Source organism: Nelumbo nucifera, chromosome 3, assembly GCF_055504915.1.
Source record: "Nelumbo nucifera cultivar China Antique chromosome 3, China Antique-T2T, whole genome shotgun sequence".
Classification (NCBI taxonomy): domain Eukaryota; kingdom Viridiplantae; phylum Streptophyta; class Magnoliopsida; order Proteales; family Nelumbonaceae; genus Nelumbo; species Nelumbo nucifera.
In genome coordinates, this window is record NC_142651.1 from 77,429,773 (window position 1) to 77,573,951 (window position 144,179).

The following is a 144,179-nucleotide window of genomic DNA, read 5'->3' on the forward strand; positions in this document are numbered from 1 at the left end:
ATTCTTGAACCATAAACTAAACCAGATCTGAACAAAAAGGAGTAGGAGAGGATTATACCTGATACGGAGAAACAGTATCCCCCAACGAAGGTGTTCACGCCCAAGGAAGAATCCAAAGACTGCTCCCACTGAAAATGGCGCAGTGCAGGATGGAGCATAATCAGCAGTGTTCTTCTCCAAGAACTCTGTCCTTCGCAAGAATCAGTAGGATGGCACATGAGCACATCTTCCTATCAATTCTTTCTCAAAGAACTGATGTCTAGATTGAATCTTGACTTCTCCCACAACTGGAGATCGAATTAGTAAATAGGGCAGCAAGAGCAGGGAGGCGGCAAGAAAGAATTCTGCAGGGTTGCTTAATTCTTTCTTCTCTGTGATTTCAACGCTGAAGAGGATCTGATTGTGTGTTTCCTAAAGGCTGCCACCCCCTCCTTCTTTTATTAACCTAAAAGATCAGCTCCTAATCCAATTAGGAGCTTCTTATCCAAATCATATTTGGATCAGCCTTCTCTTTAGCTGATAAGGATAAACCATTATCTTATCTGATGATTAGATCAGCTTTCTCCTAATCTCATTAGGAGGTTTCTAGATCTAAATCACATTCAGATCTGGACTCTCTGAGTGGATAGGGTCAAGACCCTATCCTATCTCCTAATCCATCTCAGAATTCGCCCCATTATTAACTAATCAAATAGCCCAATTCGAAATAGGCTTTAGGTCCATTAAGCTTATGTGCTCACTTAACCTTCTTAACTGTTATGCAGTTGGGCTTCCTTGTATGGCGTGGGACCCAAGCATTGATCTATACATCAGCCACATGGGTTCGGCCCGGCCTTTATTACAAGGCCTGGCCGAATACACTGTTATGGACAGTGCACCCCTTGAAACCCATCAAATGGGCACTATGGGCCCAATACTTACCCTAAGTGGTCCTTGGGCCAAGCCACCTTGTATCACCCAGGGACTGTGGGCAGATGCAAGATTAGCCCATCAGTTATTATCCTCAATTGTCTTACACTTAACCTCTCAGCCCATAATGATCATACACTGCCCGACAAGAGAGGACCTCTCCCTCAGCTGCAAGGAACAGTGTTGCACTCTCTACTTATATGGATCCCGGGAATTAAAACCTTCTTGCAAACATTTTATAAACCATTATATATATACTTTTATATCTCATATAAAATATATTTTGCAAAACAAATCTCAACGATTGAAATCGGCTACCTGCAATCTTGGTTTCCATCAGTAAAAGTGCATCCCTGATCATTACCTTTCTCCGACAAAGGGGCTGATCCTATCACTATGATCACCCACTCAGATGAATTCTCAGACTGTCCCAACATACCCAGGTTTTGACCCCCGCTAAGGATCTCACTGATTGGTATATCAAAGACAGCTTAATCTGACACCTAGTGCAGTATCATAATCGAGTCTAGGGGTCGGTGTAACTTTCCAATTTTGCCCATCAATCTCCAATGTCCGGGGCAATACTGGAAATCTGGTCCAGTTCATAGATTCAATTAATCCTACACTGTATGTGCCTAGGGTCTCACCCTAGCAGCTGAGATAGGCCACCCCAACCAACTTGGTGGCACCACAGTGTTAGCCTTGTCAGGATAGGTCTCCCTAGACCGACCCACTGGCTGTGAACATTCCAAACTAACACGAGTCTCATTAAGTGTTTAGTTTAAGGGTATTACACAGAAACATACCAAGGGAACATGAATCAAATATGCACTTTTATTCATTTACAATAAACTCATAAAGTACATCATTCTGATTGAAGCTAAGGGCGTACAAAACTGTCTAACAATAAAATCATATTTTAATGATCAATCTTGAACCATAAACTAAACCAGATCTGAACAAAAGTAGTAGGAGAGGATTATACCTGATACGGAGAAATAATATCTCCCAACGAAGGTTTTCACGCCCAAGGAAGGATCCAAAGACTACTCCCTCTGAAGATGGCACAGTGCAGGATGGAGCAGAATCAGCAGTGTTCTTCTTCAAGAACCTAGTCCTTCGCAAGAAATATCAAGATCATACGTGAGCGCAGCTTCCTATCAGTCCCTTCAGAAGGAATTGATGTCAAGATCAAATCTTGATTTCTCCCACTAAATTGGAGGTCGAACTGGCAAGGTAGGCGGCAACAGCAAGGAGGCAGCAAGAATGAATTTCACAGGGTTGCTTAATTCTTCCTTCTGTTATTTCAGCTCTCAAGAGGATGTGATTATGTGTCTTCTAAAGGCTGCTGCCCCCTCCTTGTTTTGTAACCTTAAAGCATCAGCTTCTAATCCCATTAGGAGTTGCTGATCCAAATCATATTTGGATCAGACATCCCTTTAGGTGATAAGGATAAACCCTTATCTTATTTGCAGATTAGATCAGACTTCTCCTAATCTCATTAGGAGGTTTCCAGATCTGAATCACATTCAGATCTGGACTCTCTGAGTGGATAGGGTTACGACCCTATCCTATCTGCTAATCCATCTCAGATTTTGCCCCATATTTAACTCATTAAAATAGCCCAGTTCGAAGTGGGCTTTAGGCCCATTAAGGTTATGTGCTCACATAGCCTTCCTAACTGCTGCCCAGTTGGGCTATCTTGTATGGCATGGGACCTAAACAATGATCTACACACCAGCCACATGGGTTCAGCCCAGCATTTGTTACAAGGTCTGGCCGAATACACTGTTATGGACAGTGCACCCCCTGAAACCCATCACATGGGCTCTATGGGCCCAACACTTACCCTAAGTGGTCCATGGGCCAAGCCACCTTGTAACACCCAGGGACTGTGGGCAGATGCAAGATTAGCCCATCAGGTATTATTTTCAATGGTCTTACACTCAACCTCTTAGCCCTTAATGAAATCAAACACTGCCTGACAAGAGAGGACCTCTCCCTCAGCTACAAGGAACAGTGTTGCACTCTCTGCTTATATGGATCCTGGGAATTAAAACATTTTGCAAATATTTCAAAGCATAACATATATATACTTTTATATCTCATATAAAATATATTTTGCAAAAACAAATCTCAACGATTGAAATCGGCTGCCGGCAGTCTAGGTTTTCATCAGTGGGAGTGCATCCCTTATCATTACCTTTGTCCGACAAAGGGGCTGATCCTGTCACTATGATCACCCACTCAGATGAATTCTCAGACTGCCGCAACATACCCAGGTTTTGACCCCCGCTAAGGATCTCACTGATTGGTACATCAAAGACAGCCCAATCTGACACATAGTGTAGTATCATAATCGAGCGTAGGGGTCGGGTGTAACTTTTCAGTTTTGCCCATTAATCTCCAAGGTCCAGGGCAATATTGGAAATTTGGTCCGGTTCAAAGATTCAATTAATCCTACACTGCATGTGCCTTGGGTCTCACCCTGGCGGCTGAGACAGGCCACCCCAACCGACTTGGTGGCACATCAATGTCAACCTTATCAGGATAGGTCTCCCCAGACCGACCCACTGGCTGTGGACTTTCTAAACTAACACGAGTCTCAATAAGTGTCCAGTTTAAGGGTATTACATAGAAGCACACCACAGGAACATGAATCAAATATGTACTTTATTCATTTACAATAAATTCATAATGTACATCATTCTGATTGGAGCTAAGGTCATACAACTGTCTAACAGGAGAAGGGGCCAAATTTATCCGTCTGCTCTAGGATTGTCATTTAGGCTGAATTTGGGAAGAGGATGTAGCAAATACAAATGCTTAGACATACTATATACAAGGTTTTGCACTGTAAGTTCAGTTTGGAAGGAGTACAAATACAAATATGTAGAGTGTAAAACCCTGAATTTTGTATGTATGTATTCATTTTGTACATATTTGTATTTATACTCTTTTAAAATTGAGCTGTAGGTATTTGTATTTGTATTTGTATTCTTCCCAAACTCAGCCTAAATTGTACATTGAAAACGATGCTCCTAATTGGGGTTACTAAGATATCATGCAAATGTCTATCTAAAAAAGAGATATGTTTCTAAATCGTTTATATATGCATGTCCAAGAAAGTTTTATCAGTCAAAAAGAAATGCTAGAGATGATCTGTTCAATCCTCTATATCCTTAGTATAGAAAATTTTCTGTACTAGATCAATAGCAATCTGCCACACCAGCCTGTTCTTTCCATTTCAAAATTGAAGTGATTTTTTTAATGGTGTAGTAGATTCTTAAAGGTCTGGTACAGAAAATTTTCTTTGTGGAAAGAAGTAATTAATATAGAAGATCAGATATCTTAACCACTTAGGTTGTGTTTTATTTGAAGGAAAAAGTAGGGAAAATAAGGGAAAGGTAGGGAAACCTTTACAAATCTTGTATGGGTTTTCCTACATTTTCCTTCCTTTCCTTACATTTTCCTTCAAACCAAATATGGTATTAGAGACCATTGCATAGTGACACGGATAACACCACAGGCTGATGAGTGTGAGAATTGACAACAACATCTCAACTTTGGAAATAGTCATTCTGTATATATAGTTCAGTTTGGAAGGAGTACAAATACAAATATGCAGAGCGCAAAACTTTGTATTTTATATCTACTGTATATATTTGTATTTATACTCTTTCCAAATTGAGCCTATATAAAAAAAATTTCACAGGTTAGGTCCTTATCCCGTCCATCCCTCTTAACACTCCCGATAGCTAGAAGCCCAAAACCAATATTGGGTACTGACCCTCGGTATCTTAAACCATTTAATTAATATTGGATTAGTGATCAAAATCAAATAAGAATTTTCATTTGATATGCGTTGTTTAAAAGAAGGAAATTCAAACATGATGTGGGCTGGCCAGGCCCAGCCCAGTAACGCCTGACAGCACCAGCAACAATAGGGGGGAAGCCTTGCTGCCTTCGTGAGCCAACCACGGAGTAGTTGGTGTATTTGCAAGGACCTGTCACCTGATTTCGTACAACCCTCGTCTGGTGCGTTCATCTCCACCTGCCTCCAGCTCACTAATATGAGGTAACTCTTCCCAAATCCCGAAATCCAAATCCCAGAACCCTGATACAGCTCTCATTTACTTCCAATGCCTTGAGTTTACATCAGTGCACCTACTTTGCTTCATTAGCATTTACTCATGTGAACCCAGTGCTTCCGAGGACTACCTTCGAGGCCTCATCTACACCTCCCCCCACCTTACACCTCATACTAACTTGAGCGTCGGAGCCTCCGCTTCCGGTCTCCACCCGAGGCCTCTGACACCTCTTGTTTTGTAGTGCCTTGGATCTCTAGGAACCTCGTTATCGAGCCGACAACCCGCAACCCTCAGCTTCTACCATACTAAGAAGGGAGCACCTCGCCTTGGCCTATAGTCCTCGGCCTTTGCTTACCCTCTTCAAAGTCCTCAAAGCCTTCAACCTACCTTCAGAACTTGGGAGCGAATTTATTTATTATTTAAAAATTGTAGTTATTATTTAAATAAATAAATTTTTAAAAAATAATAAAAAACCAAAATTAAATTTATGAAAAAAATAAAGTGATATAAAATTATATACCCATAATTATAACAATGGAAAATTAAATTTATCAAAAAATTATTATTATAATTATAATAAAAATTAAAATTAAAATCATAAAAACTAAAATAGAGTGGTAATAATTTAGAAACATATTTATTATTTAAAAATTATATTTATTATTGAAATAAATAAATATTTTTTTAAAAAATCTATAAAAAATCAAAATTAAAATTATGAAAAAAGCTAAAATAGAGTGATACAAACCAACAATTATAATGATGAAAAAGTATATATTTAATAAAATAATTCAATGAAAACATACTTATCATTTATATAAATATACAAAAAGCACAAAGAAGTGGGAGTTGTGGTATTATTGATGAGGATGATGATTTTGATGAAGATGATGAAGAAAAAAGAAATTTTCATATAGCAAAGCATATGTCCCGAGCTGAGAAATGGGATCAAGAGCAAAGACGCAAATTAGAAAGAGAAAGACATGAATTTCAAGAATCACAACATCAAAAAGGAGGCCCATCCCAACCATCATTAAATAGAAGCCAATGTACAACAACACGACGATCATCTGTAAAAGAGCTGTTAGGTAAATTTAGCTTCTCCAAAAAGCAATCAAGATCAAAAGGACAATCTCCAAGTGTGAGACAAAAGAAAATAAAGGAATGCTATGAAGGGCCTTCTTCAAGTAAAGGTTATGGATTTAATGCCAAGAGGTCAATTGCAAAATTTATGTTTTATAATCACATACCAGTTCATGTTGCCACCTCCCCATATTATCAAGTAATGACTGAGGAGATAGCAACAACAGGAAAAGGAGTTAAAGGCCCTATACCATATGAGATTATGGGAACTTTTCTTGATGAAGAAGTTAAAGAGCTTAAATAGTATTTTAACTCTTATTTTCAAAAAAAAAACTAATACATATGGACTTACCATCATGTGTGATGATTGGACAGGGCCTACAAGATTGTCCATCATCAATTTCATGGTTTATTGTGATGGATAAACAGTTTTTCATAAATCAACTGATGCATCAGGAAAGACACATGACACAAATTATTTGAATAAATCGATTGGTACAGTTGTTGATGAAGTTGGAGCAGAAAAAGTCATTCAAATAATCACTGACAATGGGAGTGCATACAAAAAGGCTAGAAAGTTATCGAAGCATAAGAGAAAGCACTTATATTGGACTCTATGTACAGCTCACTGTATTGATCTAATGTTGGAGGATATTTCAAAACTTCCACATGTACCTACACTCATTGAGGAAGGTCGGAAAGTTACAAATTTTATTTATAATCACCATTCAATCCTTCATTTAATGAGACTATACAAATCGTGAGCTAATACGTCTAGGGCCTATTAGATTTGCAACAAATTTTATTGCACTCCAAAGCATTCTTAGTCAGAAAGCAGGTTTGAGGATTATGATAGATTCTAATGAATGGAGACAGTTGAAAGCAACATGCACATCAATTGGAAGAGATGTGGAAACCATAATCAGTGACATTAACTTTTGGATGCAATGTAAACTATATTGTCAAATGATTGAACTGATTGTGAAATTGCTAAGGATTGTAGATGGTGAAAAACATGCAACGATAGGTGTTGTCTATGAAGCCATGCATAGAACATGTGCTGCTATTGAAGAAGCCAGTCCAAGATCTTGCAAACAGATATTAACTATTATAGAAAAAAGATGGAATAAGCAACTTCTTCATGATTTGCATGTAGTAGGTATGTTTGGTTATTCATTTTTAATTATATTTACACAATTTGAATATTTAAATTGATATTAATAATATTTTATTATTTTTAAATTTTAGCATATTATTTACACCCAAAATATCAATATTCTTTGGATCTCAGTGTTAATCTAGATTTATTAAGATCCTTAAGGCTTGTTATCATAAAGTTGGAAAGAGATGAAAATAAGGCAGCTAGGGCATTACAAGAGGTAATAAAAAGTAAAATTTGAATAATTTTATAATAAGATATTAAAGCTCTTGTATTAACAATCATTGTTGCAAAATAGATAAAAACATTTCGTGAGGCACAAGGGTCTTTTGGAAATTCTTCAAACAAAAGATTAAGAGACAATTATGATCCAAGTAATTTAATTTTTGTAACATTTATAATATTAAATATTTGATAATAAATTATGTATTATACTAATATATGATTTTCTTTTTTTTTGTAGCTGAATGGTGGTTTTTATTTGGAGAACGCGCTCCAAATCTACAATCCATTGCAATTAAAGTATTGTGACAAACTGCATCATCTAGTGGGTGTGGACGTAATTAAAGCACTTTTGGCTTTATACACTCAAAGCAGCGAAATTGTCTATCATATAAGAACTTGAAAATATTAGTTTACGTCCAATACAACATGAGGTTAAATATTAGAAATCTTATAAATGATAGAAAACGTTCAGAGGGATATTTTGGTCCTATAAATTTGGATGACGTATATGATGACAATGATCTTCTAATAGAATGGCTATAAGTTCAAAGTGCTAAAAAAGATGCAATGTTGCTAGATGAACCTGGTGATCCACATAGACCCAGCACATTCATTGTTGAAAAATTACATGTAAATGTTGATAGCTGGGTTGAAGAACAATGCACCCAAAGGGATATTGATGAAACACAACCTGTTGATGATAATGATAAAAATGATAGTCATGGTAGTGATGGTGGTGATGGTGGTGATGATGGAGGTGGCAATGATGAGGAAGGTGGTGGTGGTGGTGGTTATAGTGAAAATCAATATACACCACCAATATTTTGATCATGCCACACAAGACCAAGGTCATTGTATCCGTAAAAGTAGACAACCAAATCGTAATCATGAAAGGCAATCTCATTATTATGATGAAATGATGCAAGACTTTAATAATATGAGTTTGTCTTCATCAACTTCAGGATATGATTCATATGGTTATGGTTATGGTTATGATTCATATGGACATTAAAGTTCTTACTAGTTTGCAATTAGTTCTTGGCTCTTTGGTTTTGGTCCTTCTGAGGGATATGGTGATAGTGATGGTATATCTTTACGTGGATTTGGAACACAATACGTCCCTCAAAAAAGATATCAACAAATTTTGAATGAGTTCAGAGATTATCATCGCAATTTCATGAGTTGGGACCAATATTGCAATTACATTAGAAACAGGCATAACATTGAGATTAGCCACCTCGACCCTGATTATCAACCTCCATGTAGCTCCATGTGGTATTAATGCTAGGTATGTTGTTAAATGACTAAGCCTTTTTATTATCTTCTTAATAATTTTATTTATATGCAATATTTTCCCATTCTTAATTATATATTTTTAGGTCACGAAAAGTTTCAAATTGTTTGATTGAATTCACTTGGATTGTAGATATTGAACTTCAAAGGTACAAAATTATTCTATATCATCTTCATTTCTTTGTAATTGAAGTATTTAATAATAAGTTTTTAATAAAATGAAACTATAAACATTGTTTGGTAAAATTTGCAATCTTATTATGACATGTACATGATTTAGAGTTACTGTTTATTGTTGGTTATAAGGTTTTTTCTTCTTTTTCATTTCTTTGTAATTGAAGTATTTAATAATAAATTTTTAATAAAATGAAACTATAAACATTGTTTGGTAAAATTTGCAATCTTATTATGACATGTACATGATTTAGAGTTACTGTTTATTGTTGGTTATAAGGTTTTTTCTTCTTTTAACTTATTAAAATATGCATTTTCCATATGTTTATACCTTATTTATATATAATTTATCTTTAAACTTGATGTTATTAATGTATTTATATGTTTTTTATGCATTTTTAAAGCATATCCAAGCGTTTCCGTTTCAGTCGTGTGTATCCATGAGTATCCATAGCGTATCCATATCCGTATCCGTATCGGATTTGTCCGATATGATACGCAATACCGATACTTTAATCCTTGGTTCCATTCCACTAGTGGGGCCCATGAATTTATTACTGATGTGGAATACAATCATTAGTTCCACCACCTGCTGAATAGCTATTGCCTTCAGCTAATCCTAATTCTCAAACAATATGCTAATTGTATTTAAGTAAATTTGATAAGTGCATAAGAGTAGCTCTAATTAGTGACAAGAAGGTTGTTGGGATTAAAGCTATGTTTGGCTTGAAGGAAAATGTAGGGAAAGGTAGGGAAACCTTTACAAACCTTGTAAAGGTTTCCCTACCTTTCCCTTCCTTTCCCTACATTTTCCTTCAAACCAAACATAGCCTAAATTCCATTGGCACTAGAGTTGGGGGTTATGGGTATGGGGATAGACTACTCCCCATTGTGCAACCCCATGAAGTAAAAATAAAATAATAATAATAATAATAATAATAATAAGGGAGAATGACGGTTTAGCACAGGGTCAGAATTTTTAGGCCCAAAGTACAGTTGGGGTAGGTGCCAGTTCGGAATTGATGCTAATTCACTAGTGGGCATTGGTATACAAAGTGGGGGTATTTGACATTTTGGATTTTTATAGATCTGTAGTGGAATTCAGAAATCAACATTAGGCCTATCCGTACTTTTCCGTAATAATATTAATGACAAAAGTAAAGTAATTAAGATGATTTTGTCCTATGCATAGATAATCATGGATTGCACTAATGAGAAGTGAACTGGTGGTGAAAGTAGAAACATGTAAAGAGCAAGTGAAAACCAAAAAATAAAAAATAAAAAAATTGTATTATGAATAGACAAAAAATTATTTAAAGACTTATAATTTGAGAAAAAGATAGTACTTATGTTTTAAGGGTGGGATATAAAGGATTCATGTAGCCAACACCAAATAGTTGGATCCCTCCTCCAATGTTGTCCTCAAAATAGATATTGATGGAGGCTCCTCTCAATCCAAAGTGGGGGCTGGTATGGTGATAAGAAATAATTACAGATCGAAGTTAGCTTGTAATAATGTGTTACCTTCATGTTCAGATGAGGAATCTATTCGAGGCTCTAGCTATTCTTCAAGCTCTGCAATTTGCTCAGGATTTGGGCTCTAATCAGTGTGGAAAGTGACTACCTCTTCTTCTCGTTTATCTCCTGTTGGTGGATCATACAACACCATCTTGCCTCAATTACTGGCAAGTACTGCATCAAGAAATTGTCTTCTTTGCTTTCTTTTTGCAATTTCTTACACACAAGTAGAAATCACAATCTCAAGTTGTAAAGAGTATAGCGAAGTTCGCTTGTAATATTCAAAGATTCTACACGTGGTTTGTTGAACTGCATTTCACTCATGAGCTTATTGTAAACAACTCTCGTTCTACTGTTAATTAGCTATTAATCAACCGTTAAGTGGCATTTGGAAAAGACACAAATGCCCTTCGAGTGTCATCTAATTTTCTTTATCAACCATTCAAATATTGACAAAAAATTAACAGTCTCAAATCCTTGCCTCTTCTATTCAAGAAAGTTGGGGTCACCAGAATGCCCACTCAAACGTGACCCCAACTTTCTTGAATGGAAAAGGCAAGGATTTTGGACTGTTAATTTTTTGTCAACGTTTAAATGACTGATAAAGAAAATAAAATAACACTTGAAGGGCATCTGTGTCTTTTTCAAACGCCACTTAACAGCTAGTTAACGACAGGTACTGGACTATCACGTTTTATAAGTTTGGGTACTGAATTATCACATGTTAAAGTTTGGGAACTAAAGTGACTTTTGGTCCAAAGTACAAGCTTAAAACTAATTTATCACCAAACTATCTTTTATAAGTTCTCCTTCATTCAACTCGACTAAATCATTCTAGTGTGCTTAGCTATGTCTAACAGGTTCAACCTTTTCCAGCAAAAGCGTGCATGGAATCATATATATACAGGATGCCTCTTAAATTGTGTTTTAGGTCTCGTTCGCTTTTCGGTAAGTTATTTATCTGGGTAAATGCAGTTACCTAGGTAAGTTTTTCCTGGGAAACACTTACCTTGGTATATGCATTTACCCATGTTCTTTTATTTCTCATGAAAACAAGGCAATAACCATTTTAGCCATAAAAATCCATAATTAAAAAGGATATTTTTGTCCCATTCAAGTGTTGACAACTTTCCCCCTAGGTGGGAAAGTTATTTATCCACCTTGGAGATGGGTATCACTTACCCGGGTAAGTGATACCCAAGAAAATAAACTTTCCCTAACATTAGGGGTGGCAATTGGGCGAGTTGGGTTGGGTTTGGTTTGGGTTGAGTTTCAACCCAATCCATCTAACTCGCCAACCCCTTAATAACCCAACTAGATAAAATTAAATGGGTTGGGTTCAACCCAAGCCCGCTTTAACCCAATCCAACCCGCCCAAACCCATTAATCTTACATTTATGGACTTAAAAAACAAACTCTCTCTCTTAACAAATAAGTTGGTTGTAGCTTGGGGGTTATTGTACTTACTATTTACTTAAGTGGTGAAAGTTCAAATCACATTACATGCATGTTATTTTTACACAAGCGACGAAGCCATTTGACTATGTTCAAATTCTGGGTTTGACTGAACCACTTAGGTTCAAAGTGGTCAGACCAACTTAAACCACTTAGGTTCAAGGGTGGTTGAACCGTTTAGACCTGGATCAATCCGATCAGATCGGACCGAACTGGTTCAGTCAATGGTGGATTGACTTGGACCAGACCATATCAGATTTGTGCACGGGCTCAGAACTGGATCGGCTGACACGAACTAAGTCAATGTAACTAATTCGGATCGGTCTGGATTTGGGTCGGGTCAGGCGGGTATTGGTCAGGTAGATGGTCCAGATTGGGCAAAGCACACAAAGGCCGAATCATCCAGCCCAAACCATTCGGATTCGGGTCAACCCGGATCGACTTGTATCGAGTCAGGTCGAACTATGTGAATATTGGTTGGACTGGATGGCCCAAATCGGCTAGTGAAAGAATGGTAGGATCCATCGTATGGACGCCAAAAAGGTTGCGGAATGGGTGGGCGAATTTCAAAAATTTCCTACCTTCTTCCAACCGGGAATCATATTCCCTAAATTTAGAATACAATATTCAATGATCCTACTTGAACCATAATCGAACCAGATTTGAACCAAAAGACAAGGGACGAATTATACCTGATCCAGAGAAGTAGTATCTTCCAAAGTTGGTGTTCACGCCCAAAGAGGACACCAAGATCCGCTCCTGCTAAAGATGACACAGCAATCTGTGGAACGGAACCAGCAGAGTGCGTCCAACACACTGAATCCTTCACAAGAATCCTTTGGAAACGCTGAGCACCGAATCCTTTTAGTTCCTTCTGCAAGACGGATATCAAGAACTGTTTTCTGGACTTCTTTTCCTCAAAGATCAAATATTTTCAGAGAATGGCGGCGGCTGGAGGAGAACTCCTGAGATGAAGATGGTGAATGTTGCTTCTCTTCTCTCTGGAGTGTATGAGATCTTGTCTCAATTCGTAGGAAGATTTCTTGCTCAAAACCCTAGGTTCGAATTCTGTTGTATCTCTCTTAGGGTTTCTCCTCTTTTTTCTTCTTGATTAAGAAATCTCCTAATTAGGAGTTATCCCAATCCAAATCAGCATCTGTAGAGGGGATGATCTTAATCCTATCTTCATATTAGGTTAGCTTACTCCTGATCTTATTAGGAGATTACCAGATTCAAATCTGATTCGAATTTGGTCTCCTAGAGTGGATTAGGTTAAAGGCTCAATCCTTTTGTTAACATTAATCTCAGGTCCGCCCCATAAGTGGGTGATCATATCAGCCCAGTTCGAAATGGGCTTTTGGCTCATTAAGCAATCAATGCTCAAATGGTTTCCAATCTGATGCCCAGTTGGGCTTCTTTGTATGGCATGGGACCCAAGCATTGATCTACACACCAGCCACATGGGCTCGGCCCAGCCTTTATTACAAGGCCTAGCCGAATTCATTAAAAAACCCAGTGAACCCCTAAGCCCATCACATGGACCCTATGGGCCCAACACTTACACTAAGTGGTCCCTAGGCCAAGCCATCTTATAAAAGCCCAGGGACTGTGGGCAGGTGCAAGATTAGTCCATTAGGTATTATCCTAAATGGCCTTACACTTAACCTCTCAGCCCAAAATGATCAAGCACTGCTCGACAAGAGAGGACCTCTCCCTCGGCTGCAAGGAACAATGTTGCACTCTCTTCTCACATGGATCCTTGGAATTAAAACCATTTGCAAACAACTTGAAAGCGAAAATACCTATATACAACATATATATATAAATTTTGCAAAATAAAATTCCAACGATTGAAATCAACTGCCGACAGTTTGGTTTCCATCAGAGAGAGTGCATTCCCGATCATTACCTTTGTCCGACAAAGGGGCTGATCCTGTCACTATGATCACCCACTTAGATGAATTCTCAGACTGCCCCAACATGCTTAGGTTTTGACCCCTGCTAAGGATCTCACTGATTGGCATGTCAAGGACAGCCCGATCTGACACCTAGTGAAGTATCATAATCGAGTCTAGGGATCAGGTGTAACTTTCTAATTTTGCCCATCTGTCTCCAAGGTCCAGGGCAAAACTGGAAATCTGGTCCGGTTCAAGGATTCGAGTAATCCCATAATGCATGTGCCTTGGGTCTTACCCTCGTGGCTGAGACAGGCCATTCCAACACTTGGCGGCACACAAGTATTAGCCTTGGCAGGATAAATCTCCCCAGACTTATCCAATGGCTGTGAACATTTAAAACTAACACAAGTCTCAATAAGTGTCCAGTTTTAGGGTCTTACACAAAATCATACCAAACAACATGAATCAAACATGCACTTTTTTTATTTACACTAAATGTCAAAAGTAGATCAAATCAGATTGAAGCTAAGGGCATACAAAACTGTCTAACAACTCCCACTTGCACTTAGGTCCAATATGGTACAAGCCGGAGTACCATACTTTCCACGTGTTTCTCAAACACCTTCTGTGTTAGTGGCTTAGTTAATGGGTCTGCCACATTATCCGCTGTTGCTACCTTCTGAATCAGGACGTCCCCTCTACCAATGATCTCCCGCAGTACGTGGTACTTCCTCTCGATGTGCTTTGACTTTGAGTGGGCCCAAGGCTCTTTAGCCTGGGCGATTGCTCCATTGTTGTTACACAATAACAAGATGAGTGATGTGCTGGACGGAATCACTCCCAATTCGTGAACGAATTTCTTCATCCACACATCTTCCATGGCAGCTTCACTTGCAGCAGTGTACTCGGCCTCGGTTGTGGAATCTGCAATGGACCCCTATTTGCTACTTTTCCAGCAAACAGCACACGATTCTATCGTGAAAACATACCCAGATGTAGACTTTCTATCATCTGGATCCGACTGGAAATCGGCATCAGTATACCCTAGAACTTGTAGTGAACTACCATCGAATACCAGACAAAACTCTTTTGCCCTTCGAAGGTATTTGAGTATGTTCATCACAGCAGTCCAATGCTCCTACCCTGGGTTGGCCTGGAATCTGCTTACCACACTCACCACCTGAGCAATGTCAGGGCGAGTGCACAGCATGGCATACATGATGCTCCCTACGGCTGAGGCATAGGGAACGACTTTCATGCCCTCAATCTCCTCAGAAGTCTTGGGAGACATCTTCTTAGAGAGAGTGACTCTGTGCCTGAAAGGAACGTTTTCTTTCTTGGAGTTCTCCATGCTGTATCTTTTGACAATTTTGTCAATGTAAGCAGCTTGGGATAATCCAATTATCCATTTCGATCTATCTCTATAGAGTCAAAGACCCAATATATAGGAAGCTTCTCCAAGATCTTTCATGGAGAACTGCTACGAAAGTCATACCTTGACCGAAGTCAACATTCCTACATCATTCCCAATGAGTAGGATATCATCCACGTACAACACCAAAAAGGTGATCTTATCCCCTACTGGACTTCCTGTAAACACAGGGCTCATCCAGATTCTACTCAAAGTCAAACGTATTGACGGTAGAATCAAAGCGGGTGTTCCAACTCCTAGAAGCCTGCTTAAGGCCATATATGGATCTATTAAGTTTACATACCATGTGTTCCTGACCTGCAGCAATGAAGCCTTGCGGTTGCTGCATGTAGATATCTTCACTAAGATCTCCATTCAAGAACACGGTTTTGACATCCATCTGCCAAATGTCGTAGTCATGGTATGCTACTACAGCTAGCAGGATCCTAATGGATTTAATCATGGCCACGGGCAAAAAGGTTTCCTCATAGTCGATGCCTTCTTTCTGAGTATACCCTTTTGCCACTAGACGAGCTTTGTAGGTCTCAATTTTTCCATCGGGGCCCTTCTTCCTCTTTTAAATCCACTTGTAACCAATTGCTTTTACCCCGGAGGGCAGATCTACTAGAGTCCAGACTCCATTGGCCTCCATCGAGTCCATCTCAGCTCTCATGGCCTCCACCCACTTCTGGGAATCTATGCCCAACATAGCTTCCGCATAAGTCACAGGATCCTTCTCACTAGTCAAGGCTTCCACCAGGTAACTATCCTGGTCATAACCATATCGGACTGGTGGCCTAGATACCCAAGTGGATCTTCTAGGTTGGTCACTACCTGGAACTTGTGGGACATCTCTCATTGCTCCTGAGCTCTCCTCATCAAGAACTATTTCCTGATGATAGGTGTCCAAGATGCATTCGGTTTCTAAGAATTGGGCGTTTCGACTACAGACCACTTTCTGCTCACTTGGGTCATAGAATAAATAACCCACCGAATCTTTTAGGTTGCCTATAAATAGGCAACGGCTGGTCTTGGATTCCAACTTGTCCGCACTCGTTCTTTTAACATGTGCAGGACAACCCCAAATCTTCAAGTGTCTCACACTTGGCTTCCTTCCGGTCCAGAGTTCATATGGAGTTTTTGGAACCGATTTGGTTGGAACCCGATTCAGCACGTAGATAGCAGTCTCTAATGCATATCCCCAAAAGGATGTGGGTAATTCTGAGCATACGAGAAGTGACCGGACCATGTCTAACAAGGTCCTATTCCTCCTCTCTGAAACACCGTTAAGTTGAGGTGTAGGAGGAGGAGATAATTGTGACACTATCCTGTTAACCTTCAAGTAATCCCTGAATTCGTCAGAGAGATACTCACCACCTCGATCCGATCGAAGGGCCTTAATTTCTCTCCCTAACTGTTTCTCGACTTCCTGTCTGAACTCTTTGAACCTTTCAAAGGATTCAGACTTATGTCTCATTAGGTACACGTAACCATACCGAGAATAATCATCGGTAAATGTAATGAAATACACATGTTGGTTACGAGTCCTAACACTCAGGGGGCCACATACATCAGTATGTATTAGGTCAAGTGTGCCTGCACATCTTTCAGGCTTACCGTTAAATGGTCGCTTAGTCATCTTAGCTTGGAGGCAAGGCTCACAAGTGGGAAGATTTTCTACGGTTAGAAACTCCAAAGGACCATCCTTTACCAGCCTTGTGATTCGGTCAACACCAATATGGCCAAGTTGGTAATGCCAGAGGCACGTGGGATTTACTGTATCACGGGTCCTCTTCTTGGGATTTTCGACCGACGTAGTTTCGGTTAAGTTAGTTTCCAGAGAAGGATGTAGAACATAGAGACCGTTCTCTAGTTCCCCACATGCGATGAATTTATTATTCCATTTAACAGTAATCATATTACTAAAATAAACAGTATATCCATCAGCACACAGATTAGAAACAGAAATTAAATTTCTTCTCAAGTTTTGTACATAAAGACAATCTTTAAGTACAAGCACTCCTTCTCTAAAGAATAATTCTACGGACCCTATTGCCGCAGCTGCAACACTTGTAGTCGTTCCCAAGAATAGTGTCACTTTTTCTTCACTCAGTCTTCTGCTAACTTTGAACCCCTGCAGTGAGTTACACGCATGAGTTGAAGCCCCAGAGTCAACACACTAGGACACAGAAGTAACTAACATATTAGTTTCTATGACACAAGTTTCGAAGTTACCTTTCTTAGATTCCAGGTAGGCAGGACAATTCCTCTTTCAGTGGTCGGTCTGCTTGCAGAAGTGACAAGCCTCAGATGCTTTGTTCTTCTTCTGCTTCTTGGGCTTGGCAGCTTTCTTCAAGGGCTTCTTTGCCTTTCTCTTTTTCTTGTCTGATTTGTTAGCTTCAACAAGCATAACCACAAGCTCATCCTTCTTAAGTAAGTCATCGGCCCTCTATAACATGTTGCTGAGTTCCTGGACGCTGATTTTCAACTTGTTCATATTATAGTTCATTATGAACACATTGAAGGAAGAGGGCATTGAACTCAGGATGGCATCTACTTGTTTGCCAAGATCTAGCCCGGATCCAAGGGCTTCAAGTTCGTTAATGTAGCCCATCATCTGAAGACAATGGTCATGAACTTTCTACCCTTTAGACATTTGCGTGGTCATGAACAGTTTCAAGACCATCTGTCGAGTAGAACGATTCTGCTCTTCATACATTGTCTTTAGACTGTCCAATATGTCCTTGGCTAGATCGATCTGATCGAACTGCCTCTGTATTGAGTTGTCCAATGAGGCAATGACAAAGCAACGGGCTAGGGAGTTCTTATCCTCCCAATCTTGGTACTCCCTCCTTCGGGCCTTAGAAGCCCTATCACCCGGATGCTCCGGGGTAGGATTTTTCACTACCTTATCTAACTTTTCGGAAGTTAGGACCAGAATAAGATTTTTGTACCAGTCGGCATAGTTTGGGCCCTTAAGCTTGTTATCGTCTAGAAGCTTTGTGAATTGATCGTTTGCCATTTTCTGGTAAAACAGCAAAAACGTTAGTCCACAACCTTAATTTGATTCATGCTACCTACATAGATATGGCTTTTAATCTATGTTCCATTCCCATTTGTTCATCTCTGAGATTTCCCTCCTATCTCAATGACGGAGACGGCGAAATGTCTCTGGAAATATGGGAAATCACATAGGGTGCATGAAGCCAACTATTTCAGCTGCAAAACCCCACCACCTTTCTGTGACGGATCTTATCCACTCATTGTATGAGTTTCCCTTTGGCCTCTGTTAGACAAGGTTCAGAGCCGTTTTCAGGTAAACCTTTCTGTCCAGTGAGTGCTCACCCATCATATTCAGGTTACGCCAAGGTACCGTGAGAAAGTTCCCATTTTCTGGTGAAGCCCCACCCACATCGGTCTATGACGCCCCTATCATCTCATGAAACACTCTGACAAATCCAACAGCAAATGGATAGCCCAATTTTATGGTGCGTTTCCACATTACTGAAGGACCCATCATTGTGCTAATGACGGAAGGCCTTTAGAGAGTCCATCACATGGATCTCCCTATCACATGCACCCATATTTGCTGGAGGGAACAAAATTATGCCCTAGTTAATTTTAGGTCAAACTAGAGTGGCTCCCACTGACTTTCATAAAGTCAGATTTCTAGTGGGCTTTAATCGGCTAGGGTTTCCACACGCGTCCCTTTTCAGGGTTGTGGGGCCCACCATGCATGGAAAGGGTCATCCAATGACCTTAGGGGACACCATGGCAATGATGTGCATTCAGCCATGGTGTGCGTAAGAGCCACTAACGATTCATCATGAGCCAAGTGCTTATGGCTCATGGTCGCAGCACATCATACATCCACACATCACAAGCAATGGAAGAACTGACCCAATCAAATTAACTATTGTAAAGCCCATTAACCAGCCCATTTAAAAACATAACATTAACTATTAATGTTGTCTAGGTATATGGGCTGAATCGCAGTTAGCAGTTCGGCCCATATAGCTTTTCTCACAACAGTGGGCTTTTGCAGTTTTAACCCTTTAAAACTGGGCTTCACAGGTGGGCCGATTTAATCCTTGCAATTGAACATCAGATTTGGAACTGCAAGTGTGAGAAAATTGGACTGAAAATAGTCCCCTTCGAACCCTAGATTCAGTCCAAACAGTTTTGGTCCAATCCACCGAAATTGTCCGAAACTGATTTTCAATTCAAGAGTTAATTCATGAAAGATCTGAAATTAATAATTTTTTATTTTAGACAATCATAAATCAAATATGGACTGTTCGCACCACTTGCAAAATAGAGGTTAATCACTAGGGTTGCAGTTTCATAAACTGCAAAACGCAGAATGCAATTTCTCCATCTGCAAATCTCCAGCGTCGCCTTCTTCTTCAATCAAGAAATTAAAAAAAAACAGAAATCCTATTTCTATTAATTAATTACATTCTTGATCAAATCCTATACATTCAGTCTAGAAAAATAAAAAAAATATTTTACAAACCAAATTAAATGAATAATGAAAAAAAGGAGGTTGCGCAGACCATCTGCGCCAAATCTGCAGTTCGATCTCCAGGTTCGAACTGTCCATCAAATCAAAATAAAAAAAGAACAATTCCTAATAAATTTTAGATTTAATAAAAATTAATTTCAGATCAATCGCCCTCATCAAGAAACAATTTCTTGAAATAAAGAAAATAATTCTGCGCAAATCTTGGTAGAACAACTTCTGCCCAGTTGCGCAGGTTCAGATATGATTTTCTTGGTTCAAGATTCGAACTTGTGGCTCTGATACCACTGAAAGAATGGTAGGATCCATCTTATGGATGCCAAAAAGGTTATGGAATGGGTGGGCGAATTTCAAAAATTTCCTACCTTCTTCCAATCAGGAATCATATTCCCTAAATTTAGAATGCAATATTCAAGGATCCTACTTGAGCCATAATCGAACCAGATTTGAACCAAAAGACAAGGGACGAATTATACCTGATCCAGAGAAGTAGTATCTCCCAAAGTTGGTGTTCACGCCCAAAGAGGACACCAAGATCCGCTCCTGCTGAAGATGACACAACAAACTATGGGACGGAACCAGCAGAGTGCATCCAACACACTGAATCCTTCACAAGAATCCTTTGGAAATGCTGAGCACCGAATCCTTTTAGATCCTTCTGCAAGACTGATATCAAGAACTGATTTCTTGACTTATTTTCCTAAAAGATCAATTTTTTTCAGAGAATGGCGGCGGCTGGAGGAGAACTCCTGAGATGAAGATGGCGAATGTTTCTTCTCTTCTCTCTGGAGTGTAAGAGATCCTATCTCAATTCGTAGGAAGATTTCTGAATTCTGTTGTATCTCTCTTAGGGTTTCTCCTCTTTTTTCTTCTTGATTAAGAAATCTCCTAATTAGGAGTTATCCCAATCCAAATCAGCATATGGATGGGGGATGATCTTAATCCTATCTGCAGATTAGGTTAGCTTACTCCTGATCTTATCAGGAGATTACCAAATTCAAATCTGATTCGAATTTGGTCTCCTAAAGTGGATTAGGATAAAGGCCCAATCCTTTTGTTAACCTGGTGGCCGAGACAGGCCATCCCAACACTTGGCGGCACACCAGTATCTGCCTTGGCAGGATAAATCTCCCCAGACTTATCCAATGGCTGTGAACATTTAAAACTAACACGAGTCTCAATAACTGTCCAGTTTTAGGGTCTTACACAGAATCATACCAAACAACCTGAATCAAACATGCACTTTATTTATTTACACTAAATGTCAAAAGTACATCAAATCAGATTGAAGCTAAGGTTATACAAAACTGTCTAACAGCCAAAGCAAGCAGCACCGAACCATCCTGCCCAGGGTCTATTTCGGATTCGGGTTGACCCGGATCAGTATATGCTGGATTGGGTCAGATCGCGTTGAACTGGTTCGGACTCGGGTCAAATTGATTTGGATTTATGTTGGGTGAAATGTATTGATTCAAGACAAAACTAAATTTAGTCAATACTTAATAGAAAATTAATGCATTAATTATAAATTATTTAATTCAAATGAAAAAAATTAAAAAAAGGTTAAGGAATTAATACTTATGTCTATAATGGTTAACCCAATGGTTATCCCCAACCCAATCCATTTAAATGGGTGGGTTGGGTGATGGGTTGATCACACAACCCGCCAAGTAAATGGGCGGGTTGGGTGGGTTCAGCGGGTTGTCTTAAAAATTGTCACCCCTACCCAACTTTTTCCCCTCTCAAAATCCAAAAAAAGAACGCCCCCTAATTTTTTGGGAATCTTGTTTTAGATATGATATTAATACTTGCGACTTCTGACAAGGAAGAGGTTGGGAGAGGTGATTCCATTTCTCCCCATGTATGTAAATTATGTTTGTAGGATGGTGAGACCACAAATCATCTCGCTATCCATTGTCTGGCCCCTATGTTTTTAAGATGGAGTCATCTGAGTCGTCACTCCAAACCACATAGGGGTGATCTTCTGCAGTAATGGAAGTGTAACAGTATTGAGGGAAATTTTCTTTAGGGGGCGTTCTTTTTTTGGATTTTGAGAGGGGGAAAAGTTGGTCAATGAGATTTTGATTCTCATTGACCAAGAATCCTATGTTGGACTGGGTAAGTGATATCCATCTTCTAGGTGGGTAAATAACTTTTCCACCTTCGGGAAAGTTTCCCACACTTGAATGGGACAAAAATGTCCCTTTTAATATTGGATTTTTATGGCTAAAATGGTCATTGCCTTATTTATATGTAAAATAAAAGAACATGGGTAAATGCACTTAACCGGTAAATCTTTTCTGGGTAAGACTTATTACCCAGATAAGTGCTTTTACCCAGGTAAGTAACTTTAACATACCAAAAAACGAACAGGGCTTAGAGTTTGTTCCATCATGCCATGGGAAGTATGGGAAAAAAGAAATGGTAGCATTTTTGAGAATATATAGGTGCAAAATAGCACAAGAATTGGAATCCAAGCTCCGCTTTTTATTCAGCACTTGGGCTTTGAAATGAGTTTACAGGTTTCCCCGTGGAGATCGACATTGCCAAAAATACTTCTCGTTTGATGCTTATACAATTCCCCAAGTGCCCACTCTGGCTATTCTGGGAACCCTGGTGCAGCTGGTATTGGTGGGTTATTTTGCAAATGATGGTGGTGTCATATGGGCGCTTAGTGGCCTCATTGGATTATTGCTGGGGTTATTTTGCAAAGCAACTTGGATTAATCTCTGTTCTTGGAGATTCACTCATTCTTTGGACGAAGCTAGAGATATATATTCTATAGATAGATAGATAAATATACTTTTGTATTTAGACTTTGTCTTTGACTTATTGTAATTTATCCTTTGGTATATATTTTGCTTGTAAAGAGTCCCATACAATATAAGCCACACATGCAACTATGCAAGGGGATAGGCTAGGGATAGATATCTGTATGGAGAGAGGTGGGAATGTATGTCATCATTATAATGATGCGTTTATGTGAATGAATATTTTACATTGCAGGTAAAAATTAAAAATTTTTATTTTCATTAATAATAATAATAATAATAATAATAATGATAATAATAATAATAATAATAATAATAATAATAATAATAATACTAATAATAATAATAAGAAGAAGAAGAAAAAAAACTTTCCTCAACGTTTTTAATGATTTATTATGATTTATTATAGTTGGACTAGAGTTCTATTAAAAAAATTCTTTTTTAATAATTCACACAAATTAATTCCATAGGAAAAGTGAAAAGATGCATTGTTTATAATGATAAAGTTTAGGGTAAATTACAGATTAGCATGCTGTATTTTGGGAATAATGACACTCGGCCACCTAAACTTTCATTTGCGACAAAGGCCCCCTGAACTTTCAGTATCCAACACTTTGTCCCCTTTGTTAACGTTCTGTTGGTTTATTTCAGAAAACATTTTCATTTGACTATCATAGGCTTGTTAAATATTTCTAAATCCCCAAACTACCATTTCTTAATTTGTTTGATAATTTTGTCTGATGAGGGCGGATTTGACCCTCCAATGATATTGTGACACATGGCACCTCGGAAAAACTAAGTGACACCCGGAACCACTTAGGCAACAACTTGCCTTAGCCAAGTTGGTGTCCCACCAGATGGTGCCAATTAATGAATCAATTTTTGGTGATGTATCAACTTTTTTGTGTTAAGTACCTCGTCATTAGGTCTGCTTCCAAGTGGCCGATGACTCAGAGGCCGAAGTGAAATTTTGCTGGATGAGGACCTGGATGCCGAGCAGGGGGCATATTAGGTGCCGAGTTAACTGGGCCGAGCTGGGCAGGTTACGTGTCGAACTGACTGGGCCGAGCTAGGCAAGTTAGGTGACGAGCTGACTAGGCCGAGCTAGGCAGGTTAGGTGACAAGCTGACCAGAGTGTCGATCTGCCTATTAGGTGTCGAGCTGACCAGAGGGCCGAGCTGCCTATTAGTCGCCGATCTGACCAGAGGGTCGAGCTGCCTATTAGTTGCTGAGCTGACCAGAGGGTCAAGCTACCTGGTGGCAAGCTGGATTGATTGTTGAGCTTCGTAGTTCTTTAGAGACCTGCAAAGAATCAATGTCAGAGGACCCGGGGTGGCCAACCCGGCTGGATGAGGACCTGGATGCCAAGCTGACCAGGCCAAACTGGGAGCAGATTAGGTGCCGAGTTAACTAGGCCGAACTGGGCAGGTTAGGTGCCGAACTGACTGGGCCGAGCTAGGCAGGTTAGGTGACGAGCTGACTGCACCGAGCTAGGCAGGTTAAGTGACAAGCTGACCAGAGTGTCGAGCTGCCTATTAGATGTCGAGTTGACCAAAGGGCCGAGCTGACCAGAGGGCCGAGCTGCCTATTAGTTGTCGAGCTGACCAGAGGGTCGCGTTGCTTAGTGGCGAGCTGGATTGATTATTGAGCTTTGTAGTTCTTTAGAGACCTGCAAGGAATCAATGTCAGATGACCCGAGGTGGCTAACCCGGCGAGGTCGCTCCGATGCTTAAGTCAGTACTCTCATAGTAGACTGCGAGCTAAAAATCACAAAGTATGAGAGCTAGAATATGCTTACTTGCCCCCCTATTCCATTGAGGTTGGTGCCTTTATATAGGCATTGTTTGGCATGGGCTTCACGCACCGCATCCGAGATTTCCGAGAAGTCGTCTAAGTGGTCTGAGATTCCCTGAGGCAACCGCCATGCACGTTGACCACCCTCCGGATTGTTCGGCATGTGGGCCAACTTCCAAGGATCATAGGAGTGTTAGGATATGCATGTCGAATTTGTCGGCGAGCACGTCTCGCAAGTCGCTAGGTCGGCGCCTGTGCCAGGTCGCCAGTTCGGCGCCTATGCCAGGCCACTAGTTCGCGCCTGGGCCAAGCCACCAGGTCGGGGCCTGTGCCAAACCGACAAGTCGCGCCTAGGCCAGGCCGCTAGGTCGGCGCTCGTGCTAGGCCGCCTGCTCGCGCCTGGGCCAGGCTACCAGGTACGGGCGCCGACCTGGCGACCTAGCACAAGCGCCGACCTGGCGTCCTGGCCCAGGCGCGACCTGGTACAAGCGCCGACCTAGCGACCTGGCCCAGGCACGACCTGGCGGCCTAGCACAGGCCCCGACCTGGCGGCTTGGCACAGGCCCCAACCTAGTGGCCTGGCACAGGCGCAAACTGGCGGCCTGGCACAGGCACCGACCTGGCGGCCTGGCATAGGCGCTGACTTGGCGACCTGCGAGACGTGCTCGCCAACAAATTCGGCATGCATATCCTAACACTCCTATGATCCTTGGAAGTTGGCCCACGTGCCAAACAATCCGGAGGGTGGTCAACGTGCATGGTGGTTGCCTCAGGGAATCTCGGACCACTTAGACGACTTCTCGGAAATCTCAGATGCGGTGTGTGAAGCCCACGCCAAACAATGCCTATATAAAGGCACTAACCCCAATGGTATAGGGGGGGCAAATAAGCATATTCTATCTCTCATACTTTGTGATTTTTAGCTCATAGTCCACTATGAGAGTACTGACTTAAGCATCGGAGCGACCTCGCCGGGTTATCCACCCCGGGTCCTCTGACATTGATTCCTTGCAGGTCTCTAAAGAACTACAAAGCTCAACAATCAATCCAGCTTGCCACCAGGCAGCTCGGCCCTCTGGTCAGCTCGGCAACTAATAGGCAGCTCGGCCCTCTGGTTAGCTTGGCAACTAATAGGCAGCTCGGCCCTCTAGTTAGCTCGGCAGTCTGGTCAGCTCGTCACCTAACCTGCCTATCTCGGCTCAGTCAGCTCGTCACCTAACCTGCCTAGCTCGGCCCAGTCAGTTCGGCACCTAACTTGCCCAGCTCGGCCCAGTTAACTCAGCACCTAATCTGCCCCCAGGTAGACCTGGTCAGCTCGGCATCCAGGTCCTCATCCAGCAAAAGTTCACTTCGGCCTCTGAGTCATCGGCCACTTGGATGCAGACCAAATGACGAGGTACTTAGCACAAAAAATTGATACATCACCAAAAATTTCATACATATTTGTATAAATCCTTTACTTTTGTTTATTTTTCTTCTTTTGGATCCTAGGTGGGTGAGAAAGCGTGCTTTGCTCTATCCATTTTTGTCAGTTTGAAATGTTGTCATTTCCCCATATGAATCTCAAAAGAGCATTTTATTTGGAATATGAAAGTTAAGGGGTGCTTTATCGCAATTGAAAGTCTAGGGGGCAAAGTGTCACTACCTACAAAATACAGGATAGTAATCTGTAATTTACCCTATTTTTTATTAGAATATGTAAAAAATTGAATTTCATTTTGTATATCATTAACAAAATGTCTTAAACAAACCTATGCCTATTTTTGTAAACAAACAAAATTCAAACCAACTTTATCTAAAATAAAAAATTATAAAAAATAGAGGATAAGAGGATACAGAAATATCCCAGGTAAAGCACCTCCACCAAAAGCCCAGTACACAATCCAAAGAAAGAAGGGCCCAACAAAAACAAACAAACAAAGGCCCAGCCCAACAAAAAACAGAGACCCTCCTTCACGACCAACAAAAAAGGCCCGAGCCCTTTCTTCTTCCCCAAAGAAAAACAAACCCATGGCTCCGCTCTTTTCTCACACACTAGTTGGGATTAGGCTTGCTCCACACTTTTTATAGATACATATATTATTGGATTTGATCAGATCAATTTGGGTAGATCCATATGCTCAATACAATTATAAACAGAACAAATTCAAATCACCCTAAGGCTGTGTTTGGTTTGAAGAAAAAAGTAGGAAAAGGAAGGGAAAGGTAACAAATCTAATATAGGTTTGTTTCCTTACCTTTCCCTTCCTTTCCCTACCTTTTCCTTCAAACCAAACATAGCCTAATTGAACCAATTTCGAATTTGAATTCAGATAAAAAGATATCACTTGCAGCCCTATGTGATAATCTGTTAAAACCCTTAATCATCATTTTCATTGACAAAATCTTCATTGATCATTGCCAAACAAATACTAAAAAAGTGAAAGTGGAAGTGTGGTTAGTATAGCTTGCTAATGCATCCGCAACCTTGGGATGCCATAATTCTACCATGAGATGATAAAAAGGCTTTATCTGGACTAGGGATGGGCTTGCTGATCTGTCTCTCAACTTTTAGGTTTGCTATTGGCATGTCTGCATTATATACCTGGTTTACCATCCCTTCCGGCCACTTGTTCAAAAATCAAATAGATAAAACTAATGAAGTAAAACTGCCATCTCCTCATCTTTCACAAGAAATGACTTCTTCAAAAGTAATTGCTTTTTCTAGCTAAATAAACTTTATATTATTGTTAGAGAATAAATAACCATTCAGGTACCTCACCTAATAGCTTAAGCTTTCAGGTTGAACGGTTCTTTAAGATTGTATTAGATTCTATTTGATCAAGTTTTCTAGTGTTCAATCTTTATCGTTCCCATTATAATTAATTAAATTTCAGCAATGTAGGGGTATCAACGGTATTCGAAAATCCAATTTCGAATTTGATATTCGACATAATCAAATCGAATTCGGATAATTCGAATATGTAATCGGTTGAATTCGGATATCTTATTCATACCAAATAGTTAATCGGATTCAAATTCGGATATGACTTGATTCGATTCGAAATATCCGAATTCAACCAATTATTTAATTCTTATATATAATATAAAATATTTTATATAATTTATATATATAATAATTAAGTTATATAAATAATTTATATATATAATAATTAAGTTATATAAATAATTTATATATTTATATACTTTATATCAATAAAATATTTATTTTATATATAATTATCTAAAATAATTAATTAATCAAATTCGAATCGAATCGAATATTCGGATTCGAATTCGGATATTAATTTTTAATATTCATCGGATATCGAATTTTCTAATCGAATTTGAATTCGGATATTGCCTGATCCATTCAAATTCGATCCGTTTACACCCATAAAGATATGGGTGGGTCTATGCTTGTTCACACATTAAGTCCAATGGCCTTTCATGTGAGGGGTGTATTAGAAAATAAATATCTATTCATGTACCTCACCTAACAGCTTAAGTTTTTAGGTTGTGTGGTTTCACTCTACTTCAGTTTTGTTTGTATTTGGTAAGAATGCATTTGTGTATTGAAAATGAAAACAAACAAATACAGATTCCAAGACATAGCATTCACAATGAGAGAAATGTTTGCATTCGAATTAGACTCGAAGTTGGTCAGTGTAGAAAAGGCAGATTTCAGTCTTAATTCATGTTTGCACCTATCACAACTAAAATGCATTTGGCAAAAAGTACAGATGGAACCAATTTTGCATTTTTATGAACCGGACACATTTGCATTTGTGCTGAACAATTTTGTATATGCAATCTTCCCAAACTGAACCTTACTTTATATGCTATGCTATGAGCCAGTTCATTCTTCTATTTGCATAATTTCCACTTCATTGGTCAAAACATTTAATTAGTAAACTATATATGATCAATGTATATCTTCTCCTCACAAGATCATAGAGGGATGAGATGAGATGGGTATATGAAGAATATCTGAATAAAAAGGCAAAATCTTTGGCACATATACAACATACATGGACCTTTGCACAACTTCCAAACCCAGTACAAAAACAATGTTACTAGAGATAGAGATGAATTGCATGTTTATTCTTTCCTTTTGCTCTTAAGTCAGTTCTTTTATCTTCTACTTGCTCAAGTTTCCTTTCTTCTTTAGGCCGCATGTATGAATAGTCATAAAGCAAGCATTCAAGTACTACATATTCATGAATCTGTGTTTGGAAGTGATGTAAAACGTTATTGATATAAAAGTACATTGATGAGGATGAGGTTTTATACCGAATCATAAAAAAAAAGTTACCATTGAACTTCCAAAAGCATGGAGAAAAAGTGTTGACTTTTTATATCAATTTTATCAATGTAGTATTTATATCGATAATCGATGTAAAACTTTAGTTTTAATAAGGTTTACATCGATTTATGACGTAAAACATCACTCCATCCAAACACCAACAAATCTAAATTGGAGTAAAGTTTTCATCGATCTTGATTTACACTCTATCCAAACACCAACAAAATCGAACCGACATAAACTTTTACATCAATAACGTTTTACATCACTTTTAAACGCAGCCTTAAAGAATTAGATCCAAGTATTTTGCTAGCTATCATTATTTGAAAAGAACATGACATTTTCAAGCCTACAAAAATTTAATCTCTTGTGTTTGTTTCTCGACATATCCAGGTTCCTATAATTTCAAAGTTTTCTTCTTAGATCCACAAAGGTTCTACATTGTTTAGACTCATATATAGTCTTACCATCATTAAGCACTATTTGTATTTGACTGTGTCATAACAGTCAATTAAAATTCTTCCGAGCTTGTCATGTGTAATTCTAGTCTCAGGATTGGATAGAGGAGAAGGGTTGTATCAGACTAACACTTGGACTTGTATGTACAACTTTTGCCAAACTCTTATGAATACAATTGATGATGCGCAATTTGGTCACTCTCTCGTGTCTCGTGACTAGGCTCGAACAAGAGTCCAATCTGGCAAGGCCGAGTTGCACCACTGAGCTGTTATCTGAGTGTCCGAGCTGAAGGTGAGCTGGAAGGAAGAGATAGGTGAGAGTGCCCAGGTATGTTTTCCCCGGGCGAACACTCTGATGCTTAAGTCAGAAAGGTAGTTATAGAAATTCCCTTAAGAGTGTGAGAGAGCTAAGTATATCAGTGCACATACCTTTTGGGGTAGATTTGGTGCCCTTTTACAGTTAGTTATCTGGGGTTCTGGTGCCTGGGGCAACGTTTCTAAGTCTTTGGTGGAGTTATTTCCTTATCATAAGGTGTGTTAGCATGTCAGTTGCTAGGTTTGCACAGCGGTTACAAGTCACCACGGGTCTTGTGGTGAATGGTTCGGCGAGCTGCTCCTATGGTTGTAGTAATGGCGCCTTCAAGAGCGAGATGTGTGAAACAGTTTTGGGCGAGTTTGCATTGTCGATGGCTCAAGCTCGCCCTAGCTTGGCGGCCTACCTGGTGTTGGTTGACACGTGCTGACTCGTCAAACTGGCCTATTGACTTGGTGTTATGTTGTCGACAGTGTCCACGTGTCATTGTCTGTGTAGAGGGACCAAAATGCCCCTCATCAACAATTATCATCACCATCCAGGCGTTAGCCCAATTAGATATGGGTCAGCTAGACAAACCCTGTTTTGCCAATCCTCCAAGAACTTATTTTACACCATCAGTCCTAATCCTGGATTGTTAGGGTTGAAATTTAGCAAATCTTGGTTATACATCCCAGCCGATACGCCGGAAACGAGTGTATCAATATTTTGAAGCTTGTGCATCTCTTTTTTTAGTTTTTTTTTTTTTAATTTGACAGGAGATTTATTTTTATGTTATCTAATTATTAAAAAAGCAGTTCTTTAATTGAAATACCTTAAAAAAAAAGGTATAAGTATGAAAGTATCCCAAAACATCGGGTATGTCATATTGATACTTTCAACTATGTTAATAACTGTTACATTTTGTCATAGGGATCGGTTTGAAATAAATATAAATATAAATATGTACAGTGTAAATGCATTTAAAATAATATAAAATACAAGATTTTTCATTCTATACATTTGCATTTATACTCCTTAGCTTCCAAACTGACCCTAATAAGCTCAGGGACAAATATGTAGAGTGCAAAATCTTCTAATTTGTATTGTTTTATATGTATTTATATTATACATATATATTTGTATTTGTATTCCTTCTAAAGGCTCAGTTTGGAAGGAATACAAATACAAATATTTAGAATGCAAATGCATATAAAATAATACAAAATACAAGATTTTTCACTCTATACATTTGCATTTGTACTCTCTTAGCTTCCAAATTGAGCCTAAAAAATGTCATTTATGTGATTTAAATATGATTAAGTCAAGTGCTATTAGGCTACAACCTAAGAGTCCATTAATACAATGCCAAAATTGAGCTTGTCAAGCATTGGTGGCCTCAAGATCAAATAAAGAGGGGTTCAATCAGTCAAGGTGTAAAACAATATTTGCCTAACCCAATTGTGATCACAAACTCAACCCAATTACACACCCCATCAACTGAATAGTTAGAGTTGGGTTGTGGCAATTCTGGGCTGTCAACACAGTATAACAACTATTACAATAGTCCGTTTTAAGAAACCATAGGCCCTGCAGGATCCATCACCCCTTCCCCTTCTCCTGCTCTAGTCTTTTTCATTTACTTTTTACTTTCTAAAAGCAAAAATTAATCTAGGAAAGTTGATGTTTGCTTAGGGAAAGAGTTCTCATCATCCATCCAAACATCTTTCCATGTCAGCAAGGCTGTCAACGGTGTTGATTTGAGTCATTTGACATTACTCCCCTGGATTTTACTCATCATTACATTGTATTAATAAAAACTCTTCAAAATTTGAAAAAAAAAAATTATTAAAGGGAAATAAAAAAGGAAAAAAAAAGGAAGAAAAGAAAATCACTTTTTTTTTCATTAAAAAAAAAGCACCTTTTTCCCTTCGTCTGTATCTCCATTTCTGTATCTATATATTCTTCCACCACTTCTCCACTAGATTGCAGCAATCAAACCACACAACAGCCGAGCTTAATTTTCCGGTTGTTGGCAAAACAAAAAACATGGATGAATCATGGAGGATGCAAATGGGGTTCAACGTGTCCAGGAGAAGATCCACGGAAGAGAGCTTATCCGATCGGCTGGGGCGCAGCTACTCCGGTCTCGGTAGCTCTCATTCTGACACCATTAATCCCGAGGAATTCAACGACGTCTACGGAGGTCCTCCCAGAACTATATTCTCCCGCCAATTTTCAGGAAGCTTCTCAAATAGATTAGACTCTTTCTACGTAGAGATCTTCCAGCCGTCGGACTTAAGTGCTCCGGCCAACGGCGGTCGAAACTTGCCGGTTTTCAGGATCCCAGCCTCTCGTTGCGGCTCTGGTAGGATTAATGGAGTTTACCGTCAAGGCGACGGTTTCTACAATGATATTTTCGGACCCGACGAGGATCGGAGGTCGAGACCGCGGTCGAAGTCGAAACCCAACTCAAAATCAAACTCTTCCACCGTGCTGAGCCCGGAGGATTTGAGTCCTCTTCGTCCTTCCATTGCAGAAGATATCGTCTTCTCCTCCTTCACCTCGAAGCTCAGGTATTGAAATTGAACTACTACTACTACTACTGATGATAGACCTAAGACCGTTATTTTCAGCTCTTCTTGTTGTGTGCTAATATGACCAGTATACCCTTATCTCCTCTGTGTTATAAGGTTAACAAATAGTCATTTCAATCTCTGCAACCCGGAAAACCGCGGGAGTAGAAGCTAGACCCAGAGGGAGTCCGTTAAGAGGGTTAAATGGCCATTTTGACCTTATAATTTTCTAGAGCTATTGGAGCAGTAGCAATTATAAAACTGAAAAATTAAGGGGGTTTCTTTTGTCAATGCATATCAAATTTCGTTTGTTGAATCGTTGGTTTGGATTTAGAATTGGATTCGGCAAGGTAACATAACAGTTGAGATTTTGAGGAATCCTACTTCTAAACCCTAAATTTCTAAAATTTGGTTTGTAGTTAATTAGGTCATAGAATTGCTTAATTAGAGGAAGCTTCCTGTAAAGGTCTAGTAGGAGTCATCTTGTACAGATTCCCTCAAATCGTCCTTAGGCCCAAGGAGCAGAGGAATTAAAAAGTTTTCTTATTGAGACCAGCCTCATGAAAGCCACCCTCCCCAAAGAAAATTTAATTCAAATAAAATATTAATTGAAGATAGACACAAGGCATAATCCGGGTAGTGTGGTACATGCATACAAGTGGTGCACAACTTTGATAAATCAAGACCGTTCAACTAGTGGGCCCACTAGAACTTCAGTCCAATCACCTCATTCTGAATGAAGGACCTCCAATTGATCAGGGGCTATTAGTGCTCAGATGGGTTATGGTTCGGTATGCCCAGAAAGATTGGACCAGCAAGAAGCTCAACAAAAAGATGTTTGTTTTGGTCTAAACAAGGAAAACAAAAAGCATAGAAACAATGGGTTTTGCCACATATACTTAGTCTTATTTGCAAGAGGCTCTTGTGTTTTGGCTTTTTGTATTTATCCCCCATGTTACAAAAGATTCTCTTGCATCTATCAATACAGCTCAAATGAAGAAACAGAAAGTGTCAATCGGACTTCTGAACTATAAATGGAAAAGATGCCAAGTGGCAAAGTGGTAATTATCACATAAATATGATTGAAGGTATTTTGTCCTTTTGCAGTCAACAAGGGTCAGCTGGTCTACGATACCTATAATTCACTCTCTTATCACAACATATTTCATGTCTAGATCCATTTCATAATAAATATAATATAATTATGTGATATATATAATATATATAAAATTATATAAAATTTATAAATGATAAAATTAATATTTTATATTTATATGTTCTTTTACACTTGTGCAAGTTAAAAGTGATTAATTTTTACCAACATTTTTTGTCTTTTTAAACAAGGTTGCTAGGGATTAAATCCAAATCCGGATCCAAGGATTTGATAATAATCAGATTGGGTGCGGATTTGGTTTGATCTGATCCGGTTAGAGCCATAATTGGGGTGGGATGGCCACTTTTATTTATTTAGGTTGCATTTGGAATCAGTGTAAATCAACAACGGTGTAAAAGTAGCTTATATCGATTTGATTTTATTCGTATTTGGAATAAGAGCTAATCATGATTGACGTGAAACTATATTTCGATTTAATTTTGCATATGTTTGGATGGAGTAGAATTTTACGTCAACAATAGATGTAAAACCTATCAAACGTAAAGTTTTACATCGATTATCAATGTAAATACTATATCAATTTTATCGATGTAAAACCTTATACTCTTCACCCATCACGTTTTTCCAAAAGTAATGGTCACTTTCACCCCTTTACACTTTAACATTTTACACTGATTTCAAACGCAGCCTTATTTTTTTACTTGTTAAAACTCAAATTATTTCATAATGATATTTTTCTTATGAACATCAAGGGGTGCAAAGAAGTGTGGAAGATAAATAGAGAGAGATAAACACATACTTCCAAGGCGCTAAAGGATAGATAAAAATATGCCAAACATATAGATGCAAATCCAAGAAAAATATCTGAAACTATCCACAGTAACTTTTAAAAAGAATTTGGACAGAAACGTTTCTAAAAGTGATCACTATAGTGTTTTAGTACTCTGAAATCTGAACAGTTAGATTTTTGTAAGATGTGAAATATATGGACAACATATTTTTGGAGTAAATTATATTTTCTCATGATAACCCCTAATGCTGTGTTTGGTTCTTGAAAAAATAATTGAGAGAAAGGATACCTTTTTCCAATAATCTCCCCCCAAAACCAACTCTACTTTGTGTTTTTAGTTGTATAATTTTTAACACAAAGCATCTTAATTAAACCTGAATCTATCCTGTACTATCTTTTTTTTCTTGTTTCTTTTTTCTTCTTTTTACAAGAACAACAAAAGAAACAATGGAACTGAGTTACAAAAGAATGAGTCAGCCAATCACAAGTGAACTCACTGAGTTCAGAGTGGAATACTAAGATCAAGGGGACAGTATAAATCGATCAGTGCCAACAAGCAACTATTTTTGAAGATATTACATCTGAAGAAAAAATTATTCAAGTGATTTTTCAACAATTAGCAACCAACCCCATTCACCAATTGGGCCCTTAATTACTAAATTCTCTGAATGATATCTCAGGCCAATCAACGTTCGGTGTCAACAAAATTCACCTTCAAGGATGTATGAAGAACAACAGAGGAAACATGCTGGGGCGTCAGCTACTCCAAGCACTCACCTTTCATACACAGATTTCCAGTATACCGAACAAGACTATACTGAACCTTTAAAGAGCTCGCATGTTGGGTTCTCGCGTCGAAATTCATCCCCTGAAACAATTATCAGCGTCGAACCCAATTCATATCAGAGCATCAAAATATCAGTGGATGATGTGGAGACGGATTCTCCTTCTTCTGAAGTTTCTTCACTTTATGGAGACGCATATGCTGAGGCCAGGATGCAAGGCAAGGCATTGCAGGATGAAGAAGTGGAACAAGAAGAAGATGAAGAAATTATGAGCTCTTATGTTATTGAAATCAATTCTGATAAAAGGGAGGGGAGTAATGATTCGTTAGCCATAGATGAAGCAATTGCATGGGCAAAAGAGAAGTACTTTAGCCAAAGCTATGAGGATTCAGAAGGTGGAAATCGGCAAAAAAACATTAGACAGAAGGAGAAGGAACCATCTGTAGAGAGAGGAAGTAATGTCTCTAACATCAAGCAGTAATTTGAATTTAATTGCAACAGAGAAAAGTTGCAGAAGAGATCTAACCCCCCCCCCTGTTGCTTTTTCTTTGACAGGAAGGAGTAATTCACATGAAAGTATGGATCAACAAACAATGGAAGGACATGGAAGAATGCAGACGCAATCACTTGTGGTAAGTTGTCTCTGTGAAAATGAAAAAGAAATGGAAAATCTTCTTTTTTTTTAAATTATTCAAATTGGAGAAAAGCAAAACAGTTTAAACTTTTCAAGTGAAAACCTTTTAACAGAAATATGTTGATTGCTTTCACAAGCCTTTTCCTCCACAGTTTAAAACCACTGGGGCTACTGTTTCAAGGAAATTAATTGTAGTCTCTCCTGTACAAAGACATGTGAATCCACCCTTTCATGTTTTTTTTTTTTTTTCTGGTCATTATGAGGTGGTACAGGATGCTTAACTTTGGTTCTACTATTTACAGGGAAAAGGAGACCCATCTAAATGGACAACAGCAGAAGAAAATCAACAACTCCAAAAAGATGTAAGCTTCTTCTGAAAATGGATATATGCACCATGTGAGTGTGTGTGTGTGAGTGTGTTTTCAAAAAAAAAAATTAAAATAGAATAATAAAAATAAACCCAAATTAACTGCTTGTGTGAAGTTCATATCACAATGTTTAAAACCAAATTAACTGAAACTGGACCCTTAAATAACACTCTTTCTTACTATATTAGTATGCTATATCAGTTGGAGCAAAATTTTGAAATCCCAAGAACAGTAGAAGTGGGATTCCAATTCATCCAATATGGAACAAAGAATACTATCAGAATATACTTTCATTTATTGTCTCAAATTTTGGCATTTCATTTATTTGCAAGTGTTTCTAACTTTTTCGTCTCTGTTATGGTGCAACTGAATGTATACAGATGGAGATGGAGCAGTTGGAGGAAGAAGTAAGACTATGGGCAGCAGGAAAGGAAGGAAACATTCGGTTATTGCTTTCAACACTGCATCATGTAATACATTTTGTAGTTTACTTTTAAGAATATGGATTAAGACCTCCTCACAGGGTTGTATTAACTAGCTTTCTGGCTTCAATTTCAGATTCTATGGCCCAACAGCGGGTGGCAAGCAATCCCACTAATAGAGTTGATAGAAGCTTCACAAGTGAAGAAGGCCTACCAGAAAGTGAGGTTGTGTCTTCACCCAGACAAATTGCAACAAAGGGGTATCACATTCCCACAGAAATATGTTGCAGAGAAGGCATTCACCATCCTCCAGGTATCTTCAAACTCAGATATATACAAAAACTAGAAATATGTGATAACTGTAGGTCATCAGTTTGGTGTTCTTAATTAATGACTATAAATTGAGAAGACTTCTCAGTTGATTATGATTATTTACATGTATTTATAGGATTCTTGGACAGCATTCATCTCCCAGGATGTCTTATTTGGCTAGGCAAGACTTATGGGCGCTCTGTATCTTCATTTTTGTTGTCAAGAATGATCGAGAACTCAAACACAAGGGCAGATGCTTGGATTACAGCCTCTACAGCAAGCTGTCTCGAACAATCGATGATCTAAAAGTCCATTTATCAACTCAAGTGCTTTGCAATGTGCCTAGAGGTTTTGTGGGGAACCTACCTTCTCTTGTGTTGATGTTTCAATAAGATGTGATGAAATGCCAATGAAGAAGACATCAATGAAGATGGAAGTGAGTTGTAAACCGCAGCATGTTCAAAATATATGCATTATTTTTGAATTTTTCTTTCCTTGAGCGATTGCTTGATCTCCCATTCTGCAATACTTTGAATGTCGCCTGTGAGATAGCATAAATAATCTGCTTCTAAGAGACCTCTCTCTCTCTCTCTCTTAATACTTCAAGAATTACTTCTATTCTACCTTTAAAGATACAACAAGGCATGCATGTCTGTTAAAAGAAAATTTCTCTCAGCGTTCCACAAAATAAACTACTAGCCGGTATTTATTTTTCTAATTTTATTTTGGTACTACTAATTGTATTTTTTTTCTCCGTCCCCACCCTCTTTGGAATGAAGCCAAACGAAATGAAAATTCGAGAATTATGGAATTTGTGTCCAAATTTTAGGGTATGTTTTTAAATATGTTATCCTAAGTCACCGTGAAGCAAAACACATGAACCAATTATAAAGGGATACATCATATATAGTTGACATCTTTAACCTTGTTGAAATCTTTAGGCCCCGTTCATTTTTGAGATTTTGAAGGGGGAAGTTGGTAAATGGGATTGTGGTTCTTATTGACCAACTTACCCATGTTTTTATTTCAGAAACATGTGGGACCTACAAAAAATTGATTTTCCTCCCGGGTAAGTGATACTCTTCTCAAACTTGGGTAAGTTGAGTCTCACACGTAGAGGGTAAATGAAAAAAAAAATTAAATGGTAAAAAAATGTACCCACAAGATACATTTACCCAGGTAATATAAACAAAGAAAGAAGATGAATAAGTGCACTTATCCTAGTAAGTGCATTTACTCGAGAAAATTAAATAGGTTCATGAAAAACAAACAAGGCCTTAATGATTAATATAATGAAACACTATTAAAATTTAAATTTATTCTTCAAAAGCACTTTTAAGTAGGTTTAAAAATAGAGAATAAAAAATAGGCACCTTTAGGTCGAGTGTCAATTTAATACTCGAACTTTAAAATGTGACAATCTAGTACCCCAACTCTCGTAATCTAGTACCTGGCGTTAACTAACTGTAAAGTATCATAGGAAAAGACACAAATGCCCCTTAAGTTTCATCTAATTTTTTACTGTTCACCACCACATCATCTCCGTTGGATACCACCACTGTTCCCCGCCACGCCACAGAAGAGAAAACGAGTGTTCATAGTCAGAATTAAACAAATTAAAGTTCACCGCCATTGTTCCAGTCTGAACCATGGTTTCCGCCTCATGCTGTTCATTACCACTGTTCCCCGCCACTGTGCATCTGCTGCCACCGGATTCCGGGGATGGAATTTTTGCGGTTATAAATCCAAACTTATTCCAGATACTAGAAACGTCTGCTCGGACATTCGCGAGAAGACATACCCAGAAAGAGAAAGAGAAGTGCTAATTGCTGAGGATAATTCCTTTCTTTATTTTATTTTTCACCACTTACATATCTAAATACCTAACATTACATTTTGGTAATACCTAACATTACACACTTGATGAACATGAAATGAAGGACCCAGATGGACCGACGGACGGCTAACTGCCTGGACTAATTTGCAGCGAAGACTCTTATCTTACACTTAAATGAAACCGTAAGTAAATTTGGATCAATTCTATAAATTATGGCAGGACGATAGGGGCCTGCTATCTGTCTTAAATCTCTGTCGTTTTCGAGCCCTCATGGTGAGGATCACACCCAGAAGGCAAAATCACACGTATACATGGATAATTGAATTGCAGGTTTGCTCATGTAAGTTAGTAGTCTGCAGGCCACAAACATCAAAGCTTCCCCATCTCCAGAGAGGAAGCTTCTCAGCTTGAAACAGATGCCTGAGATGAGATTGTTACTATCTGTCACACTTATCACCCTACTGCTATTGTTTCTATTCCCTCTATGTTCAGCCCTTGAACGTGTCTTTTTTCCAGCACAAGGAGATTCTGATTCTCTTACCCAACAAGAAGAAGTGGAAACAAGCAGGGCATCGTGGGTTCTTCATGTTGCAGACGCCGACAAAGAGAGAATAAATGCCTATCGTTTCTTCCATGCCCGGAAGCTTGGCGTCCACACGAAGAGAAAGGGGCGGCTGATACCTGGAGGCCGCACCAGATCTTCATTCGGATTCCGACCATCAGTATCTTATAGCCATGTTTGTTTTGTTATTGATTTTGTTTTTTGAAAATAAACCGAAATGTACTACACACAACAGGGGGTAGTATGTCCCCAAAAGTCAGCAGAACAAATAAAAAGAAGAGAAGGGGAAAGAGATAAGATGCTAAAATCTAGAGAAGAAGAAGAAGAAGAAGAAAGAGCTTTCTGAGCCAGCCAATCAGCCACCTAATTTGCTTCTCTGTAGACATGTTGATAGTGAAGATCTCCTCCGAACAAATCTCTCTACGAATCTCCTTCTATGATGATAGGAAACTCCCTAAAATTTGAAGCTTGAACATGGGCTTCCCATGCAACCCAAGCTTCAGCCTGGTTAATGGAACAAATACCAAGTTTATATGCTTTGACCGCTAGCACCTTACTAAGATGGTCCTAGACTATACAAGCCACTGAACATTTTCCTTTACTACTGCGAGAAGCATCAAAGTTTATTTTGATAACACCATATTTTGAAGCATTCCAACTTATTTGTTTCCACCACTTGTGAGATGCGGTAGAGGTACTGAATTTATTCTCATCAAGAATTTCCATGAACATATTTAGAGCTCTATCTAATAGTATTGGAATGGGAGTAGTACCATAGTTAAAAGTTTTAGAGTTCTTATCTTTCCAAACCACCCATAAAACAAAGGCTAGTTTTTCCTTAATGAAAAGAGTTTTACTTTCTTCTTTAGTGCACATTCTTATCCACCAATGACTTAGATTTTCATTTTCCTTTGGCCCTTCCAAGGGAGCGCTTAAAGTCAATCACACTTGCTTTGTGTGATCACAACATTTAAAAATGTGTACAGTATCTTCCTCAAACCCACATAAGCTACAAGAGCCATCAATATTAAGTCATCTTTTCCTCAAGTGGCTTCTAGTAGGCAGTCTATTATTAAACAGAAAAAATAGAAATGCTTTGATCTTTGGAGGGCATTTCAAATTGTAGATGCTATTCAACCAATTAAAGTGGCTAGGAGAATTTGATATAGAGAAACATTTGAGTAAATAAGCTGATTTGATAGAGAATGTCCCCTTGGGACTGTACTCCCAAACCCTTTTATCCTCCATGTTATTAGGGGCAATATCAATACTCTTAATGTTTTGCCAAACATTTTCAGAGACTTCATTTTTAATTTTGTCTTCCTTCTAGCAAACCCTCTCAAAATCAATCATTTCTGCTACTTTGATATTAGTATTTGTGATATTTTCATGGTTCAAAGTTTCAATTAGAGGTTTATCATATACCCAATTATCCAGCCAGAAATTTATAGAGCTTCCATCACCTACTTAACAATGAGATCCCAATCTAATGAAATCTTTAGCAAGGAGGATGCCTCTCCAAGCCCAAGAGATCCCTTTTTTAATATTGATGTCCAAAAAGTTTTCCCTTCTCAAATATTTGCTCTTAACAACTTTTACCCACAAGTTACCTTCTTCATTCTGAATCCTCCACCCTAACTTAGCTAGGCTAGCCTCATTAACCCAGCAAAGTCTTCTTATCCCCATACCACCCCACCTTTTGGGAGTGTAGAGTTTTTCCCAATTCATTAAGTGGAGGGATTTCTTATTAGTAGTATTGTCCCAAAGAAAATTTCTTTGAATTTTTATCCAACTCATCAATGGCATTTTTAGGGATTTTGAATGAATTCATTATAAATTGAGGCATCATATTTGTTGTTGAATTGATGAAAATTAATCTACCTACAGTTGATAGGGGATTTTTTTCCAATTTTCCAATTTATTCATTATTTTCTCTTTAATCTGAGAAAATGTATTATTTGTAACTCTTCCAGTGATGATGGGTGCCCCTAAATAAGAATTAGATTTAGTCACCAAAGGGATTCTAAGCATTTTAGAGAGCATCTTCTAGAATCTATGCGGTGTATTTTTCAAGAAAAAAAAAACAACAGATTTGTTAAAATTTGGACATTGGCCTAAGGCCTTAGCATAACTTGTAATGGTTTCCTTAACTTTCAAGCATGCAAAAATGGTAGTATTTGCAAAGATAAAATAGTCATCTGCAAATTGTATATGAAATAACTTATTATTCCTGTCTCCCAAATTGATCAAGTTTATTCTTGCTCTTTGAACCCAATAAGCCTCATCCCTTTCCAATAGTTTATCAAGTTGTTTTTGAAGAGCATTTTCAAGATTTAATAAGGAGATATTGCTTTTTTCATTATCATAATTTCTTCTGATGTTAGTTAATTAATACAATGATTTAATTGACAATATGCAAATAATTACAAGGAAGAATCATTGTTATTCTCTTTCAAAAAATTACAAATGGAAGAATCTCTGGGCCACTACTTCTGAGTATGTTTTGATCGTGGAGGCCTAGAGGGCTTCTTCTATGTCTAGTCTCTAATCCCCTTTATCTTTTTGCTTTCTCTATTATGTTTTCTAGGTATAGTGCAAAGGTTGCAGACCTCTTTCTAGAGAGAATCGAGAGATCCCTTCAAACCACTCTTGTTGTGTTGATGGGCAACTCAGTCAGGCATAAAAGAGATGAGTTCATATATCCTCTAACAATTGGCTTGCATCCTTCTTGATGACTTAGTCGTGTACCAGACCAGTTCCCTATTTATGTAGATGTAGTCAAGCTTCTTTCTAGCTTTCCCTCAACAATGTAGTCAGGAGACGGTTGTTTTATTAAGGGAAAATTCCCAAGGTGCAGCGAAGACAGCCAGATGTTCATTTTCTTGAGAAAGCCAGACGTTCATTCCTCGGTTGGTGGATGGAGGATTCATCTCCATCAAGAGATTTGGGTTCCTGGAACCTGATCTTCATTTTCTTAAGAAGGAAGATGATGAATAGTGTGTTTGGGCTCTGTTTGTCCAAGGGTAATTTTGACATTTTTAAAACTTTTAAATTGCATATGAGATCACGTGATATACATAATTGACGGTCCATTTACGGTAGGTACTAGATTGTTGCATTTCAAAAGTTCAAGTACTAGATTGTTGTGTTTTAAAGTTTGAGTACTAAATTGGCACTCAACCTAAAGTACGAGGTACCTATCGGGAATTTTCCCTAAAAAATATATAATAGATATAGCTTACCTACTTTTATTAGTATCAGTCAAAACTTGTTAGAGCAAACAAATAGGCCCTAAGCAATAAGTTTAGATAAATATTACATAATAAACTCACCTAGTTTAATCAATATTCCATTGGATATTCTACCAAAAATATGTGACCAATCATTCTCTGCTAATTACCAAAAAATTCTTAGTTATATATTCTAATTTAGAAATATATATACAATATTAAATTATTGATTTCGGTAAATGGTCAACCCTTTACAAATTAATAATCAGTATGCATAAATGTTAAATAAGTACATTATAATTCATACAAAGAAATTGTGAATTGGGAACCCAACATATAGATCATACAAACCTATCAGTTTCACATTGTATTCTAATTTAATACAAATTATAAGCTTAATTTAAAATGTTTATTAAGTCTACGGAGTTCAAGCATTATAAATCTAATTTCATTATATAAATATTTTTAAGAGTCAGTATGGTTATGATGAGGTTTTAACTTTCTTGTACTTATTTCTTTTTAAAACAATGAAACCATGGTAGTCTCCCCACATTAAATTTCTATGTCCTCCAAGTGGTTCGTGTATGTTTTTCTTTTGTTACATGGTATCACAACCATGGGGATAGGTCTAGGATCAGGTCTAAGATCTATTGTGTGAGTTCTATCCATACCACCACTCTTGTTTCATTACCGGTAGGTGCTCTGTTCTATTGTTGTCTCAAGGCACTACTTATTCTATTAAATTTCAGTGCAAAAAATGATTTAAGAATATGAGGGGGGGGACCAATAGAAAATATATTGTGTGAGTTCTATCCATACCACCACTCTTGTTTCATTACCGGTAGGTGCTCTGTTCTATTGTTGTCTCAAGGCACTACTTATTCTATTAAATTTCAGTGCAAAAAATGATTTAAGAATATGAGGGGGGGGACCAATAGAAAATAATGATTTAAGAAGTTCAAATTTTCTAGTGGTAAAGGACCCAACTATACTAAGGGGCATTGAAATGGCAATCGTGTGTATTGTGAGTGTTGCAAAAAACCTGAAAACGTGAAGGAAAAGTGTTGGATTTTATATCCTCATCTTCATAACAACAACAAGAACAAAAGCTCCAAGGACAAAATGGCTGCTCAAGCGACTTCAATTGATTCCATAGCTTCATTAGAGAAAATTACTCAAATGCTACAACAAATAATTCAAAATTCTCATCATCAACAATTCATGACTCCCCTTTTACCTCCATGGCTCAATGTTCTGGTAATATCTTTACTTTTCTTTCTCGTTTTGGCAATTCTACTCAGGTAATTGATTCAGGTGCAATAGACCATACTCATATTTTTTATATTCACCCTATCAAACAAACTATTTTTATAGCTAATCGGATATTGTATTCTTGTTCAAGGAATTGGAAAATCTCAATTACTTTCATCCAATTCTAATGCCATGCTCATTCCTTTGCTTTCTTCAAATTTATTGTCTGTGAGCAAAATCACTAGAGAACTGAACTACAACTTTATATTCTCTCCTCATAATGTGACCTTAGGACAAAGCCACGATGAAGATGATCATCTCAATCATGGATTATACTGTTTTGATCATTAGAAATTAGCTCTCGAGGTTTGTAGTACTCAAGAAGATGCCTCTCAGGTATTGCATAAAAGACTAGGACATCATTTAGATAAAGTGCTACATCTCTTGCATTCCACATAATTTTTGGAATCTAGTAGTTGTGAAGTTTGTCATTTATCCAAACAGCATAGACTTCCTTTTGCACGTAGATTGCATCTTTGTGAGAAACCATTTGAGTTAGTACACTTTGATTTGTAGGAAGGCTTTAGATATTTTATTACTTTCATTGATTATAAATCTCAAACCACATGGCTTTACTTGTTAAAATCTAAAAGTGAGGTGTTTAGCATTTTCAAAGACTTATCAAATGATTTTTACTCAATTTAATGCTCAAATTAAAGTGTTTAGAATTGACAATGGTATTGAATATGATAACAAACCCTTTGCATCATACCTCAAAAGTCAAGGGATCAATCAACAAAATATCTGGTCACTAGGTCACTTATGTTTGAAATGAATCTTCTAAAATATTTGGTCAGGTGCAGTTCTAGCTAGTTGCTATTTTCTCAATAGTATACCTAGTAGAGTTTTGAATGATAAGTCTCCTTTGGAAGTTATTAAAGGACACAAAATTGATAAGTGTCCTTTGGGTGCATTTTTTTGTTCACCTAAAAATGTTGGCAAACTTGATCACCATGCTTCTAAATGTGTTCTCATGGATATTCTTCTATAAAAAAGGGATATAAATGTTATGATCCTAAAACTAGAAAATTGTACATCTAAAATGCCTCATTTGTTGAAAATGAATCATATTTTCAAAAATCTTCCAATCAAACTTAAGGGGAGAATTAAGGTGAGTTTGCTTCATTTACCCTTTCTAGTGAAAATGTGCATTTAAATGGCATTATAGATTAAACAAGTGAAAGACGTTCATGTAGAAGGTCCACCAGTCTCTATTCAAGAAAATGGTATTGATCCTATGGGGTCCCTGATTGAACCTAATCCTACATCTTTCGATGACCAAAAATTTTCCTTGAAGGTCTTCACGTGTTCATCGACCTTCCACTAGATTTCAATATTTTTACACCTATCATGCAACCTCCTTCCCTATTCAAGGCTATATTTGCTATGATAATATATCATTTGTTTACTTGGCCTTTCTAAATTCCATTGAAAGCCATGTTGAACCATCTAACTTTGAAGAAGCTAAAAATCACCCAATATGAGGAAGGCCATGGATGAAGAACTTCAAGCCCTTTAAAAAAAAAATCACACTTGGGATATTGTGCCATTACCACAGGGAAAGAAGTTGGCAGGATGCAAATAGGTCTATAAAATAAATTCTAAGAGTGATGGATCTCTAGAACGACATAAAGTCAGGTTGGTGGCCAAGGGTTACACTCAAACCTATGGAGTTGACTACAAAGAAATATTTGCTCCTGTTGTGAAAATGAACATTAATGTTTAAGTGATCATGTCATTTGTGGAGAATTGTGTTAGCTAGAGCTATAAGTCGGGTTGTGTCAAGCCCAACCCATCACTTTAGCATGATGGTATAGCCTGGGGTATGGGTTGTTAGGTTCACAAACCAACACGGCGTGAAAATTAGATCTTGCTTTTTTGGGGGGTTTGCATAAATACCCCTAACAGCTATAAACAACTAGTTAGGGGGTATTTATGTATTTTATCTTTGGGGGAGAAAAAATGACAATAATGCCCCCATAACAGCTACATAATAGCTAATTTGGGGGACATTTGGATAAGGTGATAATTAGATTTATAATGAGCAAAATACCCCTCCTAACAACTAAAAAATGAGAAATTTGTTAGGGTATTTTGGTCAATTGAATTAATTCCAACTCCTATAAATACCTTTACCCTCCACCATTCTCATCACAGCAATTATCATACTCTATCATGCTTTCTCATACTCTCTTATACACACTTTCATACTCTCTCTACTCTTTAATTCTCAACTTTATTCAAGTTCCAACAAGAAGGCTTGCCCTATTTCAAGTTAGCAATTTGGGAGGCTTGGAAGCTTCAACAGTTGAAATCAAGTTGAGATTCCAAACTGACAGACTGGATACATTGTAATTAAATTAATTTTTATTTTTTAAAGTTTTAATATTACAATTTTTTTAAAAACAATCAGCTCCTCCCGAAGTCAATTTCCCAACATGTTCAACTTCTATGATGTTTAGTCATAGTACGATAGCACCGATATCAATGCTAGTGGTTCTATGGATGAGGCGCTGGTGTTGCTAGAGCTACCACCCCTAGTCTTGCTACTAGGGGAAAGAAAAAGGGTAGTAAGATGACTAGCTCAATTTAGAAAATATTTATCATACAAGAGATTGAGGGGAAGGGAAAAAGAGTTGTTTGTCTTAAATGTAAGAGTAATTTTAGATATCATAGCAAGGGTGGTGTTGGCCATTTGGGCAGATATCAAGTCATTCATATGAAAAATGAAGAAGAAGATGGTAAACAATCATCACAAACACAAATTGGGCATGGACTTTTGATAATATTCATTATTCTCAAGAAAAAATGAGACAATAATTAGTAAAATACATTATACATACTAAACAACCATTTTTATTAACTAAAGACGCTAAGGTAGAAAGATTTTTACAACAATTTGTAAATCCCCAATTTAAAAAAAAAAATCTAGAAATACTATTAGAGCATATTGTCACAACCTAACTGCTCTCATTCGCAAGTCGTGTGGCACTCATTTGGCCCTCCAAGCAAGTCAGCCAAACTGCACACCCGAGACCCTTCTTTCTAGGTTGCTTAAGTGCTAAGGACACACACCAAGGCACACAAGAACACACCAAGTATTGTAGGAAGAAGAGATTGTATAGTACTAGAAAAAAGCTTACAACTCAAAGAGTGCTCTTACAACTTGGATACTTGTTGCAAATGAAGGAGGGGACCCTTATTTATACACTAACCCCCTCAAGGAATCCTTTAGAACTATTTACACTTGGCATCATCTAGAAGCACCTTTAGAACATTCTACCTTCTACACTTTTCTAGGGGATGCTCACTCCATAACATACAAGAACACTCTAGAGGAAGTCTAGATTGCTCCCAACCCCTCTAGGGCATTCCACACAAATCCGGATTGTTCCACAAGGTTTTAGAGAGTTTCATCAACATTTAGACCCTTCTAGACACATGAAGAACACTTCAGAACACCCCAAAATGCTCCAGAACTACCCAAAAACATGCAGAATTGGCTAGAAGCCTCAATAAACATATAGAAAACCTCTAGCCAAGCAACCCATTATGTCACCCTGTGACAATATGCTTTAAAAATTTTGTATTCATATAAACAAAATTTAGTTTCTACTTTATCAATACTTAATTCTAAAGTTGCAATTACTTTTGATAATTGAACTTCTAAATATAAGTTATATTTGTGTTATTGGACATTTTATTGATGAAAATTGGCTTTTAAAAAAATTAAGTTTTACTAGGCTTGAATGAGCACATACTGGTCCAACAATTGATGCAAGTATTTTAGATACTTTACATACTTATGGAATTGAAAATAATTTTTTTTCTATTAACTTTGATAATGCTAGTAATAATGATTCAACAATAAGTATTTTAAAATCTCAATTAAAGCCATGTTTAAATGATAAATTATTTCATATTAGATGTGTTCAAGATTCTATAAATATTATTTCTCATCATATTTATAAAATTATAAATTGTATTATATATTAGAAGTTTTGGAACAAGAAAATAAGAATTTAAATATTTATGTCAAAATTATGGTTTAAAATATAAATATTCTGTTTTAGATGTTAAACATAAGTGGAATTCCACATGTTCTATGTTAGAAAGTTGTATTTAATACAAAGACATCCTTACTAATTTTTATAATGAAAAAATGCTACATGATTTTACAATTAAAGATGACTAGGAAATGGCAGTTTGTATAAAAGATTTTTTACAATTTTTTTATGATACAACTAATGAATTTTTAGGTGTTTATTACCCAACTAGTTGTATTTTAGTTAATCATTTATTTATGATTAGTGAATATTTTGCAAAATATAGAAATAATTCAAATTTTAAAAGTATTATTGAAATAATGGAATTATATATTGGGAAAATATTTCTCCTCTATATTGCTTATCTACAACATTAGATCCTAGGATTAGGAAAGATGGTTTAGATGTTTTACTTAAATCTTATTCTAAAAATATGAATACTAGAATTGGAAATAAAAAAAGAATAAATTAATAATTTATTATTTAAAATTTACAATTTATATAAATATCAATTATTAGGGCATAGGAAAACTTATACAGGTACAACAACTAGAACTTCTACTTCTGAAACATCTACTTCTAGTAGTGGAAGAGAAAAATTTTGGCCTCTAATATATAAAAGGCAAAAATCTGCTACCACTTCATCATCAAGTTCATTTATTGAACCTAATTTTTATTTGCAAGCTAATTTTTCAAATTTAAATGATTCATTCAACTCAAAGGGATTAAAGAATTTTGATATTTTAGCCTGGTAGAGTGAATATGGAAAAATTGTCTAGTTCTTGCCACCATGGTAGGTAATCTACTAACCCCTCTGATGTTTACAATTCCATAGAATTCTTATTTTAGTGTAGGTACTATGGTGTTGGACGACAAGAGAAGTTGCATGAATGATGACAGGCTAGAGATGTGCATATGTTGAAGGATTGGCGGGATGATGAGGATAGACAACAAGATAAAAGAGGGCATGAAACTTCACCTAATGTTTCACTAGAAGAAAATGATGATTAGTGTCAAGGAGATGGAGGTGGAACTTGAAGAAAAATGATGAATCCAATATTTTTTTGTATACTCAATAATTGTATAGAATTTTTAAAATTATTGTAAATTTTGTTTTTCATTTTTATTTAAATCATTTGTTATTTTTTCAATACCACTGTAATTTTTATTTTCAGTTTTATTATATTATTATTATATTTTTTCCATTGTATTGTTCAAATTCAAATGAAATAAACTTTCTAAATTCTTTTCAATTTATTGTCTATTTTGTATTTTGCCAAGTATTTTTTTGTTAAATTTTTATTTTTTCCAAAGTTTGTATCACTCAACAAAAAATAAAAAAATAGAAATGTCAAAAGAAAAAAAAAAACCTAGCTCAACTCGGCCCAAGCCCACGACCTAGCCCATAGCCCTCCTAGCCTAGGCCCATGGCATGACATGACAAGGCCCAGGCCCTGTGGACTCATGTGAAGGACCATGTTGGGCCTAACCTCTGAAGTATCCCAAAGGAGGCAAGCATGGCCCGCCAAAGCTTGGGTGGCCCACAAAGTTGTGTTATGCTAGCTTGGCATGACATGATTTACACCTCTAATGTTGGCCTCTGTGAAAACGTGTTCTTAAAAGGTTCCCTCGAAGAAGAAACCTACATGGGTCTCCTTATTGGACACCCACAAGAGTTTTATAATGGCTTGGTATTTAAATTTAAGAAATCAATATATGGTATCAAACAATCTCCTCAAGCTTGGTATGCCAAACTTAGCTCAACACTTATGACTTTTGGTTTTACAAGAAGTATGGCTGATTCATCTATGTTCATTAAAGGGAGTGGGTCAAAGTCTACTTTTGTTCTAATCTATATTGATAACATAGTTATTACAATCAGCGATATTCATGGTATCTTTGAACTTAAGGAACATCTTAAGGAAATGTTTGATATCAAAGACTTGTGAAAATTAAAGCATTTTTTAGGCATTGAAGTGGCTTACTCAAGTAAAGTCTTGCTTCTTTTCCAAAGAAAATATGCCCTTGATTTGCTAAAAGAAACAAGAAAATTAGGAGCAAAGTCGGTAGGAACTCCTATAGATTATAAGGGAACATTCAACTTCAATGATAAACCTTTAAATGACAAGGGGAGATTCCCAAGACTTGTGGGATGATTGATCTGTCTAACCATTACAAGACCAGACATCGCCTACACTGACAGCTTTGTTAGTAATAGTAACACATGGAAGCTGTAAACCAAATTTTATGATATATCAAAGAATCACCAGGAATAGGAATTTGGATGATAAAGAATGGACATATAGAAATAGAATGATACTCAGGTGTGGATTGGGTAGGTTATCAAGTGAAAAGGAAGTCCACTACAGGATAGCACACTTGTTGGGGGAAATCTTGTCACATGGAAAAGTAAAATACACAAAATGACGTATCTCGTAAGTGCTGAAGCTGAATATAGAGACATGGATTCAACGGCTAGTGAATTAATATGATTGCATCTCTTGTTAATGATTTAGGGATTGCATCAAGAAGCTTATGAAGGTGTTTTGTGATAATCAAGCGGTCATACACATAGACTCTAATCCAGTATTCCATGAAAAATTTAAACACATTGAAGTTGACTTCCATTTCATTTGAGAAAAAATTCAAACCAAAATCATTGAGACTCCTCACATCAAAAGTGGAAAGCAATTTGCAGATATCTTCACTAAAGCTGCTGATAATGGACATTTCTGACAAATTTTATCCAAGTTGGATTCCATAGATATCTCCACCCCAACTCGAGAGGTAGTGTTGAACAGCTGACTTAATTGTCAATATTCACACCCATCTTGTGGGTCAACCTTGTTATTCTTGAAAGTTGAATAATTAATGTACTGTGTAAATATGGTCATGAGGTTTCTTACCTCTCTTGTACTTATTCCCTTTTAAAAGAATGAAGCCATGGTAATCTCCTCTCATGACAGAATTGGGGATTACGCCTCGTGGATTAGGCCCCAGTTTAAATTTCTGTATCCTCTTGAGTGGTTTGTGTGTGTTTTATTTTTGCTACACAAGCTTTATCCTCTACCTTCACAGTGCAAGCCTTCTCGATTATAAAAATATCTTCTATTTCAGATGTACCTTAAAGTCTAAAAGAACTTCAACGCATAGTTCATTTTAATTCTCCGTAGACACCCCATCTACAATCTGAAAATCCCAGCCACAAACGACAAGACAACGGACAAAGGTTTCACACTGTCACCAGACTGCAGAGATGACTCGTAAAAGACCAGGGTCCATGGCTCCTAAAATAAATTGTGCCTAAATTAGTTCCCTAATCTAATGGACTAAACATTTGCACCCAAATTGGTTTTCTATAATTTAATGGACTAAAATTATGCCCATCAACATATTTGCACATTTAAGGCTTAAGAAAAATTAGCAAACAATTGTGTATATTAAATAAGATAAGATTATTTTACCAAATAAAAAGATAAGATTAAGAGACCACCTGGACCATCTGGTTGCCTCCCCTAGTCTTTTAAGCTATCTTTTCCATATATATGGCATTCAGTTACCAATAGTAAGTAAATCATAAAGTCCCCATCTACTCTCAGGAAAAGATTTTAAAATAAATTCATGATTGTAACAAAATATCAAAAAGTTATCTTGATATTTTAAAACTTTAAATTTTAAATTATAATATATTAATGAAATTGTAAATAATACATCTACAATGTATCAGAGATAAGGGGAATAAATATTCCTCCAATATGTCGTAAAGCCCTTTAGCAAAGAAGATTTCAGGGAGATTCACCAAATGTCACTGATATTGCAATGACACCGAAATGACACCGAAACCGGGCCATTCCACCAGGCACTAGAGTACAGTTCCCATTTAATTGCAAACTTAACTACCTTTAACAGTAGTGTGGATGGCTGGCTTTTCCAACCACGACAAGTGATACTTCGTTACAATATACCCCGTATCAGATGTATGGTAATGTCGGTATTTAGAACCTTGTCATAGGTAATCTCAGAGCCAAAAAAATAAAAAGTTTTGAACCATCATTTCAGAAAGATTTCCATTTAATTAAATACCCACAGGCACTAGAGTACAACAGAGCTTACTTTTAAAATTGCAGATCACCCTCGACAGTAGTGTGCAGGGCAGCTCTTCCAACCGTATCAACAAATGATACTTACCTCACTAAAAAGTTATGCCCATGAATGCCAAGAAGTTGGTAGATGATGCTTTTATCCTCACTAAAAAGTGTGCTTAATGAATGCTATTTGTTGAGACAAGACTCAAGAGAGACTCCCTGTGTGGATTATGTCCAACGTCCATCCCAACTTTAATAACCATGAATAGTTACCAAAATAATAACAAAAAAAAAATGCCAGTCTTAATCGATTTTTCCCATTTTTTAAGATGTTAACTCATGCTACTTGGACAAGTACAATATGTTAACAATTTATATTGGACAACAGAGCATTTCAGCTGTCTTACAGGAAGCGATTTTGGCATTACATGTAAGAAATTGTGTTCCTGGAATAATTATTGAACAAAACAAATGGATGAGGAAAAAAAAAGCGGGGGGGGGGGGGGGGGAGGGGGGGATAACTTAAAAGAGAAAAGAATATTGGAGACAAATTGGAGGGCTGGCTTTTACGATGACATTGATAGAAAAAAATTGCCTAAACTTTTTATACGGTCTTCACTTGAGAACGTCATTTTCACTTTGTTCTTGTGATGACTCTGTGAGTGAGGTCTACAAGTGCCCGTCTGGATCTTAGAACATCTTCATCATCACTGTCAGGAAAAGAATCAACTGCTGCTGCAGCAAGGTTGGCATGCTTAGCTGCTAGTTCTCTCGCCCTTTGTATTCCTCGGCTCCTGCCAAGGTAGTCAAGAGCCTGGGATTTTTGTGTGCACATCAGTCTACAAAATCTAGCAACTAATGAAATAAGGGTCGAGGACAAACCAAAAAAGTTCATGCCTAAAAATGAAATAAACAACTCCAGCCCAATCCATGCATTTTCATATGAACCAAAATCAAGATTTCATTACCCTTGGATCAATGTTCACAGCACCTAAGCAATCTAAATTTAGCATATACATATTTGTCAGATGATTCAACTCACTAAACAAAGCCATATCCCAACAAGGGGGAACCGTGAATTCTGATCTGCCAATCCACTTGATCAAGGGCATAACCCTTAACTGTAAGCCCTCAAGTAATTTCTGGCCACCTCTACCCATGGCCTTCATGCAACATCTGGATATAAACTAACACTCAATGGTCTAAAAAAGGTCCTTGATTAAATGAAATGACTAGGTCAAGAACTAGTCACATTCTAGGGTAGTACTCCAAGTACCTATGCAACAGTCCAGTTTGATGACCAAGTGTGCTACATGCCAACCACTATGTTCAAACATAAATGATTTATTGTGCATCAAGCATATGGTTTCTGGCCTCATAACCTGACAGGCAAGTTTCAAAATCAACCTCAAGCAGTGGTTGGTGAAAACAAGATTGGCCTCATTCTAGATTGGCACATATACCCAGACATGTTTAAGCTTGCTAATAGACACAGTTGCAATATTCACAGGGCTAAATTTCCATTTATATACAATTCCAGTGGATACCATCATAACCTTGCTGGAAGAGAAAGAAAGTATCATATTAATAGTGCTTTGCAGTAAATACAAATATTTAAGTACAAAGTGACACACAAAAAAGCACTTATAGAAGTACATACATTCATACATGCCAGGTTAGCAAGCACATCAAAATGTGCTAGGTTAGCTTAATAATTACTTATGCTGACTAAATGGCTAGACAAAGTGTCCATGATGAATCCAATTTCATGCCACTCCATGCAAAAACAATTTTTTTACCATTCTTCCATATACTGAGACAGAAGTTCAAACTTACAAGGTCAACATCTGAAGGTTTGTCAAAACCCCTATCAACAACTTCCCGTAATTGAGGGAACTCTTCAATGGCAAATAATATTGGAGCTGTTACAATCCCCTACAAAATGAGGAAAAATATTGCAGAAATGAGCTGGTACAATCCATAACATATGTAATTCTTGAATATACATGATAACAATTTACAGAAAATTGCAACCACAACCACTATTACCCCGTACAATTATAGAACCAAGTAACCAACTGTAAAAGGAAAATAACATCCAATGCAGTTAAGTTCAATTGTCAGCTAACTTGCAAATTTAAGAGGGAAAAAAACCAAGCGAACAATGTGCACATAGAAGGAATAGAGTACCTTATCTATATGTGGCATTTAGGAACTAGAAGGTACCAACTGGGTTGCTGGTTAAGTCTCCTCTTGATTATAGTGGAGACCTGGGAAAGAATCCTGCCTTCATCAGGGTAGGGGGTTTTGGACTTTGGGGGAGGGTTGTCCCCAGTTGTGTAGCCCATTGTCTAGCAGAAAACTTGAAAGGAGTAAGGAAGATTTGGCCATCCTGAAAGAAATATTCTGGAAGTGATAATATGGATCTTGAGGGGCTCCACTTCTTATCTATCCATGGATGAATGAAAGGAATAAGGAAAACATAACAATCCAGAAAGAAATATTCTGGAATGGATAAACTTATGCATGTATTTTTTGCAATACAATGCCTTGCTCAGAAGAAAAAGAAAACGGTGACACAGATCAAGAGGAAATCCACTTTTAGTTTTGGTGGGATTGAGTAATATAACCCTTGAAAGTAACACAGCATTGTTCTTTTCTGCCACATCTAAAATTTTTGAACGAGCAATAGGAATTTCATATGTTGCATATTGCAAGAATATCATGATTTCCCCCTACATTAAGCCCACCTCACATCGGCTCAGCCAAATGGAAAATGTGGACCAGTCAAGTTAGACTATACCTTGGTAGACTAAAGAGAAAAATCTCAGATCACATATTGACCTAAATATTCCAGTCCATTGCCTTTTCATTTACACTGAAATGGTTTGGGTTCTGATAAACAAACCAATACATTGAATTTTGGAAACCAGTCTTGGAGATCAAAACAGAAAACTGTCTGGTTCATGCTTTTCCTGGTCTAATTGAGCAGTTTAACCAACAATGCTCTCAAACATTGAACCAACAGACCGAATAATGAAATCAATTGCATGGTTAGAATTCCAAGGAGAGTATAGACACTTTAGTTTCTCAGCCTACTGCTCAGCAGTAGAGTGACCATATATGCCATATGGCGCACTGATATGTTATCCCTGTAAGGTTCTTTGCGAACATGTTAACCTTAACCCCACCCTCAGGTAAGTAAATAACTTATATGACCTGTGTGAGCATGTTCCCAGTAGCACTGATGCACATGAAGCTTACACGACTCTATATGTCACAAAACCCTCTTCCCCTTTCTCCCTCATCTCTAACTTGCACCAGAACTTGTCTTTCACTGGTATATCATGCCCATTCAAATAGAAGAGAATAAGAAGCAAGAAAGCAATATACCCATCCAGAAACAACAAGATAAAACAGTATTCCATATCTTAATATGTTATCTCCAACTCAGCAAGTTCCAAGTTACCTAACCCCCCAACTCCAGCACAAATCTAAAAACTCAATTCAGTTCCACTACTTGTGAGAACTTGGAGAAGGCACCAGGAGACTTCAAAAACTAGGTTGGCTTTATAAAGGGTTTTCTACCACCAGTTGGTTTATAAAGGGTTTTCCAGTTTCCACCATTGGGGATCCTTAATTATCAAAAGCAACTATCTACTTGCTCAGGCTCCAGCCAACTTCAGGATCTAGAAAATTGAGTTACAACACAGGGAAAGGACAAATTACATGGCGGATGTCAGATAAGGAACCCTTTCCAAGGGAAGCTGATGTGCCTGTGAAGTCAAGGACATCATCAATTAGCTGAAATGCCAGTCCCTGGAAAAAAAGTAACCAATATAGTCAGTCAAAAATATGAAAATAAAATAAACAACAAAGTTATAAAATTACGAACAAAAGAAGAAAATGCATGTGGATGAAATGAGGCTAAACCACTTCTCTGAAACAGAATTATTTGGCAAAATGATAATGAATAGAATAAAAGGAAAGAGGTTTCTATTTGTGAGTGAAGAGAAAAGTCAACACCATAATTGGCCACACCTTGGATTGATCAAAGCTTTAAGTTCCAACAATTCAAAACAAAAAACTTGGTATAAAAAGGATTTTCTTTTATGTATTTCTTTTCAGATGGTAAAATGAAGAGTAGCACTGTAGCAGTTGTTCAGTATATAACATTTACAAGTCTAGAGCAAGATTAGATGTAGGAGGGCCAGATGGTTGTTTCAAAGGTTGAAAAAGGAATTACATTTAAAATGGTTAAGAAAAAAATTGCCATCCACTATAATCTCAATTATGATAATAGACCAATAACAGCTTTGCTGTAGAATAAGTATGGAAGTGCAATAAGTATCATCTCATTTATTCATTTAATATTTTACATCCAACATCACACATTATACATGGCAAACCTTCTTTTTGACATATACTAATTTTGGTATGATCCATTGTATTACTGTCAGTGGTTTGTAATTTCCATACTGATGGATATTTGACCAGTGCAAAGATGTGGATGTTTCACTAATTAAATTGGGATATCTATTAAGTCTAAATATATCAGGGAAAATTACTACAAACATGAAATTTCAAACTTCATGGACTGTTGAAAGTATACTTGCATACTTAAGACTCAAGAAAACCATTTTAATCTAAACATACCTATTAAATCTCTTTTACAACTACATGTTTTGATTAGATTGAGAATCCTCTTTTGTAGTCCTGTAACCTGTATCTTTCTTTTCTTCTTTTTTCAATTATGGTGACATAGTATGTGAAAGTGAATTATATATTCACAATAGTAACCCAATCATCCAATCACAGAATCCCTTTTGCCCTTACCAAGAAAAGTTTTTTTTAAACATGATTTTAACAAAGTACTGGAACGTTTCAATGATATCTTAACGTTTATCTTAGATGTATAAGTTATAATGAAATTCAAAATATCACTGGTAATATAAACAATGTGTCAAAGATATGACAGAAAAAAATACTTTGAATACTTTGTATCATCCTGATGACATGAGGAGATTTCACCAAATTTTGCCAACTTTGCAAACCATGGCTTTAACCCAGATTTACTTATAACAAATAACAGAAGAATGAACTTCAAGGACTAAAATCTACCAGATTGCGGCCATATTCATAAGCCAACATAGAGACTTCTGTAGTTTGCCCAGCAAGAAGAGCAATAGCCTTGCAACTGTTTGAAATCAAAGAAGCTGTCTTGTAGTATGTCTTTTGCAAATAATATTCCATGCTGCGACCACAAACTATTTCAAATCAGTAAATGCAAAAGGTTTCCCAAGGCAAAGGCAACAGATCAATTACACAACACAAGATTAGTATCATCTCCCCAATCCAGAGCACCAACCCCACAAGATGAGGGGGGAAACCCATATCTACTAGCACTTTCACCATGTCAGAAAACATTGCATTCCATATTATATGAAGTATGGCCTCATATCATATGCTGAGATAAAGAAGTAACAAACTTGTGTCTTAGTGGTAATGGTGGTTGAGCAAGAAGAATGAACTGGTGAAAATTACATGGAAACAAAGGTGCACGGAAATTGCAATCATGAATCCTACTATGTTGATTTCAGAAACAATGCACACATTTGATGAAATGCATTAATTAATTTATTCACAGGTTATTTTTACAGATGTTAAAATTTATACAACATAGTTATGCATGTTTAAAAGAAAGACACAATACAAGTGGATCATAAAATGAAAACTTAAGAACAAAATAAGCAGTAGATAGAAAAATGTTTGCATCAAAATATTTATTTAGTATGTGCAACTAATACCAACATTCTGATTTTACATAATATTTTAGAAAACCTATAGTGAATCACGAAGTCTGGGGATTCCCAGTTCAGTGGCTCAACTATTAATCAAACAGTTTAACTGTGATGTCAGCATGAAACATCATAAACAAATCAACAAAGTAGAGAAAGATAGGGAAGAATAAGAGTTGCTGATTTAATACAAAACTTATTAATTTTACTAATATAAAATATAGATATTTGTAAACTAGAAAACTAAACGACGGGAAAACTGGTTACTAGTCTCAACATTTTGATGTTCCAACCAACAGTTGGAATGTAATCTGTGAAAAAAGGCAGCTGGAGATTAATTGTGTATCATATTAAAATAGGTTGTATCATACACTAGCATAGGATAGCATGTTGTTCTTGTAAAAAAATTATATTTCTTATTTTCCCTATTTGCTGTTTATCCCTTCTCTTGGAGTGTTTTTGCAATTTTACATAATTGTATGTGTTTTAAAAGCACAAGGCACAAAAAAGGGTGCAGGGGCCAATTTGAACCCGAGGCACAAGGCGCAAGGCGAGGTACACGCCTTTTTGAAGCAAGGTGCAAAAATACAAAAAAAAAAAAATTGATAAAAAAATAAAAATATATATATATATATCAAAAAATTTTAAAAAAAAATTGCCAAAAAATAAAAAATATTAAACATAATATTAATAAAAAATATAAACATAAGTTTTAAAATAAATGTTTTAAAAAACTTATTATCTAAAATTAAAATACATAAACATAACATGTAAAGCATATTCAAATGAGAATTTAAAAATAAGACCAAACATACAAAACATTTTCAAGCATGTAAAACCCACAATCTCTTTTTTTTCTTAATTGCATTACTTCAAGTAGCTAATGTTATGTAAAACATATTACATTACTGATTCTACGAACCGCCTTTTGTACCACACCCCTCGAGGCAAGCCCAAACAAGTCCATGTTAGGCTCTTAAATTCTTAGTTTTCACACAAAAAGTAATGATTTTATAATTTTAATTGCTTTTTAAGAAGATATTTTAGTAGGATGAATGAATGAACAGCATTAGAAAATAGGGGGCTGAGGCACAAGGCGCATCAAGCGCATGCCTAGGTGCACCAGGCATGCGCCTTTTGAAAGGGTTGTGCCTAGGACCTAGTGAGGCACATACCCTAAAATGTGCCTCGCCTATGCACCTAGGCATGCCTTTTAAATCACTGAATTGCATTAGATATACATAGAGATGTAAACCGAGTCATGCCGCCCACGGCCCAGCCTAATGGTCCATAGGTCGTGCCACGGCCCAACACGATTGTATGGACCAATGGGCCATGCCGGGCTTGGGGTTTCAGGTCAGCGGGTCGGGCCAGCCCGGCCCATATATATTTTATATATTATATATATTTATATATAATATTTATATATTTTATTTATTTATGTATAATATACAATATATAATATAATATAAATTATAATTATATAATAATATATAGTATATAATATATTAATAAAATAAACACTTTTTCAATTTTTTATACCATCTTATTTAATTATTGTATATATAAGCAATTGTATACATCAAAAATCATATAAAATTAAAATTTTAAGTTTTTTTTCAATTTTTTAAATAAATAACTTTGGCCTGATCCACGGCCCGGCCTGGCCCAAGGCTCAGCTTGCAGACCAGCCTAGCCCGACATGGGCCAACGCAGGCTTGGGCCGTGGGCCGTGCCGGGCCGACCCCCAAAATATCCCAAGGGAGGGAGGCACAGCCTGCGACAGCCCACAGGCCATGCCATGCAGGCCCAACACAGCCCGTTTTACACCTCTAGATATACATAAATAATTAATCAGGGTAAGCAGCAGTTTCAACTATGCACATCTATTTGCATTGTTTCTGTTCTCTCTATCTAATTCTTTCTATTCCACTAATACAAATATGATATGGCATTAGAGAAGTCTAGCATTGTCTTATTAGATTGAAGAGAAGAGATCTATAAGCTGGTTTGCTGTTATTTAGTGGAGGTTTTTAAGGTAGGATCCAGTAGGAAATAAGATTTTTCACTGTCACAAGTGAAGCACAAATCATTGGGCTGAAAGCTGTTGGTTATGAGCTTTAACTACTAACTACTAAATAAGTTTTTCACTCCATTGATACTTCTTGATCCTGAGTTGTATTTGACTGAACTGCAAATCCGTGAATAGCCCCGAAAGAGTGTAACAAGGTACCAATGATTGATACAAGTTGATATCAGACCTGGAATACAATTACACCATCAGTAGTTGAGATGTTTACGACACCATAAAGGCCAATATCAGGCCTGTTCTGTTCCTCTAATTTGAAATTTATTGGGTGAATATCAGAAAAGTCTAAAATGGTTTCAGTCAAATTTGGTGGGTCAAATTATGGCATGTAGATAATGACCAGAAAAATTACATGTGAAGGTTTCACTTCCAGTTTCTGTGGAAGGGTTATGGGGATAGTTGATGGCACAAATAATAAACCTGCTGAATCTGATCCTAATGCTCTTCAATAATGGAAAGTAAATAATGATAAAATTGTGTTGTTGATACTTGGTTCATAGATGCCTCTGCTGGAATTGCCGTGTAAGGGTTTAAGACAGCTAAGGACATACAGGATTACTTTGACTGTGTGCACCAACAGCCTTACTTCCATGGAAACTTCAAGTACAGTATGATATCTTTCATAGAGTTGGTGATTTTGGAAGGAGAAAAGAAGAAGCTGAGTTCACTAAAGAGTTTCTGTTAATAGGGCAAGGAAGAGGTAAATACAAAATGATGGCCAATGATGAGAAAGGAGATTGGAAAAAGAAATTAGTGGTGGAAACCAATATTAATCTACATGATTAAAGAAAGATAGCAGAAACAGTAATTAGGGGATAGAAGCTTAAGGGTGCTGTTATCATCAATCCTTTTGAAAAAAGAAAGGTGTTAGTTGATTTGTTGAGGATGAGATGGAAATTGCAACGGTGAATCTTAAGTTTGAGTCTGGCAATGTTTTAATCATTAAAAAACAGTTTCTTGAAAACAACTTTAAATAGGTGTATCGGGAACTGAAAGATACGATACAATATGCCCGACACGGGGTGTATCGAATCAAAATTTTGAACCTAGGTTATATTCAAACATAAATTCAGAGCTATGAAAGAAGAAAACAATTTTATATAAGAATATATATATATATATATATATGAATTACTCTTCGGATAAACATGGACTCAAAAGTAATAAGAGCTTTTTTACAATTTACAAAACCTTGCAGACAATTAATTACAAAGCACTTAATCAAACCTCAAATGGGTGTTGAAAACTGTATATATATATATATACAACTAAAAGATTCACATAAGTATCAAAAACAGGATTTTAAGTCATTCTTGTGTTGAGAATCCTAGAAATCATGTTCTTGACATAAGCACCTCAAAGTGGTGGTATATCTGCATTATACTTTAGGCTTGAACCTCAAGGTTGAGCATCAAAGGCATTTGTTTGGGTGTTTTTTTGTGTGGCCTACAAAAAAAGGAAAAAATGATGTGGAGATGTATTAGAGCAGCCGCCTTGTGGACAATCTAGGAAGAAAGGAATGCAAAGGTATTCAATGAAAAGGAAACAAGCATTCAGGCTGTTGAGGATTGTATCTTGACTAGGGCCATTCATTGGTTAAGAACTATGGACTTCTCTCATACATTTTCTTTTTTTTTTTTTTTGATCAATAACAATGAAATTTTATTAATGATAGAGAGAATTAGAATTACAAGGGAAGGAGCTAAAAAATCTTAACTGCCAACTACCCAAGGAACATCCTGACCATGCAGCAATTACAAAACAGCCCAAAATATAGTGTTTCTGTTTACCCCTTGCCTAGCTAGACCATCTGCCAATGCATTTGCACTTCCCTTTATCCATGTACAATGAATTTCCATGTCCTTGGTGAGCCACTTGAACTTCCTCTTTTCATTGCTGTATTTCCAAAGCATAGAGCTGCCCTCTTTTAACCAATTCACCACAATTTCAGAATCACCTTCTATAATCAACTTTTTATTATTCATTTCCTTGACCTTTTGTATCCCTTCAATAGCTCCTAAAATCTCAGCCCTCAAGGAGTCTCCCACCCCAACCGGACCAAAGTACATGGCTAGCAAATTCCCTGTTTCATCCCTTATCACTCCCCCTACTCCGGAAGGCCCTGGGTTGCCTATGCTGCTACTGTCAAAGTTCAGTTTGATAAACCCATGAGGTGGAGGAGTCCAGCAAGAGTTTAAATTCTTTCTACTTGAGCCTGAACCTGCAATCTCCTTCCAACTCCTTATCATCTCATCAACTGAGAACACTTTAAACAATTCCAATGTTTCAGCCAATGTATCATCCTAATGTGGATAATCTCCATGATTTCTTCCACACTTCTCTCCTTATTTGAGAATATCCTTGAGTTCCTCTCCTCCCAAACAGTCCAACATACCGCAGCCCTACCACACCTCCACATGATCTTGGCCCTTTTGGTTGGCCAGTTAGGCATGGAGGTAAATAAGCTTGGCACATTCAAAGGGGGAGTCCACCTGCAGCCAAACAGAGAAGTAAACCATACCCAAATAACTTTGACAAACTAACAAGAAATTAGTAAATGGTATCCAGACTCACCATCGGATTTACAGAGAACACAATAGTGAGGAGACAAGCAACTGTTGGATCTTTTCCTTTGGAGTAGATCCCCTGTATTAACTCTTTCTAGAAAGGCTTCCCAACAGAAACTCCCAACCTTTGGAGGTATAGGTCAACACCACACTTCTTTAACAATGAAAGATGATCCAACAAGAGGAAAGGGTAACAGTGCTTTGAAGAAAGAGGCACAAGTGTAGGAACCCGAGGGAGTGAGTGTCCAAATTCTGCTATCTGTCTTTGATGGCTCAATGAAGACCCCTTCAAGAATGGATAGTAAGGCTAAAGTACAGGCTAACTCTGTGTCCCTCTTCTCAAACTTAAATTCCATCCAAACCCAGAAAGTGATGAGAAAGAACAAGAAAGGAGGAGACGGGTTCATTTTTGAGGGTAGAAATAGCAAAAAGGCCTAGAAATTGATCTTTCAAAGAGGAATCCCCAACCCAAACATGTTCCCAAAACTTAATGAGGTTACCTGAGTGCAAGTCATACCTGATCCATGGAGAGAACAAGGGCAAGATGGCTTGAATAGCTTTCCAAGGAGAAGCTCTTGTAGTCCTAGCTAGAATTCCAAAATCCCATCCATTGTCTGCCAGCCCATGTATACCTCCCACTATCTTAACCCATAGTCTTTCTTTCTCAATGAGAATCTCCACAGCCATTTCCCTAGTAATGCTAGGTTCCTAGTCCTAATGTTCCCAATTCCCAAACCTCCCTCCTTTTTACCCCTACAAACCACCTCCCGCCTGACCCTATGGTCCTTCTTCTCCTCCCCCGGCTCCCATAGAAAATCCCTCATTAGTTTTTCCAACCTACTGGCCACCTTAGCCAAAATCTTAAAGACTGACAAAAAATAGACAGGAAGGTTAGCCAGAGTAGACCTAATTAAGGTGATAATCCCTCCAAGAGACAAATAATTTTTCTTCCAGTTGGCAAGTCTCTTTTCAAATCTCTCCACAACAGGGGCCCAGAAATCACCTTTCTGAGGATTATCCCCCAGAGGTAAACCAAGGTAATTTAAGGGCCAGTTAGAAACTACACATCCCAAAATGTCTGCAAACTCACCAATCTCCCCTTCCCCCATATTGACTCCAACTATACAACTTTTCTCAAAGTTCACCCTAAGGTTTGACATTTGCTCAAAAAGTTGTATTATGAGCTTCAAGTTTTTAATCCAATTGATATCCCCTCCTTCACAAAACAGAATTGTGTCATCTGCAAATTGTAGGTGTAATTATCTCTTCCAACTCTCCACCCTCTTATTAACTCCCTAGAATCTGCTTTGGATATTAGTCCCCCCAACGCTTCAGCAACCAATGTAAACAAGAAAGGGGATAGGGGGTCTCCTTGTCTAATCCCCCTCAAAGCTGGGAAATAGTCCACTACTGTCCCATTCACCAAAATGGAATATTGGCAATCCCTAATGCAGCCCATCACCCATTTGCACCAAATGTCTCCAAACCCAAAGTTAATCATCACCTCCAATAAGAAGGACCAATCAACCAAGTCATAAGCCTTTTCTAGATCTAGTTTACATACCACACCTCTTCTCCTGGATCTCTTATAGTCCTTTAGGCTCTCATTTGCTACAAGTATCTGATCTGTTATTTGCCTCCCCTTCACAAAAGCTCCTTGATTGTTTGCTATGATAGTTGCCTTTCTAATTCTAATTGACAGCACCTTAGTGATGATATTATAAGGGCTATTTACTAGACTGATCGGCCTGTAATCTTTTGGATGACTTGCATCACTTTTCTTGGGTACCAAAGTAATGAAGGTGGAGTTTAGCCCAAGGTTGATTACTCCTCCTTTAGTGTCTCCCAACAATCCTGGTAAAAAGCCATCGTAAAACAATCTTGGCCCGGTGCCTTTGATCTATCCATTGAGAAAACTGCCTCTTTTATTTCTTCCAACCCAAATTTCTTTTCCAACTGTTAGTGGTGTTAGTGAAGGGGTATTTCAGTCTTTGTACTTGTTGAGAATGCTGATGTGTACTGTTATGTTAGTTCGAGTGCCTCTTACTTAAAGAAGGGCACTCAAGTCTTTTTCAATAAGTCAATAATATAATAATAGGTCTGGCCGAATCAAGGGATTAACTTTTTTTCCCTAATTCGAACCAGCCTTTCTCTCTTTTCTCTCTTCTCTCTTTTCTTCTTTCCTCTCCTACTTCTTGCTGTCTACTTTACTCTACAGTCAACGAACAAGACAGAATTCTATGGCAGGTCAAACTTCAACATGGTATCAGAGCTAGGTTCACCAAATCAGACTTGCTAGAATTCTGCCTTCTGCGCATTCGAATTAGGGTTTCACTTGGGGTTCTCAGTTGTGAGTTGGAGACTGGGAAAAGGGCTGAAAAGGAGTGATCGCCCTCTTCCCTAGGAGGTCTCTATGCCTCCGATTGTGTCGTTGGTGATTGGTTGCTGTGGTTTCTAAGCCCTAGTTAGGGCTGGTACGTGTGGTGCAGTGGTGTCTCAGCCCTTCGTATGGTTGGCCTTCAGGCGATGAGGTAAAGTTTTTTTTTTATATATTTTTTTTTGTTATGGAATACATGAGAGGTGTAGTACAGTTCGCATGATGGGTTCTCAGATTGCAGTATGCTAGGGTTTATGCTAGGGTTTATTCTGGTTTGTGTGTGATTCGAATGGCAATAGTGTCTACTTAATGGTGAAGCTTCCTATAGTTGTGGATTAATGTTGGTGGTGTTACAAGTGTGGTTTTCAGCTTTTGATATCGCTGAAATCAGTGTGTAGACCTCGGTGAGTAGGGGTTGTGGTGTTGTAGTTTTCAACATTTAATACTGCTGAAATCAGTGTACAGACTTCGGTGAGTAGGGTTTGTGGTGTTGCAGTTCTCAGCTGTTGAAATCAGTGTGCAGATTTCGATGAAGTGTCTGTGTGTAGTGTGCAGTGTGTAGTGCTCCTAATTCAGTGCTCAGAATTAAGGGAGTTCGGCAATGGCAGATAACAGTGATAGTAAACCTAGTGTCATGATATCTACTGACTACCTGAATGTCCAAATGACCTCCATTAAACTGAATGGAGAGAATTATGTCCCTTGGGCCAAGTCTATAGAGGTTTTTCTGAAGGCGAAGAAGAAAGTGAAGCATATAAGAGAGGAGAAACCCCCCGCTAATTCTCAGGAGTATGAAGACTGGGAACAGGAAGATGCACAGATCATTACATGGTTGTGGAACAGTATGGAACCCAAAATCAGTGTGAACTTCATGTTTCTTGACACAGCCAAAGAGGTGTGGGATCATGCCAAGAAACTGTATTCAGGTCAGGATAATACCACTAGGGTATATCAACTGTATCAGGAATACTTCAATCTGCAACAGGGAAATCAGAGCCTTGAGGAGTACTATGCCAATGTGAGGAATATCCGTAATGAGTTAAATGTCTATCATCCTCTCACTTCAGATGTCAAAGTTCAACAGCAACAGCGAGAGCAGCTTGATGTAACACGGTTTCTGGTGGGGCTGAAGTCTGAGTATGAACCAGTACGAGCCCAGATACTAGGGGGATCTGCTCTTCCATCTTTAGAGGAGGTGTTTGCTCGTCTTCGGAGGGCTTCCATTGGATCTATGGACTCTAATGTCTCCGATAAATCAGCATTTGCAGTGTCAAGAGGCCGAGGTGGCAGAAGTGGGACTCGAGGAACCCAGCCTGGCAGGAGTGGTAGTGGTGGATCTACACATATCCGTGGTGGTGGTCGTACTGGAGGCAGAGATTCAGGGGGAGCTCGTGGTAGAGGACGTGGCTCGGGTCCACGGAAGTGTACTCACTGTGGTTTGGATGGACATACCATTAACTACTGCTATGACTTACATGGTCCTCCCTCGACGTGGGCCAACCATGCCATGACTAGTGACACCAGTTTCAGCCCTACACAGGAGAAACGGTCAGCTGACCCGATGCCTTCTACTCCCTCAGATGGTCCAGGCAAGGAGATGGTGAGTGTTCCTCGTGATGAGTATGAGAGGTTTGTTCAATCCAAGTCGCAGCAGAACACAGCTTCCTTTGCACACTCAGGTATGGCTTGTTTGGCATCCACACCCAACCCCTGGATTATTGACTCTGGAGCCTCCGATCACATGACGGGAACTCCAGGTGTGTTTTCATCTCTCACTCATTGCTCAACATCACAATCTGTTACCCTTGCTAATGGCTCCACGTCATCTATCTGTGGTGTTGGTAATGTTGACCTAGACCCTGTATCCCTATCCTCTGTTTTATATGTACCTAAGCTTCCATTTAATCTTATGTCTGTTAGTAAGCTGACCAAGTCACTTAAGTGCTCCATCACTTTTTACCCTTCTATGTGTGTTTTTCAGGATCTCAAGACGGGGATGAAGATTGGTGGAGGGCATGAAGCCGGTGGACTGTATTATCTTGATGGTGGTGGACGAACGTCAACGGCTCTTCAGTCATCCATTTCTCCTCTCCAGTGGCACTGTAGATTTGGTCATCCTTCGCTGAAAGTGTTGCAGTCCTTAGTCCCTTCATTGAGTCAACTTTCTGTTTTAGATTGTGAGTCTTGTCAATTTGGGAAACACCATCGTGTTCCCTTTCGTTCTAGGGTCGATAACCGTGTGTCGAGTCTTTTTTCTTTAATTCATTCAGATGTTTGGGGTCCTTATAAAGTGATGTCATATAATGGATACCGATATTTTGTTATTTTTGTTGATGACTGTTCAAGAATGACGTGGCTCTATTTAATGAAAGAAAGAAGTGAATTATTTTCCATCTTCCAGAAATTTTATGCTGAGATCCGCAATCAATTTGGTGTTCACATCAAAATTTTCCGTTCTGATAATGGTCGTGAATACTTGTCTTCATCTTTTCGAGAATACTTGGACCAACATGGCATTATACACCAAACTTCATGTACCTATACTCCGCAACAAAATGGGGTTGCTGAGAGAAAGAACCGCCATCTTGTAGAAACGGCACGCTCCCTCATGCACCACATGAATGTTCCCAAAACTTTTTGGAGCGATGCAATGCTCACCTCTTGTTTCTTAATTAATCGGATGCCCACGTCTATCCTTGATGGTCGTTCTCCTTTTAGTGTCTTATTCCCCAACATGTCTCCGTTTCCGCTTTCTCCTCAGGTATTTGGGTGTGTCTGCTTCGTTCATAATCTGAGTCCCGGGACTGACAAGTTAGATGCACGTTCCATGAAGTGTATCTTCCTTGGTTATTCCCGAACTCAGAAAGGGTACAAGTGTTATCATCCTAGTTCTCGTCGTTCCTTGGTATGTGCTGATGTTACATTCTTTGAGTCTACTCCGTTCTTCGTGGGGTCCGGTGCTGCTGCTTCCCCCACATCACCACCTCCTCTTCCTCTTCCTGTGGCTGATCCACCTCCTTTGGTTCCAGTCATGCCTACGTCCTTGCCTCCGGTGCCACCATTGGTTGACCGTCCACCCATCCGTCACGTGTATACACATCGCCCACGTGTACCGGCTGCAGCTCCTCCAGCTTCATCACCGTCGACAGATCCAGCTCCAGCTTCAACACCAGCCTCCGACCTAGATCTTCCTATTGCCTTACGGAAAGGTAAGCGTACTTGCACCCTTCACCCTATTTCCAATTTTGTTTCACTTACCCACCTCTCCGCTTCCCATCGCCAGTTCATATCTTTGTTATCCTCCGTGGTTGTTCCTAAGGATGTCCAGGAAGCCCTTACCTCTCCAGAGTGGTGCCGTGCTATGGAAGAAGAGCTCTCTGCTTTGCATCATAATCACACTTGGGATCTCACCGCTCTTCCTCCTGGGAAGCAGGCTGTCGGTTGTAAGTGGGTGTATAGTGTTAAGTACTTGCCAGATGGTCATGTTGAGCGCCTGAAGGTGCGGCTGGTTGCCAAAGGGTACTCCCAAACCTATGGCATTGACTACACGGAGACGTTCTCCCCGGTTGCTAAGATAGGGTCAGTTCGTGTCGTCATCTCTCTTGCAGCTATGTCTGGTTGGCCTCTCCATCAGCTCGATATCAAAAATGCCTTTTTGCATGGGGATTTGCTCGAGGAGGTCTACATGGAGCAACCACCTGGGTTTGTTGCTCAGGGGGAGGATGGTAAGGTATGTAGACTTAAGAAGGCTATTTATGGACTTAAACAGTCCCCTCGAGCATGGTTTGGTAGGTTCAGTGAGGTGGTCAATAAGTTTGGTCTGAAACAGTGCCAAGTTGATCACTCTGTCTTCAGTCTTGACTCTTCGGCAGGTAAAATAATATTGGTGGTGTATGTGGATGATATCGTTGTGACTGGGAATGATAAAATGGGCATTGACAGATTGAAGGCATTCCTACAGGAACACTTTTAGACAAAGGACCTTGGCAAGTTGAAATACTTTTTGGGCATAGAGGTAGCAAGATCTAAGCATGGCATTAATTTGTGCCAGAGGAAATATGTGCTTGATTTACTGGAAGAAACAGGATTGTTGGGTACTAAACCGGCTGAGACACCTATGGAAACAAATACGAGGCTGAGCAGTGATATAGGTGAAGTGTTTGAAGAGCCTGGCAGATACCGACGACTTGTAGGCAAACTAAACTATCTAACCATTACTCGGCCAGATATTTCATTTGCGGTTAGTGTGGTGAGTCAGTTCATGCAGAAACCTTTGGTCCCACATTGGAATGCAGTGCTAAGGATTGTGAGGTATCTGAAAGGAGCTCCTGGTCGTGGTTTGCTGTACAGAAGTGGTGGAAAACTGGTAGTAGAAGGATACACCGATGCTGATTGGGCAGGTTCTATGTCTGATAGACGATCTACCACAGGCTATTGCACCTTTCTGGGGGGTAACCTGGTAACATGGAAAAGTAAGAAGCAAACAGTTGTGGCAAGAAGCAGTGCAGAAGCGGAATATAGGGCCATGGCACATACTGCTTGTGAACTAGTGTGGCTGAGGAACCTTCTACAGGAGATAGGATATGACATCAGTACTCCAATGAAGCTCTACTGTGACAATCAGGCAGCGGTTCATATCTCTTCCAATCCAGTGTTTCATGAAAGAACCAAGCACATCGAAGTTGACTGTCATTTTGTGAGAGAGAAGGTGCTGAATGGGGTGATAGAAACTGCATATGTTAGTACGGGAAACCAGTGGGCAGACTTGTTTACAAAAGGCTTGAGTCGGGGGAGAGTGGACTACATATGTAACAAGCTGGGATTATATGATATATACTCACCAGCTTGAGGGGGAGTGTTAGTGGTGTTAGTGAAGGGGTATTTCAGTCTTTGTACTTGTTGAGAATGCTGATGTGTACTGTTATGTTAGTTCGAGTGCCTCTTACTTAAAGAAGGGCACTCAAGTCTTTTTCAATAAGTCAATAATATAATAATAGGTCTGGCCGAATCAAGGGATTAACTTTTTTTCCCTAATTCGAACCAGCCTTTCTCTCTTTTCTCTCTTCTCTCTTTTCTTCTTTCCTCTCCTACTTCTTGCTGTCTACTTTACTCTACAGTCAACGAACAAGACAGAATTCTATGGCAGGTCAAACTTCAACACCAACCATTCCCTATCTTCTCTCTTCAGTGTTGGCCAATCCAAACCTTCCAACCATACCCGTTTATTTAGTGGCCTTCTAAATGTATGCCTAAAATGACCTGCAAATGCTTCTGCAATTTTTCTTTGACTTGTGACTGTTTCCCCTTCAATCTCCAATCTGGTAATAAAATTTCTTCTCCTTCTACAACTTGCCAAAGCATGAAAGAACTTAGTGTTCCTATCCCCCTCTTGTAGCCATTTGCATCTTGACTTATGCCTCCAGCTTATTTCCTCTTGATGAATGTAATCCTCTAACTGTTTACGCAATCTCCATCATTGATGATATTTGGAGAAACTGGAAGGACAAGGAATCTGCAGTGTGGTAGCCTCTGCCTGAAGGTTGGGCAAAGCTGAACTTCAATGGTAGTAGCCAAGGAAACCCAGGCCCATAGGGGATAGGAGGGGTGCTGAGAGATAAGGAGAGCAACATTTTAGCCTTGTTTTCAGGCCTTGTGGGAATAGGAGACTCTAATAGAGCTGAGATTTTAGCGGCTGTACAAGGTATTCAGATTGCAGAACAATTAGGAGTTCAGCATTTGGTAGTTGAAGGAGACTCCAAAAATGTTGCAGATGGCTGATAGAGCCAGCTTCAGCTATGTGGTGATACAGAGACTTATTGAGGAAAGTCAACTGGCTCACAAGAAACATGACAGTTACCTCTCTTTGGGTGGGAAGATCAGCAAATACCTTAGCAGATGGGCTAGCTAAGCAAGGGGCTTCAAGGGATCATTTATTTTGGGCTGCTATGTAATTTATTTCTGTTTATTCCTGTTTTTAATTTGATGTAATGCTTTGTTAGAAGAGGTAACAGCTCGTGCCTCTTTATGGGTTTCCTGTATTGCCTTAATTTTCTGGATTAATAAATTATCTTCATTCACCAAAAAAAGGCATTTTCCTCAAACCCTCAACCAGTTTGTCGTTGTCAAAGAGTTGACTAATCAACCAACTAGCCAATAGAGGGTCAGACCAACCATATCACTAACTAGTCAGTTGATACTCATGTTGTGGTTGCCTAGGACGACTAAGCATCAACTAGGTCAACTAGTCCATTAATGACTAGTCATTCTAGCTAACAGGTTAATCACAAAGTCATTTCAAAGCTTTTATTTGCTTGTTTGCATCTCTGATTATTTGAAATAATATAGAATATGATTGTATTTTATTATATTCATTTTATTGCTTTAAATATTTGTGATAGAACATGATCGTCTAAAGGTATAAAGGACACCAATAGAGGACTACTTTCAAGTTTTCCTCCAATTAGTGGTGTAACAGTATGGAGTAGCCACTAACAAAGGGCATATCACATATTCAAGGTTGAACTCTTCTTTGGAAAACAAAGGCTATAATTCCTTATCCTAACCTATCCAGCCTAACTTAAATTATTTATAAGATGGCATCAATATCTTAAATTTAGTACATATTACTTTTTCATCACTAATCAGCATCTCAAGAAGAGAGGCCAAAACAACTAGCCAGTGGCTCATTGCCTCACCACATTGATAACACTATCCTCAACTCAAAGCAAGTCTTAAGGAATGGGTTACAAATGCCTTTCAAAACAATGGTGTGGTCTGAATCTACTCTTAAACTTAAAGCCTTTAGTGGGAAGCTGCTCCAAAGATTATAATCACAGGTGACGTATGCCCATAGAGATGAAAGACTTGGTATGTTTCTTCTCCCCAAGTATTTGATAGCAGTTGGAAATATTCTGTTAAGTTGAATATGGTCTCTGATGCAATCAAACCACAATAGTAATAGCTTTGAAAAGGGCACAAAATTCAAACATAAGCACTGAAACCATGATAATCAATGTTCTCCGGTATGACCAAACCACTGGGGAACCAATATAAAAGTTCAAAAATAAGAATAAGTTCATATGAACAACATGAAAAATGAATACCAGATCTATCACAGCAAAACACCGTACCTATAACGTTCTTTTGACGTTGTTGTCATTTGCATGGTTTCTCCTGTAACAAGGTGCTCCACAACTTTGGCTAGTAATGACACAACCTGCAGATACATCATATGATGCAAATTTCTTTCCCCTTTTATAATGCATATTAGAGTAGTGACTAGTGATGATAACCATCTCAAGCAGAAAATAAACCAGGTTTAGATCAAAGGTATAATGCCATGAGCTACTACCTAGCCCAATTTAATAGATACAACTTATGGGTTTCTTCATGTGTCTTGGTTATATCATCTCTTAATGGTTATGGAAATTGCATTCATTCCCCTATGACATCTTGGTTTTTGCATCCATACCCCAGACTTTTTCCTGTTCTTTTTTCCCATTTGGCCTTTCCCCTCATTCAGCTACAAAAAACATTGTTAAAATACATTAAAATGAAAGAAAAAAAAAACAGAAAAAAAAAGAATAGAAGATCAAGCATCTACTCCCCAAAAAAAGAAGAAAGTGGGGGAGGGAGCCGCAAGACCTCAAGGCAGAAAAAATGAACAGTTGTACCATAGAATCAGAAAAGCACAGAGCCACCTACCCATAAAGAACAGATCCCAATAAAAATAGCTTCTCTACCGGTGCACCTGGGTTCAGGCAACGTGTAAGCCACAAAATGAGACTCATAGCCTCCTCCATGAGCCTAAGCACCCCTGAGGCATGCCTTTCAAAGTACTGCATCAGGATAATGACAAGTTCTTTTTTTTTTCTTTTCCACCTTTACTTTTTTGCTCCAATGGGATTTCACACCTGCATTGTATCTGGTGGAGAAAGGTAAACTTCTGAATGGTATAACGAGAATGGCATAGAGGTATTGTATGAAGGTCCAGTAAGAGATGATGGAAAAGTATTTCCTCTAAAGTACCGGCAAATTGAAGTGTTTAGGAGTTTTTTTATGGAAGGGATGCGGGTAGAAGGGATTAGAAAAGGGAGAGTATGGTTTAATGAGGAGAGAAAAGGGATTAACAGATGAGACAGAGGAGACAGTCTTGGTAGTCGGAAGGGAACCACATTTGCTCATGCAGTGAGAAGAAAATCCTGGATGATGGGAGGCAAAGTAGCATTGAAGGTGGAGAGAAGGTGCTTTTACCTGGAGGTGAAAAAGAAAATCTTGGAGTCCTTTTTGGTGGGTACAGTATGTTAGTGCATGTTGATTGCCGAAATCCAGCAATGGGCTACTTAAAGTTGGGAATTGGAAGTTGGGGTCATGGTTTTAAATGTCGCGAAATTTTGCTAATGTTGCCCGACATATGTCGATGTTGAGACTCACCGACATGAAAATGGATGGTAATATAAAAATTACATTATTTCGGTTGACATTTCCTATATTTCGGAAATGTCAACCAAATCAGTCCAAATAACCAAAAAAAAGACAGTTTTTCCTATTATGTCAACAAGAGTCGATAGGATGTCAATTAATGTACATTAATAATATAATATATTAGTATATTATATTAATATAATACAGTATATTAATATAAATTATTCCATTAATAATTTCTATTTAATATTTCAAATAAAATATTTAAAAAAAAAAAGAATTAACAAAAAATAAAAACAAAAGAATAAATTAATTACTTTATAATATAAAACATAAATATTTTTCAAGTAATAAAATATTAACTAGTTAGTATTTTTAAAATATTTATTAAAATCAGAAAATGTTTATTAAATTTTATAATAAATTATATTCTAAATTTAATATAAAAAATGACAATAAATTTATTAAATTTTATACTAAATCATAATTTATTATAAATTTAGTATTAAAAATCATAATAAATTCATTAAGTTTTATAAGAAATCAGAATTTATCATAATCTTAATACTACAAAAAGGAGAATCAGTTTATTAAATTTATAAAACATGATGTATTCTAACTTTAATATTTAAAAAAATCAGAATAAATGTATTTCTATTTACTAGTGCGAAATAAATATATTAGAATTTATAATAAATCAGAATTAAAAAGAAGAAAAGAAAATATCGGATAACCTTGTAAAAACATCAAAATGCATAATAAATCAGTAAATCGTCATTTACTAATTTGTTATTGATCTTAGCTTCTTAGTTTTATATATTGGTTGGGAATAAGATAATAGTCTAGAAATATGTATTAATGCTTCTTTTATCATTTTATAAAATAACATTGCATATTTCCACATATTTCATAATATTTCCACAATGTCTCTAATTTTTACAATATTTCCCCTCGACATTTCCGACATATGTCCTATATTTTGGTAAGCGACATTTCCATCAACATCGACATTTTAAACCTTGGTTGGGGTAAGAATGAGAAGACAACCAGATTTCAAATTGCTATTTATTCTGTCATCCAAGAGGAAGTTGTAAGAATATAGACAAAAGGAGCAAGAAATATGCAAGGGCGTTATTTCATCTAGTCCAATGGGAGAGGGTGTGTGGGGAGACAAAAACCCATTGGGTGAGGATGTTCAGGCTACCTATACATGAGCCTAAGGGTATTGGATAAGACAAGGCCATCAGGAAGGGATAAAGATCCCTGGCCAGCAATGGTGGATAGAGACCCATCAGCAAGTCTCACTTTATCCCTTCTAGAGAGAAGAGTGTAGGTCTGAAAAAGATTGGACTTACCAGTCATATGGTTTGATGATCCTGAGTCAATGACCCAAGGTGACTCGGGAGCAGAGGTACACACATGAAATGCAAAAGCACCTTTACCTGATGTAGAAGCGAATGAGGTAGAAGGTATAGGAACCGACCTATCTATTTGCCCGAGTGTCCTACCATACAATTCCAAATGATCTCTAAAGGAGTTGATGATGTCTTCCTTGGGATCAGAACCACTAGGATGTTCTTAGGTAAACACAATAGTCTGATTATTTTGCTGATAGTCTTGTGTGGCCAGATTTGCAGAAGTAAATTTCTTCTGAGGAGGCTTCTTTGAAATGTCTTGATTTTTGGTTGCTCACTTGGGCTTCCCCACTAACTCCCAACAGGTTTCTCGAGTGTGTCTAGGCTTTTGGCAGTGAGTACACCACATTGTCTTTATCTTTACCTTTCTTCGGTTCCCCCTTTTTCATTCCTATGTTACCCCCTCTTGCAGCTAGGGCAACAAATTGCTCCCCCTCACAAACATTCATGAGATTTTTTCTGCTCTCTTCAGATTGGATTAGAGCATATACTTCCTAAACTGAAGGAAGTTCCCTACTTCCCAAAATTTGCACCAAGAGAGGCTCATAAGCCGGATTCAACCCATGCAAGAAAGCAAAAACCCGCTGTTGGGAGACAAGTTTTTTATAGTCCTTTGCATCTTCATCATTCCTATAGTCAATGGTCTGATAATAGTCCAGTTCCTTCCAGACAAATGTAAGGGCTGAGTAGTATGTAGATAGGCTATGGTCCCCTTGCTTACATGTAGATGATTATGCTTGAAGTTGATAAATCTTGGCAAAGTTCCTCTGATCAGAATAGGTTGCCTTGGCTTGTTCCCAAATTTCATAGGTTGTGTCAGCCCATATGAAATTTTTCCTTACATGAGGTAACTTGGAGCCTAACCATGTTGTTTTCTTGATCCCATCGATCATGTTCAGCAGTACCAGACTTTGGTTCTTTTATTTTTCCACTTATATAACCAGCCTTCCCCCTAGCTGTAACATAAAGTTTGATGCCTTTGGACCATTCCAGATAGTTCAGACCATCAAAGGGGGTAATAGACAGAGAAATTCAGGCCGTCCATCCCCCCATTTAAGTTTCCTTGCTGGGAAGTAATACTAGAGGTTGCTGAATCCTCAGTAGCCATTTTCACAGAAAATCTACTGCTGTTTTTTTCAAAAACCGAATCTGATATAGAGGGTTTTGTCTAAAAAAAAAAAATAGGAGCCTCCAAAGAATGGTTAACAGTACTGTAGGTAATAACTCTTAGTTGAAACACCTCGGTTTACAGGAGGAGACCACCAGCCCCTACAATCCTCAAAACTGTGACATTCACAGTGGTCAAAGGTTTACATATGAATGTAACAGTGCATACCTGTCTTCCACGACCCACAGCACATAGAAAAACCCTCAGAAAATCAAGTTCTGGTGCATTTGGCTGCCACCACAAACCCAGAAGACACCTTACTGCGTTCGGTTGCCACAACAAATCTAGAAAGATCTCATTCGGTTGCCACCACAGATCTGGAGAGATCTTTTACTGCACTTGGCTGCCACCACACCCTTCTCCTTGGTACAGCAACCAAGAGAGAAGAAAGAAAAAAAATCAGGGACTGAAGGTTGCGCCCAGAAGAAGAAACCACGATCTGAGAAAAAATAGATTTCCAGAAAAGGAAAGAAATCATGATCCGAGAAGAGAAGCTTGCGCCCAGATCAGAGATGCTCTGATACCATGTAGTTCGACAGAGAAGAGAGAAGAGAGAAAAGAGAAGAATGTATTCTGAATACTAGAGCTGGAGGCGCCTAAGTTAGTATTTATACTTAGGGCAACAGCTCATAAGAAATACAAGAGGAAAGGGCAGAAATGCCCCTACTAGGCCACAGGCCACTACACATTACAACAGGTATGAGTGAGAACACATTGCATTGATTTGGTGCCATACTATCTTAGTATGCATTTACCAATTTGGCACCAAATGGTACCCACCCATCCTAGTATTGTTCTCATCAACAATGACATAATAATGTCACTTATTATGTGCTCACCTTCTCCTTACTTTCCATTGGCAACAAGGGGCTATATTTGCCAACTTGATAAAACTTTACCAAGTTGGGACTAAGGGGCTAATTAGAAATGCGAGGACATGTGAAAGCCAATAACAAATGTTTAATTTTGTTTAATATTGAATCAAAGATATATTAGACATAATTGTGTTAGTTACACTTTGATTGCCCTCCCATAATGGTCGTATATGACGTAAGTGTCATCCTGGTAAAATTTACTAAGATGGGCCCAAGATGTTGGCTAAATTTATTGGGGAGGTCATGACCATCGTCACTTGGATAGTATGTTTCATGGCAATTAACTCAAGGACAACAACATAATAGTGTTGATTATTGTGTTCACCTCTCCTTAATGGCCATTTGGCAACAAGAACCATATGAGCCAATTTGGTAAAAATTTACCAAGATGGAATTAATAGGTTAACTTTAAATTTGAAGACACGCGAAAACCATTACAAATATGTAGTATTGTTTGCTAAAGAAAGAATGATATAATAGGTATGGTGATGTTATATTTTGGTTACCCTCCTATAGTGGCATTGCATGCCCTAACTGTTATCTTGGTAAAATTTATCAAGAAAGATCTAGGGTGTTGGCTAAGTTCATTGGGGAGAGCATGGACATCCTCATTTTGATAATATGTTTCATTACAATTAACTCAAGGACGATGACATAATGGTGTTGGTTATTGTGTGTACACCATCTCCTTAATAGCTATTTGGAAAATATGGTGCCATATGTACCAACTTGGCAAAAATTTACCAAGATGGGATTAAAGGGTTAATTTCAAATTTGAGAACAAGTGAAAACCATCATAGATGTGTAATACTGTTTGATAAAGAATGACACAATAGTTACATGTGAAAACCATAGTTACACTTTTGGTTACCCTCCCATAGTGGCATTGCTTGCCTTATTAGAAACCAAGTAAATCTCATCTACTTCACTAAATTGGTAAATACGTACTAGGATGGGTGGGTACCATTCGGTGTCAAATTGGTAAATGCGTACTAAGATAGTATGGCACCAAATCAGTACAATGTGGGGGTCTCTTGTTGCTGGTGGAGGTCTCTTGTTGGTTCTGAAAGGGATTTGGAGATTCGGTTCTGAAAGGGATGCATGGTGGAGGTCTCTTGTTTCTGCTAAATATGGTGTGGATTGGGGTAACTGGAGATCTTTGAACCCTCTTTAGACGTGGGGCTGTTCCTTGTGGAAAGGTATTACGAAAAGCTTCCTCTCTTTTTCAGAAAGTCTGGAATATAAGGTTGGAGATTGAAAGAGGCTGAAATTCTGAAAGGACCCCTGATGTTTGAACTCCCCCATGGACCCTGGCTGAGGTCTTCCCTAACCTCTGTCGATGTGCCTCCTCCCCTGATGCATCAATCTTTGACTCCTTTGAGTAGTAGGAGGGGTGTGCTGTTTGGTGTCCCCTCTTTAGAAGGAACCTCCATGACTGGGAGCTGGAGCAGCTGCTGGAGTTATTACAGCTATTGCAGAATCAGCATGTTTCTGTTGATATGGAAGGTGAATGGAAGTGGAAATGGAGTGGTGATGGTTGTTTCTCAGTTAAATCTATGGCTGAAAAACTAAGTCAAGGTTCTAATGTGGAATTCCCTAGCAAGCAGATTTGGGTCTCTACTTGTCCCTCTAAGGCAAATTTTCTGGTTTGGGTACTGGATCTAGACAAATGTTCGTCTAGAACTAATCTGATTAGGCACGGGATTCAGATTCCTGATCTGAACTGTGGACTATGTGCCTTGGTTCATGAATCTGGTGATCATCTTTCCATTCATTGCCCCGTGTCTGCTAGGGGTGAGCATAGTTCGGTTTAAACCGAATAACTGAACCAAAATTTTGGTTTCGGTGCATTCGGTTCGGTTTCGGTTCTTTAATATTCGGTTTTTGGTTTCGATTGGAGTATTTTGCATTTCGATTAACCAAAATAATCGATAATTATAAGGGTATATTAGTAATTATACTAAAACCCTTTTTGTTTAGGCCCACCAAAACCAGAGACTTGAGAAGCATTGAATGCGTCTGACTAACTAGGTGGGATGTCCCGTCATCACTCTATCATGTTTTCTGTCGTATTTGGGAAACTGAAGTGAGCTACCCCTTTAAGGGTCCTTTCCGTCAATACATTGTTAAATGATCTTCCAAGTTTCAACAAGGGATATGGCACAATGCACGTATATAGTTGCTCTACAAAAATTCGGTCCCATCAAAGAGAAAAGCCATTAGTACACCCTATTTTTATCTTCTCTCTCACTAGTTATGAGCACTGAAAGTAATAATTGCATACCCGAAAAAGGTTTCTGCATTTACTCCCAAAGGAGGTTTCCAGAGGAGCAATGGAAAACCATTAATATTAGGGGTAAGCAAACGTTTCTCGACGAGCATAAGTATTCCTCTCCAAGTCTCTGTGTCTGGCGACTGGCGTCTGACTGTCTTCCCACTTCTCAGTTTCCTCTTTCCGAAGCAACAACTCATACTCCAGCAACAGCAATGGCGAACAGCGAGTTGATTGTCTTCCCATTTTCCCAGTTCTGTGTTGTGCTAAGAGTCTTCCTCTCCAAGTCTGTGTCGTGCTCTGTCTGTGTTTGGTCTGGCATCTGACTGTCTTCCCACTTTTCCAGTTCCCTCTTTCTGAACTCCAAAGCAACAACCTCATAGTCTCATACTCCAGAGACGGCAACAGCGAGAAGCAAGTCGGTTGTCGAAGCCTCTTACTCTCAGTTATGTAATATTTATTATTATTTTTTTTTTCTTTTTCTTCTTCTCTCATTTTGCAATTTTGTGTCATTTTCTCAGTTTTTGCTATTTTCGGTTTTAATCGAAAAAACCGAATTAACCGAAAAATAAATTCGGTTCGGTTTGTTCGATTTAACCTAAATTCGGTTTCGGTTCGGTTGCCACATTTCATATTTCGGTTTCTAAAAATTCGGTTTGTTCGGTTCAGTTTTAAACCGAACAAACCGTTTGCTCACCCCTAGTGTCTGCTAAGTTATGGGAGCATTTCATTAAATCAGCCGGCATCAGCTGGGTTATGCCTCGATCTGTAAAGGAGGTGCTGTGTAGTTGGAAGCTTTCTGGTCTGAGTAAGAAAGGGAAGCTGGTCTGAGAAACAATTCCTGCAGTTATCCTGGTTTATGTTTGGTCTGAAAGGAACAGTCGCGTCTTCTGCAACAAAGCTAGAGCTCCTAAAGACCTGCTTAAGACTGCTGTCAATAGACTTGCTTCCTGGTTATCTGTAATTTCAGAATTTAAAAACCAGAATGTTTTTCAACTTCTTGAATCCCACTCCATTTGGACTTTGTAATATGATAATTCTCCTGGTGTTTTTCCACTATGTTGCTGTTGTATTGTATCTTCTCTCATCAATAAAATGTTACTTTACCTTCTCAAAAAAAATGAATAAACAAGGAGATTAGCCAAGGTGAATGTTGAATTTCCTACTTTATGTGCCACAAGGGCATAAGTGTCTTTTTACCTTTATTGTAAAGTCACTACAACATATAAATATAAGAACTGGAGCCACCGGGTCAATCTTTTTTGGCTCTCAATCAATTCTTCTCTTCTCTTCTCCTTCTCCCTCCTTTCTTCCTCTTTTTTTTTTCTATTTTTTCTTTGATAATGTGGTATCAAAGCCTGTTTGACCAAGTGGTCTAGTATTAATCCTCATCTCCCCAATTATAATTAATTAAATATCAGCACAAGGTATGGGTGGACTTGTGCTTGTCCACACTTCAAGTCCAATGGGCATGTTATAGAACAAAAACCTATTCACAGAACTCACCTATCAGTTTACACAGATGCTGATTGGGTTGGGTCAATTGATGACAGAAAGTCCATCAGTGGGTACTGCACCATTGTAGGATGTAACTTGGTCAGCTGGAGGAGTAAAAAGCAGAGTGTTGTGGCCAGATCCAGTGCAGAGGCTGAGTACAGGGCCATGTCTCATGGAATTGAAGAAACCTTGTGGATAAAAAACATGTTGAATGAGTTGGGGTTTGGTGGGGATGGTCCTATGTCACTTTATTGTGACAACAAAGCTGCCATTAGTATTGCAGCCAATCTGGTGCTCCATGATAGAACAAAGGACAAAGAAGTGGATAAACACTTTGTTATGGAAAGGCTAGAAAGTGGAGAAGTGTGCACACCATGCACACCATATGTTAGTTCCAAGGAGCCACTTGCAGATGTGTTTACACAGGGACTTCATCACTTGCGGCACAATGACCATTGTGACAAGTTGGGCATGATAGACATCTATGCTCCAAATTGAGGGGGATTGATTATATTTCTTACATAATGTGCTGCAAGGGCATAAGTGTCTTTTCACCTTTATTGTATGTCACTAAATATAAATATAAGAACTGGAGCTGCCAGCCTGACCTTCTCTCTGTTTTTTTCTGTTTTTTCTTTGATAATAGTGGACTGAATGAGAGTTACTCCATCCTCCAAGGAGATATAGTTTCATTTTCAAACTACAAGCTTCTTAGAGAACCTTTCTAGAATTGGGATCCAATCTCCAAAACCTATTCTTCTCCCTCAGGTTGGCTCCTAAGGAAAGCCCTAGGTAGTTCAAAGCCCAAGAGACAAGTGTATAGCCCAGCATTCCAGCAAAGTGTCCTAGTAATCTTTCCTCCATATTGACCCCAACTAGGCAGCTCTTATCAAGGCTTACTTTCAAGTTAGGCATCCTCTCAAAAAGCTCCACTACCCCTTTTTCATATTTCTCACCTATTGCTCATCACCCCCTTCACAGAAAACAATAATATCATTCTCAAACTGGAGTGAATAACCACCACATTGTCTCTCCCAACTCTTCAACCCTTGATCAATTGCCTACTATCTGCTCTTGAAATTATTTAACTAAAAACATCCGCCACATAAGTAAAGAGAAAGGGAGATAAGGGATCCTGTTGTCTATGTCCCTTCTAGCTTGAAAGAAGTCTTTTACCAAGCCATTTACCAAAGCCAAATAATTAGAAGAGTGAAGTCTCTAGAAAAGTTATTTGAATTGGCAAACCATAAACTTTTTTAAGAAAAACTACAGTTCTTTTTTCTTCTTTGATAATCTTTATATAAGCAGTCAAGGATTTTTTTTTTTTTTTTTTTTGTGATGTATCTTTGGCTTTGTACATTCCTAATGTACAGCCCCAGTTGTAAAAGTTTCTCTTGTGATTAATATAAATTACCATAGTTGTCAAGGTGACGCCTAGGCGACTAGGTGGTTTTCCATGGTCGCCTTGCCAAAACGCCCTGGATTTTGTATACTAGGCGCCTGCCCAGAGACTTAAGTGGGTGCCTACATACATCTAAGAAATTTTTTTTAATTTATTATTTTGATATTTTATTAGATGTTTTATTCTTTTAAAATAAAATCGTTTACATGCTATCATTTTATTATTAAGACAACAATACAAAGCCTTTTTCTTTTATTTATGCATAACATAAGGGTTTTTTCGGTTCGATTGGAGAGGGAGGAAAACCGAAGACTTCATGCCCCAGCCCAACTCCATCACACATCAGCTTCAGCAAGTAAGTTCTTCTTCTTCTTATTCCAGCCCAGCTTCTTCTCAGCTTCAGTCATTTTTTGCTTTTTTTTCCAAAAAACAGGGGCTCCGCCCCTATACTCCTCCCTTCCTCCACAGCTCCTGTTCTTCTTCTTCTTCTTCTTCTTTTGAAAAAAAAGGGGCTCCGCCCCTGACTGTTATCAGTCGATAGTCTCAGTCCCTTTATTTTTTGAAAAAACCATGGTTTTCAAAACCGGACCAGACCGGAAAAACCGGGAACCGGTCACCTGACCAGTTCCGTTTCCCCCAAAACCGTTGATTTTGGTCAGAAAACCACTGAACCAGCTGGTTAACCGTTCGAATGGTTTTGACTGTTTTTCAATTTTTTTAATTTTTTTATTTTTTTGTCAGAACGGGCCGTTCGGGTCTAACTGGACCCCTACCGGTTCAGTCACCGGGTCGGTTTTAAAAACCATGGAAAAAACAGGGGGCCTATACTCCTCCCTGCCCCTAATCCCCTATACCTCTTCTTCTTCCGCCCATATACTCCTCTCCTCCCTTCCTCGTTCCTGCACTTTTTTTTCAGTTAATAGTTAGTGTACATACTTGCTAGTTATATGAAATTTATACTCATTTGAATGATTTATAGAGTTAATAGTTAGTGTACATGCTTGCTAGTTAGCACACAAAACCAATAAAATAGCTTAGAAAAGCATAGATGAAGTAAAAACTCAAGAAAATTAACATTTTAAAATTCCAACGCCTAGGCAACGCTAGGCGCCCGGGCGCCCTATGGTCGCCTAGCCTCGCCTTGGCGCCTTGAAAACTATGTAAATTACTTTACCTTTGCTCAAAAAATAAGTGTAAAAGCGTGACAAGATGGAAGAAATATGCAAAAACAAATGGAGGCCAGCATAAAAAGCCCCTGAACTATAGTCTAGCTCTAAGCAGCACCAACAATCATCAATGTCTCTATGGGATAATGATGCAATGAACAATTCAACTAAAGTATAATGTGCCTTAAATGTCTATAGCCCAAATTTTACAATTTTAGGTGCCCCATTGAGATTTTCTATTGTTTGATAACTAAAATTATGTGAACAAGACTATTTAAAAAATTGTACTAAAATGGTTAAATACACAAGGATGAGATTTTCGTGCATAGTTCTAAGATCCATTCAATGAGAAAAACATAACTCTAACCATTAAAGTTACAACCACCTCGCTCAAAGTACAACACAGCTCAAGAAACAAAGTTCAAGCTAAAAGCATACCTCAGTGTTTTTCAATGAAGCCAATGCCACACAAGCTCTTGAAAGCAGAAAATCCCCAGCTAGAACTGCTAGCTGCATCACATATACTGTAGGTTGTAAACCAACTATTGTCAAAAGCAAAATGCATGTCCATGAAAGAATGGATTACCAATATGTAGCATTATAAAAGAGAATTTTGATTAACATTTACAATTCCTTAATAATTAATTGGTAAACTTTACCAAACCAAGGTTTAAAATGTCAGTGTCAATGAAAATACCCGTCATCCAAATACAGAAAACAAGTCAGAAATGTCGGAAACATTGTATGGAAATATTGTAAAAATTAGACATGGTGCAAACTTTGTGAAGTATGCAAAAATATAGAATGCTATTTTATGTAATGATAAAAGATGAATAGGTGGGTCCTTTTACATTATTATCTTGTTCCAAATCATCAAAACTACATGATAGAGTAAGTTCAAGCAAAATTTAACTCATATAAAGTGCAAACAATTCTAATAGGTCGATCAAATAATTTTTTATACAATAAAAACTAAGATTTAACTTCATGCTTGAAAAGAATTTCAAGCTGACTTAAAATGGTAATCATGTCTATTAGGTGGGCAATAACACTAATACTCCACATATCTAAAACATTGTTACCAACTTATGTTATAATACTATCTCTTGTACTCCACATAGCACTAGCAGCTTTCATTGAGGAATATGTCAAATTGCTGATTCCAGTAATATTTCGTGTCGGTACCCATGGAAATGGAAATATGTGCATGCCTCCAAGGAAATATTAGGAAATTTATAAACATTTTAAACTATGTACCAACCCATATGCTGGCTTAATAGTTACAAACTTACAACATGCACACACTAGCAAAGAAGTAATGCCTTTGACCATGGTTCGGGGTGGAAATTGCAAGATAGTTCACTTTTACTATTCAGAAAAAAGTCAAAAAAAAAAACTCAGAAAAATGTTTATCATGAGAGTCCCTAATCCCTTTGCCAAATTGTTACAATCCTTCACTCCATGGACTCAGCAAATGCCAACTTGGTGTGCCATGTTGAGTGGCTGATGCAGCTCAAAAATGAAGAGAGAATGTGAAAGAAATTTGCTCAAAGAAATAGGAAAAAAAAGAAGAGAATTGAATGGAACTTCATTAATCAAAGATAGCTTACAATATGAGACAACAAGGTTGGAGACTCACTAACTCAAAGGGGTTGGGGATTCACTCACCCAAAGAAGAGAGGACTCATTCACCCAAAGAAAGGACTCTCTCAACTCTCAAAGAAAGCACTAGGATTCTCAAAACAAAGGAAAGAACTTGATGCCTCTAGCTTGAGATTATAAGGCTTAATATAGAGAATAAAACTACTTGTTTGAACATTAAATGAGAAACCAGCTATTGGAGTATTAAATGCAAAACTAGTTGTTAGAGCATTAAATGAGAAACTAGCTATTACAAGTTGTTGGAGCTTTTAATGAACTAGTTGTTGGAAACCCACTAACCAAAATAGCTGTTGAAAGCCCTTTAGTGAGTTCAAATTAGGCCCACTTGCTTTAAAATGATATGGTGCTTCTCGGGGCATGAACTTGAATTGCATCAGTGGCACTTTCACAAATAACGCATAGTTTTCAAGGCTGTGAGGCACCAAGGCAAGCCTAGGAGATAGGGGCACCTTGTCAAGAAGAAGAAAACAATCAATATGTCTTGGTTGAACAACATTTCCCCGTCTCTTTCCTTCTCTTTTCCTTTTTTCTCTTTCTTTCTTTATTTTTCTTTCCCTTTCCTTTCTTTTTTTTCTTCCTTTTCTTTTTCTTGTCTTTTATATTGAATGGGATAAAAAAGTCCCAAGTGGTTACTATACTGACATTCATGGAAAGTTTTGAGAGTGTCGGAGCAATGGTTTCCTTCTATGTATAAATTATCTCCAATTTCTTGAGATGAACTTACAGTTCAAACAAAGTGGTAAATGACTTCCACGAAATACTTAGACTGGTCAATGGTTTTTTTTTTTTGATAATTGAAATAATTTTATTAATCAACAATAGACAATAGTACAAAGTCCCCAAGGAAAGGCACGAGTTTCAACCTCTTCGGGCTAGTTAAGTACAGATTTCCAAATTAATAACAACTTACAAAGAAGCACAAAAAAGATCTTCCCTAGAAACCCCCTATTTGGCTAAAGCATCAGCCAAAGAATTAGCAGACCTACTAACCCATTTTACCTTAACTCTCATACTGTTGGTTAACCACTTTACATTTTTTATGAGATCTTTGTAGCCCCAAATGGTGGTATCCAAGTTTAGGAGCCACCTTGTTACCACCTGAGAATCCCCTTCAACTAGGAGATGCTCCACCCCAAGCTGGTTGGCGATCTGAATTCCATGTAATGCAGCAAGGATTTCTGCCCTTGTGGAATCCCCCACTCCCACCGGTCCTGAGAATAGAGAAATTATGTTGCTGTCCTTATTTCTCAGGATACCCCCTATACCTGAAGGCCCGAGGTTGCCTTGGCTGCTTCCATCAAAGTTCAGCTTGATGACACCTTCCAAAGGCGGAACCCATTCTGACAGAATTCTATCCTTCTTTGTTGAAGTCTTAGTTATTACTAGCCAATTCCTCCACAAGTCATCAAAGGAGAAGCCATCAAAGATATCCACAGTTTTCAGCCAATGGATTGCTCTTGTTAGGATACAATCCTTCATTTCATCTAACCTTCTTTCCTTCTATAAGAAAATTCTTGCATTTCTTTCCTCCCAAAGAGTCCACAAAGTGGCTGCCCTGACACATTTCCACATGACCTTACCTCTTCTAGTGTGCCAAACAAAGACAGATGGGTTGAATAACGAGCTTAAATCAGAAGGCATAGACCACCTACCTCCAAATAAACAAAGGCTCCACCTCCATATAGTTGTAGCAAAGGAACAGGAGATCAGCAAATGGAAACAGTCCTCATTCTCAGCCTTACACAAGGAACACCAATTTGGGGAAAGACAAAGAGAGGGTCTCTTTTTCTGTAAGTTTTCCAAAGTATTGATTTTCCCATAAAAGACTTCCCAGCAAAATATAGCAATTTTTGGGAGAATAGGTCGCGCCCAGACTTCTTTGACAGGGAATCCTTGGGAAATGAGGTTAGAACCAAGGGATTTTAGAAAAGAAGAGCAAGTAAAAGTACCTTTTGGAAGAGGAGTCCAAACCCTTTGATCAGAAGAAGTGGGGTCCAAGCAAACAGATTCTAGTAAATGAATTAGCTCAATAACACAACTCGACTCACCATCCCTTAACCCTCTACGAAACCCAAAGTCCCAGTTTAAAGATAAGGGGTTTAACGGGCTCGGGAGAAAAAGTTTCAACTGACTCATGTTTGTGAAGGGAAAGGGAATAGAGCGAGGGGAAACAATCTTTGAGGAGTTGAGTACCCACCCAAATATCCTCCCAAATCATAATAGCATTACCAGAACTAGCATCATACCTGATGAATCTGAGGAAGCGAGGGAGAATACCATATATAGCCTTCCAATGTGTAGTAAGGGTAGCTCAGCGAGATATCCCGGAATCCCAACCATTTCCTACATAACCATGAATGCTTGCCACCACCTCATGCCATAATCTCTCTCTCTCTCTCGGGGCCATCTCCATAGCCACTTCCCTAGAATGGCTACATTCTTCAACACTATGTTCCCTATCCCTAAACCCCCTTAGACTGGTCAATGGTTTTGTCATTTACTTTAAATACGCTTTCAATTTCTTCTTTATTACTGGTAGTAATAAAAATCTGATTTGGTCCACACAGCAGGCCAAATTATTGGTACTCATTTTTTTTTTTTGATCAATAACATCATTTTCATTAAATTAAGAGAAGAGAGGGAATAAGTATACAAAGGGGGAGATAAAATAACTTAGCTCCCCAAAAACAGAAAACACAGGGAATGCAAAGAAAAATATTAAAAACTAGCCCAAAAAACAGCCTCCCTATTCACTCATTTAAGCTGGCTAGTTTGAAATTTGAAATGTTGTTGCATTGATAATGACGTTAGTAGGACTGGATGAATGAAATCAGGCATGGAAACATCTGATTTTATAGAGCAGGGGCTTGGCAGTATATTTTAATAATGAGAAGTTCATTATTTCCATTCAGTAATAAGCATATGGAGTTAGACAACGGGACTGATCATTAATTCCCGCATATACTTGTATACAAGGGTGGGGCCACAAATCCTTTAAAAGCACAAGGACCTCACGTGCCATTTCGAAGCAGTGCAGAAAAATATTTTGAAAAATCAAAAAAATAAAAAATAAAATTGGAAAAAACAAACAATAAAATTAATACAGAAATTATGCAAACTTGAATTCTAAAAGAAACTAAATGTTTTAAAAAGCCTATTGGCTCACATTAATATACATAAACATGAAGGTGAAAGATATGCTGAACAACTTAAGAGCTACAGTTTGGGTTCTGAGGCCTGCCAATGCTTTGGTAGATAAGTCTAGCAAAACAAGGGGCACTGAATAATCAAATATATTAGGGACTACTAACCCAAAGGAGGGAATTGTAAAGTTTCTGTTATGGGCTATTTAGATATGGTTAACTGTGGCTAACCACCTCTAAGGGTCAGCTCTTCATATTGTATACTTTTGTTTGTTGAGGACTTTTACAGTTTTGTTACTTGATTTTATTTATTATTTGTTTAGTTAGGAAGTGGGGACCACAGCATATTATTTGGGAGCTTTTAGAGCAGTGTTTTTATGTTTTTATTGAGCTTTTGTATCAGCCGCCCTTATAGGGGATACAAGTCATTGTACATAGTTTTTATTTTTAGTACAAATACTAATGGGAGAGAGCGGCCAGATCAGTTTTTGCCTTCTCTTCCTTTCTTCACTCTTTCTCTTCTTCTCTTCTTTCACAAAAACACTTCATTTCTTCCTTTTTCTTTTACAGTTTTTTGTTTCAGAAGATTTCTACTTTCTTATTATTAAATCTGTACCGTTAATACTAAAAAAAGAACATATAACACACATTCGAAGTTAAAAAATAGAAATAAAAGCAAACAAAACATATAAAACATATTCAACCACTCAACAATTCAAGCATGTGAAACTTTCAATCTGTTTATTTCTCTCCCAGTTGCATTACTTCAAGTAGCTAAACTGATGTTAAACATGCCCAGCCACTATGCAAACCAAGGCATTGGGTATTTGAAAAGATTTTTTTGTTTATTTTAAAAGTTATAGACCATTACTAGTCTACAAACAGTAAAAGGCAATTCAGAAGTTGATAAACCATTACAAATATGTGAATCCATAATATATATATATAAAAGACACTTTTCAAACTAATCAAAAAAAATATGTCCATTTATTCTTTTCTTTTAAGATAAATAAAAATAAACTTTATAGATGAAGAAGGGAAAAGAGAACACAACAGGGTGATAAGGAATACACCCAGGAAAATACACACCTGAAGCAAAAAAAAAAAAAGAAAGTAAAGGAAATATACCTTATTTCCCATTGCAAAATTTAATGAAGTAATACCACGCCTTGTTTCTGCATCATCCAAGACGTCATCATGAAGAAGGCTTGCCACCTGTGTGGAACAAATTAGTTGGAAAGTTGTTCTGTAAATAAGAAAGAGATTAACAGGAGAGTAAAACATATACTGTATTTAAACTATATGGTGACCTGGCAATGTAATATGCATGCACACAAAAGGAAAACCTGTAGATCAATGCGTATAATATTCATTTGGAGATACATGGATGGATAATTAGAGAGAGAGAGTCTGACACTAGCTGGGGGCATGTTTTTGGAGCACGGCTTCTTGTTTTTACATATTACAATCTTATAATAATAAAGATAGAATGGAGAGATTAAAGAGTGAGGAAGAGCATGACCATTACAAGAAAAGTCGATTCTGGCTACTACATGTGATAAAGGTATTTTGATTTGTTTAAAAAAGACCTCCCCCCCAAAAAAAATTTAAATAAATAAATAAGTATAGTAGTTCTTGAACAAATGGCAGAAATATAGTTGCCCTACCTAGATGATCTTAGCAAAACCATTCATCCTTTTTGGGTAGTAACTGAAAACAGGGAATTATCCAGAAAAATAGTCCATCCCATCAAGTCAACATAAGAACATTAGAAGTTTAGAACAATTTATCCATAAATTTCTAAATATGTCACACCAAGAGGTGTTTCATCAACTGGACAGTTTGAAACAAAAAGGTAAGTTGACCAGTAAAACGTATTACATGGACAGAGAGAAAGACCTTATAATAAGCAACACTACAAGATCAAAATTTTCAGTTATATAATGTTGGTACTCCAACAATCATGACAAGCATACACAAATAAAGCATAATTCCAATAAACTGACATGGATCATCTCAGTTATTTCGGCAATACACTGCTGTTTTGCACGCAGGTTCTCTGGTAACGTATCAATCACACCATCAGGAGCTGGTTTGGGCATTGGCATATTCAAAGCTGATGCCATCAACAATAAAACCTGCAACCAACATATTTCTGTAATTCCATATGCATATAACTACTTACATGGAAAAGAATGAAATATAAATTATGATGGATAAGAATGTTCTCTGTTGTGTGCCCAACTTTTTTTTTTGATAACTGACTGAATAGATTTCATTAAAAAAATACCATACTGTTCATTAGGGTGGGCAGCAGGCCAAAAAGTATATAATAGCTCTCAACAGAGAGAGACTTAGCACAACAAAAGTACTATAATATTTTACAAATTACAACCCAGCCCTGGGCAGCCCCATTTTAACATTTCCCTCCGAACCCCATCTCTTGCCAATATATTAGCATTCCTAGGAACCATTTGAATGAGGTATTCAAGGTGACACATAGGGAATCAACCAGTCTCACCAACAGCCTAAACTCCCATTGGATCTGATCATGTGCCCTCATCTAGCATATAATAGTTTGACAGTCTCCTTCCACTACTACATTCCTGAACCCCTGTGACAGCATTAGTTTTAAGCCTTGGATTAGGGCCAACATTTCAGCCCTTATAGAACTGCCCTGCCCAACTAGGCCTGAGAAACTAAGAATTATGTTGCCACTATGATCCCTTACAAAACCCCCCACACCAAACAGATCCAGATTTCCAAGGCAGCACCCATCAAAGTTGAACTTAAACACCCTGCTTCTGGAGGAGCCCACTGAACCACTCTTTTCTGTTTGCTAATATGAAAGCCAGCAATAGTTGCCACTCCCAAGTACAGCCCTTATCAGGGTAAGTTCAATGACTTCCTCCAGTTGCTTGTACCTCTCCTCAAATATCCTAGCATTTCTTTCACTCCAAAGTCCCCATAGAACTGCCCCCCGAATACATTGCCACAAGATCTTTTGCCTCTGTGTAAAGGCATAAAGCAACTTATCACATCCATCTTATGCAAGTCCACAACTTCAGTTGGTGCCTCCCAAACTCTTTCAACCAGAGAAAAAGTGCTGCCACATTCTAGAGGCATAGAAACAGTGCAATAATAGGTGATTGGTGTTTTCCCACTCGTCAAGCATAGGAGGTGCACACAAGGTGAGAGAGACCAGCATTTCCACTTACTTTGGAGTCTATAGTAGGTGTTTATGATTTGATTGGCAACATCTTAACAGAAAGTCTTGACTTTAGGGAACTTGGTCCATACCACAACTGTTTAGTCAGAAAAAAGTGTTCCTCAGATAATGGGTAGAAAGGTTCACAAATAGAAGCACAAGTGAAGGTGCCCTCAACAGTAGGAGCCCACACCCTCTCATCATTACCCAAAAGAGATAAATTACACCTTGAAGTAGATTAAGCAAAGGGATCAACTCACATGGTTCATTATCTCTTAAAGGTCTTCTCAACCCCAAACCAACCCATTCCCCTCCAAGGTTATCATTTCAATAAAACACATAACACGTGCAAGCACATGCACAGATATGTGCAGTTATGTGTGTGTAAATTCTAAAGGAGGGTGATAAGAGCATGAGAGGATAGTAAACTGACTGGCATTTCAAAGGGGCAACCAACCTTCATGACAATTACTTATCAGAGTAACTATTAGCTGAGATGCCATGATATAGATATGGATTCAGAGACTGAGAAATAGTACAATGGTTCATTTCTCAAAATATGCAAATAGGTACATAAATAATATGTACATAAAATGTCTTGATTCAGATTTTGTAGCTATTTACTATGTCTGATCGTTTTGCCATGCAAAACCAAATGATACTTGTAAAAACTCCTTTTAGAGTAAGGCATTTAAAATCTTGTTGGTTAAATAAGAACATTGATGAAAAAATGCAATTATACAGTATAAATCAAAAATAAATATTATGTTAAAAATATAGAAGCAACACGTGTGCAAGAATTGTTATTCCCATCATGCCAGTACAGGTCACAGCCTCACAGGTATGTGGGACGTTTTCAAGCATCATACTTTACCAAATTACCAGAGTTGATAGGTTGCAATCATACAGGCAAAATGATGCCATAAGCTTGGTCAATCAATCTATGAACTCACCTCAAGATGTATGCATCATTTTTTCATCAATAAGATGTATGCATCATTGTTAAGATATTTTATGTAAACTCCAGGAGAAGGGTAATGCCCATCATCTAACCATTGGAGCAAATGCAGATAAGAAAATTTTATAGTAGGAAGCAGCATCAAGCTGTTGTGTTTTTGTTTGAAGTAATTTGTTTACCTGAAAAGTGTAGAAGCTGAGCATCATGCTACTGGAGATGCTGTCAATGAGTTGGCATGGTTAAAGCATTTCATAATTGAGCTACATCAAACTCTTAATTTTCTCACATAACTTTGGTACAACAATCAGGTGGCTGTCCAGTTTCAGCTATTGTAGTGTCTTATTAGAGAACAAGGACAAATGCTAATTGCCATTTAAACCAATAGAAGATTCCAAGGTGGAGATCTACAAAGTACAAACCATACTTAAGACTAAAGCATCAATTAGCAGACCCCTTTACTAAAACCTGAGAGCAACTCTATCAAAATTCACTTGGCAAGTTATCCATGATAATACTCATTCACCTGCTTCAGGAAAGTTGCAAGATCATCGAGATAATATCCACTTTATATGTGGAGTAGCTATTTCCTCTTTCAAAATCTGAATTGCATTAGCATTATCTTTCACCTAAAAGGCATTATTCAAATAGAAGTATAGGGTAGAATAGCTAAATACCAGAAATTTATAGAAACCTATCATCTCTTCATTTCTTCTTAGTTCTTACACTCTCCCTTAGTTCTCCATTAGTGTCCATCTCTAAACAATTCAAGCAACAGGTAATTTTAATCATTCTTTTCTTTTTTTTGTAATTTTGGATCAGCAGCAAGATCAAATTGTTTTATCAAATGATAAAGAAAGCAGTACAACCCCCCTTCTCCCAGTAAAACAAGAGGATAAGAGAATCAAATTAATATGATCAATAATATAATTAATTCTTTCTACTTACCTATTTATTTTTCTCAACCCAAGAATGAGGAACAGTCAAAGATAAGCAATAAGATCACATTCCATCAAGAATGCAATGAAATACAAACTGATAGATAAAGAACCCTCTGCAATCAGGTCATAAACCTCAAAATCTGTAACTATAAGATCTTACCGTGGGACGGAATCTCTTTCCTTCTACCCCCATCTTGAAGAAATATTCAGCAGCTGAGGCAAGCTTAGGGACCTGCAGGAGATGTAAGTCCATGATATTTTATACACATTATAATCTCTTCTTCCCCAGCCAAGCAGATATGCATGAAAAGAAGTCCACAACTTTATCATGAGGTTGTAGAAAGATGGAAGATTCAATACCTCAGCAACCACCATTGTCCGCAACCTATTTGCAAGAATTGACAGTTCATCAGCAACAAGGGAAAATGGGTCCAACTGCTCCTGGGAAATGTCAAATCGTGTATCTCAATAGGATGACTAAAGATGAGAGAAAATAAGACACACAAGCAGAAATAAGATATCCCACTAAGGAAGCCTGGTGAACTGATAATATATTGTTGGAAATTTCATATTTGATGTTAGTGGCATAGCATTAGCAGCCCAAGCACTTATGGAAATTTGGGAAGCATTCAGCTTGACAAGGAAAGTGAAGGAATCAAATTCAAGGAGGCTTTTTGCCTCAATGATGATATTAAGAAGACTAGGTCACTAAGCATTAGTTTTGTACATCCACATGAAACAAATTGCTATAGGTGATCAATGAAGAAACACAAGTACCCCAGGGATTCAGTCCATACAAGCAGAACGCAAACAACAGTGGTAATGGAGATTAGCTGGAGCAGAACAGAGCTTAAACATTTTTTTTGAAGAATAAAGATAAATTCATTAAAAGAAAAAGAGAATACAAGAGAAAGGTGATAAGATATCACCCAAGAGAAAGCTACAGACACAAACATGAACCTATGACACCAGAATACAGCCAAACAACACAAAAACCAAAAAGCACACTTCCGGACACCTTCATCCATCTCCTTGAATTGCAGAACCCCGAGACCATCTCCCTACCCTCGAACACTCCATCAAGCTTATCAACATCCTCATCCCACTTACTTCTTTCTTCCTTCACCAATTACTACTTTCTTCAAACTCTCTTCCTCTTTCTCTCGAACTCCTCAAAGGCCTCCATAGCAAATTCCTCACCTCCCCAAAAAAGCCCATCACATGGAATGTTCTCCACCTTACATGTAGCCATGACCATAGAATTTTATCTTTAAAAATTTATCACATGGCAATGTCATGCACCTTACATGCAACCTCTACTATCTTTAAAAATCTATCACATGGCATACCCTCCTGCACTTTAAGTACATACATGACTATTTTTTTTATCAATATACATGACTATAGCATTTTAAACTTATTTTACAGTCTATCATAGTAGAATTTAGATCTCCCATGGCAGATGATGGATAAATGAGAGGAATATAATCTGGGTAGAAATGAAATTTCAAGGGTTATTGAACTGTTGAAGACCCCTTTTTCAATCTCATTATTCACAATCTATTTCATTTGTTATTAGTACCAAGGAATTGTGTAAAAGAGAGATGTAAAATGGGCAAGCATAAATGCCAGAAAAATCTGTTTGAGGCCTTTCAAGGTAGGGAAGGGCTTTTCAAGATAGTCCTTCAATTTAAAGATCTCTACTCCTCAGATAGATGTTGGGGACCTTTCTTGGAGGTGTTGGAAGGGCCTTGCTCTCTGAAGAAAATAAATGCCTGATGAGTTCACCATGGCTTTTTATCATGAATGCTGGGATGTCATAGAACAGACCTATTGAAGGTGTTTAAGGATTTCTATCAATCTGCAAAAATCAACAAAGGCAACAATGCTACTTTCATAAAGCTTATACATAAAAAAGAGAAGGGCTCCTTGGGATGTGTTTGGTTTGAAAGAAAAGATAGGGAAACATGTAGTTGCACAATTCTCTTACAGTAAAACATCTATCATGAAAACTCAGGGTCAATAGAAACCTGGTTCCATGGCTAAGTTACACGATGCTTGACCGTTTCCTATCAAAAAAAAAAAAAAGTTACACGATGCTTGAAAACCATCTGAACTGAAATAATTTGATTTTAGTTTTCATTAGTATTTGAACTCACAATGTCTTTATCTCAAATAGAGTTCTTACTAGTAGTCAAGAACAAAACAGCTTATCTCCACAACAAAATTCTCAAGAGAGGAAGAAGGGGCGGATAAGGAGAAGAGAGTGGGGATAAGGAGTTAGGGAGGGACTAAGTGTATCAGAGAAAGAAATATAGGATGAAGCCTTTAAAGGACAAGGGAGAAAAGGAAGGAGAGGAACAAGAGCAGGTGATGATAGATGAAACACACCAGATTAGACAGACTGAAGATTTTGAGAGTGTGGTTGATACGGGGATAAAGGTCAGTAAGATTCTGGGGTTATTTTTTCTAGGGGGAGAAGAGTTTGCAAGGGAAGCTTTTAAAGAAGTGGAGGAAGAAGGAAAGAAGAGTGTGGAAAAGAAAAAGGGCATCAGGGGAGAAAGGAGACTGAAAAAAAAAAAGAAAAAAAGAGAGATAAGGAAAGAAAAGTCTTGAGCATGAGGATTTGCTTTAGGGTTGTGAGATCCAGAAAGAAGGGAGGTGGTCACGAATTTTGTGAGAAGCTTCAGGGTTGAGGTGTTACTCTTGCAAGAATCTTAGTTGGAGGAGGTGGATTGGAAGATTATTAATGAGTTATGGGGTAATGTTGTTTTTTTTTTCTGATAATTAAAAAGGATCAATTTCATTAATAAAAACTAGTACAGTTACAAGTTTCCTTTGGAGAGACACGAGCTGCGTCCTCTCCTACCAGTAGGAATAAAGACAAAAGATAGAAGACAGATTCAGTCTACAATTGAGCCCAATATAAACTTTCCCTATTTACCCTTTGCTTTGCAAGACCATCAGCCATAGAGTTTGCTGACCTCCCCACCCATTGTATTCTTACAAACTTTCCCTATTTACCCCTTTCTTATCTGCATTTGCTCCAATGGTTAGATGATGGGCATTACCCTTCTCCTGGAGTTTACATAAAATATCTTAACAATGATGCATACATCTCATTGATAAAAAAATGATGCATACATCGTGAGGTGAGTTCATAGATTGATTGACCAAGCTTATGGCATCATTATGGGGTAATGTTGTTCATTACCCCATATTTGGTAATGTTGTTCATTCATTCATCCTAATAAAATATCTTCTTAAAAAGCAATTAAAATTATAAAATTATTATTTTTTGTGTGAGAACTAAGAATTTAAGACCCTAACATGGACTTGTTTAGTCTTGCCTCAAGGGGTGTGGCACAAAGGCGGCTCGTAGAATCAGGAATGTAATATGTTTTACATCACGTTAGCTACTTAAAGTAATGCAATTGAGGAAAAAAAGAGATTGTGAGGTTTTACATGCTTGAAAATGTTTTGTATGTTTGGTTTTAAGGTAAATTACAGATAGGTACCTTGTACTTTGGGGGTAGTGACAGATAAGTACCTTGAACTATCAATTGCAACACTTGAGTACCCTGTACTCTCAAAAATAGACACTTGGGTACATCCATTAGTATTCCATCAGTTAAATAAGGTCAAAAATACTCTTCTCATGTATTATTGAGATCATTCTATGGAGTAAATCATCACTAGAGAATGTCATCATCAGAAATTTTGAATATGTTATTTGTTGTCCATGTGAGAATGTCATTGTGGGGAGACGTTCGGTTACCTGAAAATGATCTTAGAAATACATGAGAAGGGTATTTTTGGCATTATGTAATGTTTAACCGACGGAATACTAACGGATGGACCTAAGTGTCTATTTTTGAGAGTTCAGGATACTCAAGTGTTGCAATTGATAGTTCAGGGCACCTATCTATCACTACCCCCAAAGAATAGGGTACCTATATGTAATTTACCCTTGATTTTATTTTTAAATTCTTATTTGAATATGCTTTACATGTTATGTTTATGTTTTTAATTTTGGATAATAGGTTTTTTACTTTTTTAAAATATTTATTTTGAAATTGAAGTTTATATTTTTTATTAATATTATGTTTAATATTTTTTTGCATTTTTTTGAATTTTTTGGCATATTTTTGAAATTTTTGGCATTTTTGAATTTTTTGACTTTTTTAATTTTTAGCAATTTTTTTTGCACCTTGCTTCAAAAAGGTGTGTGCCTCGCCTTGCGCCTTGCACTTTTAAAACACTGATTTGAAGCCTATACAGATGCAGATTGGGCCAGCTCCATAGGTGATTGGAGATCAACCTCTGGTTACTATGCTTTTGTAGGAGGTAATCTAGTAACTTGGGAGAAGTAAGAAGCAATCAGTAGTGGCTCAGTCAAATGCTAAAAGTTGGGCACCATGCTATGGCACATGGAGTTATTGAATTACTAAAAGTAAAGAACTCACTCCTAGAACTAGGACTTCCAATGACAGGCCTTATTACCTTGTATTGTGATAACAAGGTGACTATCAACATAGCACACAACCCAATTCTACATGATAGGACAAAATATATTGAAGTGGACAAGTATTTCATCAGAGAGAAGTTAGAATTTGGTGATATTTGTTTTCGTTATGCTACTTCTTTGAATCAGTTAGTTGATATCCTTATTAAGGGAGTGTCTACCCCCCACCACATTGGTCTTTGTAACAAGTTGGGAATGATTGGTATCTATGACCCAATTTGAGGGGGGTGTTTTTATGTAGGTTCATTAGTTCTGTTTAGCATTAGGGGCAGAGTAGTCTTTTTGCCCATAATTATGGTTGCACCAATATAAATAATAAGAGGGGCTTCCGCCCCACTTACTTTTGACTTCCAATACATTGTTTCTTTTTCCTTCTCTTCTTCCATGAATTCTAAGACTGTAAACAGGCTCAATTCGCCTACTTTCCGTTGATTTGATATGGAGACTCCGTTAGAGCAGATTTGACAGCTATACTTCAGAATCTAAAATCTAAATATTGGCAAGATTACAAATATCAATAATTTGACAACGGAAGGGGATTCAAGGGTGGTAATGGAGTGGTTATGAACAATAGTAGATGCACCTGGCAACATCAAAATATCATGAAGGAAATACAAGACTTGGGGAGGGGCAGAATAAGACATTGTGATTGGGTACATCAGTCACCCAACTGTATGACTGATAAATCATCTAGATGGGTGTAAACAGAATTCAACTGTTTTGGGGACAGCTGAGGGACGCTGAAATGTAGTGGAGCTGGGGATTAGGTGGCAGGTGCTTGCCTGAGTCTGTTGGGTGTGCTCTCTATATATTTCATTCTTTCTCTATATCTAATAAAATTCCAAGTGATCCATCAAAAAGGATAAACACCACAGAAAATTAATAGGATAGCAACAAAATGAGAAAATATGAATATAATACTAACCTCAACCATAGACCTGCTATCATGATGAATTTGATACCTAGCACCATGGAGGGCACACAAACCCCAAGAATAATGTTCACGGTAGCCAAAAACCTACTAATCCACAGAATTGTTAACAAGCATGTTATCAACAGTAACCAACTCTAAGCAACAGTCAAGTACACCTGCTCATAAAGACAAATTGTACCCAAGACACAAATGCAGTATAAAATAATAGCAATGATATATGCATCAAGATTTTCTATTGATAATAAGTGAAGTATATCAAAATAAATAAAAAGGTAAACTCCACACAAACCCCATGGTTTTGGGGGTCTATCACTTAGCACCCTAAACTTTTTTTTTTGTGACAAATTTACCACCAAACTTTGCACACACCATGGCTGTTAACAATGACTGAGCAATTACAATTTTTTGTTGAAGAATAACATGCATTTTATAAGAAATACAAGGTAAAGCCCCATTCCTTATTGATATGTGTGAGTGGCCATGGTTTCCACCAATCCCAGTCATACAAGTAGCTTTTTAAAAAATCTATAAAATACAACCACATAAAATGAAGTACTAAATAACATCTAAAATCTGAGACATCAAAATAACACCCTAAGATTAGTCAATTAATTTCAACCATCCAAATAGTTTACCAAGATTTCATCTAATCTGGCCCATCCAAATGCTGTACCCAATCATCCCAAATATCCATCAAAATGGTCTCTTAAGATCAATGAATTAATCTCAACCATCCCAAGTAATGTATAAAGATTTTAATTAATCTCATCCATACAAAAAAAAAGCATGAAAGTATCTAAAAAATCTAAGCCATGTAAAGTAAGTTGTCAAGTAAAACCTAAGATCTGGACCATCCAAAAGGCCTCCAAAATCAGTTAATGAACCCTGAACATCTATCTAATGGTGTAAAAACTTCATCTAATCTAGCCCAACTAAATGATGTACCAAGATTCCATCTAATCTAACCCATCCAAATGAAGTACCAAATCAATCTAATGGTCCAGGCTATCAAAGTGGTTTCTTAATATCAATGAATTAATCTCAACCATTCAAGTAGCATACCAAGGTTTAAACAAATCAAGGCCATCCAAATAATGCACCAAATGAACCCAAAAGTCCAAGCCGCTAAAGTGGCCTCCTGGATAAGTGGATTAATATCATCCATCCAAGTGATGTACTAACATCTTAGACATAAACTAACATATTCCAAAATTAAGTTGATAATTTGGATGGTTTTTTCACAATAGATTTTATGCTTTTCTAATATGCCATTTATGTAACCTGATTTTTAGAAAAATCCATGCATTAATTGAATGGCTGAGATCAGTTTAGATATCGGTACATACTTGAATGGTCATGATTAATTCATTACTTTCAAGAGATCCATTCTTGAGTTCATTTATTTGGATGGCCCAGATTAATTGAAATCTAAGACATCACTTGGATCACTTCAATTGCATTTTGTCTCTCTTCCTACAGGTATTCTAAGGGATAAGTTCAAGGGACATTAATCAAGCTTCTCAATTGATTACAACCATTCCCCCTCCCCCCGTGCCAGGTTCTATGAAGCCAAACTTCATGGGTAACCTGAGTCCATTTATATGCAAATCTAAACTTTGGTGATGGCAAATCTAAACTTTCTCAGACTCCTCCCCTCCTTGAAGGCCTCAAATTTCTTGGTGTCCTTGAAAGGATCAGAGAACACCAAGGTATTTGTCCAATATCAATAGGACGGTTCAGAAAGTAGATTCTCTATTGAATATCTAGTGTAGCTGTTCAATTACATGCCCAATTCTCATTCCATAAAAACATTGAACGGTGCACTTATACAGAACTCAGGAGATGCTACCTAAGTAGTTGCTACTTCTTTGAGTTGTGGTTCCTGCCTTTGGTCGTTCTGTGTCTATTCATGGAAAGAAAAACAAGAGAAAGAAAAAGAAAATTCTTTTTTCTCAAAACAGAAAGAAATGTAATAGAGAACACTTCTATTCGAAACCCTTGAAGCTCACCCTCTAGAGCAACCCAAAGCATTGCATTTCAGCTTAAATCACTTATCTAAATCCAAAAATATAGCTAAGACGTAGTCCGTAAACACAATACTACATAAAAGTAGTAAACACTCCCTTGGTAGAATACGTGACAGTTTAATCTTTAACCCTACACCCTTCCGCCTCTCATGTAGCAAACAAGACAGGAATCCAACCAGAACACAATATTATCAAAATGAATCGAAATAACGTTAAAATTTCATGGTTTCAAACAGAACCTCATAAAATCACAATAAACCCAAACCCCTTTAAACAAAAATCAGAGTTTCCTCGGTCCTTACCTTAGTAGTGGATCCACAAAAAGAGTGAAAATAAGTGGACAGGACGAGTATCTCTTGTGGAGAATTGACGACACTTCTGCAGAGAGTCAAACTGTTCCTCGAAAACCGAGAAAATAACCTAGAAGCGAACATATCTGGTAATCGAGGAAAGAAGAAAAAAAAAAATCAGAGAAGCTTGACAAAGAGCGTTAATGGCGATCGAGCAAGAATACAACTAGACGAGGCTTGGCCTGGGGGGAGAGAGATGGGAACAGGAAAGACCAAGGAAAAGTACCCTCGTTGGACGACTGGAAACGGCAGAGCCGCAGACCACTCACTCATCAGTGATAGCCTGATGGACTGATGGACTCGAGTTGCAGCCCCCTCGGGCGTTGACCGAATTCGGGTAACCCGCCCGAACCGACCATAACTTACATACGTGGCAGCGTTCTTCCTTTTACAGGAACTCAGGAAGGGTGTGTATCAAACAACTAGCGGGGCACCCGTGCGATGCACGGGATTTAAAAATAATTATTTTAAAATAATCAATCTTTATTTTAGCAATTTATTAAGAAAATAATTTAGTAATTTAATAATTTTGATCAATTATATTAATAATTTTTAACATAAATAATAAATAAATACTAATTACTTAATAAAATAATTATTTTTTCCATATTAGTATTTTGTGTTTTGTTTTATTTATTTTACTTTATTAGTGATTAAATGTTATAATTTTTTTAAATGTTACTTAAATATAAGAAAATATATAAAGTTAGGTAGCAGCCATAATTAAATTAATTTATAGATTAACATTTTCAATCATACTAGTAGGGGATCCGTGCAATGCACACGAAAACCCAATGTCTAATTTGCTGGTAAAAAAGAATCAAAAGGATATATTGAATGTTGGCTGCTGGTAAATTTCCAAAAGTATATATACTAAATTATTCATTTTTTAAATATATGAAATAATTTATTTTCTTTTTAAATATATTGTTTAGAAAATTAAATTAATTTATCTTTTATTTTTCAATATAAGTTAATTAATAATTTCCTTTTCTAAAATTTTCCAATATAATACTAATTTATATTAATAACAGAAATAACTTTTGTAATTATTGGTTCAAATTACCGTTTTCCTTTACCAAAAAAATACTAATTTATCTTTAATAATTTAAAATGAAAATCACACAATTTTTAAACAATTTTCCAAAATCTATCAAATGTAATAAAACTTCCCAAATTTCCAAAATATTCCAATAATTATTTACTAGATTTTAAAGAAATTTTCCAAAATTACAATAATATATTTTTTATTTTCTTCTCCACAATTTTCCAAAATTATGATATTTTGTTTGCCAATTTGCAAACTCCACCAGCTCTTTCCTAGAGCTATAATTGTTGACTTTATTTTTCAATTTTATAATTTTTAATTAATTTTAAATGAAATTTATAAAGAAATTATTTGTTGAAAATTTTGTATATTCATTGATTTCTAGTAATTTTTCTGGAAAATAACACAATTTAATTGTTTGTGTAATAAAATTAATTTTAAGAAATTGTAACTACAATAAAATATTTATTATAATGATTACTCTATTTAATTACTACGCCAAATTTCATTAATAATTATTATTGTCATAATTATTTTGAAAAAAATAATTAATTTAACTGCAATAATAATTATTATTGGAATTACAGTTATTTCAAAATTACTGTAATTACAGTATTTTGAAAATAACAAATTTTACCATAATAATTAATGTAACTTAATAATTATTATTACACTAATAATAAAATTATATTAATAAATTTCTGAAGATGTAAATTCCAATGATAATTATTACTGTAATTATTGTCAGCAATAAAATTCCAATAATAATTATTGTTATAAATTTCCGTAAAATAATAGTTTACACTGAAATTTCAAAGATAATTATTTCCGTAATAAAGTTAATATGAAAAACAAATCTGTAATTAGAAATAAAATTTTCATTACAATAATTATTGTAATTGAATTATTACAATAAAATTTCCAATAATATTTATTAGTTTAATAAAATTATTTTGAAACGAACTACAATTATTACACTAATAATTATTATTGGAATTTCTGTATTTCAAAATTACTGTAATTACAGTAATTTCAAATAACATATTTTATTGTAATTTATAATTCTGTTGTAACTACTATTATTAAATAATGAAAATTTTTGTAATTTAATAGTTACATTATTGGAATTGATACAAAATGGAAAATTGTTAATTATGTAACAATAATCATTACTATTAGTTTCCATTATTTTAAATCAAGATTCACAGTTTTTTTCTATTATTAATTTTTCAAAAATTATTAGATAATGGGAATTACTATTTGAGATTATGAAAAAAGGAATTAGTTAATCTACACTAACAATTAGTTTAGTGTAATAAATATAATTACATTGATAATAATAAAAATTTCAATAATTATAAATTATGATAACATAATTATAAATTTTCAATAATTATAATAATTTTCCATAATATTCCAAGGAGTAAAAAATGTCATAAAATTCCAAAATTGCACTAAGCTATCTGTTATTTTCAATTAAAATTAATCAATAATTTAATGAAAATATAACAATGAGAATTACGCTAATTTTCTGAATAATCAATTATTAATTTTCAATAATTATTTATTGGTTGAATAATCAATAAATTTTCAATAATTTCAGTAATCTATTGAATAATCAATAAATTATCCATAATTTCCAAAAAAAACTACACCAAACTTTCTTTCATTTTTGAATGAAATTAATCAATAATTTATAATTATCTGAAATCATAATTATAATTTTTAGAAATGTAATTATTTCAATATCTTTTACCAACAATCAATTACTAAAATTTTTAGAAATTATTGATAAATATTAATAGTAATTTATTAATAATTTTTTCCAAAAAAACTACACCAAACTATCTTTCATTTTTGAATGAAATTAATCAATAATTTATAATTATCTGAAATCATAATTATAATTTTTAGAAATGTAATCATTTCGATATCTTTTACTAACAATCAATTACTAAAATTTTTAGAAATTATTGATAAATATTAATAGTAATTTATTAATAAATTAATTATTTGTATTAAATTTCAGAAATTACTATTATTATTTTTATAAGAGAGGATAGGATTGGAAATATAAAATCATGGAGGGATAGGATTGGAAATATAAAATCATAGAGGGGTAGGATTGAAAATATAAAATCAGGTTGTTGGACGACTCATCAATTTCTTCTTTTTTATAAATAGGTAAGAATTAAATTAATCTAAGCCTAAGCTCGAGATTTTAGACTTCGAGATGGCCTTTAGTTGATCCTAAACTTGACCCAACCCCCTAAGAGTAATATGACATTTATACTTAGACTGAACCAAACTAAGCACAATCCTTGCATGCATTGTTTTGGGGGTTTTAACTATTTTTAGAAACAAATTATTAATATTGAACCCAAACCCATTGTGCAGCTTAATAAACCAAAAACATAAAAAAAAAAAAATCTCAAAGTGCAATAATATTTTATAAGTTGCCTAGCCCAGCTTGGCCCACACCTAAAGCGCAATAATATTTGTTTGGCATAAGACAAGGACAAACTCATGTCAATTATAAAACTATGATTTTTTATAAATTATATTTTTTATTTATTTTTAATTGTATATATATATATATATATTAATATAAAACTTGTTATCTAAATATATATGTATATAGCTTCTAGGATGAGATGAATTTAATCCCATCCGATCCAACTAAAATTTTGAGTCCAATAAAAAATTATTATTTTATGTATATATGTAGCATAGTTATACATACATACATACATACATAAACACACACACATAAGTGATGTAAAGGGGATGCTTCAAACTTTTGATGAAGAATTCAACCTAGAGTCTGTAATTCCTTCATCAGATAACCCTGATCCTTCTTCTTCTTGAGCTTTAGTACTTTCCTACTCCCCCTATCATGTCCCCCGCCTGACTCTACTCGTTTTTCCTTTTCCTCTATCCCTAAACTTTTCACCTTGTTTTTGTCACCCCCAACCTTGTAACGCTCTCCAATAATGACTTGGGTTCACTATCGACATCCTTTTTTATACTCAAATATTTTTCAAAGGACTTAGAGGTTCAGGGCCCACAAACAGAGCCTACACTCCACTACCTCATTCAAGGAGAACAAAGACAAAACTCTAACAAGTAGGACTCGAGTTTTCTCCTTACTAACCCATGGTTCAGCTACAAAAGCCCAAACCATGTGTTAATGGATAACCCACTCACACATATAGATGCTCGGCATGTGAATCCAAGTCCAGCACAACACTAGTTTTCTTCTTGGATATCTCTGGACCAACTCCTGTTACTTCAATGCACTCAGGTATTTTGTACAATCTTATTCCTTGTTTTAATTGTTAATATTTTACATTCCCTCCAATACCATATTAGTTTATGTTTCTCTCACATAGCTAATATGATTCTCTCTTGGAATATAAGGGGAGCAAACCACCTCAATAAAATAAGATCTTTGTATCAACTATGTGAATAAGAGAAACCAGATTTACTGTTCCTGTGTGAAACAAAGATGAACATAGCCCAATCTGAGTCCCTTACCAAGAAACTTCACTTTTCTCACTATGTCAGTAACAAAGCCAAAGGTCTCTTAGGTGGCCTACTCTATTGCTAGCAGAACACCACATCCATAGTGGTCCTAGACATTGAGTTCATTTGACTTCAAGTGGAGAACCTTCCCCAAGGAAAACAATGGCAAATCATTTTTTTATTATGGTCATCCTCAAAGACAATATAGATAAAGAACTTGGGCCTCTCTCTCAAAACTTCTTGAGCCAGTCCAAGTACCTTGGGTTCTAATAGGTGATATGAATGACGTATACAAGACAGAGGACCACCAAAACTTCAGAAGACAAAGGCCCAAGCTCTAAAGACATATGTTTAACTTCATCAATCAATTTTGGTTAATAGAACTAGAACATATAGGCCCAACTTTCACATGGACAAATGGCAAGCATGGTCTTTGTAAAGTTCTGGAAAGACTTGACAGAGTTCTATTAACACAAACTTGGTTGGATATGTACCCCGACTCCATAGTCCGCCATCTATCCATTATGTTGTTGGATCATGGCCCAATCAAACTTAACCTAAAACACAAAATGTGTCAGAGTCAAATCGAAAAACAGAGAGAGAGAGACAACACAACCAAATGGTGGGTGTAACACCTTGTGTCAGTCAACACCCTAAAAGTTATATTTATATTAAAAGGTAAAAGGATAAATCTGCCCTTAATATACAAAAGAAAGAGAATAAAGAATAGTTATACAACAAAGGAAAAGAAAAAGTACAAAATTAGCCCTATAGCTAGTTTCCTACACTCCCCCTCAAACTAATGCCTAGGAATAACCATCAGTTTGTCCATGAGAAATAGATCCCAAGCTTGAGTCATTGTTTTAGTCAACAAGTCTACTAGTTGGAGCCTGGAGGAGACATGAGGAAGAGATATAGTACCCCCAAGAAGAAGATTGCAGATGAAATGGCAATCAACTTCTATGTGTTTGGTGCGCTCGTGGAAGACGAGGTTGGAAGCAATTTTAATTGCAATGATATTGTCTGCATACAGAGGGATAGATGATGGTGGCTCATTAAGTATTTCAAACAGAAGAGCCCGAAGCTATATGATCTCACTACACACAGAAGACATTGCCCGGTATTTAGCTTCAGTGGAAGATTTGGACACATTAGCTTGCTTCTTGCACTTCCATGAGATAAGAGAATTGCCTAAGAAAACACACCAGCCAGTAGTGGATCGTCGAGTGTCAAGGTATCTAGCCCAATCAGCATCTGCGCAGGCCATGAGATTAATAGGGGATGAGGAGGAAAAGAATATCCCGTGTGATAGGGTGCCTCACACATATCTGATGATCCGATGAACTGCAGATAAATGAGGTTGTCTTGGGGAAGACACAAACTGGCTTACTATTTGAACTGCATAAGATATATCTGGACGAGTCATGGTGAGATAGATCAAGCTGCCCACTAGTTGATGATAAAGGGTAGGATCTTCAAGAGGAGAACCATCATCTTTGCTAAGTTTTAGATTCAGTTCCAGTGGGGTGTCCACAACCTTAGAATCACTAAGATTTGCTAGTTTAACAAGATTAGCCGCATACTTCTACTGATTGACAAAGTAGCCCCAAGAGTTTTTACTCACTTTAAGGCCTAAGAAGTATGTAAAAGGCCCCAAGTCCTTCATCTTAAAGGAGTCATTGAGCAACTGTTGTAGTCTATCAATTCCTTCTATGTCATCCCCTGTAATGAGTATATCATCAACATAAAGGAGTAATATCGTTACTCCCTGCTTCTGCCTTAGGGTGAACAAGGAGTAATAAGAAGAACTTTGAATAAAGCTAGCATTAGTGCTGACAGATCTGAACTTCTCAAACCATTTCCTAGGAGCTTGCTTCAGGCCATAACCCTTCCATTCAATTTGTGAAGAAGCTCTGATCGAGGCCCTAAGTCCCCGGTTTGGACAGTTTTCTGTAACAGTGTCATGGCCAAGTACGGACTTCTTCAGATGACAAACAAGTTGCGGATCTGTACAATATCCCAAAGGAGGCTTCATGTAGACTATCTCTTTCAACTCTCCATGGAGAAAAACATGACATCCATTTGATGAATTGTCCACTATTTGACTGCAAATACAACCATCAAAAGTCATACAGTGGTCATCTTAGCTACAAGAGCAAAGGTCTCCTCACAGTCTATCCCATATTCTTGTTTGTAGCCCTGTGCAACAACCCTAGCTTTGTATCTGTCTAGGCTTCCATCAGATTTTAGTTTTACAGAGTAAACCCATTGACTTCCTATGAGAGATGTCTCAGGTGGAACTTTGACCAGGTCCCAAGTGTCATTCTCAAGAAGAGCTCGAACCTCAGAATCCATTGCATCTTTCCAGTGTGGTTTTGCTACAGCCTGTTGATAAGATCTAGAAATGTCTATGGTAGATAAAATGGCAGAAAATGAGCTATGGTTTGGTGAATAACCATAACAGTTAGGTGAACAAGAAATTCTAGAGGAACGACATAAAGTATGAGCAATAGGTTTAGAAGGATGGTCTTAAACACTTACTGAGGTAGCTGGAGTGATCGGATCAGCAATTGGAGGCGGAGCAGAGGGGGGGATGGAGACTGAAGAAAGTCGTTGCTTCTTGAAATAGGTCTGAAGTTGTTGCGGAGGTGACAATGGAGTATCCGAGGTACCTGTAGAATCAAAACTATGCAACAAGGAAATAGAAGGAGCTGGGAATTTCACAATATGTTCAAAAAAGGACACACTTTCAAGAAAAGCTACATTACGAGAAATTCAAAAACGATGAACCAAAGGGTTATAGCAAAGATACTCTTTATATTTAGAGTTGTACCCCATAAAGGCACACAAAGTTGCTTGTGTAGTTCACTTTGTGCATTCATGGGGTGGAAGGTGGACAAAACAAGCACATCTGAATACTCTAAGCATGGATAGGTCTGGGGATTTGTGGAAGAAGGATTGAAATGGAAAAGTTATTCAAAACTGATGACCGAAGACAATTTATTAGATACACAGCAGTGCTGGCCACCTCCACCCAAAACTAAGAGGATACATGGGAATCCTGTAGAAGAGTTCTAACTACACTCAAGATATGCCCATTTCTCCTTTCTACAACCCCGTTTTGTCGTGGGGTGCCTAGATAAGACTTTTGGGTTTAAATTCCATGTTGTTTTAAATAGTTTTGGAAATCCCCATCAATATACTCTCCCCTGAATCGGATCATAGCACACAAATTTGGGCATCAAATTGAGTGATAACATAGGTGTGAAAGTGTTGAAATACAGTGTACACTTCAGATTTCTTTCGAAAAAAATAAACCCAAGTGAAATGAGTGTAGTCATCAATAAAAGTTACAAAATATTTAAAACCCATCCGTGAGACAACTGGAGACGACCAAACATCACTATGTATTAAATAAAAAGGGATTGTTGCATGTTCAGAATGAGAAGGAAAAAGCAAAATATGAGTCTTACATAAGCCACAAGTAATGCAATATTTATTCACATTCTTAAGAGAAACATTAGAAACAAGTAAATTATTAGAAGAAAATAATTGATCAAGTTTCTTAGAGAAAGGATGGCCCAGACGTTTATGCCACAACTACCAATCTTTATTACAATTAACAAATTCAAAACTAGAAGTAGTATAAATCAAACATGAAATAGAAGTAGGCATAGTTTTATTTTTCTCAAATTTTAGAGCAAAGAGTCTTCCCAGTCTATGCCCCTTCCCCTTCACCTCCCCAGTTTTCTGGTCCTGTATCAAACAACCATCAGAAGTAAATGAGACATTGTTACCTTCCTCTACAAGTTGGCCAACGGAAATTAAATTGGTGGTAAGCTTACGTACAAATAAGGTTTTCGACAAATGAAATGGAGATGACTTAGAAATAGATAAATACAAATCATCACATCCAAGTATATATCTAATTTCTCACCATTAGTACTAACAATATGTTTATTGGGGAGATGGGGTTTAGGACACTGACCAAGAGTGGTCCCTATCATATGGTTAGAGGCTCCTAAGTTAATGTACCAGATGGTTCGGTGAGGGACAATAGGTAGGAGACTTACTAGATAGGCCCATAGAAGAGAAGCTGAAGAGATGACAGAGGACATGAGCTGCCGAATTCATTCTTCAGACATGCTACCTAAAGTGTCATTTTGGCCAGTCACAGAAGTAATGGAGGATGCGACATTTGATCCATCTATACCTGTCTGATAAGCCTTGTAGTTTCCTTTTTTCTGATTTGATCCACTATTTTTTTAAGGCCGAGTAGGGCATTCGATGATAATATGCCCGACCTGCTTACAATAGGTGCAGGTATTCTTTTTTTTGCAGTGAGAAATTACATGCTCGAACTCCTTACATTCATAACACTGTATTTTAGAGAAGTCCTTCCCTTTCAGTTTTGTTGCTAGAAAGATAGTATCAATGTTGGACTCCTTTCTTCCATCCAGAGTAGTCTGTGTGGAAAATTTGGTTTCAACCCTCAAAATTTCCCCAAGAATAGTATCTAGGTCAGGAAGTGTTCATCGACTCAGGATATTAGATCTAGCAACTTCAATTCAGGTCTAAGATGCATTAGGAAGTGCATAATCTTTCTTCTATCAAAATGTTCCTTCATATACTTCACACAACATTTTGAAGGAACATTTCCCATGTGAACAAGCTCATATTCAGTCCAAAGGTTAATAAACCCAACATAGTACTCTTGGACCTTTTTTTCTCCTTGATAATAGGAGAAGATGTCAACCTCTATCTAGTACTGTCTTGAGGTGTTTGGCTACTGATATACTCTCTTGAGATACTCATACATATCATAGGTAGTCCTGTATCCTCTCATAGGAATCGCAATGTCAATTACAATGGATCCTAAGATCCATAATGCAATTTTTGCATTATCAATTCTCCACTAATTAAGACCCTTGATGTCCAAATCATCAGGTTTAACTACTGATTCATCCAGATATCCCCAGAGACCTTTCGCCTCCACATAAAATTAGAAATTGAATTTCCAAAGTGCATAGTTTGTACCATTACACTTTATGGGGAGAATTTCCATCCTTTCTGATGCCATTAAATCACAAGAGCAAGAAAAACCACAGAAAGAAGTGTTCAAAACAGTAAAACAAAGAAGTAGCTCTCAGTAGATGTCCAGAAAAGGAAACTATAAGAGTTTGCCGAACTCTGAAGTGGCTCAAAACCCTTCTAAACCAAACCAATTGGAAACAGTAGATATGCTCTGGGCAACACTAGATCTAAAGTTTCAGCTTGATCCTATGCTTCTAGAGGGAGATCCAAACCAAAAGAGAAATCTGGTGGCGCAACAGACCAGGAACAGAGTCTGTCAAGTTCTAATTGAATGCAACCTCTTAAATTGGATTCAAGGACACTAAAGAACCTCCCAAATATTGTTAGGGAGTACTCAAGATAACAAGTAAGAAATGGGTGAAGAAGAAGTTACTTGCAGATCAGATCGTGGCCTGCTCTGATACCATGCCAGAGTCGGATCGAAAAATAGAGAAAGAGAAAGAGAGAGAGAGACAACAAAGCCGAATGGTGGGTGTGACACCTTGTGTCAAGTTAACACCCTAAAAGTTATATTTATATTAAAAGGTAAAAGGACAAATCTACCCTTAATATACAAAAGAAAGAGAATAAAGAATAGTTATACAACAAGGGAAAATAAAAAGTACAAAATTAGCCATACAACTAGTTTCCCAATTCTCTACAAAATGGGCAAGAGGAGATCCTAGTTTTATTTTTTCCCCATATGGGCTGACCATGAAGACTGCTAGAAAATCATTTCGGACTCTTGGAATATCTCAAATCATGGATCCTCTTTCCATTAGATTTAAACAAAGATGAAGGAATGCAAGAAAACTTTAAAAAGTTGGAACCTCAAAACTTTTGCTCCATACAAAAACACTTAAAGAGGCTAATAAAATAAATCACTAAGCTCCAGTAGTCTTACATAGATCAAAGAGATAGCCACTAGCTCAAGAGTTTGAAGAACCAATACGATTATTGGTTGCTTAAGGAAGAACAACTTTGGAGGCTAAAATACAGAAAATTATGCTTAAAGAAGGGGATAAAAACACAAAATCTTTTCACCAAGTTGCCAAAAAGAAAAACACCAAGAATGACATTACTTGGTTGACAAATGAAGAGGGGAACTGGATTACATGTAGAAATGAAATCTTCAAGATTTTCAAAGCCCATATGCTAAAATTTGGGGGAGTGAATGGATTCTTCAGTCCCTCTGCTTTACGTGTGATTGACCTGCCCCAACTTACAAGTGAACAAAAAGAATAGCTTCTACAACCCTCAAGCATGGATGAAATCCGCTAAGTGGTGCAACAAATGCATCCCCACAAGGCACCGGGACCTGATGGGTTCACATCTTTTTTCTATCAGAAATATTGGGGAGTCACTAGTCAAGACATATTTCATTTCATTACCTCTTTTTTCAACACAAAACATCTACCTAAAGAACTCAATAACACAAACTTCATCTTCATTCTCAAAAACAACACAATAGAGAACCCATCAAATTTTAGGCCCATCAATTTAACCAATGTGCTATACAAAATAATATCCAAATGGATGGTGGTGCTGCACGATCCGGGCACTCCTAGCTGGCTGCTGACTGGCTCCTACCTGGCAACGGACGAGACCTAAGAAGAGGAAGGTGAAGGATCCTTGGGGGATTTGCCCGACGGGAATACTCCGAAACTTAAGTTAGAACGTTGGGGGAGAAAGTAAAGAGTGTAAAGAGGCTAAGAGTGTAGGTTGCACGAGATCACTGAGTTCTCAAGATTAGCTCGAGAGTAAGTAAGATGACCCAAAATCGGATTAGATCAAAGATCCCTCTCCCCTTCGACTAAGGGGCTTTTATAGGGGCGTTCTTGTCAAATCGGGCGTAATCGCCACTAGGCTTCTGTCGCAGCCGTTACCTGCCAGAGCTGCACAGGTGACCGTTGTAGGGTACTACCCAATTGGATGGGTGACACATCCCGGGAGGACAGGCACGCCACCATTTGTCAACAGACGTGGGTACAGTCTGTCGAATGGGCAGGGACTGCGTCATCAGTAAAGAGATGTGGTGCAGTCTGACGGGTACGATCTTGTCAAATAGAAGCTTCCTGAGAGCATCGCGCTTAGTCGCGAGCTACCCTATCGCGCAGCGAGCTATCTTGTCGCGAGCTCCCAGGGGTACTTCGAGGTGATCCTCATCGAGATTGTCTTTGGGGCAGTCTTTCTGCCTAAGTGTTGGAGCGAGCTGGTTACCCTAGCTCGCGAGTTGGGATAGTCTTGGGTATTCCCTTTCAGTAGCTCGAGGGACCTCGAGCTCGCGTTGTAGCGAGCTCCCCCTATAGCGAGCTATGACGTAGCGAGCTGTCCTGCAGGCTCGTTACTTAGTCGCAGTCAGGCTGTGGTGCTGAGCTGTTGCTTGTGCTGAGTCAGGTCCACGTGTCATTGTCTCAAGGGGTCGGGTCAAATCATCCTCCATCAATTGCCCCCCACTCCTCAGGCTAAGAGTGCTACCTTAGCGTGAGGAGTTCATGAAGTGTGACAGGTGGATTTGACCAAAGTTCAAACTTGATTGACTACTCGCATTAAATGCATTTGCAGAAGTCAGGGGATTTCTGACATTTTGAATGCCGAGAAACGCGCCGAAGCGGCCCTTAACTCTAGACGCCGTGCAGCCGTCATTACCTCAATCATGGGAGACGTGCAGCTAGTCACATTTTGGTTTCAGAAGACGTGCGGTCAGCTTGACTGTGAACCGTCAGATTTGTCTCAATCTGGACCATTGATCTAGGGGCACCATGGCTATAAATAGAAGGGCCCCTAGGCCTCATTTTCTTTCACGCTAACTTGCTGTGTTTGGATTCTGAGGTCGCGCATCCATCTAGTCTGCCCGAGGTCATCTGTTCACACCGTTTCATATTTCCGGTGAGTCTTATTCATTCTGTCAATCATGTCTGGGTATCCGCACCACGTTTATCCCCAGGATGGTAACCAGGATGACGATGCCCCCTCGAGCTCAAGGAGAGCTTGGAAGCAGGCTCCGGAGGCCTCCGGCAATGTGGCTTCTACTTCTCGGGGTAGAGAGCCTGACACCTTCGGTCCCTCCTCTATGATGATGGAGAGACTCAGATCTCTAGTCCGTTACTTTCACCTTCCCGGGGACCTTATCTACAGACTCCCCACCGGTAACTTTCCCTGGGAGCATGGTCCCAATGACATAGTAATTTTCCAAGAACAGCTCGAGGCTGGCCTGCGTCTTCCCCTGAACCCCCTAATAGTGGAGGTGTTGAATCATTTTAATGTCACCATTGACCAGCTCCATCCCAACGCCATCCAGAATGTAGTTGGGACCATTTCCCTGTGCTATGAGTATTGTCTTCCCCTTGATCTCGATATCTTTTCTTCCATTCTCTGCATTAAGAATGCCATTCCCGGAGCGCCTCCGGAAAGGTGTTCTTATTACTTTTCTCCCCGCCGCGGCTTTAAACTCCTGCACGACCTGCCGAATAGGTTCTCGCCTAAAAGCGGGACTATTTTGTGGTCCGTAACCCCGAGGGGTAGCCCTTCCCAACCTCTTGGAGGGGCGCCATCCAGGACCCCGGGGTTGAGTTGGACTCTGAAACTCGGAAAACGTTGCTGTCTTGGGCAACTGTAGGCCTTCTTTGTTCAGATTACTTGACTGAGGAGAAGCTCACGCAGGCTGGCCAGAGTCCGGGTAGGCTACCTTTTAGGTCGCGTAGTGCCTTATAAAAATATATCATATGTGTATACATATATTTTCTTTTTTACTAGACTAATACCTTGTGGTTTTTTTGGCAGCCATCATGTCTAGTGTTGACGCACGCCACCTTCTTTCCAGCAACCAGAAGCATAAGGCGAAGAGGTCGCATCCTGACCGAACTCCTACTTGTAGGGGCACTGAGTTCGAGTCTGATGAGCCAGACTTTGTTTCTCCACCGCCTGAAGTTCCACCGGCCCCGTCTGAAGGAGGTGCCGGAGAGGGTGGCCTTGAGGAGGGCGAGCTCCTGAGGCAAGGGGTGATTCCTCCTGGTCCTTCCCGCCCATTCCCCTACCCGCAGCTCCCAGCGGGGGACTGGGAGGGTGTCAATGACTACCTCGTGGCTGGGCGGAAGAGCCAAAGGGCGATTTGCCACAAGGAGGTCGCTAAGTGGTGGGAGATGGAGCCCAGGTCGCTCGCCGCGCTTGCCGCGCTCGCTGCCTCTCACTGTATGATGGTAAGTGGTCCTTCTTCTTTTCTTCTCATTCTTTCCTTTCTTTTGTTGTTTTCTGACCTTAGTCCCTTGTTTGGCAAGTGAACTCCGCCATCCACGCCATGGCCCTCCAGACCAACATCCACTCTGGCGACGCTCGTAATCAGAGGGTCCTCGTTCAGAAGCTCCAGGGCGAGCTCGACCAAGCTCGAGGTGAGCTCCTTCAGACTCGCAAGGGGAGCGAGGCCTAGGAGCTGCTCGCTCGTGATCAGGAGGCACAGATCGCCATGCTTTCTAAGGAGAGCACGCGCTACAGGGAGGAGTCGTCGAGGGTGGCAGCGGAGAGAGAGCTCCTTCGCCTGCAGGTTAGGGACTTGGAGTCTACACTTCTGGACCGAACTTGGAACTTCGACACCATGGTGGAGGCCAAGCGGGCTAAGGCAGTTTGGGACTTCAAGGACTTCCAGGAGTATCACGACCCCCAAGTGGAGTATGGCTCGAGCTCGTACCGCTCCAGATTCAAGCTCTACCGTTGGTTAGTCCGAAAGAAGTTCTCTGAGCTCAACGAGGTGGTGGAGGTGGACCCTTGAGGCTGGTGGCTCTATTTTCCTACTTTTCTGACTGATTTTTGGTGGTTCCCGGGTGCCAAAACCCAGTTTTCAAAAATCTTCTTCTTGGGCAGTTGTGCCCTTTTTTACTTCTTGTTGAACTTTCCCGAGCTGTTTAGCTCGATTTTTTATTTATGAAACAGTGATGAAAGTTTTCTTTTCCTTCTAAGTATGGTGTGTTCTTTTTATTTTTTTGCCAAAGCGATCTCATCACTCGAGATATTAGAGCTACATACCCGAAATAGGATTTTTCGGTAATTATTACCCCGAGCTATCCCTTAGTGTTTTGAGGCATCTTTATAGCAAAACGCGAAGTACCATGTATGCCTGATCTATATGTTTGTAGGTCGTTCCTTACTTCGTCCAACCGATGTACTGAGACGAGCTATGCTTCGTAGGGTTCGAACCTGAGCTGCTTACTTCTCTGATATTTCATACCTTGCCTTTATCAATGAATTGGCTAAGTCTTTCACAGTGCTGAGGTCTTAGTTAGCTCGGTGTTTTATCCCTTAGGCTGAGAGGGTGACTTATGGTCTGCCCTTGGAGTTCGCCCATGCCATGGTGGCGACTGGGTCTTATTGCATTGAGATCGTGTTAGCTCGGCATTTTGGCCCTTAGGCTTTGAGAGTGACTCGTGGTCTACTCAGTACTTCACCCTTGCCGTAGAGGCGACTGGGTCTTATTGCGCCGAGGTCGTGTTAGCTCGGCATTTTGACCCATAGGCTTTGAGAGTGACTCATGGTCTACTCAGTAGTTACAGGTAATACTGCCTTAAGTTGACAATATTCCATGCCCGAGGTACTTGTTTCCCTTCAAGGGTCTCGAGCTCGTACGTTCCTTCCCCGAGTACCCATTTCACTTGGTAAGGTCCTTCTCAATCCGGTCCGAGCTTGCCAATGCTGGGCTCAGGTACCATAACTTTGTGAAGGACCAGGTCGCCGACACGAAGGTTCCGCTTCTTGACCCTAGCGTTATAGTACCGAGCTACTCTTTGTTGGTAAGCTGCGGTCCTGATATATGCGAGGTCCCTTACTTCGTTGAGTAGGTTGAGGTTGGTACGTAGCTCGTCTTCGTTTGTCTTGTTGTCATAAGCTTCCAGTCGTAGCGAGGGAACCTCGATCTCAGCTGGGATGACTGCTTTGGTGCCGTATGTGAAGTTGAAGGGAATATCTCCTGTGGTGGTCTTCTCTGTGGTTCGGTAAGCCCATAAAACGTTGGGTAGCTCGTCTGCCCATAGTCCCTTAGCCCGGTCTAACCGTGCCTTCAGTCTGCGAAGGATAGCTCTGTTCGTAACCTCTGCTTGACCGTTTACTTGAGGATGTGTGACTGAAGTGAAGTTCTATCGGATCCCCATGTCTTGGCACCAGTTCTGGAATTTAATGTCCTCAAACTGCTTACCATTGTCAGAAATTAGTACCCGAGGTAACACGAAGCGGCACACTATATTCTTGCAAAAGAAGTTCTGGACGTTTCAGGCTGTAATCGTTACGAGAGGTTCAGCTTCTACCCACTTGGTGAAATAATCCACTGCTACCACCAGGAACTTCCTCTGGCCTGTCGCTGGTGGAAATGGTCTCAGTATATCGATGCCCCATTGTGCGAAAGGCCACGAGCTGGTGAGATACTTGAGGTCGACAACGGGCTGATGGTGGATATTGGCATGCCTCTGGAACTTGTCACACTTTCTGACGAGCTCAATAGCGTCTGCTTTCATTGTTGACCAGTAGTACCTCTGTTGTAGTGCTTTTTGGAAGAGGACTCTACCCCTCAAGTGTCTGCCGCACAGGCCCTCATGAGTGTCGCGGAGTACGAGCTCAGTTTCGGAAGGTCGCAAGCAGCGCAGGTAGGGAGCGTGTAGGATCTTCGGTACAACCGTTCGTCTATCATGACGTATTTGGCTGCCTGATGCTTTACCCTTCTGATGACATTGTGATCTGCAGGGAGGGTCCCGTGTAGCAGGAAGCTCGCGAGCGGGTCAATCTAGCTCGGCTCGGCTTGAACGACAGGAGCGACCTCCTCTACCCCCCCGAGAATGCTAGGCCAAGCCAGGTTCTCTATGTACACGGTTCTCATGGTGTTATCACTGGTGCTGGCTAACTGGGACAGGGCGTCAGCCTCATCATTCTCCGACCTCGTGACTTGCCTGATGAAGTGTGACTAGAAGTTGAGCAGAGCCTCTCTTACTTTGGCTACGTAGGCAATCATAGCCGGTTCGCGAACTTCGTATTCACCTATGACCTGATTGACCATGAGCTGGGAATCACTGCAGATGATGATATGCTTGGCTTTCACTTCTTTGGCTAGAGCTAGCCTGTTTATCAACGCTTCGTACTCTGCCTCATTGCTAGATGCCGTGAACTCGAAGCATAGTGGGTACTCCAGTTTTGTGCCACTTGGGCCGTGCAGAACTATTCCGGCTCTGCTGCCCTGCTGGTTCGAGGAGCCGTCTACGTGAAGGATCCAAGGCTCCTCATCCCAGTTCGCACTTGGCCTAACTTGGAGAGATTCCGCACTGGCTACTACCTCACGGTGCTCAGAGTCAATTGGCCTGGGAGCTCCGGGCTCGCTCAAACTGGGGGCCTCATGCTCAACCGGCTTGGGGACTTCGGAGCTGAAAGTGCACTCCGCGACGAAGTCTGCTAAGGCTTGGGCCTAAATAGCCGTTCATGGTTTGTATTGGAGATCGTACTCGCTGAGCTCAACGGCCTACTTCGTCAGTCGACCAGAGACCTCGGGCTTGAGTAGGACTTTCCTCAGAGGTTTGTTGGTGAGGATGATAACGGTAAGGGCTTGAAAGTACGGACGGAGCTTTCGGGCTGCAATAACCAGTGCATAGGCCAAATTTTCTATCTCTGGATATCTTGTCTCTGCTCCCTGCAACACTTCACTAACTTAGTAGATAGGTCGTTGGACCCAATCTACTTCTTTTATTAGTATCGAGCTGACCATTTCGTCACTTGCCGAGAGGTACAACTCTAAAACATCGCCCTCTTCGGGCCGGGTTAAGACCGGTATGCTGGCGAGGTACTTTTTGAGCTCGTCAAACGCGAGCTGATAATCTGGGGTCCATTCAAACCCTTTGCTTTTAATTGCTTTAAAGAAAGGTAGGTAGCGATCTGCCGACTTGGACATGAAGCGACTCAGAGCGGCTATTCAGCCATTCAGCCTCTGAACCTCCTTCACTTTTCGGGGTGGTCTCATATCTAGGATGGCCTTTATTTTGTCCGGCTTGGCTTCAATGTCGTGCTGGTTAACAATGTATCCTAGGAATTTACTCGAGGTGACGCCAAAGACACACTTATTCGGGTTTAACTTCATATTAAATCTACACAGGATTTCAAAAACTAAATTCAAGTCTTGTATTAAGTCGCATGAGAACTGGGTTTTGACAACCATGTCGTCTACATAACATTCTACTTTTTGGCCAATCAATGGCTCAAACAGTTTATTTATAAGTCTTTGAATGGTCGCCCCAGCATTTTTTAGCCCGAAGAGCATGACCTTGTAGTAGTATAGGCCAAGCTCGGTTTTGAAGGCAGTCTTTTCTTCATTTGCCGGGTCCATCCTGATCTGGTTGTAGCCCGAATAGGCATCTAGAAATCTCAGCAATTCATGCCCCGAGGTCGCGTCCACCAGACGGTTGATCCTGGGGAGTGGGAAGCAGTCCTTTGGGCAAGCTCATTCAGGTCGGTGTAGTCGACACACATGCGCCATTTATCGTTAGCCTTTTTCACCAGAACGGGGTTGGCCACCTAGCTTGGGTAATGGACTTCCCTGATAAAATCGGCTGCAAGGAGCTTCCCGACCTCCTCGTCGACTGCCCTCCATCGCTCTGGGGCTAGGTTGCGTTTCTTTTGTCTAACGGGCCTAACTACATGATCAATATTAAGCTTATGAGTTATGATGCTAGGGTCTATACCGGGCATTTCTGCCGCGGACCAGGCAAAAACATATAAATTCTTAAGTAAAAAGCATTCTAGTTTAGATCGCAGAGGCTCCTCGATGGAAGCACCGATTTGAAGTGTTCGGGCTGGGTCCTTCACCGAGGCTGGGATGGAGATGGTCTCTTCTGTGGGCGCAGCTCGCTCCTCGCTCTGCTCCGTAGGTCGCTCCAGCTCGAGGTCATCGGTCACCTAGGCTTTTCCCTTGAGGGCGGCGACGTAGCATTTGCGAGACTCAAGCTGGTCACCTCGCGCTATCCCGATTCCGAAGTCCATGGGGAACTTCATGGCCATGTAGTAGGTGGACACCACAACCCGTAAGGCATGGGTAATCGGCCGACCTACTATAGCATTATATGGGGAGGGGGTTGCGACCACTAAGAAATCGTGGTTGAGCCTCACTATGCTAGGCCAAGTGCCGACCTCCACCGGTACTGTAATCCTTCCTAGGGGCTTGACTTCCTTCCCCCTGAAGCTTAACAGGGGAGTGTTCGCGGGCTTTATGTCGCTCTCCTAGAGCTGTAGTTGGTCGAAGGCTGCTTTGAAGAGGATGTCCGCTGAGCTGCCTGAGTCAACGAGGGCGCGCCTGACTTCGAAGTCGTTGATCCTCACCTTTATGACGAGCGCGTCATCATGGGGGTAGTGGACCCTGCACGCGTCATCTTCTATGAAGAAGATGGGATCTTCCAACCTTGGCCGCTTTGGGGGGTTCTGCTCTTCCCTGGCGGCTTCGCGAGCTGATGCGCGAGTTGCAGCTGGGGTACAACCCACCGCAATCGAGCATCCAACTATGACGTGGATGGTCCCCCGAACTGGTCTCTCTTTGGGGGGCTGCTTTTGTGGCTGTTCCGCTTGCCTGCTGGACTCGGGAGTGTCTCTACTCTACTCCCCTTGCCGACATGTTTTATTATTATTATTACTTTGTACAAAATTTCTCAGATATCCACGACGGATGAGTTCTTTTATCTCATCAGAGGTTTTTACAACTTTTGGTGCTATGACTGTGATCTTTATGAAAACTACAATACATATTTTTATTTCTAACATTAGGGTCTGCCTTTAGCCAAGGTGGCCACTTCACGTACGGGGTGTCCTTGATCGCCATGAGGATCTCGGCCCGCTTCGCGTTGAGGGGTGTATAGTCCCTTTCTACTGTTGGAGCTCGGAAAGTTTGATTTGGCTTTGCCCTCCGAGCTTGGTCCTTCTTCTTCCTGTTGTTGCTCTAAGCTGGGGGCTTTGGTTCCCTCTTCCTTTTCTCAAGGGTTTGCTCACCCTTCTGGTTGATTTCCTCCTCCGTCCCTATGAACCGATCCACGAGTTTGAGGAACTCGATCACGGTCTTGGGTTGATTGACAACTACGTGCCACTTGAACTCTTTGTGGGTGATACCTCGCTTGGCTGCGGTGAGGCGAACTGCGGGATCTAGGTCGGGTATCTGTAAACAAGCGTCGTTGAACTGCTTGATGTAACTCCGAATGGACTCCCCTTCCTTTTGAACTATGCCGAGGAGGCTTTCCTGAGTTCTTGGGCACCTTTTGCTGGTGACGAAGTGGGAGGTAAAAACTTGCACGAATTGCGCCCAGCTTCTTATCGAACTAGGCGCGAGGTTACGGTACCATGTGCGGGCTACCCCTTTGAAGGTGGTGGAAAAGGCCACACAGATGCAGGATTCACTGGCTCTTGCCAGGTGTATCTGGACCTGGAAGGCGTCCACGTGATCATTTGGATCGAAGGATCCGTCATACTTGTCCAGTTGAGGGAGCTTGAAGTCCCTTGGCATGGGGACAACAAGGAGTTCTGGAGATAATGGGGAAGAAACTGAGAGGAGAGGGGTAGTTTTCACTTCACCTGATCATACCTCCTCTTTTCCTTTGAGCTCGGGAGAGACTCGGGTAGTAGTTTGGCGAGCTCGTCAGCGTCTTTGCTGGCTTGGCGTTGGTGCTTGATGATTCAGTGTCGCCGAGCTCGATGGGCTTAGACTGCTGGTGGTGGCTCTGAACCGAAGGGCCCTGCCTATAGTCTGCGGCCAGAACCTCAAACGAATTCTCTGCGAGCGGGAGCTTGAACCGCGAAGGCCGAGGCGATTCAGGCTTGGTTGGTTGGGAGGCCCCCGACCTGCCTACAGGCTGCGAGGCGGGGGTGGCTGGCCTCTCTTTCTGGCTATGGGAAGAGGCTTGGCTCTTGGCGGGATCCTGGGCCAGGGAGGCCTCTCCCCGGCGAGGTCGTTCACTCCGGCGGGAGGGCTTGGTCTGCTTCGTGGCCGGATGCCGAGGGGGAAGCGACGGTTGGGCCTAAGGCAGAGAGGTAAACTGTTGCTGATACTAGTATTGGGAAACCTTGTGCAACACGTGTTGTTGATAGAGTTGGAATTGTTGAAATTGTTGCATTTGAGCTTGCATGGCTCGCATGCACTGCATTAAATCCTCCAACTGGTTCGGGTTGACCATTGGGGGCACTACCGAGGGTTCAGCAAAGGTTACTGCAACCGTGGGAGGGAGTGGAGTGACCACGGGTGCCACTGTGAGAGGCACGTTCAAATTGGGAACTCCGTCCATGGAGAAGGGGACGGTGAACTGCCCAATACAGACAATAGGAAGTTGGGGCTGCTCCCCAAAAGCGTTCTGGATGGCACTACGTCCAGTGTTGCTGGAGGATGCCATGAATGCTGAGTTTTCAGAAAAGGAAACTGTAAAAGCTTTGAGGAAGACTTCTTGAAGCGTTTCCCACATATGACGCCAAATGATGCTGCACGATCCGGGCACTCCTAGCTGGCTGCTGACTAGCTCCTAGCTGGCAACGGACGGGACCTGAGAAGAGGAAGGTGAAGGATCCCCGGGGGATTTGCCCAGCGGGAATACTTCGAAGCTTAAGTTAGAACGCTGGGGGAGAAAGTAAAGAGTGTAAAGAGGCTAAGAATGTAGGTCGCACGAGATCACTGAGTTCTCAAGATTAGCTCGAGAGTAAGTAAGATGACCCAAAATCGGATTAGATCAGAGATCCCTCTCCCCTTCAACTAAGGGGCTTTTATAGGGGCATTTTTGTCAAATCGGGCATAACCGCCACTAGGCTTCTGTCGCAGCCGTTACCTGCCAGGGCTGCGCAGGTGACCGTTGCAGGGCACTACTCAATTGGATGGGTGACACGTCCCGGGAGGACAGGCATGCCACCATCTGTCAAGAGACGTGGGTACAGTCTATCGAATGGGTAGGGACTGTGCCGTCAGTCAAGAGACGTGGCGCAGTCTGACGGGTACGGTCTTGTCAGATAGAAGCTTTTAGAGAGCATCGCGAGCTACCTCATAGCGAGCTACCCTTTCGTGCAATGAGCTATCTTGTCACGAGCTACTTTGTAGCGAGCTCCCAGGGGTATTTCGAGGTGATCCTCATCGAGATTATCTTTGGGGCAGTCTTTCTGCCTAAGTGTTGGAGCGAGCTGGTTTCCCTAGCTCGCGAGTTGGGATAGTCTTGGAGTATTCCCTTTCAGTAGCTCGGGGGACCTCGAGCTCGCGTTGTAGCGAGCTCTCCCTATAGCGAGCTATGACGTAGCGAGCTGTCCTGCAGACTCGTTACTTAGTCGCAGTCAGGCTATGGTGCTGAGTTAGGTCCACGTGTCATTGTCTTAAGGGGTCGGGTCAAATCATCCTCCATCAGATGGTGTCTAGAATGCAACCCATTCTACAATGTCTCATCTCTCCCCTTCAATCTGGATTTCTAAAGAATAGACAAGTCATTGACAATATTCTGTTAGTACGGGAAATCACACACTTGATGAACACTCAAAAGAGGGGCAAGGGTCACATGGCTCTCAAATTAGATATGTCCAAGGCATTTGATAGAATGGGATGGGAGTTCACAAGAGAAGTAGTTAAAATGATGGGGTTTCCAAACAAATGGTGCAACATGATTCACCAATGCATGTCCATTCCCACTTAATCAAAATTGGAGGGGAAGTTTTTGAACACTTCAAACTCAAGCGAGGCTTGCGCCAAGGTGATCCTCTTTCGCCTTACCTATTCATTATAGGCATGGAAGTTCCCTCTTGCTTGTTAACAAAAAGCTTCTCTCAATGGAAAGCTTGAAGGGGTTAGGATTTGTAAAGATGGCACTCCTATTACTCACTTGATGTTTGCTAATGATTGCATCATTTTCTATAAAGTAGAGAAGAGTCAAATAAAGGAGCTGGCCCAAATACTCCAAGTTTTTTAATCTCTGTCAGGTCAACAAATAAATTTCTCCAAATCATCCATTTGGTTCAGCCGTTCAGTTCCTAGGCGACATAAGAGAATACTTTCACATATCCTCAAGATAAAAACCATTGACATGAATGGTCTGAAATACTTGGGAGCAAAAATTCACATACAGAATTTGAATTACCTAGCCCCACTAGAAATTTTAGAAAAAGTTCAAGGGAGGATAGATGCTTAGAGTTCTAGGCTTCTTCCACAAGCAAGAAGAACAACACTAGTACGGTCAGTTATACAAGCCATCCCAGTTTTCTCTATGATGACTACAATGTTTCCCAAAAAAAATCCATGCAAAGATTGATAAACTATCTAGAGACTTCTGGTGGAACGGAGAAAAACATGCTCAACAAAAACACACTACTGCTTGGAGAAAATAGTGTCTCCCAAAAGCAGATGGGGATTTAGGCTTCAAGAATTGGAAATTCATGAATCAAGCCCTTTTCGGAAAACAAGTTTGGAGACTATTTACCACTCAAAATTCCATTTGGTGTAAAGTCATGAAAGAGAAGTATTTTCCAAACATGAGTTTGTTTACAACAAAAAAAAAAAAAGCTTAGAAGAGCTCTTTATGGTGGAAACAAGAACATAAGGTAAGCTGGCAGCGAGTTGTCTTGACGTGTCCAGATAAGGGTGGGCCCACCCCTATGAGCTGTCATGTGGGCCCCTCTCTGCTGCTGCTCCGGGTGCATGCGCGCGGCTCATGGTGCCGCCGCCGCGCGGTGCCGTTGCCGTGCGGCTCATGATGCCGTTGTCGTGCGGTGCCGGGCGTGTGCGCGGTGCGTGCTGCTGTGCGGCGCTGCCAGGCGGTGCCTGCTGCTGTGTGTGCTGCTGCCTATGACTGCGCCGCAGTGCGCTGCCGGATGGTGTGACCATAACACATACATACATATATATATTATGTATAATTATATAAAGTTTATAATTGATAAATTTAATATTTTATATTTATATACATTTGAATACATATATACTTTAAAAATAATTATTTTTAAACTTTTTTAATTTTTTAGTCATTTTAAACAAAATAAGATGGTTGTACATTAAATCCAAAGATGATCCAAAACTCGACATAATAATCAGATATGAATGTGGATCTAAAGATTTCGTAATTGAATGTGGATGCAGATGCAATTGGATCTGACTTGAATCCAATTCGTTTACAATCCTACTGCCTACATTATGTGTGGGGTTGGTGTAGATTTGAGCTAGACCTAGCTTAGGAAAAAAAAAAATAGTTGCTTGAGCTCAAAAAGTTTTCAATCTAGTTAGGTTTGGGCTAGGTTAGAAATGATCATCTCTAAGTAAGAGTCTTATGACATTTATAATTAGGCCATTGTTAGCTTTATTATTTTAATTAATTTTATAATTTTTATATGGAATTAAAGTGCTTATTTTATTACTTTTAATAATTTTTTACCTTTTATTATAATTTTAATTATCCTATTAATATTAGTTATTTTTAAATAGAATTCAAATGTATTTTAATTTTTAATTTATGAACTACTAACTTTTATTAATTTCTTAATTTTTAATAGTTGCTAAGTAAAAATTTGTTAAAATTTAATATTTTTCTTAATTTTAGTTATTAGGTTTCAAATTATAGTTTTTCGACAATTTACCAATTAATAGGATTTGAATATGAATAAGGATGGCAATGTTCCCCATCCTATAGGGTACTTAGTTATTTCAATCTAATGGGGTTGGGGATGGAGATTTCCTTGGTAGGGATGGGGGATTGATAGTGATGCCCAAATGAGGATAGGGGAGTGACAATTTAGAAGCACAAGCAGACTCATCATCCCTTAACCCTCTACGAAAGCCAAAGTCCTAATTCAAAGATACCAGAAGAACATGAGTAGAGAGAAACATAGAAATTGACTTTCTTTTATAAAGTGAAAGAGAGGGGAAGAGATTTTTGAGGGGTTAGTTATCCTCCCAAACATCTTTCGAAAATTGAACAGAAAAACCAAGCTTCATACTCGACTAAATTGAGGAAAGAAGAGAGAATAACATGTATAGCCTTCCAAGGTGTTATGAGAGTAGCACACATACGCACAACCATCCTTTGAACAACCAGGAATGCTAGCCACCACCTCATGCCAAAACCTCTCTCTCTCTCTCCATAGGCCATCTCCGCAACCACTTTTTTAGTAGAGCTTTATTCTTATGAACTATATTCCCTATGAAATTATCCTTTTTCACTTGCCCTAATTCCCACAAAAAATTCTCATTACCTTTCTAGAGTGATTGAGATGATAGAGAATTAGCGGAGTGGGCTATTAGGAGAGACAGTTAATGGAATGATTAATGAGGAGAGATGAAAGTATTAAAGACTTAACATTGATTAGTTACGTGAGTAACTTTTTCCAATTTTAAAAAATAAAAATCCACACAAAAACAAAAAATAGATAAATGGTAGGGGAGAAAGGAGAGCCATTGAATTTTCTTCAACTAGTGGTGACCCATGCAATGCATGGGCTACTATTTAAAATGTATTTTTAAGAGAAAAATGAAATAACTATTATTCATCAAAGTTTAATATATTTCTAGTTTTTTATATATAAAATAATAGAAAAATAATTTTCTTTTCTTTTTCTAGTTATTTAGCTTCAAGTTTATTCCTTTTTATATAACCTATATATTGTGAAAAATACATAAATCAACTGCTTAGCATGAAAACCAACAAATGGTGGCATAATTGGTTCTTTGGCTAGTTGTAGTGGGACTTGGGACCAAATTCCACTACCACTAAGGTTGGGGTTAAGGGTTTAAGGGACAAGCTAGCCCCCCCATTGTGTAACCCTATAAAGCCAAAAAATATGCTTAGCATGAGATCAATAACCAAGTTAAAAAAAAACAAATTCCAATTTGAATTGATGAAGATAACCAAAGACTTAGATTAAGTGTTTTTTTACTACATCTTATTATTGAACCAAAACAATCCATGAAATAAAACAACATTAAATTAAATTAATAAAAAAAAGATAGAAAAGCCTAATAAACAATGGAAAAGAGAAATGGTTTCTTCATACTTTGATAGAAGAAGGTTGGTTCAACCCATGTACTGGGTGGGCAAATTTGGGTTTTGACATTAATACGTGTCCAGGATAGGGTTCGTCTTTAGGAATGGAAAATCCGTTTAACCCATCCCAACCTATCCCACTCGATTATTAACATATCCTATTATTGTTATCATTTTTCAAACTTGAAATCTAAATTTAATTACCTTCATTAATACCCATTAAATCACCATAGTTTATTTTATTTAGCATTTCATTTATCACAATTGACTCTATAACTAAACTTATTTAACACACCACCCATAACATTAATTATCTTCATCTTATAATTAATTCAATTAATTCCATTTAAGAATATTTAAAATCAATATTATATGAAATTAAGATATTAGAAGGATTTAAACTTAGGTTGCTTACTTGAAACTTAAGTATTTTAACCATTGGCCATTTCACGATATCTTGTTAAGCTAGCATTGATAAATAACCATATTATATCCATGCGTATAAAAGTACATAAAATATTCATTTGCAAATACCTAGGTTTCGAGTCATAAATCCCATAATCAAACCAAGTATGAAAGTTTTTGCCTCTATAATCTCAATTATCCAGTTAAGAGACTTTTTTATGACTAATTTCTTAGGAGAGTATACTTTTTCTACTACACATAACACCATTATTTATTAAACTTTGTTTTTTTTTAAAAAAATTTTGCAGCCTTTTACATGATTACTAATGAGATTTATGGTAATAGTTTGTTAACCTATTCATATATGTGTATATCAATGTTTCCTTTGGACATTTTGATGGTTTATACATCCCATTTTTATGGTGACATTAAACTTCACATAAAGTCATAAACTATTAAAATACATTTTTCTTATGTATATATTTATTAGAGCTATAGATTATATAAAATTCATATATTTTTAATATATTTGAATTTCCATGTTTTACCCATGTTTATCTTAAATATTTCATTGTATTTATACATATCCAAAATCCAAATACATCTCTTTCAATTGCATCTATTTACCAATATATATATATATATATATAGAGAGAGAGAGAGAGAGAGAGAGAGAGAGCAGAGAGAAAGTTTAATGGAGAGTGGATGGGTAAGAGGAAGATAGATAGATAGAGAGAGAGAGAGATATTTAAGAATGATCTTATTAATTAAAGAGTAGATATGGATTTTATAAGAAACAATGAAGACCCATAAGGTTTTTAATTTTGACTTGTTATATTTTTAATGAAATCAATTAACTTAAAAGTAAATATGCACATGTGCGAGAAAGGAGAGAAGGAGGTGTGGGGCGGTGAATCGTGCGATGCACGAGTTTCTTTAAAAATGTGCTTTTAAGGGGAAATGAAGTAATAGTGATTCACCAAAGTTCTTATATATTTCTAGTTCTTTACATATAAAATAGTAGAAAAAAGTAAATTTCTTTTCCCTTTTAGTTATAGAGCTTCAAACTTATTCCATTTTATATAGCCAAAAATTGTGCTTGACATGAAATCAATAACCAAGTTAAAAGACAACTTCAAAATTAAACTAACAAATATAACCAAAGGCTCATGTTATGTGCTTTTTTATTGTTGAACTAGAAGAATCCATAACACAAATCTATATTAAATTAATAAGAGAAGAGATGGTTTGGTGAAAATTTGTATTAAACTAATAACCCATGGAAAGGAGAAATGATTTCTTTAGACTTTTATTCTGAGTTGGGTCTCACCTGGGAATGTCATAAGCTATGTTTAGTGAAAATTTGGAAAGCGTGCCACTGTGTTTTAGACATGAGAAATGCAACTCTAATATGAAACTACTCTAGGTAGCTTCTTCGAGACACAAGTGATTAACCACAATGGTTCTATCACCACAACTCACCTCTAATTCAAAAGCTATACCAAATGGGCTCTCTAAATAGCTGAATTGAAAGTTGAAACTCTAATGGAGCTCTAGAGAGGAGATATACTTCAAACTCTCAAATTAAATGGTGTGATCACCGGTGCAATTACCCCATTAGAGACAGGCTTGTGGTACTTTCTCCCGTCAAAAAAGGGATTTGAAAACAGGATTTGAATGAAGCAGAATTCTACCCCCAACTTTTAGGAAATTGACTTACTCATTGTTTACATAATCCCTTAAATTACCTTTAAGTTTTCTAATAGTTGATATTACCATTGAATTGTGATAAAAAAGATGAAATGTCAAATGTTGTTGCCAAATCTAGAGCCAATGGCAGCTTTGTAACTTCTGAGGCAATGATGGTGAGGGTCCCACTTACAAAGAGTCAAAAGACAATAGAGTCCCTGGGATGTGGTCCCAGGGGCGAGGACTCTAATAGTCATGTTAGTTGAGGGCTTTGGGAAGGCTGAGGTCATAGTAAGCAAAAGCAATTCGAGTGAATAGGTGTGCCTAAGAGATGTATCTGAGGCCATGGAGTTCCTTTTATAATTAGAGTCACTCAGGAGCCCAACGTACTGGGCACGACATAATGACTCCGCATGTCAGGGGCCACGATTGTGGCGGTTAGTGGAGCGAGATCCTCATGACCGAGTTTTACCTTGCCATTAATGCACTAAGGGAGATTGACCGAGATTGTAATGTCCAAAGTTAACACCTTTATTAATGCCAATTGGAAATGATGATGATGCCCTTAGCCAAGATTGAGATGATGAGAACGGCCTCCAAGCCTGCTGCATGTGATCTGTTGGTGGAGTGGTCAATTATACCTATATCATCAAATTTACCCCTAAGTAGAAAAATAATGAGAAAAATGTCAAAATGTTAGAAATGTGAAATGACTATCTTACCTTTTTAGTTTAAGTCACTTGAAAAAGGGATAAATGACTCATTTGGGTTACTATGAAGACTGACACCTCTCATCATCCACTTGAAACCCAAAACCCATGACACCACTAACTTGAAATTGATCACCATTGCAACGTCTAACGATTGTGTGCCATTGAAAGGAGCTTTCTTGGTTACAAGTAAGCAAGTAAAACCCTATTCCATTTTCCAAAGTCATGTTGGCATTAAAACCCAAATTTTCCCCTTTTTCATTGTTTTGTAGTGGGAAAATACTTGTATATTGAAGAGGTTCTTCTTTTTGTGTTGCTTTTGTGGTCTATGGGGGATCGGTCTCAAATAGATAGTCATGGCACAAACTGCCACATTCATCCACATTGTCTGAATTTAATGTCCTAATTTAATGGCTATGGGGAGAGACTGGATCTAGTTCCAACAACCATTATAGTTGTCCATATGGAACATCTCGCCTTTCCAATGCACAACTACAGATGACCTTTGGAACCGGTCATTGGACCTTGTGCTGGGACTGCATCCCAATAACCACTATTTGGTATGTTTGGAATGTGTGTGTGCATATGGGCCTCTACACATGATGTGTATGACAAATGTCATACTTTTGTTTTGATGGGTGTTTAGGCTAGAGGATAGCATTAGGTGTTCGGTTTAATGCCTAAATGGCATACAATGGCTCAACAATTATGATTAAGATGGATTATTGTGAATAGGTGATCAAGTGTTCGATGTAACGCCTAAATGGAATTTAGTGGGCCAATACCATAATTAAGTGGGATTATTGTGAATAGGTGATCAAGTATTTGATGTAATGCCTAAATGGCATATGGTGGCCCAACTCCCATGATTAGGTTGGATTGTTGTGAATAAGTGCTACTACATTTGCTAGTGCAATGCATAAGAATCTTTAATTAATTTAGATCAAGTCTAGCCTTAGCATTTGCTAGATTCAACTGTTGGTAGGATTTATTACAACTAGAGTATAACATTTAGTAATTGTACAATGGGTGATGAAGTACTGCCATTTGAAAGGTTCCTATTGGTAGGGGATGCCAACTAAGTTGATGTCACTATTCAATTCTTTGTTGTTAACTAATCAAAAAAGATAAACAGTTATTGAACTAAACATTTGCTAGTTGGACTTAACCTATTCATAGATGTTTCTAACCAGTTATATGTTAAAACCATTTGCCTTAGTTACATGCCAATAATATGTAATCCTTAGTCATGATTAAGCCTTCTTTATGTGGTGAAGTGATGATATTTTAGCTTAACTATATGTTACAATTCTTAAATTCCAATATTGCTTGAAGCATGATACCTTGGTAGTGTAATAACTACTTATGTCTACTTTGTTAGAAGTTATGTTCTAATTTGCAACAATTATTAGAAATTGTACATCTTTGGTAACTTACTTTAAAGTTAGTTAAATCTTGACTATTAATAATTTAAGGGATGACATAAATACCGATTGTTGGGCTACATCCATTTAGCATTGGGTTGCATAAGAACCCAAAGCAAAATCCTATTCCATGCATTTCATATTTTCATAAGATCCCTAAGCACCTAATGTTATTTATATGAACCTCACTTCATCTAACTTTTTCGTGTAATTTAGTTGCACCTCATGTCATCTAATTTTTTCATGTAATTTAGTTGCACCTTGTGTAATTTATTTGTGCATCATGTCATCACCCTTATGCATTTCATTATAGCATTTTGTGCTTAAGTTCTTATTAGTTGACCACAAAAGGATATATTTTAATTTTAAGATATTAATATAAAATCAAAGTTTAATGTGATTGTACATATTGTGGATGGCTTTAATTTATGTGGTTGAATTTGTGATTCTATTTTTATATTGCACGAAAATGGTGGAGCTAAGTACACATTTATTGTAAATTATGGCGGACAAAAGAAAACAAACGAGGGAATGTTGGAATACATGAATGGTTAGATAAGGTATGTAGACAATTTTGATAGTGATAAAATTTTTTACATTGACATTATTGCTAACTTCTATGGATAAACTGTCATACCTATTGATAACATTGTCACTAAAGTACAAAATACCAAATTAGGAGCTAGGCGAGAGAATAGGGGAGTTGAATGGTGAAAATGACATGTTAGCAATATTTTCCATTCATAAGAACTTGAGTGAGATTATGTTCTATGTCACCAACAAGCTTTTAGAGAAGAAACATAAAATGTAAAGTTAGATGATCATGACAAGGAAGTTAATAAAGCAAGATATGAGTTAGATGGGAATTGTTATTTTAAAGAGGAAAATAGTTTTGGATGGGATATGAAGATGATGAAATTTTAAGTAAATGATGAAAATATGAAGAAGATGGAGAAGAGAATGATGATGGTGGTGGGGTTGGTAATGAAGATAGTGGTGGGAATGGAGTTAGTGATGGCATTTGGGGTGTTGGTGATGTTAATGATCTGTTGCGAACCTGTTAATATAATGATAGTCAAAGTAGTTCAGGTGATGAGAGGGTAAGAAGGAGCAATAGGAGGAATGATCTTTAGTTTAGTTTTGAGCACCGAAGGGAATGGAGTTTGTGAATGTTAAGGAATTCAAATATGCATTGAGACAATATTGTGTAGTTGAAGGCATTCAAATCATAAGAAAGAAAAATGAAAAGTATAGGTTCATTGCAATTTGTGCTAGTAGGCGATGTGGTTAGAGGATACTTGCATCTCTTAACCATGATGGAGGTAGTTTTATAACAAAGACTCTTGATGAAACCCATGCTTGTTTTGGGTTAAAACCAATAGAGAGATAACCAACATTTGGCTCTTGGTAGAGATAGAAGAATGTTTATGTGTGGATCTAAACATTTTGGCTCATGCACTTAGGGTTGAGGTCAGGAGACTATTTAGAATTGGAGTACACTTGTAGAAAATTCATAGGGTCAAGTTAAAGGCCATTGATAGGATTAGAGGGTGCTTGAATGACTCATACACCCTGTGACCTCAATATTGTACAATTTTATTATTTAGCAACTTGAGGTCAATTGTAAAGTTACATGACAAATTTGCTTTAGAAGGAGACTCAATTGGCACATTTAAAAGATCTCTCATTTGTTTAAGACTAAAGATAGGATTCTTAGAATGCTATAGGAAGATGGTTCATTTGGATGGCTATCACATGAAAACAGGTGCAATTGGAAGGGTAGTTCTATAAGTTGATGGGAATAATCATGTATTCCCTATAGCATATTGTATGGTGGAGGTTGAGAACAACGATAGTTGGGTATTGTTCCTAACGGAACTTAGGGATGCTTTGGGTATTGAAAATCCACATAAGTGGAATTTTAAGTCGAACAGACAAGGTATCCACACATAGTTATAGCATTGATTTCCTCTAAATTATTATTGGCACTAGTCACATGATTGTGTATCTAACAATTCATTGTTTCATGAGTAATCATTCTTTATGCTTATAATATTGTTTCACTTATTACTTTTGTAATATATAAGCGTAGTACTAATGTTATGGACACGACTCCCGGCAATACGCTGCATCGCAACCACAGGCAGCAGCGCGCCTAGCAGCACGCACCACCCGGCAGCGTGCCGCGGCACAGGCGGCACGCACCGCCTGGCAGCGCGCCGCGGCACAGGCGGCACGCACCGCCCGGCAGCGCATCGCGGTACAGTTTACCAGCCGCCCGGCAGCAGCATGCACCGCACGGCAGCAACACTCGGCAGCAGAACGCACCGCACGGCAGCGGCACGCACCACACGGCAGCAGCACGCACCTCACAGCAACAGCAAGGTGGGTCGCGCGCGCCAACGTAGAGCGGGGCCCACACGCCAGCTGTACCTTTCCCTTATCCCCTATTTTTGTGTTCCCCTTAGAAGTAGGAGTTTGAGTTTCGGTAGAAGTTTAAGTTGCGATAAGAGGGGGACTACCTTAGCCGAATACAAGAAGGAAACCCTCCTGTAATCTCCTATTTAAGGAGCTGATTTATTCAATAAAGGTATCGAATTTTTAGTCAAGAAGAGAACCAAGGAGAGTTAGGTGATCTCTTGAACAAATCACCCCTCAGTCCGCCACCATAGGGTCAACTCGTAAAGGGAAGGCAAGGAGTTTTCCCAGCAAACTGCCCCGTGACGAGATCCTACGCCCGGGCCCATAACATTTTGGTATCAGAGCCGAGCGTCATGGGCGACATGGAGCAGCTATCAACCAGGGTTCACGAGCTGGAACACCGTCTCGTGGAAAATCACGCGGAGGTAAGGGAAGTTAAAGAGGACGTTAGGGAACTTCGGCGTCTACTGGAGTTATACTTCTCCACCAGAGAAGGGAGCCCTGAAGGGGCAGCCACTCATCACAGCCGCTGCCCAGATCGGGCAGAGGGCTCCGGTGAGCGATAGAGTGACACACCAACAACAGCAATCATACCCAAATACAGTCGTTTGGAGTTCCCCTCATACAGTGGCAACGGTGACCCACTTGGATGGCTGTACCGCTGTGAAAAATTCTTCCGCAATCAGCGCACGGAAGAGAAGGACAAGGTCAACCTGGCAACATTCTACTTGACCGATGAAGCACAGCTCTGGTTCTACCGAGTGGAGCAGGGAGAACCAGGCCTTAGTTGGGAGCAGTTCAAGTCGTATTGCCTCCTCCAGTTCGGGTCCCCATTAACGAGCAACCCCTTGGGGGAGCTCATTAACCTTAAGCAGACCGGGACCGTCGCGGAGTATCAGCGGTAGTTTCAGACCCTTCTCACCAGAGCCTCTTCGGTTCGGCCAGACCAGCAGGTGGATATGTTCACAGCTGGTCTATCGGAACCTCTGAGAGTGGATGTGGAGATGCAGAGCCCACCCAACTTGGTCATAGCAATGAATCTGGCCCGAGCATTCGAGCGCAAGCTGCAGATCAGCCGAGGGTTGTCCAGCATGGGGCGTCCCGCAACGACTTGGGTGACCCCAAGATCTACCATAGGAGGGCCTTCGATGGCTGCCAACAGGGAACAACGCCCTTTCACCAGCAACACCACCTGAGCTGCAACTAGCATGGGTAGCAACACGACAGCACCTCCCATCAGACGCTTATCCAGGGCCGAGATGGCAGAGCGCCGAGCCAAGGGCCAATGCTTCAACTGTGACAAGTTGTACTCAGCCGGCCACTGCTGCAAGCGGTTATTCTGCCTCCTAATAAATGAGCTGGAGGAGGAAGAAGAGGAACAGGCGGCACAAGAACCCGAGATCTCCCTCCATGCCATCACTGGAGTCCAAAACTCCCAAACCATGCAGCTGTAGGCCCAGGTGGCAGGAAAACAGGTACGGATTCTGGTTGACTCAGGGAGCACCCACAACTTCATCAGCAAGCAGGCTGCGCTCCGACTGAAGCTACCAATGGAAGACAGGTCGCGGCTCCAGGTGGCTGTAGCAAACGGGGAGAGAATTCACAGTCCAGGGATTTGCCGAAGCGTCCAAATCCAGGTGGATTCTGAACCATTCCTCGCAGATCTATTTGTACTGACCTTAGACGAGTTCGACATAGTGTTGGGGATTAAGTGGCTCATCACCCTCGGCCCCATCCTATGGGATTTCAGCGCCTTGACCATGAAATTTGACTTACATGGGAAGCGGGTCACCTGGAAGGGGACCAAGATGAGAGGAAGAAAACCACAGGTGCATACTCTCCATGGCGACGCCTTGCACACCGCAGAGATGGAGAGGCTTCTTGCCGACTTTTCAGACATATTCTCAGAGCCTAAGGGCCTTCCACCTAGCTGGTCATGTGACCATCGGATCCCATTAATACCAGGGGCAGGACCCGTTGTCGTGAGGCCGTACCGCTACCCGCACCTATAGAAGGATGAGATAGAGAGGCAGTGTGCAGAGATGCTGGAATAGGGAATCATACGCCCCAACCGCTCTCCATTCTCTTCACCAGTCTTGTTGGTGCCAAAGCAAGACGACACCTGGAGATTTTGTGTGGACTACAGGGAGCTCAACAGTAGAACCGTCAAGGACAAGTTCCCGATCCCGGTGGTAGACGAATTGCTAGATGAGCTCCACGGGTCTCAGTACTTTTCTAAGCTGGATCTCAGGTCAGGTTACTTCCAGGTCCGAATGGCCCCTAAAGATGTGGAGAAAACAGCCTTCCGAACGCATCACGGCCACTTTGAATTCCTGGTCATGCCTTTTGGTCTCACCAATGCCCCATCTACATTCCAGGCCCTAATGATCGAAGTATTTTGGCCCCACCTCCGCAGGTTCGTCTTAGTATTTTTCGACGATATCTTGATTTACAATACTTCGTGGGTGGAGCACGTTTGTCACCTAAGGATAGTTCTGGAGCTGCTACGACAGCACAGGCTCTTCCTAAAACGAACGAAGTGCTCCTTTGGAGAGCCGCAGGTCCGTTACCTAGGCCATATAGTCAGTAGAGAAGGAGTCTTAGTAGATAATTCCAAGATTCAAGCCATCCGGGAGTGGCCCAAGCCGTAGATCATTAGGGCTCTCCGTGGGTTCTTAAGGTTCACGGGATACTACCGCAAGTTTGTGACCAAGATGTTGAAGAAGAATGCATTTCAATGGGATGAAGCAGCTAACACCGCCTTCACAAACCTAAGGGATGCACTCTCCACTACCCCCGTGCTGCAACTCCCAAACTTTGAGCAAGAATTTACGGTAGAATGTGATGCGTCTGGCATAGGCATTGGAGCAGTACTGCAACAGAAAGGGCACCCCATAGCCTTCTTTAGCCGCAAACTAGCAGATCGGCACCTCAAGCTACCGGCCTACGAGCATGAATTGATCGGACTGGCCAAGGCCGTCCAGCACTGGAGGCCGTATTTGTGGGGCAGACCCTTCATTGTCAAGACAGATCACTACAACCTCAAATACCTTCTAGAACAGCGGCTTACTACTCCACCCCAACAGCATTGGGCAAGCAAACTGCTAGGATTTGACTTCCGCGTAGACCACAAGGCGGGAGCCTCAAACCGGGTTGCTGATGCGCTGTCCAGGCGGGAAGGGGACACGACGCACCTCTGTGCGGTCTCCCAGCCCCGCGTGACCCTACTGGAGGACCTAAGGAGCATGTTGCCCCAATCACCAACGTGGAGAGACCTGATGCAAGAGTTACAGTCGGGCACAACCAAACCAAACTGGACCATCCACGAGGGACTTGCGTTGTACAAAGGAAGGGTGTATCTCCCAACAGATTGTCCCTTTATTCCAGCTATCCTCGCCAGCATCCACAACGCCACCCATGAAGGGGTGCAGAAGACGTTACACCGCGTCCGTGCAGACTTTCATTGGCATGGTATGCAAGGCTCGGTCAGGGATTTCATCCAGAACTGCTCCGTATGTCAACAACAAAAGTGGGAGAACTTACACCCAACAGGACTCCTGCAGCCGGAGGGAGAACTTACACCGAACTTACACCCAATAGGACTTCTATGGACTTCATTGAAGGCTTGCCTAAAGTCGGAGGGAAATCCATCTTATTTGTAGTGGTGGACCGCTTCTCAAAATATGCTCATTTCATTCCATTGTCCCACCCCTACAACGCAGTTTCTGTGGCCCCCGCCTTTTTCACACACATCTTCCACCTACATGGGCTGCCCGAGACCATCGTCAGTGACAGGGATGCAGTCTTCACCAACACCTTCTGGAAGGAGCTATTCAAATTACAGGGCACGACCCTAGCCTTTTCCTCCGCCTATCATCCACAGACGGATGGGCAAACGGAGGTTGTCAATCGCACCATAGAAATGTACCTCCGTTGCTTCGTGGGGGACCAACCATGACACTGGGTGGATTGCCTTCCTTGGGCCGAATACTGCTACAACACATCCTACCACTTGTCCCTCAGCATGACTCCCTTCCGTGTGGTGTATGGGCGAGACCCTCCTCGTCTTCTCTCCTACAAACCAGGTTCAACACGGTTGGAAGAAGTAGACCGTAGCCTCCAAGACCGCGATGCTCTACTGGCTGAAGTCTCCTTACGGTTGCAGCAGGCACAGGCACGTATGAAGATAGCCTACGATCAGCACCACCGCGAGGTCACCTTCCAGCCAGGACAATTCGTTTGGCTAAAGCTCCAGCCCTACCAACAGCTCCCCCTCAGACGACGGGGCCCCCAAAAGCTGACCCCAAGGTTTTACGGGCCCTTCAAAGTTCTTCGACAGATCAGGAAGGTTGCCTATCAACTGGAACTGCCCGAGCACAGCAAAATCCACGATGTCTTTCATGTGTCCCTACTAAAGCCTTTTACAGGGAATCCCCAATGCAAGTGCCTCCTCTACCCCCTCTCAAGGACGACAGACCCATCCTCCAACCTAGAGCTCTCGTTCGGTCACGCATCAATCAGGGCACCTTCAAGGTTCTAGTAGACTGGGACGGACTACCATCAGCGGAGGCCACTTGGATTCCATGGACCGACCTGCATAACGCCTACCCCGATCTCGAGCTTGAGGACAAGCTCATTGCCCAGGAGGGGTGTAATGTTATGGACACGACTCTCGGCAACACGCTGCGTCGCAACCACAGGCAACAACGCACACAGCAGCGCTGCCCTAGCGGCACGCATCGCCCGGCAGCGCGCCGCGGTACAGTTTGCTAGCCGCACGGCTGCATTACTCGGCAGCAGCACGCACCGCACGGCAGCAACACGCACCGCACGGCAGCAACACGCACCACACGGCAGCAGCACGCACCTCACAGTAGCAGCAAGGTGGGTCGCGTGCGCCAACGTAGAGCGGGGCCCACATGCCAGCTGTACCTTTCCCTTATCCCCTATTTTTGTGTTCCCCTTAGAAGTAGGAGTTTGAGTTTCGATAGAAGTTTAAGTTGCGATAAGAGAGGTACTACCTTAGCCGAATACAAGAAGGAAACCCTCCTGTAATCTCCTATCTAAGGAGCTGATTTATTCAATAAAGGTATCGAATTTTCAGTCAAGAAGAGAACAAGGAGAGTTAGGTGATCTCTTGAACAAATCACCCCTCAGTCCGCCACCATAGGGTCAACTCGCAAAGGGAAGGCATGGGGAAGGCAAGGAGTTTTCCCAACAAACCGTCACGTGACGAGATCCTACGCCCGGGCCCATAACAACTGACAACTAGTGTGTTTGTTGGTAGGGGATAATTAATGGTAATGACTTAACCAACAACTAGATTGAATCATTTAACTCATGAATTGAAGAGGCTACGACAAAGCCAATAGTTCAAATGTTGGAAGACATTTGTAAGAGATGGATAGAGAGGATTTTTTAAAGGCATGAGAAGTCCAACATATTTAATGGTGAATCATTGCCAATGGCACAAAGTATGATTGATAGAGGAAGAAAAGAAGCTAGGTAATATCCAATATAGTATTTTTTATATTTTTTTTGTTGTTTTGAATGATCAGTGCTTGCTAGTATAATTGCGTTGGTTTATATATATTGGGAATATAAAGGTTATAGGGTTAGATCTACATGAGTATTAACCTTTAGAGAATGATTTGGTAGACAATGTGATGAGACTAGATGCCAAAACATGCACATGTAGAGTATGAGATGTTAGTGGCATCCCATGTGCACATGCACTAGTTGTATTAACATTCACTATAAGTAGAGCTAAGGACTTGTGTGACAAAGCATTCCATCAAGAAACTTATATGAAAGTATATAGCCACTTTGTGCATTCTCCACCAAGTGAGAAGTACTAACCAAAAGTAGGGAGTCCCCAAATCATACCTTCATTGGTGAAGAGAAGGCCTGGTCAATCACTAACAAAAGGAAAAGCAAAGAAGGTGAAGTAGGCCCATCATATCATGACCTATTCCAGCATAGAACAATAAGGTGCTCACTTTGCAATGGGTATGCTCATAATAAAAGGAATTGTTGTGTTCCTCCCCCTACAACAAACATAAGAGTAGAGGTAAGTTTGTGCAATTAGTAATCCCATGAACTTGATATGTTAAGGGGGTGTGACTTATAACTAATTTTTGAAAAATATATTGTAGAGGCATGTACCTAATCAATCTCAGTCAAGCCTCATGTTAAGGCAAAAGGTATTATCTCTGAAGGGGTGAAACTCTCAAACAAGTCAATGGTACATACTTATTGGTTTCTTATTCCACCCCAACAACATATGAAATGGGATATTCATCTCGAGTTACTTGTGGTTCTATAAGGTCTAGTGCTACAAATAGAGTTAGGGCTGGCATTCCAATTAAGGGTGGTATAAATAGAGTGAGGCTATTTCGTCATCCCATATACGTCCTTCCAAGAAATCAGTCTACTCTAGTCCTAATTAGTCAAAATCCAATCCTATTAACAAGGGAGGATGTAGACTCCTCCTCTAGATCTTCCTATGTGAGTTAACTACTTGTTTTTTTTTTTTTACAATTTAGAGACTAAAGATATGACACTAAGTTAAGATTTTTCTAATCTATGTAGGTTGAAGAGCGATGTAGCCCCGAAGATTAGATACTCCCAGACATGACTAAAGTCTCTCAAACATGACTTTCATAAACACATCTCTTAAATGAAGAACAATTTTTGTTTGCCATATGTTAGATACTCTTGAAAACTCTTTCTTTTTTGTTTTTTTGGCATGTCCCACTTTTTTTGTAGTGGGCAATCCTATGCTCTATCTTCTTTTTTGTATATTTCATTATCCCAAGTACAACAATTGCTTTTTTTTTAATAGTTGACATGTATAGCAGTTATATTGATACTCATAGTTGATAGTCATAGGTGTAACAACTTCTCCCATGTAAAGCAATCAGGGGTCCCCGTACTTGCAATTGCTGATAGTTTAACCTTTTTTGTTTTGTATAGTTGATAGGAGTCCCCATACTCGTTGGAATGATTAACAGTCTCACACTTATGAATATAATAGGAGTCTTCACTTTTTTGTGTAGGTGAAAGTCCATTATCAAGATGTGGTATTTGCTATATGAATATAATGTTGATAATTTGATATGATGTTCATACATGCTAATGAAAATGGACTTACTTCTTTAAGTATCATTGACAATGCTAAGATTGGTAAGATTAGTAAGCTTGAAAATTGTTGAAATACTTTGAGAGATGGTTTGTGAAATTGTTAAGTTGGAAGGGGTATTTAATTCATTTCAATTACTAAAATTGTTGAAATACTTTGAGGGATAGGTCTGAGATTAGTGAAATCTATAAGTTTTAGTGGGTTAGTTGTGGAAGGGGAAGTGCAACTTGTGGATGCATTGTTTAATCTTAATTCATTTTAATTAGGGGAATTACTTGTTTAAACACATATATGTCACTAGGGTTGAGATTGGTGAAATCTCTAGGTTTTAAGAGGGTTAGTTGTATGAATGTAATTGTATAGGGTTGAAATGGATTGAAGTTACAGAGATCTTAAAAGTTCATTAATACTTATCCTAATATAAGAAAAAAGAATTAGAAGAAGAATGATTAGCATAATACCTCCAAAACCAGCCTTGTTAAATGATTTGCTTTCTAACAAACTCTAGAATTTTTAGTGCAAAGGAATTAAACAGATGCTTAAGTTAATGCATGAAGCATGGGACCTTTGTGGTGTAGTGCCCAAGATGCACTACCCTAATATAAGAAAAACGCATAACACTTACCCTAATATAAGAAGGAATTAGAGGAAGAATGATTAGCATCATACCTCCAAAACCAAAGCTATCAAGTATATATTCTTCAGAGTAGAGGGAGAGAGAGATTTCTACACAAGACTTGCAAAACTATAGTGTAGAAATACATGAAGCATAATCCACACAAGAAACTAAAAAGAAGGGAAAGAATGTGGAAGAATTCACATCATTAATACCTCAGAAAGTCTCCAAAAAAAGTGAAAAAATTGGTATCTATCACCTCATGTAGGGGATATGGGGATTATGGTGCAATTCTATATGAGAGGTGAGGACTGCAGTGTATACCCTATTTCTATAGTTTCATGGGTTATATAACAAGGAGGATCAGATATGTGGCAAGTGAATTTGTGTTGAGTGGGAAAAACACAAAGTAAATTTAGACGGTACAGGATTACTTAGTCCAATTTGAACAACTAGTTGGGTTAGTGGGCTTAGTAATTGTCATTGCCACTTTGCATGTCATAATCATTAATCCAAGTTAGTGATTTATTATTGATCATTCTTCATTATCTCTTGTCATCCTCCTAGAGGGCAATATTTCTGTGTACATGATGGTGAATAGACTTGTTCATGGGCCGGGCTGGGCCGGGCTCGGGCCAGGTTTTGACTCTTTATAAATAGAAAAATGTTAGGCCCGAGCCCGAGCCCAGCCCGACCAACGGGCCTACAACTTGGGCCCGAGCCCGGTCCTGATAAAAAGCCCGAAGTCCGAGCCCGAGCTCGAAGCCCGACCTAATAAAAGAAATTCAAAATTTTCAATATTCAAATAGACATTATATATTTTAGTTCAGATATTTTTCCCCCTATTTAAATGAACAATGAGCCTACAAGTGAATCAACAACCTTCTCAAATAAAAAAAATTATTCAAATGGACATCACATAGGGTTTTTACTTAGGTTTAACTATAGGTCGGGCCGGGCTATTTTGGCAAAGCCCAAGCCCGGTTCAAATTTTATGCGGGCCGGGCTTTTTGGCCCAAGGTTAAGCCCGCGGGCCAAAAAGCCTATTCAAGCCCGTCCAGGGGTCGAGCCGGGCCGGGCCGGCCCGTCGGGCCACCCGGCCCATGAACAGGTCTATTGGTGAAATAACAACTTCCCTTTTTTTGGCCTTGCAATTTTATAGTGTTTAATAGAAATTGATGATGAGTTTCTTTGTCCTATAAAACAAGAAATGGTAGATGATTTGGGGAAAAAACTTAAAAAAAATAAATAAGTTATGCTAATCTTTCACCTCATTAAAGTGTAATTTTGATGGGTGTTGCCTTGGGAACCCTAGACCCTTAGGGGTGGGGGTGTTGTGAGAGATCAACATGGTAATATCCTTCTTAGTTTCATAGGCCCAACAAGGTAGGGTCATTCTTTATGGGCATAATTGGTTATTGCAGCACTGGTGGAAAGATGTGATTATTAAAGCGGACTATCGAACTCTAATTTATTGGATGAAAGCTAAAGATCAATTACCTTGGGAGTTTAGGTATTTGGTGAGGGGAGCAATAGCAATGGAACTTCATTGAATGTCTCATTCAATTGGGTTCCTAGGTCTGCAAATGTGTTGATAGACTCCTTAGAAAGATAGGGTGGGGAAAGAGTTTTTAGTTTGGGTTTACCTAAATCCGAGCTGTAATTTATAATCTTAATATGCTAGAATGTTGCTTTGTAGTGGTGACTATAATCCTTCATTCCTTTGTAATCCGTCTTTCAGACTCTATTGCTCTTTTAGAGTAGTTGGAACTTCTTTTAATATATATTCAAAAAAAAAAAAAAAGAATGTGGAAGAATTCAAAATAATCATAAAGCAACTACTTACCTTTTTTCATATTAAAGGAAAAAGAAAGAGTTAAATCTATTGTGTTATATATCAAACTTTTCTTTCTTTTATGGGTATGATTGGTGTGATTCCAATATATATGATAGGTTAGTTGTGGAAGGAGTAAGGACATTTAAGTTCATAAGAAAAAAAAGAAAAGAAATGGGGTGGTTTAAAACATGGGATAAAAGGTCCTACTTTGTTATTATAAATATGTTTGATTAGATGAAATTCCAATTTTTATGTTATGGAATGTGATTACTACACGGATGAACCTAATCCGGATTGTGATGTTGAAACTGCATTACAAACCTATTATGAATAGACAATTAGATGAATTTCTAAGTCCAACTTTTATGTTATGGAATGTGATTATTACAAGGACAGACCCAATCCACAATACTGATCACCTGTATGGAAATGCTTCAAATGAAATTCTGAATCCACATGTGGATAATGCAAATGCTTCAAACTTAATTTTGTCTTGTAATCCAATGACAAGATTAATCAGGACCCCATTAATGTATTATGTGGTTGAGATAAGGGACAAATGAAATAACCATTTGCCTTAGTTATATGTGATTAATCTATATTATGATGTTTCTAACAACACTGGATCAGTTATATGCAACGCCATTTTTTTTGCCATTAATGTATTATCTATTTTGAACAGTTAAATGAATTACCATTTACCTTAGTTATATGCAGTTTGAACATTTCAAGCAAAACCTTATGCCACTTTCTACAATTTGAACATTCTAACCAAAGTGAAGAAATTATAACCTTTATCGGTTTAAACCATGTTCCAAGAAATTACACATCTTTGATAATTTCTTGAAAATTTCGATAATTCAAAATTAAATTACAAATAGGTACCATGTACTTAGGGAGTAGTGAAAGATAGGTACCCTGAACACTTGAATACTCTGAACTCTCAAAAATATACACTTGGGTCCATCCGTTAGTATTCCGTCAATTAAACATTATATAATACCAAAACTATCCTTCTTTCAGTTAAACTTTTATGGTCTAACTAATACCATATAGGTTATTAAATTAGTGAAGGGACTAGCCACTTTTCCCCACGATGACTAATATCGTATATGGTATTAATCAAACTATACAAATTTAATAGATGGAAGGGTAGTTTTGCCATTATGTGATGTTTAACTGACCATAGTTTTCAAAGCGTCTAGGCGATTTTGGGTGACACTAGGGCGCCTAGTCGCCTAGGCGATAAAACTTTTGTAATATGAAAAACTGACTTTTGGCTAGTTTCCTAGTTTTATATACCATTCACCATGTATGTTAATTGAAAAATAACAATTCTCTTTATTAAGAACAATAAATTTCCTCTAAAAAATGTGACAAATCATCACATCTAAAAGATAAAAATCTTTTACATATATTAATTTCATTATTTTCAAAAATAATACTACTATAATAAGTATTTAATAGAGCAAATTCATATTAATTAGCAGCTAAAGAAGGCTATTAACTTTATATGATAAATATTAAAGATGGAGAGTAAAATAGAAAAAAAAAAGGGATTGAGTTTCTATTTTATTTAATTAGAGAGAGAATAGAAAAAAATAACTTAATTATTCTATTGTTACTTTCCCTTTCTTTTCTTTTCTTTCTTTTTTTCTTTTTCTCTTCTCAAAACCCTTTGATCTTTTAAATTTCAATAGTAAAATATTAAAACAAAATATAATTGATACATATAGCATATAACAAAATGTACTAACACATACATTAATAAGATACATCAATATAAATGATATTATAAAAGGCGCCCACCTTGTCATCTTGTCGCCTAGGTGGGCGCCTAGTCGCTAAAAGTCAAGGCGTTTGGGCAAGGCACCCAACCAAGGGCACCTAGTTGCCTAGGCGACGCCTTGACAACTATGTAACTGACAAAATACTAATGGATGGACCTAAGTGTCGATTTTTAAGAGTTCAAGGTACTCAAGTGTTGTAATAAAAAGTTTAGGGTACTTATCTATCACCATTCCCAAAGTACAAGGTACCTATATATAATTCACCATTAATTCAACACCACAAAAAAAATATGTTTTAATTAGATG

The 144,179-nt window shown here is 38.6% G+C and overlaps 2 protein-coding genes across 5 annotated transcripts; one reads left to right on the top strand and one right to left on the bottom strand.

The window, feature by feature from the left end:
• Positions 1-31,297: 31,297 nt before the first annotated feature.
• LOC104610231 (uncharacterized) lies at positions 31,298-36,820 on the top strand. The gene is made up of 7 exons (XM_010276752.3): positions 31,298-31,914; positions 34,499-35,058; positions 35,159-35,235; positions 35,540-35,599; positions 35,986-36,075; positions 36,164-36,340; positions 36,476-36,820. The coding sequence occupies exons 1-7, from the start codon at positions 31,388-31,390 to the stop codon at positions 36,518-36,520; spliced, it is 1,536 nt and encodes a 511-aa protein (XP_010275054.1). The 5' UTR covers positions 31,298-31,387; the 3' UTR covers positions 36,521-36,820.
• A 14,887-nt stretch (positions 36,821-51,707) lies between these two features.
• Positions 51,708-100,554, bottom strand: GPS1 (geranyl diphosphate synthase 1). 4 transcript variants are annotated; one of them, XM_010276753.3, is made up of 13 exons: positions 100,432-100,554; positions 100,158-100,291; positions 97,820-97,912; positions 92,730-92,810; positions 92,530-92,601; positions 89,272-89,403; positions 88,394-88,480; positions 82,899-82,970; positions 71,372-71,457; positions 56,532-56,664; positions 55,140-55,229; positions 53,247-53,345; positions 51,708-52,224 (listed from the first exon to the last, which is right to left on the bottom strand). In XM_010276753.3, the coding sequence occupies exons 2-13, from the start codon at positions 100,287-100,289 to the stop codon at positions 52,045-52,047; spliced, it is 1,257 nt and encodes a 418-aa protein (XP_010275055.1). In that variant the 5' UTR covers positions 100,290-100,291; positions 100,432-100,554; the 3' UTR covers positions 51,708-52,044. The 4 variants fall into 4 exon arrangements, with proteins under 4 accessions (XP_010275055.1, XP_088756907.1, XP_010275056.1 ...); XM_010276754.2 differs by lacking the exon at positions 100,432-100,554 and having other exon boundaries at positions 52,101-52,249; positions 100,158-100,425; XM_010276755.3 differs by lacking the exon at positions 100,432-100,554 and having other exon boundaries at positions 52,118-52,258; positions 100,158-100,425.
• Positions 100,555-144,179: the final 43,625 nt, after the last annotated feature.

What these genes read in the sequence shown, in the direction of transcription:
- GPS1 (XM_010276753.3), bottom strand. Translation starts at nt 100,289, where the DNA reads ATGTTCGCTTCTAGGTTATTTTCTCGGTTTTCGAGGAACAGTTTGACT. An exon ending in ACGTCAAAAGAACGTTATAG is followed by an intron (nt 56,665 to 71,371) that starts GTACGGTGTTTT and finishes TTGTGGTCGCAG; the next exon opens with CATGGAATATTATTTGCAAA. An exon ending in ATGAATATGGCCGCAATCTG is followed by an intron (nt 55,230 to 56,531) that starts GTAGATTTTAGT and finishes CTTTTTTTCCAG; the next exon opens with GGACTGGCATTTCAGCTAAT.
- LOC104610231 (XM_010276752.3), top strand. Translation starts at nt 31,388, where the DNA reads ATGGATGAATCATGGAGGATGCAAATGGGGTTCAACGTGTCCAGGAGA. An exon ending in TCCTTCACCTCGAAGCTCAG is followed by an intron (nt 31,915 to 34,498) that starts GTATTGAAATTG and finishes ATGATATCTCAG; the next exon opens with GCCAATCAACGTTCGGTGTC. An exon ending in ACCATCTGTAGAGAGAGGAA is followed by an intron (nt 35,059 to 35,158) that starts GTAATGTCTCTA and finishes TTTCTTTGACAG; the next exon opens with GAAGGAGTAATTCACATGAA.